Source organism: Salmo salar, chromosome 09 (genome assembly GCF_965601325.2).
Source record: "Salmo salar chromosome 09, fSalSal1, whole genome shotgun sequence".
NCBI lineage: Eukaryota > Metazoa > Chordata > Actinopteri > Salmoniformes > Salmonidae > Salmo > Salmo salar.
The window spans coordinates 33,194,042-33,338,220 of NC_138299.1; the positions used below are offsets into that span (position 1 = coordinate 33,194,042).

General features: G+C 41.6%; 2 protein-coding genes and 2 pseudogenes across 2 annotated transcripts in view; 3 read left to right on the top strand and 1 right to left on the bottom strand.

The window, feature by feature from the left end:
• LOC106611154 (iron-sulfur cluster transfer protein NUBPL-like) overlaps positions 1 to 267 on the top strand; it is a 5,829-nt pseudogene extending 5,562 nt beyond the window's left edge.
• Positions 268 to 18,548: 18,281 nt separating this feature from the next.
• LOC106611209 (rho GTPase-activating protein 5) lies at positions 18,549 to 98,673 on the top strand. Its single transcript, XM_082955737.1, has 6 exons — positions 18,549 to 18,821; positions 20,507 to 24,411; positions 25,940 to 26,090; positions 55,203 to 55,280; positions 95,513 to 95,618; positions 96,331 to 98,673. Exons 2-6 carry the CDS (start codon positions 20,698 to 20,700, stop codon positions 96,656 to 96,658), a joined length of 4,377 nt encoding a protein of 1,458 aa, XP_082811863.1. The 5' UTR covers positions 18,549 to 18,821; positions 20,507 to 20,697; the 3' UTR covers positions 96,659 to 98,673.
• Positions 43,215 to 44,520, bottom strand: LOC106611210 (high affinity 3',5'-cyclic-AMP phosphodiesterase 7A pseudogene; annotated as a pseudogene).
• Positions 98,674 to 122,064: 23,391 nt separating the features above from the next.
• Positions 122,065 to 144,179, top strand: part of LOC106611224 (A-kinase anchor protein 6) — a 286,291-nt gene continuing 264,176 nt past the window's right edge. Inside the window, exons 1-2 of the mRNA XM_082955490.1 lie at positions 122,065 to 122,206; positions 143,742 to 144,120. Of these exons, the coding sequence (XP_082811616.1) occupies positions 143,791 to 144,120 (330 nt within the window). The 5' untranslated portion in view covers positions 122,065 to 122,206; positions 143,742 to 143,790. The remainder of the gene's footprint in view (positions 122,207 to 143,741; positions 144,121 to 144,179) is intronic.

Genomic DNA, 144,179 nt, shown 5'->3' on the forward strand with positions numbered 1-144,179 from the left:
TGACTCCAAATCCAGACCTCCATGGGTTGATAAATTGGATTTCCATTGATTATTTTTGTGTGATTTTGTTGTCAGCACATTCAACTATGTAAAGATAAAAGTATTTAATAAGATTATTTCATTCATTCAGATCTAGGATGTGTTATTTTAGTGTTCCCTTAATTTTTTTGAGCAGTGTATATCTGCCAATGCCTATTGTGTTAGGCTGAGGCCTACAGAAAAGTGGCGACTGCCGTGGTCCAGCATCTAGAAGAACTCTCTAATTGAGTGACTGTCATCTACTGTGTCGGACAACTGGACAACTAGTAATCTACAGAAAATAGACCAGAACACTGCACTTCTCCTTATCCCCCACTGTTGCCGCAGAGTCTGCAGAAATCCATGGTATCTGATCCGGTTACATGTGTATATATTACATACTTACTCTATTGAATGATGTACAGTATATTGGGCTTTCATTGTTGTGACAGTGATAACATTATGTTCAGTTTCAATCTGTCTCTTCAAACCGGTGAGTATTCAATATATAGATTGTGTTCAGTCTGATGTTCAAATACAAGTTTAATTTAAGCCTTGAGACCACAATGTACAGTCCACAGTAAACTCATTGATTGTTATTTTTATCCTAATGTCACGGTTGTTGTCGGTGAATGAGGACCAAAACGCAGCAGGTACGTGAATGCTCATCTTGCTTTTTAATTATCTTTCAAAACGAACATACAAAATAACAAAAACACGAACGATCAACAAAAACAGTCTGGTAAGGCACAAGGCGAAACACAGAACAATCACCCACAAATCACACATACAAACACACCCTAATATATGGAACTCTCAATCAAAGGCAGATAGACAACACCTGCCTTCAACTGAGAGTCCCAACCCCAATCAACCAAACATAGAAACACACAACCTAGACTAACCATAGAATTACTAAACATAAACCAAAACCCGGAATTACTAAATTAAACACCCTTTACACAAACACACCACCCCGAACCACAGAAAACAAATACCCCCTGCCACGCCCTGACCAAACTACAAAACAATTAACCTTATATACTGGCCAGGACGTGACACCTAAAGCATAAGGTGAAAATAAAGGAATGCTTTGGTTGTATGTTGTTTTTTACTTGATGCCTGGTGAGTTGTGCTTTTATTTTTTAAATAATATTTACACAATCTTCCATCTTCATGAAATGCAACATGTTACTAAGTCAGAGATTAAAATAAACAACCTACTATGGCCCACTTGACTTGGAAGCCTAATAAGAGTTGCAGTTACTCTCTATAAACACCTGGTGGCACTGCATATCCAATCAAACATCCCACTTCCCCAACCACCAGTCATATCAGCCTGGTCTCATAGACTAGATGTAACATATTGAATGTAAATCTGGGACACTCAAATTAGTATGATATGTTACGTTTGGTATGCTTACATGAGACAGAAGGTTACTTAAGGCAATAACTAAAGTAGGGTGGCTGGTCAGGCGTATAACGTGAACATTTAGCAAACCTAAAGATTGCATGTTCGAATCTCATCATGGACGACTTCAGCATTTTAGCTAATTAGCAACTTTGCAACTACTTACTACTGTATAGCTACTTTGCAAGTAATTAGCATGTTAGCTACCCCTAGCCTAGTTAACCTTAGTCACTTAGATAACATTAGCGACAACAAATAGAAATTCATAACATATCTCGTTTTTCATATGTGAAACATTTTGTACAAATTGGTTTTCGGAACAACATATTGTACTAATTGCAATTCGTAACATATACGAATTTACAATTTTTTACATATACGAAATGGATTATGGACATCCACAAATTAATACATACCATACAAATCGTAACATATCAAACTAATTGGACTTTCTCTGATTTACATTTACTATGTTATGTCTACCCATGAGTCCAGGTTGGTGAAATGTATTTCCTCAGCCTGAGTGGGATGAGCACTCTGTGACATGCATCAACAGGACTACTTCCCGCATATTTCTGTCACTCCCTAGACTCATCTAACTACAGCAGCTGTTTCACTTTCAACCAACCCAACTGTCATGAAAGCCAAGCCAGACAGCTCAGTGTCTTATCAGGTCAATGAGCATTGAACATTTATTGCTGTTCCTGTGTAGCTGTGGTTATTCATTTGCATGCTGTTCTATATTTTAGGAACAGAATATGACTGCGTTTATATAGGCAGCCCAATTCTGATATTTGTTTCACTAATTGGTCTTTTGACCAATCAGATCAACTCTGAAAAAGCTCTGATGTGATAGGTATACTTAAGTATCAAAAGTTAAAGTATTAATAATTTCAAATGTCTTATACAGTATTAAGTAGTACTTTAAAGTATTCTTTGCTAAGTACTTTACACCACTGCTGAGGCCTGTCCTGTGTCTGGAGACACTGGCTGGGGTTGAGACTGGTTGTTCATAGGATGCACTTCTGCTTAGATGGTCCCCATTAAAGAGGAAGGCCCACTAGTGCAGCCATCTATTTGTGGTTCTGTTTAAAGAACTGAACAGTATTGTGGTCAATTTATTTCCATTCAAGTCCTGTTTTCAGTTCTGTACACTTATTTCACCTCAACTTGACCTTCATTTTTAGGGACATGGATCAACATGATATTGTCTTTAATCCCATACAATGCATTCGGAAAGTATTCAGATCCCTTGACTTTTTCAACATTTTGTTATGTTACACCCTTATTCTAAAATGTATTAAACAAATTAAAAAATGTGCCTAATTAAATAAAGGTAAAATAAAATAAAAGATTGGTGGAGTGCTGCAGAGATGGTTGTCCTTCTGAAAGGTTCTCCTATCTCCACAGAGGAACTCTGGAGCTGTTTCAGAGTGACCATCGGGTTCTTGGCTCTGACATGCACTGTCAACTATGGAACCTTATATAGACAGGTGTGTACCTTTCCAAATCATGTCCAATCAATTGAATTTTCCACAGGTGGACTCCAATCAAGTTGTAGAAACATCTCAAGGATGATCAATGTAAATAGGATGCACCCGAGCTCAATTTCGAGTCTCATAGCAAAGGGTGTGAATACTTATGTGAATGTGATATTTCAGTTATTATTTTTTATACATTTGCAAACATTTCTACAAACCTGTTTTTGCTTTGTCATTTTAGGATATTTTGTGTAGATTGATGAGTGAACATAAAAAAAAATATATTTTAGAATAAAATTAGCAAAATGTGGAAAAAATCAAGGAGTCAGAATACTTTCCGAACACACTGTCTATACTGTACAAACCAACGTCCATTGACTTTAGGTCAACTTTCGGTATAATGCTAGTTGATCCCCAAAATATCATTACAACAACCATATAATAAATAACAAAATCAGGCAGTATATAATTTGTTTGTGTCCATCAGAAAAGCACAAGTTCCTCTAAAAATAAAAATCTCCCTCCAGTAAGTCTAGATGTATTCCTGAAAGGGGAACAGTGTAAAGCGAAGACGGAGAAGTGAGACTTAGAGAAACATGAAAGGTGGCTGTAACAAATTAGGTGAAATGAAGGAGATACTGCAGGGCAGACTTGTTAGTTCAAGGCTACACAGTCACACTCCCAACACACTCACACCTGACAACACCAGCACTGAGGAGGAAAAAGCAAAAGGGTCCAAAATGATGACTCCTGTGTACAGTAATTATTGGTGTGCCATGGATCTTACAGACACCGGACAGGTTGGATGCTTTACAGATGAAAAGGACGTGTAGAGGATGGCCTCGTTTGCCAAGTTCTTCCTCCAGATTTCTTTCTCTGACAGATAGAGGGTGTGTATGTGTGTGTATTTGTGGGAGAGAGAGAGTGGGAGAAATCCATTCAGTGAGTATGTGATTCAGTACTGAGTGGCTCCTTAGTGACTGGCACTCTTCCCTATGGGCAGCTGCCAGCGGCTCTTGCCCAGACATGCAGTGCTTTTCTAGGCAGAGAGACGCAAGGTATTCCCATACAAACACAACAGCATAGTTAAACATAGGTCAGCTGACTTAAATTATCTCCCTCTCTAGGTGGGGGATTTCTCTCTGTCTCAGTGTGCACACTATTCCCTTTTTAGTGCACTATTTTTAACCAGGGCCTATACTGCAATAAACATACCATGATACAAAGACCGATAAAGTCACTGACCGTCAGATATCCGTACTTACGGAATGAACTATGGTACTTCCTGAAGAAAAATCTAGAATGAAATCTGGAAATCATGGAGAGGGGGGGGTGTCTGGTGTCAGTGACACCTGAGCCCCAAGAAAATATATTGATTGTGAATTTATGTTCGTAAAACAGATTCTCAATTGTAATTTTATAAAGTGTAAGTAAAATAAAATGAATATGTGTGTGTCTAAAGAGTTTGAAAATGTCATAACCTCATAACATGCTATGCACTCCATTAAAGTGCTAAAAAATGCAAGATGTAAAAATAAGTCTTCATGCTGTATATTTATTGCTGTAAATCATCCTAAGTGAAAACATAAATTCTACACGAGACATACATATTTTATTGATTAAGGTTATGTTAAGTTGTTTTATTTCTTTGAGCGCTATACTTTTAGAAAAATAGTTTACCCTATGGTTAGTTTTGAAAATCTCTGATTGAAAAGATGGTTTGTCTTTTCCGTTAAATAAACCCATGAATTCAGTTGGTTGTCATTCCAACAGTTCGCTCTGCTTCTGTCAGCAACTAAATGAACTATAACTCTCTATTGTTGTATAAGCCACATCCTGCATTACAAAATTGGAGAAGAATGGATTTTCAGAGACCAAAAAAAAAAAACAAAAAAAAAAAAAACATCTGCGATTTTTTTGCACTCTGTAGGCAGGGATACTTTCACTTTCTAAAATCAGTTACTAAACCTGCCGTTCAAAATACAGAGCCCTGCTATTGCTGTATGCCGTGACCTAGAAAAAAACTTGTCTTTGAACTTATTATCAGACAGATTCATATCATGAAAAAACAATCTCCAGTCCTCATCATCCCAATTAGATAAAGCTTAGGATTGTACGTAGCCACAGGGTAGGATGGAGTTGGTGTTCATGGTGGTGGTGGATGAAGTCTCTCACACTCCAGCTCTAGGCAATCTCCCCACTCCTTATCCCCCCCATCCCCCCCCTTTCCCCCCTATCCATGGCCCCATCTCCCTTGACCTTGGGGTCCCTGCCCTGCCTGGCAGGCCCTAGCGCTGATCCATTGCCATGCCAATGCAGCTACGGCAGGGCTCTGGGTAAACAGCAGCAGCTGGTTGCAATTGTGCTGTGTCACTGGGAGGGCATGTATTGGCTCAGAACAGGAGTGAAGGGGTGGGGGAGGTAGGGTGGAGGGAGGCGGAGGGGGACTGCAGCAGCACCCCCACACACTCTAGTCATCTGTCTTCCTGTTCGGCTCTCTGCATACTGCTGAGAGCTCTAGAACTTTGCAGACTCAACGCAGCTAACAGAGCTGAAAAACAACATGCAGACTCAACACACTGCTAGCAGAGCTGAAAAACGACATGCAGACTCAACACACTGATAACAGAGCTGAAAAACGACATGCAGACTCAACACACTGCTAACAGAGCTGGAAAATGACATGCAGACTCAACACACTGCTAACAGAGCTGAAAAACGACATGCAGACTCAACACACTGCTAACAGAGCTGAAAAACGACTTGCAGACTCAACACACTGCTAGCAGAACTGAAAAACGACATGCAGACTCAACACACTGCTAGCAGAGCTGGAAAACTACATGCAGACTCATCACACTGCTAACAGAGCTGAAAAATGACATGCAGATTCAAAACACTAGTAGCAGAGATGAAAAATGACATGCAGACTCAACACACTGCTAGCAGAGCTGAAAAACGACATGCATACTCAACACACTGCTAACAGAGCTGAAAAATGGCATGCAGACTCAACACACTGCTAACAGAGCTGAAAAATGACATGCAGACTCAACACACTGTTAACAGAGCTGAAAAACGACATGCAGACTCAACACACTGCTAACAGAGCTGAAAAACGACTTGCAGACTCAACACACTGCTAGCAGAGCTGAAAAACGACATGTAGAATCAACACACTGCTAACAGAGCTGAAAAACGACATGCAGACTCAACACACTGCTAGCAGAGCTGAAAAACGACATGCAGACTCAACACACTGCTAGCAGAGCTGAAAAACTCCTTGCTTTCAGAGCCTAGGATCGCTGTTCAGTGCACAACAGGGGAAACGATCCATGGAAATTGGATGATATCCTAGGCCTAGGACACAGCAGTGTCAGATACACATTGGAAATACAAATACTGCTTTCTTTGGTATCAGGATACACATTCTTTACTCTCCTTTGAGTCAGATTTGATTCAGTTGTTTCAATTTGGAGTTCTTTATTTCAGTGTCAAGCCTGGTTTTGAGCTTATTAGGGCTCACCTCTTCCCCTGCAGCTCCAGAGTAAACAAGGGACCAAAGAGCCCAGTGAGGCTCAGGCTAAGATGTAGAGGGACTCTCAAACACAACTGGCAGGAGACTGTAGATCTGAGGAGATAAAGAGGGAGATTTGAGGGTTGGGGAGGTGAATAATTCATGATTGTGGAGAAGGAGATATTAGATGAAGCAGGGGTACTGTGTAGAGACGGGACCATACAGTATTGCGATACTCATTAGTATTGTGGCAAGGAAACAAAACAGAAAGTGGTTGTAACTTTTTTAGGAAAACAGCCCTAGAGAGACAGACAGAAGAAAGCTGGGGTATTGGCCTGCAGCTGGGGTTTTGATGTCTGGGCGGGCATGCCCATAGAAATGTAATTCTTAGAATGGGGTCCCCCATTCCAGTCAATAGGTGGGTGCTGAGGAGGCATTCAAATTGATGTGGTCTGAGGGGCTAAGTCCATTATAGGAATGTTATGTCTATGGGCATGGCTGGGTGGTGTGTGAGACTTGGTCTGGGCGCATCAACGTCTTTACCTTGCTCTCTGTGTCTGCTGCTGAAGGACGTGTGTCTGAGGCATGGGCCAGTGGTGGGGATGGATGAAATGGAGGAGCTCACTAATGTTGCCTCGCCTCAGGGTTCAATTAAAAATAAAGCTTAGGTTGCTATAGTAATAGGTAGCAACTGCACCATCAGCTCTCAAGGATATCCGCTTCTGTACCAGGACTTGATCCAAGCAAAAAAATAAATCCAATATGCCTTTATTTTTCCAAAACGTAGAGGTGATTATACACTGTACATCGGTTTGAGGGGAATTTTATCTATGAGTGTTTGTTTGACAACCTTTCAAGCCTATAGAAAAAGAGATATAGCACACACTTGCCGTAAATGACATCATTATCTTCAGATTAATAACTTATCCACATAGTCACTGTAGTTTCAATAGCGATAGCAAGAAGGCAGTCAATATAGTATGAAGTGTTCTGCATTGTTTTAAGGCCTATTCTTGAGACAGATGGCTGGACCTTACGATTATTAAGACAGATATGATGGTGGTGGTTATTCTAGTGGCTCCTTGTATAAAGCCTACAGTATGTTATGTTTCAGCCAAAATACTAATGCACTATAAGTGCTGTACTGGATGTTACAAGAAATGCCCCCCATCTCTCCCAGGAAGCTATAGCCTTTTGAAACTTAAGTAGATAATAGTTATAGATCAGAAATAATGCCAAACATTGACCATTAGAAATCAGCATCACCACAACACAAAGCTACAGGGATTAATCAAGCTTTGTTTACACTGTGTGTAACGGTTGTCCAAAGGAGTAGACCAAGGTGCAGCGTGCTAAGTGTTCATCTTGATATTTATTTTTACTCAGAACACTTAAACAAAATAATAAACAATGGTAAACAACCGTCACGTCTTGCAGGCTTACCGAGCAGTACAAAAATAAGATCCCACAACTCAAGGAGGGAAAAAGGGCTGCCTAAGTATGGTTCCCAATCAGAGACAACGATAGGCAGCTGCCTCTGATTGGAAACCATACTTGGCCAAAACATAGAAATATAAACCATAGAATGCCCACCCCACACCCTGACCTAACAAAATAGAGAAATAAACCGTCTCTCTCAGGTCAGGGCGTGACACTGTGAGACTGTTTCCTCGGCTGAACACTGCTTTCTATTCACATGCTGTGGCCTTCCTGGCTAATGCACAGAAAAAAACGTTTTAGTCTTGTTTCCTTCCACCTGTTAGCTAAAAGGACATATAAATACATGGATGTGACAGGTGGCTTGATGGCTACAAGCAGCTACCTCCCTGTTTGCCATCTACACAAGCAGTGCAGACTGAGGTTAAATGGAGGCGACAGACCATTTCTCTCAGGTGATCAAGGGTCCAATTGATAGTGAAGTCTCACCGACGCCTTGACCTGCAGACAGAGAGCATGAAGACACCATTGTTGTGAATTGAACACAAACACTCACTAACACAGACAGACTTGAAGCTGGTAGTAGCTTCAACCCTTAGTGCCCCCCCCCCCCCCCTAAGCACAACTGAACATCGAAGGGTTGTTGTGAGTTGTTTTCATTGAGGCACTTGCATTTTCCTGACTAATTTGTCATCTGTTTCAAATGTATAAAAGCATACGTTTTATAATGCAGACTAAGACCTGTTACTGAAAATGACAGAACTATTTGGATGCTGTGAGTTTTCTCCTGTACAGGCTGTACTGTAGTGTCATTGATGTTTAATACACATGCATGGTGTTGTGCTGACAGGAATATATGCAGTATAGAATAACATCCCATCCCCATCCTAAGAATAATTAATTTTTTGGGGCATTTGCCCAAAAAATCTGTAAAAAGGACTAGGAAAACTAGAACACCCCCCTAGTCACGCTCTGACCTAAACACCATAGAGAACCGAGGGCTCTCTATGGTCAGGGCATGACAGTACCCCCCCCCCCCCCAAAGGTGCGGACTCCGGCGGCAAAACCTGAAACCAAATGGATTGGGGGGGTGACTAGTGTCGGTGGCGGCTCCGGTGCGAGTCCTAGCCCCCGCCCAGACCCCGGATCAGGCCATGGCGCCGGGCTGAACGCCGTGCCTGGACTGGGCATCGGTGCAGAGGAAGGTTCCCGCCACGGAGCAGGACTGGACACCGTGCCTGGACTGGCCACCGGCGCAGAGGAAGGCTCCTGCCCTGGAGCTGGAATGGATGCCGTGCCTCTCCGGACCGTTGACCGTCCCCGGAAGCTCCGGACCGTTGACCGTCGCTGAAGGCTCCGGACGGTGACCATAGCCAAAGGCTCCGGACCGTTGACCGTCGCCGGAGGTTCCGGACCGTTGACCGTCGCCAGAGGCTCCGGACCGTTGACCTTTGCCGGAGGTTCCGGACCGTTGACCGTCGCCGGAGGCTCCGGACCGTTGACCGTCGCCGGAGGCTCCGGACCGTTGACCGTCGCCCGAGGTTCCGCACCGTTGACCGTCCCCGGAGGCTCCGGACCGTTGACCGACGCCGGAGGTTCCAGACACAGGACGTACCGGACTGGGGAGGCGCACTGGAGGCCTGATGCGTGGGGCCGGCACAGGTTGCACCGGACTGGTGACACGCTCTTCAGGGCGAGTGCGGGGAGCTGGCACAGGACGTACCGGACTGGGGAGGCGTACTGGAGGCCAGATGCGTGGAGCAGGCCCAGGTTGCACCAGACTGCTAACCGGATCCTCTGCTGGATCTTACTTTGCTACCTGACAGTTTTTTACTTTTTCATTACCGTATATTTTTACTTTTTCCCTCACTCAACTTTTTTCATTCATATTTTTACTTTTTCCCTCACTCAACTTTTCTCATTCAACTTTTTCACCCCGGAGGTTTTATCTGGACATGGTTCGTCAGGACTTCAAACAGCCGAAGCTAAGTAACATTAACATGATGCCTTCTAATTGCAGTCGTTGTACTTATAATATACAGGAGAACGATCGCCTTACGGCAAGGATAGCTGTGCTGCAAGCCCAGCTTCAGGCGCAATCGTTAGGCATGGGTAATTTCAGTGTAGGAAAGGATGAAACAGCGTCTGTGCCACCAGTAAGTACAGATAGTAACGTTAGTATAAACCCCCTCGCACGGTCCCCGCAGCCGGACAACTTTCTCATGGCTTCTGGAGGGAAACGCTGTAGGAATGCTCAACCGGTATCGCTTATTCAGCCGACAGAAACTTTCAACCGGTTCTCCCCATTAAGCGAGTCGGAGTCGGAGGCCGAGACTTCTCTGGTCTCTACTCCTCCCGTTGTGGGGTCTGAGACGCCGACGGCTCCCACCATTAGCTCTGACAAATTGAAAACCCTAGTCATTGGCGACTCCATTACCCGCAGTATTAGACTTAAAACTAATCATCCAGCGATCATACACTGTTTACCAGGGGGCAGGGCTACCGACGTTAAGGCTAATCTAAAGACGGTGCTGGCTAAAGCTAAAACTGGCGAGTGTAGAGAATATAGAGATATTGTTATCCACGTCGGCACCAACGATGTTAGGATGAAACAGTCAGAGGTCACCAAGCGCAACATAGCTTCAGCGTGTAAATCAGCTAGAAAGATGTGTCGGCATCGATTAATTGTCTCTGGCCCCCTCCCAGTTAGGGGGAGTGATGAGCTCTACAGCAGAGTCTCACAACTCAATCGCTGGTTGAAAACTGTTTTCTGCCCCTCCCAAAAGATAGAATTTGTAGATAATTGGCCCTCTTTCTGGGACTCACCCACAAACAGGACCAAGCCTGGCCTGTTGAGGAGTGACGGACTCCATCCTAGCTGGAGGGGTCTAACTCCTCTAGCTCCACAATGAAATAGGGTGCAGGCCAGGCAGCAGGCTGTTAGCCAGCCTGCCAGCTTAGTGGAGTCTGCCACTAACACAGTCAGCGTAGTCAGCTCAGCTTTCCCCATTGAGACCGTGTCTGTGCCTCGATCTAGGTTGGGCAAAATTAAAAATGGCGGTGTTCGCTTTAGCAATCTCACTAGTATAAAGACCTCCTCCATTCCTGCCATTATTGAAAGAGATTGTGATACCTCAAATCTCAAAATTGGGTTACTTAATGTTAGATCCCTCACTTCCAAGGCAGTTATAGTCAATGAACTAATCACTGATAATAATCTTGATGTGATTGGCCTGACTGAAACATGGCTTAAGCCTGATGAATTTACTGTGTTAAATGAGGCCTCACCCCCGGTTACACTAGTGACCATACCCCCCGTGCATCCGGCAAAGGCGGAGGTGTTGCTAACATTTACGATAGCAAATTTCAATTTACAAAAAAAAAAACAATGACGTTTTCGTCTTTTGAGCTTCTAGTCATGAAATCTATGCAGCCTACTCACTCACTTTTTATAGCTACTGTTTACAGGCCTCCTGGGCCATATGCAGTGTTCCTCACTGAGTTCCCTGAATTCCTATCGGATCTTGTAGTCATAGCAGATAATATTCAAATTTTTGGTGACTTTAACATTCACATGGAAAAGTCCACAGACCCACTCCAAAAGGCTTTCGGAGCCATCATCGATTCAGTGGGTTTTGTCCAACATGTCTCTGGACCTACTCACTGCCACAGTCATACTCTGGACCTAGTTTTGTCCCATGGAATAAATGTTGTGGATCTTAATGTTTTTCCTCATAATCCCGGACTATCGGACCATCATTTTATTACGTTTGCAATTGCAACAAATAATCTGCTCAGACCCCAACCAAGGAGCATTAAAAGTCGTGCTATAAATTCTCAGACAACCCAAAGATTCCTTGATGCCTTTCCAGACTGCCTCTGCCTACCCAAGGACGTCAGAGGACAAAAATCAGTTAACCACCTAACCGAGGAACTCAATTTAACCTTGCGCAATACCCTAGATGCAGTTGCACCCCTAAAAACTAAAAACATCTGTCATAAGAAACTAGCTCCCTGGTATACAGAAAATACACGAGCTCTGAAGCAAGCATCCAGAAAATTTAAACGGAAATGGCGCCAGACCAAACTGGAAGTCTTCCGACTAGCTTGGAAAGACAGTACCGTGCAGTATCGAAGAGCCCTCACTGGTGCTCGATCATCCTATTTTTCCAACTTAATTGAGGAAAATAAGAACAATCCGAAATTTCTTTTTGATACTGTCGCAAAGCTAACTAAAAAGCAGCCTTCGCAAATGGAGGATGGCTTTCACTTCAGCAGTAATACATTTATGAACTTCTTTGAGGAAAAGATCATGATCAAGCCTTCCCTGTAGCTCAGTTGGTAGAGCATGGTGTTTGCAACGCCAGGGTTGTGGGTTTGATTCCCACGGGGGGCCAGCACAGAAAAAAAAATAAAAAATAAAAAAAAAAATGTATGAAATTGTATGAAATGTATGCATTCACTACTGTAAGTCGCTCTGGATAAGAGCGTCTGCTAAAAATGACTATAATGTAATCATTAGAAAGCAAATTACAGACTCCTCTTTAAATCTGGGTATTCCTCCATTGTCCTGAGTCTACACAACTCTGCCAGGACCCATGATCACGGGAGATACTAAAGTGTTTTAGTACTATATCTCTTGACACAATGATGAAAATAATCATGGCCTCCAAACCCTCAAGCTGCATACTGGACCCTATTCCAACTAAACTACTGAAAGAGCTGCTTCCTGTGCTTGGCCCTCCTATGTTGAACATAATAAACGGCTCTCTATCCACCGGATGTGTACCAAGCTCACTAAAAGTGGCAGTAATAAAGCCTCTCTTGAAAAAGCCGAATCTTGATCCAGAAATTATAAAAAACTAATCGGCCTATATCGAATCTTCCATTCCTCTCAACATTTTGAGAAAAAGCTGTTGCACAGCAACTCACTGCCTTCCTGAAGACAAACAATGTATACGAAACACTTCAGTCTGGTTTTAGACCCCATCATAGCACTGAGACTGCACTTGTGAAGGTGGTAAATGACCTTTTAATGATGTCAGACCGAGGCTCTGCATCTGTCCTCGTGCTCCTAGATCTTAGTGCCGCTTTTGATACCATCGATCACCACATTCTTTTGGAGAGATTGGAAACCCAAATTGGTCTACATGGACAAGTTCTGGCCTGGTTTAGATCTTATCTGTCGGAAAGATATCAGTTTGTCTCTGTGAATGGTTTGTCCTCTGACAAATCAATTGTAAATTTCGGTGTTCCTCAAGGTTCCGTTTTAGGACCACTATTGTTTTCACTATATATTTTACCTCTTGGGGATGTCATTCGAAAACATAATGTTAAATTTCACTGCTATGCGGACGACACACAGCTGTACATTTCAATGAAACATGGTGAAGCCCCAAAATTGCCCTCGCTAGAAGCCTGTGTTTCAGACATAAAGAAGTGGATGGCTGCAAACGTTCTACTTTTAAACTCGGACAAAACAGAGATGCTTGTTCTAGGTCCCAAGAAACAAAGAGATCTTCTGTTGAATCTGACAATTAATCTGGATGGTTGTACAGTCGTCTCAAATAAAACTGTGAAGGACCTCGGCGTTATTCTGGACCCTGATCTCTCTTTTGAAGAACATATCAAGACTGTTTCAAGGACAGCTTTTTTCCATCTACGTAACATTGCAAAAATCAGAAACTTTCTGTCCAAAAATGACGCAGAAAAATGAATCCATGCTTTTGTTACTTCTAGGCTGGACTACTGCAATGCTCTACTTTCCGGCTACCCGGATAAAGCACTAAATAAACTTCAGTAGTGCTAAATACGGCTGCTAGAATCCTGACTAGAACCAAAAAATTTGATCATATTACTCCAGTGCTAGCCTCCCTACACTGGCTTCCTGTTAAGGCAAGGGCTGATTTCAAGGTTTTACTGCTAACCTACAAAGCATTACATGGGCTTGCTCCTACCTATCTTTCCAATTTGGTCCTGCCGTACATACCTACACGTACGCTACGGTCACAAGACGCAGGCCTCCTAATTGTCCCTAGAATTTCTAAGCAAACGGCTGGAGGTAGGGCTTTCTCCTATAGAGCTCCATTTTTATGGAATAGTCTGCCTACCCATGTGAGAGACGCAGACTCAGTCTCAACCTTTAAGTCTTTACTGAAGACTTATCTCTTCAGTAGGTCCTATGATTAAGTATAGTCTGGCCCAGGAGTGTGAAGGTGAACGGAAAGGCTGGAGCAATGAACCGCCCTTGCTGTCTCTGCCTTGCCGGTTCCCCTCTTTCCACTGGGATTCTCTGCCTCTAACCCTTTTACAGTGGCTGAGTCACTGGCTTACTGGTGTTCTTCCATGCCGTCCATGGGAGGGGTGCGTCACTTGAGTGGGTTGAGTCACTGACGTGGTCTTCCTGTCTGGGTTGGCGCCCCCCCCTTGGGTTGTGCCATGGCGGAGATCGTTGTGGGCTATACTCGGCCTTGTCTTAGGACGGTAAGTTGGTGGTTGGAGACATCCCTCTAGTGGTGTGGGGGCTGTGCTTTGGCAAAGTGGGTGGGGTTATATCCTGCCTGTTTGGCCCTGTCCGGGGGTATCATCGGATGGGGCCACAGTGTCTTCTGATCCCTCCTGTCTCAGCCTCCAGTATTTATGCTGCAGTAGTTTATGTGTCGGGGGGCTAGTGTCAGTCTGTTACATCTGGAGTATTTCTCTTGTCTTATCCGGTGTCCTGTGTGAATTTAAATATGCTCTCTCTAATTCTCTCTTTCTGTCTTTCTCTCGGAGGACCTGAGCCCTAGGACCATGCCTCAGGACTACCTGGTATGATGACTCCTTGCTGTCCCCAGTCCACCTGGCCGTGCTGCTGCTCCAGTTTCAACTGTTCTGCCTGCGGCTATGGAACCCTGACCTGTTCACCGGACGTGCTTGTTGCACCCTCGACAACTACTATGATTATTATTATTTGACCATGCTGGTCATTTCTGAACATTTTAACATTTTAACATCTTGACCATGTTCTGTTATAATATCCACCCTGCACAGCCAGAAGAGGACTAGGTTTTTGGCCTAGGTTTTTGGCCTTTCTAGGGAGTTTTTCCTAGGGAGTTTTTCCTAGGGAGTTTTTCCTAGCCACCGTGCTTCTTTCACATGCTTTGCTTGCTGTTTGGGGTTTTAGGCTGGGTTTCTGTACAGCACTTTGAGATATCAGCTGATGTACGAAGGGCTATATAAAAATAAATTTGATTGATTGATTGATTTGAATGTTGAGCAGAACACACTTGCACAACATCTCTCTCATCTCTCTCTCTGCCAACGTCTCCATCGCCTCCCTGATGGTCTCTGGCTCTTCAGGGCGAGTGCAGGGAGCAGGCACAGGACGTACCGGGCTGGAGAGGCGCACTGGAGATCTGATGTGTGGAGCTGGCACAGGTTTCACAGGACTGATGACATGCTCCTCCAAACGCCTGCATTGCCGCGTACTCCTAGCTAACTCCATTCTCCAGTATCCTTCCTCACACTGTTCCATCGACTCCCAGGCGGACTCTGGCACTGTCCTTGGGTCGACCGACCACTTCTCTATCGCCTCCCTGACGGTCTCTGGCTCTTCCCTCTGCTCAGCCGCCAGCTCCATGTCCCCCCCCCCAAAAAAATCTTGGGGTTTCTGTGGCCGCGGTCCCCGGCGTCGTCGCTGTCTTCCTGTGTCCTCTGCGACTCCCGCCAAGGAAGGGTCTCGTGTCCTCCCATGATCTCCTCCCAGGTCCAACTTACTTTTCCCATCGTTGCACGCTGCTTGGTCCTTGTTTGGTGAGATATTCTGTCATGGTCTTGGAAATGAGTGGACCAAGGCACAGCGTGAATTGAGTTCCACATCTTTTTAATAACAAAGTGAAACTACAAAACAACAAAACTTACAAAGAACGTGACGTCGTAGTGCCCAAAACACACTAACACAAACAATATCCCACAACCCATGTGGGAACAATGGAGAACTTAAGTATGATCCCCAATTAGAGACAACGATAATCAGCTGCCTTTAATTGGGAACCATACCAAGCTCACCAACATAGAACTAGGAAAACTAGAACACCCCCCTAGTCACACTCTGACCTAAACCCCATAGAGAACCGAGGGCTCTCTATGGTAAGGGCGTGACAACCCTGTTGCGCATGGAAAACCCAACTAGTTTTTGCTCAAAGAGGAATTAATTCTTATGGTTCCTTATGATAACACCACTCCGCATCATTGACATGAAGAGGGCCAAAAGCAGAATGAACGGTTATTTAAAGGGTATAGGACTTCATACATTTATAACCCATACATAACACATTCATAAGCAGTACATGAGTGTTTCATAACAACTACAAGACAACGAAAATGTCAACTTACTTATACAGTGCCTTCAGAAAATATTCATACTCCTTGATTTATTCCACATTTTGTTGTGTTACAGCCTGAATTCAAAATGGATTAAATATATATTTTTCTCTCAAACATCTACACACAATACCCTACAATGTTAAAGTTAAAATATGTTTTTAGAATCTTTTGCCAATCTATTGAAACTGAAATACAGAAATATCCCATTTAAATAAGTATTCACACCCCTGAGTCAGGTTGGCAGGTAGACTCAAACTATACTGATCGTGCAGGGTAGCTAAAAGAGAAGGCAATTACCTTGTTGTTCTGAGGACAAGGAGGGTGTAAGGACCAATAGTTGAGACTCTCAACCAACACTTACATCAGATGAGAACACACTACTGTCTGTTGCTAGGAATCATCACATCTATTTACAGGTTGTTGTTGTTCCATCACGAGCTTTGCACTTGCATGGCATGGCAACCTCACACATAGTCTTCTCTTGGAACTGATTTGAATTAAACCATTGGCTAATAAATACGTTGCTTCCTCTTTTTACTACATCACTTGTGACAACAATGACACTGATGACACTGTGTGAAAGTTATATTGATTGACCTTTGACATGTAAGCTGCAAAGCACTGAGAGAGAAAAAAAATTGAGAGAGAGAGAAAAAGATAGAGAGAGAGAGAGAAAGAGAGAGAGATAGAAAGAGTGAGAGAGAGAGGCAGTGAGCCTTTTGGCTCTGAGTCTGTTAAGTTTGTAACTAACTAGTTAAATAAAGGTTCAACTAAGGCTCTGATTCCAATGCCTTGTTCCTGTTCATATTGACAGATGGCAAAGTGCCAACCCAGAAGACTGGGATCCTGTGTGAAACAACTCCCACTTTCTCTCCACCATTCAGCTTTGGTTGGGAGAGAATGCCCACTCTCACTATAATATTTACACTCTGTTTCAGTGTGCCATCATCACAACAACAGTGCATAGAACTATTATAAACACGATTTTAGTTTGAAGGATAACATGAAAATATGAACACTTAACCGACACAAACAATTGGACAAAGCTCCCTCAGCCTTCCTGCTCGTCCCTGGTGTTTTGTGTCGCAACAATTGCAGTGGGACAGCTGAGCCCAAAACAGACCCAGACAATGGAGCTTGGACTCTCAGCTTCACTGCTAAAGGCTATTGCATTATGATGACTGACAATAAAACAGCACAGCGATGTCTGGATTTCCAACTCAATATAGAAAAGGCTTGTATAAAAGGGTTGATAACTTTGTGTCTGTCAGTTGTGAGGGACACACTTTCTTTGATACAACAATCAATCCACTCATAAACTTACTTCCTATCACATTTTTGCATAAGATGCTTGATGCAGATATTTTACATGCACATTACAACATGTAAGTTGAACATCATCATGTACCATCATTGCATATGTATAGTTTATCTACTAGGGCTCTGTCAATCCTAATGGATAAAACCAAATCAGATTGAAATGAATTATACCTCCTGGATAGAACCAAATCAGGTTGAAATGAATTCTACCTCCTGGATAGAACCAAATCAGGTTGAAATGTATTCTACAATGAATTTCAACAGAAGACACTAATGTGTATAGAACAGTGTAAAAAATGTGTAGAAATGTAGGCTATGGTTGAGTGAGAGACAAGCTGTAGGGATTCCCCCTTCCCTCTAAATCAAGATAAAAGCAAGAGATTAACAAACAAGGTTTTGCAAATCTGCCTAGAATCCACTAGCGGAGCATTGAAAGTAAAGGCCTTAGGGTGAGCAGCATATTGTGTAGTATTAAAAACCTGCCGTTGCATTTCTCCAGAGAACTGTACACTATATTTATTAACAAAAACTAGGTTTGTCTGTCATATAAAACCCTCATGAAATATTATTGTAATTCACATGAATGTTACTGAAATTCTTCAGATGGCTTCTTTCAGATGTGCATTTCCCTGTAATAAACTTGTTATAACCATGTAATAACTTGGTTTGGCTCCACACTACAACGTAACAACAAAGATGTGTCAGTAGCCTACTGTATTTGCAAAACTAGATAGTCCAAGCTTATGCACTATTGAACAATGTAGGTTATTACATTCTCTACGTAAATGTTTATTCTGGTTGACAATGTGCCATCTCTTGGACATGATCCCTAATCACTGGTCTCTAATCACAATCACAAAAATAAGCCACCAAATATTCAGGCGTTAGCTAATACTATTTCCAGACATGATTAATTCACACAATTACATAGCAACCATGCGCGAGCATCGCGCCCCTGCTTTGAGCCCTAATGGAAAAGTTACTGGAGAGAGAGAGAGAGAGAGAGAGTGGGTGAGAGCAGGATGTATCAGTCGCCATTACTGACTGGGATAAGAGAGAGAGGAGGGAGCAGGTCTCCGATTACACGCATACCACCAATTAAACAAAATATATAAAAACAAACACATTTGGAATAGAAAGAGGATAAACGGAACGTTCCCCGTGAATTGCAGTGCGCGAGCCGTTGATAAATAGAATTTGCTGGAGTAAAATAATACACTTGGAATGCTACCTTTTTTCGTGGTCTCGGAGCTGGGAGCGACCATGTTAGGTAGGGGAATGTATTTGGAATGGACTGAATCGAATTTCTTCATTAGCTACATCCTGGATAAAATTGTCTGTGTCAAATAAATTCAATTTTTTTCAGTTAAGGATCAAGGGAGGTAACGAAATATTCCGGCAAGGTCATTCGTTTGTATTTTGCGCTGAGTGAAATGTATTATTGTTCGACCAGCTACCACTATTTCGCTAACTAACTAGGCAGTGTTAGCTACAGCTAGCTAGTGGGCTAAGCTCAGCCTGAGACTACTCTGGAAGCAAGCGATTTTAGCTTAGGCCCTTGAGTTGGCTATACAAGTCATTCTTCCAACCAAATGCCATTGATGATGGGGTTATCATTGTCATAGTTCTGATACAATGGCATAGCCAGACGTAACCTTTTATTGCATGGGTTATTATAATTGTAACCATATGCAGATAAAGCAAACCACGTTTGCTAGCAACCTAATTGGAAGTGTGACAGTTTCACTTGCTGGACGTTTCTTGCTTGATAGTTCGCACGCAGTTAATGTTAGCTAGCTAGGACAGGTACATTAGCTAGCTAACTAATGAACCTCAGATTGTTGCAAGATGATAATTGTTTCTGACAAGTTGTCCAGAGCAGCGTCGTGCTTTTGAATAACCTCTACATCTCGTGGTAGAGGATTGCTTTTTAGTTTTCATGGTATGCCTCCCTGGCAATGACATTGTTGGTTGAATACCATTATCATTAATCAATGACCGGGGTTTAGACGGGCGCACCGTTCAGAACGTAGCAGACCGGAAAGAAACGTAAGAACAGCCAGGTACTACAGTGGTTTGCTAGTGATAGGCTACCTTCTCACCTGGGCAGTACTAGTCACACATCTCGATAATAACAAAAAATGCAGTAGATATGCAATAGCTAAATTCCAGTTTAATCCAAAAATGTGGGACCGGTGTAACTACAGTATTATAAATCGGACGTCAAAACTGGACTGTTTGCTTTTTAAGATGTCATTATGATGGGGTGTGTTGCATGATTCTTAGCTGACGAACATGCGAAGTGCAACATATAATAGCCAGTATTGTTGTCAAAAGGTTCAATAATGGCAGGTGCAATAGTTCTCTGGTAACATCTGCAACAATAGTATTGCTGGAGTAAACTGAAATGTAATCTATATTGAATGATGATGAATAGTAGGTTTCTGGGATTTGATAAATAAGTAAATTATGATCTTGTCTCATTACGCTTTTTTTCATTATTTCTAGGTCACTGCCTCCAAGTCTGAAGTTGCATAACATTTTTTATCTTCTGCATAAATTGGATAAAAGGGAGTTTTTTTAATGGAATGGCCAATATCTGGGGGGAAATTACTCATGAAAAGAGTAACTGACACTGAACAAGGAACTTATTTGTTACACTCCTACAGATAGTACAGGATTTATCAACATTTTTATTTGCAGGTTATCGCATTTTATTTAGCAGGTTAACCTCTGTTGTAGGTTATTGCCTCATATGATTGACAGTCTCTAGAGCGGAAATAGCCTACTGTAACTGTTCAGATTTTATCATTAGTCCTGTGGACTGTTTGCAAAAGTTGTTCACTATAAAGGGAATAGGGTGTCATTTGGTACGCAGACCATATTAGGCCTATATGATCTGTTTTTTGTGTTCCTATGTGTGTGTAGTTCAATTATGCACTCTTTCTTTTTCAGGGAGGTCATAATAATGGAGAACCAGTTGCCCTATCCCAGCTCGAGGATCTAGGAGGATAGAGGGATTCACCACTAAAGGGAGAAAGCCATGAATGTGCACCACCACCCTATCTAACCAATTGGAGTGGAATGATAGCTGTGCTGGTAGAAACCTTTCTTGAAATTGACAAAGCAATGACAGGGGGAATATAATGGCCAAGAACAAGGAGGCACGCCCCCCAACATATGCTGTCAGTGTTGTCGGCCTCTCAGGGACAGAGAAGGAGAAGGGCAATTGTGGCGTGGGCAAGTCCTGCCTATGCAACAGATATGTGTGTTCCAACGCTGACGGTTACTACACTGAGCACACGTCTGTGTTGAGCACAATTGACTTTGGAGGTCGCGTGGTGAACAATGATCACTTCCTCTACTGGGGTGAAGTGCCACACCGAAGCGATGACGGGCTCGAGTGTAAAATTCAAATCATTGAACAAACAGAGTTCATTGATGATCAGACTTTCTTGCCACATCGCAGCACAAACCTGCAGCCCTATACTAAAAGGGCTGCAGCCTCCAAGCTACAGTCTGCTGAGAAGCTGATGTACATTTGCACTGACCAGCTTGGCCTGGAGCAGGATTTTGATCAGAAGCAGATGGCTGATGGGAAACTGAACATTGATGGTTTTTTATTGTGCATAGACGTGAGCAAAGGCTGCAATAGGAAATTTGAGGATCAGATGAAATTTGTCAACAGCCTTTATTCTCAAATGGTCAAATCGAAAAAGCCCATCGTCATTGCTGCAACTAAATGTGACGAGTGCATGGAGCAGTATCTAAGGGATCTTCAGGTGTTCGCTGCAAGCAAAAAGAACCTCCTGGTGGTAGAAACGTCAGCTCGATCTAGAATCAATGTAGACTTGTGTTTTAACGCGTTGACCCAGCAGATGGACAAACCACGAGGCAAACCCAAAATCATTCCTTATTTGGAGGCCTATAAAGTTCAGAGACAGTTAGTAGCCACAGTGTCCGACAAGTTTGAAAAGAGGATTGTACAAACCGTCAGAGATTATCACACAAGTTGGAAAACAGTGAGTAACATGTTGAAAAACCACCCCGACTATGAGGAATACATCAACTTGGAAGGCACCCGAAAAGCTAGAAACACCCTCAACAAGCACATTGAACAGCTGAAGCAGGAACATATCAGGAAAAGGAGGGAAGAATACTTCTCGAGCCTGCCAAAAATTCTCAATAACTTGCTCAACAACTTGGAAGAACTCGAGAACCTGAGCTGGTCGGAGGCTCAAAGTATCTTGAAGAGTAGGGCTGAGTTTCATTTCTGGTTTGTGGTGCTGGAGCACACTCCGTGGGATGAGACGGACCAAATTGACAAAGTCAACGACAGAAGAGTGCCCTTTGATCTCCTCAAAACGTTGGAAGGGGAGAAGATTTTTCAGAACCATGTCCAGCATCTGTTCTCAGAGAAAATGCGGTTAGAAATGAAGAATAGATTCAAGAAGACATTAGATAGAGTCCATTTCATCAACCCTGGACAACCCTGGGAAGAGGTCATGTGTTTTGTCATGGAGGACGAGGCCTACAAGTATATCAGTGAATCTGATCACAGGGATGTTTATAGCCAGCATCAGCAGGAAATAGTTGAAAGGGCCAAAGAGGAATTTCAGGAAATGCTTTTTGAACATGCAGAGCTGTTTTATGACCTTGATTTAAACGCCACCCCAAGCTGTGACAAAATGAGCGAGATCCACACTGTGCTTAACGAGGAGCCCAGATACAGAGCCCTGCAGAAACTGGCCCCGGACAGGGAGTCACTTCTTCTCAAGCACATCGGGTTCGTCTACCACCCCACGAAGGAGACGTGTCTGAGCGGACAGAGCTGCGTTGACATGAATGTCGAGCAGGTACTGGCTAACAGGCTAGTTCAGCTGGACCACAGTCGCTCTAATCTCTACTATAACAGTGCCAACATTGATAAAGTCAATTTGTGTCTCTTGGGAAGGGAGGGTCTCGCACAAGAACTTGCAAATGAAATCCGAGCCCAGTCCACAGACGACGAGTACACCCTGGATGGGAAAATCTATGAACTGGAGCTTCTGCCTGTTGATGTCAACTCAACGTTGCTCTTTAGCCATATGTGGGCGTCGACCTTCAAACCTCACGGAATCTTCTGTGTTTTCAGCTCCATAGAGTCGCTAAATTGTATTGGCGACTGCGTAGGGCGAATCAGGGCAGAGATTGCACAGAACAGGAGGGAGAGATACGCTCCGCCATTGCCATTCATTCTAATTCTAGCAAATCAGAGAGACAACGTTTGCAAAAATATGCCTATCTTAAGGCATCAGGGCCAACAGCTTGCAAATAAGCTACAGTGCACCTTTGTAGATATACCTTCTGCTACCTTTCCACGGAAGTTTAACGAGTTCCAAATTAAACAGGCTCTCAGAGGAGTATTAGAAGGACTAAAGCACAACTTTGATGTGATGAGCCCTCTGCCGTCCATAAAAGACATGTCAGAGACCGACTTGAGGATTGTTATGTGTGCTGTGTGTGGGGATCCATTTAGCGTAGACCTCATCCTCTCACCTTTCCTGGATTCACATTCCTGCAGCGCTGGGCAACCTGGCCAAAGTAACACTCTGATCCTCAACAAAATCATCGGCGACAGTCGCAGAAGAATACAGGTCACTGTCCTCTCCTACCACTCCTCCATCGGAATCAGGAAGGACGAGCTCGTCCATGGATACATCCTGGTCTACTCAGCAAAACGCAAGTCCTCCATGGCGATGCTCAGAGCTTTCCTGGCAGAGGTCCAAGATGTCATCCCTGTTCAAATGGTGGCCGTCACAGACAGTCAAGCAGACTTCTTTGAGAATGACCCAATCAAAGACCTCATGACTGAAGGGGAGCACATCGCTACAGAGATAACCGCCAAATTCACAGCTCTCTACTCTCTGTCTCAGTACCATCGTCAGACAGAAGTCTTCACGCCGTTCTTCAACGAGGTGCTAGAGAAGAAGAGCAGCATCGAGAGCGCCTTCATGTTTGACAGCTCTCGAGACTGCACGGGTGCGAGTGAAGATGTCTTCCCCCAGTCTCCCCACAGCCATTCCCCTGCTTACAGTTACTACCCTGACTCAGAGGACGACACCGAGGCTCCTCCGCCCTACAGCCCCATCGGGGACGACGTGCAGCTTCTTCCAACGCTTAGCGAACGTGGAAAGTGCAGGATCGATCTGGAGGGGAACGAGTACCCTGTCCATAGCACACCTATCGGTGACCAAGAGCGCAACCACAGAGTGCCTCCCCCGGTTAGACCCAAGCCTATACTATCCAAGCCCAATGTCAAGAAGTTGGACCCCAATCTCCTGAAGACCATCGAGGCTGGAATGAGGAGCAACAGACGACAACGCAGCCCCATGGCCCAAGGTGAAGACGTCGAGGCGTCCGACAATTACGCAGACCCCGTAGACACTCTCCTGAAATCAAAGGGCTTTACCGACAACATCTACGCTGTCCCGGAGGACACCCACAGCAGGACCCTCAAAATGCGCAACTCGTTTGAGGGGCTTCACGTCTTACACGGGGACGAGGAGAACGGCTTCGACCACAAGGCGCAGGCCAGCAGGAGGCCCTCCAAGTATAAGCACCGCTCCAAAATACTCTTCAGCAAAACCAAGATGTACCACAGACGTGTCCACTCCGACGTCAGCGATGATGAGTCTGGGCCGGCCATGCAGAAGAAGAAGAAGGGCAGGGCCCATCGGGGCAGTGAGGAAGACCCCCTGCTGTCCCCTGCGGACCCCTGGAAGGGAGGGATAGACAACCCTGCCATCACCTCCGATCCAGAGCAGGATGACATGAAGAAGAAAAAGAAGAAAACGCCAAAGACAAAGGAACCTAAAAAGGTAGGCATTCTGATTCATGATTACTATAACACAGATTCAGAATGGTCTGCTCTCATGATTACTATAACACAGATTCAGAATGGTCTGCTCTCATGATTACTATAACACAGATTCAGAATGGTCTGCTCTCATGATTACTATAACACAGATTCAGAATGGTCTGCTCTCATGATTACTATAACACAGATTCAGAATGGTCTGCTCTCATGATTACTATAACACAGATTCAGAATGGTCTGCTCTCATGATTACTATAACACAGATTCAGAATGGTCTGCTCTCATGATTACTATAACACAGATTCAGAATGGTCTGCTCTCATGATTACTATAACACAGATTCAGAATGGTCTGCTCTCATGATTACTATAACACAGATTCAGAATGGTCTGCTCTCATGATTACTATAACACAGATTCAGAATGGTCTGCTCTCATGATTACTATAACACAGATTCAGAATGGTCTGCTCTCATGATTACTATAACACAGATTCAGAATGGTCTGCTCTCATGATTACTATAACACAGATTCAGAATGGTCTGCTCTCATGATTACTATAACACAGATTCAGAATTGTCTGCTCTCATGATTACTATAACACAGATTCAGAATGGTCTGCTCTCATGATTACTATAACACAGATTCAGAATGGTCTGCTCTCATGCATTGAAGAAAATCAATGTTTGAACTATAACACTGAGAGTAAATGTGACTTGTACTTTCTGTTGAATGTTGCAACATCACTTTCTCCTGGACAAGCATGCACTCCCATTCCTTAGCAATTATCATGGGATATAACACAAGCAATGACAACATAATCACGGTTAAATATGACCGCCATAGTTGAGGAGTGAGAGGAGAATTGGGCATCCCACTGTATTGTAGTCTGGTCTGTTAAAGGCATTTGGAGGAAGGCAGGGTTCCCAGGGTGTGGAGGAAGTGCACTGAGGCATGTCCCAAATGTCACCCTATTGTCACCCTATTCCCTATATAGTGTACTACTTTTGACCAGAGACCATAGGGCATTGGTCAAATGTAGTGCACTATATAGGGAATAGGGTGCCATTTGGACCATAAAAGCTGTCCACTTCACATTTTCACTACAGTACTGTACAGTAGGTCCACACTCACAGTGACGTTTCAAGGAGCTTGCTTCATTCTTAATTTTGTAAAATGATTTTGTCTGCACATAACAGGACAATCATACACAAATGTTTTGGCTTAAAGCCAATCTTCATATATTAGAATCCTGAATTGTTTTCACTACAGTAGCACCACTGCCAGTAAGTATACTCTCATTGTTTGAACATTTTGCTGTCTTTGATAATCAGGCAACAGAACATTAACAAAAAAACCTGGGAACAAAATGTTAGTTCTCGCAAGGTGTTTTACACTTTTCTTTTTCAATTAGAGCTTAAGTCTTGTGGAGAATGACAACTCTTTTGAAGAATTGAAATTGAAAGAATGAACTTTATTTCTGTAGTTTGTTTTGAAAACGATGCTATTATGTTTTCCTTCAATTCACAGCCAAAATCCAAGCCCACAAAGCCTTTGTACCCTCCCACACGGAGGAATTGGGAGAGCCATTACTTTGGTGTTCCTCTACAGAACCTGGTCACCCCGGACCGGCCAATCCCCTTGTTCATTGAGAAGTGTGTGGACTACATTGAACGCACTGGTAGGTTATTTTCTATCAGTTCTCCCTCATCCCTGATTTGAGTTGTTGTTACTATTTGACTGTGTGTGGTGTGTGGTGTGTGGTGTGTGGTGTGTGGTGTGTGTGTGTGTGTGTGTGTGTGTGTGTGTGTGTGTGTGTGTGTGTGTGGTGTGTGTGTGTGTGTGTGTGTGTGTGTGTGAGAAAACATAGGCTACCCCAAATATGTATGCTATTTGGTCGGAATTCACTTGAGCCTTTTGTGGCTGCTGCTAACAAAATGTGGCATTCATTCATGCTGCCTTTTCACTAATTAGCTGACAGTTCTTGGGATTTCAGTTGTGTGATAATATGATAACCCCTCTGCTCCAACTGACTGGCATGACCTTTATGACAGAACGTCATTGTGGTTGAGTTTACTGTTATTGCATTACAAACCACTGATTTCCAGAAAGAGAGAGGATTCATTTATTACAGGTATTGTATGATTCCTTTTTAGATTCCCCGCCTGTTTGTATCGACTTAACTTGCGTAACATGTGCTTAAGCTCTTACTTAGCGCACTTGATCCTTTTAATTGTTGGATCTCATGTAATGTTAGGGGTTAATCTAGTGATTCATTCGGCCCATGGGTTTTAAACAAGCGTATACACTGACATGCCAAGCTACATTTGTTCACAATCCTTTAGTAGTTAAACGTAGCATTGTAGCAATATTGTTTCCCCTTGCAGTGACTCAAAGGGCTTGACTCGCCTTAGTTTCTGCAAAGTGCATCAGTCGCCAGATGTAAGCCATGACTGGAGAGAGAAGACTCCTCTAACTGCTTACACACTCAATTGAAGATTTCATTAAACGCTTCCTTTTCCCCCACTAATAAATTGTGTTTAATGGGGGGCAGAAGAGGGGAGGGCGATGACTGGGCATGGTGAATGATTAACTGGAATTTGATGTTGATGCATTTTGAAATCTCATTGGCCATTATTCTCTCAGCACTTAGCCTAATGCTAACGCCGACCAATATTTTGAATGCAGCAGCAGAAATCTCCCTCTAGGTTATTTGTAATGATATCTGATTTGTAAATATGCAGTTTACCGTACTGTCTGGAACTGGAAATGATATAATATCTGACTGCAGTGAACCCTCAATGCAGCATTATTTTTATGTATTTTCTAAATAAAAAAAAGGTGGGCTTTCCATTTATTTTGGGGGGGTTGAAAGTAATCTCTGAACATATGTTAAACCAAGCTCAGTAAAAAGCGGAATATTTTTGTTTGCTATGAAGTCAATGGAATAGAGTAAATTCTTTCCAGTAGTAGTCATTGGCAACTTCCTGCTTGCTAGGCTATTGGTATAAGAGGCATCTTTCCCCCCCTACTTCGAGAGGTGAATCTGCAGGTAAGCATTTCATTGCACTGTGTACTCCATGCATATCATGTGTATATGATGAAAAAACGAACTTGAAACCTGAACATGACCGCCGTGTTCAATGGAAACATTGACTGGTAGGCTACTCATCAATACCCAGTGAGTGAGAAGCCTGAGGTCTCAGACAAGCCAACATTGTGGTGAATATCAAAGAGGTGAATTTCACACAGATCTGAGTAGCCTAGTTTGTGGCAGGTTTACATGCCTTTGAAGCAGTAGGCTGTGTGGCAATGAAACAAGCCCAGCACACTGCTGTGTGGCAATGAAACAAGCCCAGCACACTGCTGTGTGGCAATGAAACAAGCCCAGCAGACTGCTGTGTGGCAATGAAACAAGCCCAGCACACTGCTGTGTGGCAATGAAACAAGCCCAGCACACTGCTGTGTGGCAATGAAACAAGCCCAGCACACTGCTGTGTGGCAATGAAACAAGCCCAGCAGACTGCTGTGTGGCAATGAAACAAGCCCAGCACACTGCTGTGTGGCAATGAAACAAGCCCAGCACACTGCTGTGTGGCAATGAAACAAGCCCAGCACACTGCTGTGTGGCAATGAGACAAGCCCAGCACACTGCTGTGTGGCAATGAAACAAGCCCAGCTCACTGCTGTGTGGCAATGAGACAAGCCCAGCACACTGCTGTGTGGCAATGAAACAAGCCCAGCACACTGCTGTGTGGCAATGAAACAAGCCCAGCACACTGCTGTGTGGCAATGAGACAAGCCCAGCACACTGCTGTGTGGCAATGAGACAAGCCCAGCACACTGCTGTGTGGCAATGAAACAAGCCCAGCACACTGCTGTGTGGCAATGAAACAAGCCCAGCACACTGCTGTGTGGCAATGAGACAAGCCCAGCACACTGCTGTGTGGCAATGAAACAAGCCCAGCTCACTGCTGTGTGGCAATGAAACAAGCCCAGCACACTGCTGTGTGGCAATGAAACAAGCCCAGCGCACTGCTGTGTGGCAATGAAACAAGCCCAGCGCACTGCTGTGTGGCAATGAAACAAGCCCAGCACACTGCTGTGTGGCAATGAAACAAGCCCAGCACACTGCTGTGTGGCAATGAAACAAGCCCAGCGGTGGCGATGGTTATAGACTTTTAAAACATTTCAATCAGTTTTTTTGTATCGTATTTTGGACCAGAGTGAGGCTCTCTCTCAACTAGCCTACCTTTTGTCCCTTGCAGTGAGTAGGATTCACCATCTTCATCGAATGTTTTCATCATTTATCTGCAGATAGTTGCCAAAAAGCCTACCAGTGTGCAAATTAGGGAGCCAAATAAACGTCTCTCTTACCGATGCAATTCGATAGGCTACTGACGAGTTACTCACTTTAACGTCACTGTCTGGCAAGTCCTGATGGACTTCATATCGAAATTACAAAAGAGATCTTTAGCTCACATGTCCCGATGTGATACCATGGACATATAACTAAGTTGTATGATTTATGAATGGCAAGGATGTATATGAGATTGACTTTATTCAGTCAGTTCAACACCATTTATAAACTAGTCAAGCTTACTGTTCGTCAATCAAAGCACAGTAAGCCTACGTGCAAGCACATCGTGGCTGCATATGAAACACGCAAAAGAAAATAGATGAATGTGCCAGAAAACAATAGGCTATGTCGATTTCGACATTATATGGGACATGCAAATTGACTCACATAGATAATGAAGGAGCATGGTGCTCTCTCCCTCCGTGTAAAGACATTTGACTGTACAGCTGAAAATGAGTGTGTAACTGGCGGTATAGCTGACAGCCGGCGCTAGTGGAAAACACTGTCATACATCTTCACGTGTCAGTCATTGTGTCTAGTTTCTAAATGTTTTCTTTCTCTACCTGAAGAGACTACTCATTCAACAAGTTTGCTTGTTTCTTGCTGTCTGTGTGACCCTCACTTGATTGTAGTGACTGGGGGATGAGGGGCTTTGCATGGTGTTGTGGACACTAGAACTGGTAGAATGGGGATGGAGACCTGAGAGAGAGGCCCTGCTGCTGCTGCTGCTGCTTTAATGTCTGTTTCCCTACAGACCAGGCTCACCCAAATACTGTGACTTCTATTAGTTTTAAATGACAAGGGCCTGACATGACTCAGACAGGGCCTGGATTTAGCTCTGGGGGCCTTAGTTTCAACTGGACTGGAAGTTCTGTGCTAATAAAATAGTTCTTATAGGTATTAGGCTATCATCGTATCACTGAACATAACATACAACAGCACAGTGCTGCAGAGTGCAGGAAGAGGGCAGCTGGCTTCATCAAGAGTCTGAGGAATGCTGAAGCAAAATGAGCAATCACATTCAATTAACAGACACCCGTTGCTTCCCATTTTCTCTCTCCATGTCTCTCTCTCGCTCTCTCTTGCATTTTCTCTCTCTCCTGCCGCTATGGACGTTCTCATCTCTCCACATCACAAAATGGAGGAAAGGAAAAGAGAATGAAATAATGACTGACTGCACATATGTGCATAAGAAGCATGTTCAGACGGACACGCAGACTAGTAGTTAGGCTTGGGTCACAGAGAGAGAGAGCAGAATAGAAAGAGGATTGGGAGGCCCCGGTGAACAACTGAGCAAGAGGACAAGTACATTAGAGTGTCTAGTTTGATAAACAGATGCCTCACAACTCCTCAACTGGCAGCTTCATTAAATAGTACCCGCAAAACACCAGTCTCAACGTCAACAGTGACAAGGCAAAGAAAAAGCCATATCTCAGACTGGCCAATAAAAAGAAAAGATTAAGTTGGGCAACTCTGCCGAGAAGGCCAGCATCCAACATCCTGGAGTCGCCTCTTCGCTGTTGACATTGAGACTGATGTTTTGTGGGTACTATTTAATGAAGGACTTGTGAGGCGTTTGTTTCTCAAACTAGACACTCTAATGTACTTGTCCTCTTGCTCAGTTGTGCACCGGGGCCTCCCACTCCTCTTTCTGTTCTGGTTAGAGCCAGTTGGCTCTGTTCTGTGAAGGGAGTAGTACACTGCGTTATACGAGATCTTCAGTTTCTTGGCAATTTCTCGCATGGAATAGCCTTCATTACTCAGAACAAGAATAGACTGATGAGTTTCAGAAGAAAGTTCTTTGTTTCTAGCCATTTTGAGCCTGTAATCGAACCCATAAATGCAGATGCTCCAGATACTCAACTAGTCTAAAGAAGGTCAGTTTTATTGCTTCTTTAATCAGGACAACAGTTTTCAGCTGTGCTAACATAATTGCAAAAGGGTTTTCTAATGATCAATTAGCCTTTTAAAACGATAAACTTGGATTAGCTAGCACAACGTGCCATTGGAACACAGGAGTGATGGTTGCTGATAATGGGCCTCTACATGTCACGCCCTGACCATAGAGAGTATTTTATTCTCTATGTTGGTTAGATCGGGGTGTGACTAGGGTGGGTGATCTAGGTTGTTTTATTTCTATGTTGGCCTGGTATGGTTCCCAATCAGAGGCAGCCGTTTATCGTTGTCTCTGATTGGGGATCATATTTAGGCAGCCATTTTTAGGCAGCCATCTTGTTTTCTTTTTGTGTAGTTGCCTGTGAGCACTCCAGAACGTCACGTTTCGTTTGTTCGTTTATTGTTTTGTATTTGCTGAAGTTTCACTTTATAATAAAGATGTGGAACGCTACGTACGCTGCGCCTTGGTCCAGTTCGTACGACGATCGTGACAATACACCTATGTAGATATTTCATAAATAGATCAGCCTTTTCCAGCTACAATAGTTAACAATGTCTACAATATATTTCTGATAAATGTTATGTTATTTTAATGGACAAAAAAATAGCTTTTCTTTCAAAAACAAGGACATCTCAAAGTGAACCCAAATCTTTGGAAAGGTAGTGTACATGTGTGATGGGATGTATAGAAATTATAGAAATTATAGACATAATGGACAGTATGTGGATAGAATATTTAGTATATCTGTAGAATACATTGGATAGAATAGTGTATATACACAGCAATAGTTGAATAGGATGGCAATGACTAGAATACAGTATATACATATGAAATTAATAATACAGTATGTAAACATTATTAAAGTGACCAGTGTCCCATTATTAAGGTGAGCAGCCTCTTAAGGTGCAGGGTTGAGTAACCGGGCAGTAGCCAGCTAGTGATGGCTATTTAACAGTCTGAAGCCTTGAGATAGAAGATGTTTTTTAGTCTCTTGTCCCCAGCGTTGATGCACCTGTATGGACCTCGCCTTCTGGAAGATAGTGGGGGTGAACAGGCCGTGGCTCAGGTGGTTGATGTGTCCTTCCTGTGACATCAGGTGCTGTAGGTGTCCTGGAAGGCAGGTAGTGTGCCTCCGGTGATGCTTTGGGCAGACCGCACCACCCTCTGAAGAGCCCTGCGGTTGCGGGCGGTGCAGTTGCCGTACCAGGCGGTGACACAGCCCAACAGGATGCTCTCAGTGGTGTATCTGTAAAAGTTTGTGAGGGTCTTAGGGGGCTTAGCTTAATTTCTTCAGCCTCCTGAGGTTGAAGAGGCGCTGTTTCGCCTTCTTTACCACACTGTCTGTGTGGGTGGACTATTTCAGATTATCAGAGATGTGTACACTGAGAAACTTGAAGCTTTTCACCTTCTCCACTGCGGCCCCGTCGATGTGTGGATGGGGCATGCTCACTCGGCTGTCTCCTGAGGTCCACGATCAGCTCCTTTGTTTTGTTGACGTTGAGTGAGAGGTTATTTTCCTGGCACCACTCTCTCAGGTCCCTCACTACCTCCTTGTAGGCTGTCTCGTCATTGTTGGTAATCAGGCCTACTACTGTTATGTCGTCTACAAACTTGATGATTGAGTTGGAGGCATGCATGGCCATGCAGTCATGGGTGAACAGGGAGTACAGGAGGGGGCTGAGAACGCACCCTTGTGGGGCCCCTGTGCTGAGGATCAGCGAAGTGGTGTTGTCACCACCCGGGGGCGGCCCGTCAGGAAGTCCAGGACCCAGTTGCACAGGGTGGGGTTCAAACCCAGGGCCTCGAGCGTAATGATGAGCTTGGAGGGTACTATGGTGTTGAAGGCTGAGCTGTAGTCAATGAACAGCATTCTTACATAGGTATTCCTCTTGTCCAGATGGGATTGGGCAGTGTGCAGTGCAGTGGCGATTGCATCGTCTGTGGATCTATTTGGACGGTATGCAAATTGAAGTGGGCCTAGGGTGTCAGGTAGGGTGGAGGTGATAGGATCCTTGACTAGTCTCTCAAAGCACTTCATGATGACAGAAGTGAGTGCTACGGGGCGATAGTCATTTAGCTCAGTTACCTTTGCTTTCTTGGGTACAGGAACAATGGTGGATATCTTGAAGCAAGTGGGGACAGCAGACTGGGATATGTCTGAAAAACACTCCAGCCAGCTGGTCTGCACGTGCTCTGAGGACGCGGCTAGGGATTCCATCTGGGCTGGCAGCACTGCGAGGGTTAACATGCTTAAATATCTTACTCACGTCGGCCTCGGAGAACGAGAGCCCACAGTCCTCGGGAGCGACATGCGTCGGTGGCACTGTGTTATATAACACAAAAGAGATTATTTCACAGAAAATAATGTTTGTTGAGTTTTGTCATAGTTTAAAGTGATGCTCTCATGTCTCGTCATTGAGCAGCCCAAGCGGAGCCGTTGCTTACACACACAGAGCACATGCAGCCTGCAGGGAGCGGGTGACACAGTGAGGAGCAGCGAATAGATTTACTAATGCAGTTATTTCAAATGTTGGTTTTCGGAACAGAAGCAATTGGGCCTGGGTAGGGTACGGCCTGAACGTCGCGGGCATGGGCTCTACGAAACATAGAAGATCATTTTAATTACACGCTCACCGTCGGTTGTACAGAGCAAGAGGTAGAGTCAGCTAGAGTGTGCAGCTTTCTGAGAATCACTGGCATAGAAGGGCAGGTTCGAAGTGCAAAGTCTTGTATGGTGATTTGACGAGGCTATGCAACTTTTTTACAGACGGGGTGTTTCGATAGCTATGATGCAACCGTACAGTAAATTATGATATTTGGAGACTAGAAATACACGTGAACATTTATTTGGTGTAAAATTCCCCTTTAACCCACAACAGATGGATGAGGGGTCACAATACAGGACAACTGTCTTCTCTAAGTAACATTTGTGTACATAAAACGTAGGTTATACAGTAAGTAAAGGAGATGAGTGCATTGGTATTCCGTGAGCATAACGGATTTACTCCTACATTTGTTACACACAAGTAACTGAGACCAAACTTTATTTTGAAATATTGACCTGGTTAGCGCTTCTGTATCAGCCTTCATGTTGAGGCCTCACCTCAGTATGTCCTGATCAGTAGGGTCTCAGAACAGATCACCGGTATTGTAATGTTACTAACAGACACCAGGCAAGATGCTGATCAGTAGGGTCTCAGAACAGATCACCGGTATTGTAACGTTACTAACAGACACCAGGCAAGATGCTGATCAGTAGGGTCTCAGAACAGATCACCGGTATTGTAACGTTACTAACAGACACCAGGCAAGATGCTGATCAGTAGGGTCTCAGAACAGATCACCGGTATTGTAACGTTACTAACAGACACCAGGCAAGATGCTGATCAGTAGGGTCTCAGAACAGATCACCGGTATTGTAACGTTACTAACAGACACCAGGCAAGATGCTGATCAGTAGGGTCTCAGAACAGATCACCGGTATTGTAATGTTACTAACAGACACCAGGCAAGATGCTGATCAGTAGGGTCTCAGAACAGATCACCGGTATTGTAACGTTACTAACAGACACCAGGCAAGATGCTGATCAGTAGGGTCTCAGAACAGATCACCGGTATTGTAATGTTACTAACAGACACCAGGCAAGATGCTGATCAGTAGGGTCTCAGAACAGATCACTGGTATTGTAACGTTACTAACAGACACCAGGCAAGAGGCTGAGCAGAGAGAGGACTCAGAGCAGTTCACAGATACATTATTAGACTGTAGTAGTGATTTAAATAGTTGGATGGCTCACAACTTCCGAGGTACTTATTGTTGGAGCCAAAGCACAGAGAGAGAATCTGCCGCACATTTTAATTCACAGGCAATAAAGATATAACACCAGGTAAAAAAAAACCTAGGCGTTATTTTAGATTCTGAACTAAATTTCAAATCACACATTAGGAATGTGAACAAAATAGCTTTTTACCACCTGAGGAACATTGCCAAGGTGCAGCCGTTTCTCTCTCAGGCTGATACAGAGAGACTCATCCATGATTTTATTACAAGCAGGCTTGACTACTGTAATGCTCTCCTGTCTGGTCTACCCAAGAAAGCCATTGGTCAACTACAAAACATACAGAATGCTGCAGCACGGGTACTGACCAAGACCAGATGGACAGGACATATTACACCGGTTTTAAGGTCTCTGCACTGGCCGCCTTTGAGTTTTAGAATTCATTTTAAGATTCTTCTAAGAGGCCTGCAGAGGCCTTTAGTTATTATGCCCCAGCCTCTGGAATAGCCTGCCAGAGAACCTGAGGGGGGCCGACACTGTGGACATATATAAAAGAGATCTTAAAACATATCTTTTTAGCTTTGCTTTTCCTTAGGGTGCTTTTAATCGTTCAGTTTTTGTCATTCTTTGGGATTTTATTTTATGTTTGTTGTGTGGTAAATATTTCAGCTTTTATTTTCATAGTTTTTTCCTGTGAAGCACGTTGCGTTGCATTCCATTTCTGAAATGTGCTGTATAAATAAAGCTTGATTTGATTTGATGCAGTTAAAATGACCATATGCTTTTTCAGGATTCAAAGTGACTTTATGCTGAGTGGAAAAGCATCAGTCAGCTCTTTCACAATAGTGTATGCATGAGTGTGTGCACACTTAGCCTCTGGATCTGAAGATGGGGCTGCGGCTTCCTGTTTAGCATTCTCTTCAGCCTCAGGGATTACTCTGCTCCTCAATGGGTCAATGATTGTCAGGCCCCAGTCATGCTAGTCTCTGAGTTAATCACGCTAGCCGTCAATGTCAAACAACAGATTTCGCCCTCAAGAACACTCACTGTACTACAGTCAATATTGAATAGGAAATAGTCAAATGTTTTAAATATATATTGTAACTTATTCTTATCTAGGTTTATTATATATTTTGTTAGTCTTCTGTCTCTGTCTCACTCTCTCTCTCTCTCTCTCTCTCTCTCTCTCTCTCTCTCTCTCTCTGTGTCTCTGTGTCTCTTTCTCTCTCTTTCTCTGTCTCTCTCTCTGTCTATCGCTTTCTTCTCTCGCTCTCTCTCTCTCCCCATAATGCCCTGCAGCACATTGCCGTTGAGCCTCGGTGGAATTAGATGTTCAGGTGATTTGTTACGGCCCATCCAGGCAGGAGTTTTCAGGTAGGGCCTCAGTAAGCCAGACCCAGGGGAGAGGGAGGAGCTGTGGAGCCATGTTTCCTGGTTAGTGGTGAGCCAGGCCCAGGAGAATAGAGCTGGAGGGAGGAGCACTAGTAGGGCCATGATCAGATCTATTAGCCAAGCCTCCCTTTGATTCCAGCTCCAGCAGTAGCCTCTGGGGCTTGTTAAGCTTCATTGCAGGCCTTGTGCTCTGGTACTGAGACTGGGCTCTGCTCTGTGGGGTAGGGCTCTGCTCTGTGGGGCTAGGCTCTGCTCGTGGGGTGGGCCGCCGTGGGGAGGGCCGCCGTGGGGCTGGCTCTGCCTGGGGGTAGGGCTCTGCTCTGTGGGGCTAGGCTCTGCTCTGTGGGGCTGGGCTCTGCTCTGTGGGGTTGGGCTCTGCTCTGTGGGGCTGGGCTCTGCTCTGTGGGGCTAGGCTCTGCTCTGTGGGGTAGGGCTCTGCTCTGTGGGGCTAGGCTCTGCTCTGTGGGGCTGGGCTCTGCTCTGTGGGGTTGGGCTCTGCTCTGTGGGGCTGGGCTCTGCTCTGTGGGGCTGGGCTCTGCTCTGTGGGGTTGGGCTCTGCTCTGTGGGGTTGAGCTCTGCTCTGTGGGGCTCTGCTCTGTGGGGCTGGGCTCTGCTCTGTGGGGTTGGGCTCTGCTCTGTGGGGATGGGCTCTGCTCTGTGGGGTTGAGCTCTGCTCTGTGGGGCTCTGCTCTGTGGGGCTGGTCCTGCCGTGGGCTCTGCTCAGTGTGGTTGGTCCTCTGCTCTGTGTGGTTGGTCTCTGCTCTGTGTGGTTGGTCTCTGCTCTGTGTGGTTGGTCTCTGCTCAGTGTGGTTGGTCTCTGCTCTGTGTGGTTGGTCTCTGCTCTGTGTGGTTGGTCTCTGCTCAGTGTGGTTGGTCTCTGCTCTGTGTGGTTGGTCTCTGCTCTGTGTGGTTGGTCTCTGCTCTGTGTGGTTGGTCTCTGCTCTGTGTGGTTGGTCTCTGCTCTGTGTGGGTGGACTCTGGTCTGTGGAGTTGGGCATGACATGGCAGGCCCTGTGCTCCAGATAGCAGCCTCTGGGGCATTGCTCTGCCCTGTGCTGTGCCTGTAAGTACCACCTGCCTGGCTCTCTTCCCTCCTGTCAGATGGGCTAAGACTCACTTCCTGCTCTGCTGACTCTCCCCTCCATCCCTTCCTCCCTCCATCTACTCTTACCCCCCCACACCTCCTATGACACTAGGGATCTGTGTCCCACCAGACTGATTGATTTGTCATTTGACACAAACAACAATCATTTATGCATGGGGCTTCTCTCTCTAAACTAATACTGGAACTGACGATCTGACCTCTGCTTTGCTGCTGTTGTGTTGTCACTTTTCTTCCCCTGACGGATGTTACTCAAGCACCTTGCTGCAGACCAGCTGCAGCTGGGGAAGTTGTGATGATGCGGCAGGCTGCTTTATCAAGGTCTTGGCAGACAGGGCGAACGCTTAGCTGTCCATGTTGAACAAAACAATCTCCTGTTATTCCCTTTGGCAGTGTGTTCTGCTTTCTCCCCTCAGTGTGGGGCCAGGGAATGTCACAGAGGGAGCTTGAGTGAGTTGGATATGACAGAGCTGTCGACTCTACACAAATCAGGTCCCGTTCTTCTCTAGCTGTGGCTGCAAGCAAGCTGGGCTGGCTGGTGATAGGCACTCCTCCACCTCCACCTCCTCTAGCCTGGTGCTGGCCCTAGGAGGCCCCGGTGTATAACAGCAGGCATGGGTCTTGTTCAGTAGAACACACAACGCAAAACAAAAATCTATATTCCTATTGCACAAGATCAAGTGGTGCCCCCTTGTTTCACTCCTATTCAAAACATTTTCTCCCTACGGAACACAACCCTGTTCTAAGCTGCCTGCCAGTGCCACCGTCCCTCCCACAGGCACCGGGGGGGGGGGGGGGGGGCTCCGCTGCCTCTTCTGCTGCCCATCACGTCAGCCTCATAATGGCAGAACAACACAACACTGCCTGAACAGAATACTCCCTGCAACAGGCGCTAAACACTGGCTTATGTTCCAAATGGCACCATGTTCCCTACATAGTGTACTAATTGTAACCAGAGCCCTGGTCAAAAGTGGTGCACTACATATGGAATAGGGTGCCATTTGGGACGCAGTAACTGTACTGTGGCTCCATCAGTTCCTGTTCTCTGTTCTTCAACAATTGTTGGTATGTCAGCCAGGGCCAAATAACCCTGAGCGATGTACTAACACACGCTCACACACACACTGATACACTATAGAACATGTATTCTTGTTTATGTAACAGTTTTCATGGCTCTATGCTTGAAGTTGAGGGGCCCTGGCATCGTGGCTTGACTTGTAGTCCTTCCCATATCACACAGTTAGCCAGCATAGCTACTTCACCCCAGGTATGAATGCTTCTCAGGGATGCTGGAGTGAAGTGCTTGAATGTGCGGATCATTGTGTTATACGCCTCTCTAACACTCCTAACGTGATTAGCGTTAGACCTGTGTGTGTGTGTGTGTGTGTGTGTGTGTGTGTGTGTGTGTGTGTGTGTGTGTGTGTGTGTGTGTGTGTGTGTGTGTGTGTGTGTGTGTGAATGAGAGAGTACATTTGGCACTTTTCAGACAAATCCACCAAACTACTCAAATCAAAGTTTAACAGGTGTCGACCTTACAGTGAAATGCTTACTTACAGGCTCATACTTTTCTAAGCTGCCAGCAAAAAAGAAAAGTATTGAGAAAGTTTAAGGAAGCAAAAGAATGTAGCCTAGCTGTTAATCAGAAAGTCATTCTGTCAATGTGACGTCAACGTCAATATCTATGGCTAATGTCATCAAAACATGAAGTATATTCCCCTGTAGATTATCAGCAAGGCCTTATCATACACTGTGTTCCTATTAGGTCAACTTTAATAAACTGTTTAGAAGAATTCAGATTTGTCTTATTACAAGCCTTTTTTGTTGCTAGCATAATAATCCATCACATTCTATCCCATTATATCCAGGCCAGGATTTTTAATGGGCCACACAGCTGTTCATCTTTTACAATAAGACAACTCATGTAGCTTTGGTTTTCTACTGCTGTCCCTGGTGAGAGAAGAGAGGTAGAGAGAGAGAGAAAGATAGGGAAAGAGAGAGAGGGACAGAGCGAGAGAGGGACAGAGAGAGAGAGAGAGGTGTAAGGAAAGTGGAACAGTGATGTACATCTTTCTCATTTACTGTCACACACACACACACACACACACACACACTGCAAATTATTATGCAATTGCTACAGTTTGAGAAGTAAAGGGTCTATTTTTAAAATGTGCCCCATCTGTTCATGATAAATTTGAGATGAGTTGAATCAAATGATGCGATGGTGGTTGTGTCAGTTTGGCTCAGAGAGGGGGAGATGTCCACCACTACAGTCTGGCAGGAGGAGGAGGAGCTGTCTGACTGCATGCATCTTAAATGGCACCCTATTGCCTACATAGTGCACTCACTACTTTTGACCAGAGCCCGTAGGGTTTGACCATAATGAAAAGTAGTGCACTTATAGGGAATAGGGTCTGACTGACCGTAGTCTCACTTGAGGATTGGTCCCAGGCTAACACCTCAGACAAGCTCCAGTGATCACAACAACACACAACAACAAGCCACTGGAAAACTTCATGAACACTTAGTTAATTGATAGACTATGCCTTGATCCCAAATGGCACCCTATACCCTACATAGTGCACTACTTTTGACCAGAGCCCTATGACACAGCCTATACAGCAACTAGAATATGATTTTACACTGACGACTGGCCTGGAGCTCAACAATTTGCTCAGTTCTTCTACCCTGGTCAGCTTACCAGACTTCTCATTATGGATTCCGTTACCCATCTCTCTTCCTTCCTCTCATGATTAGCCAGTCTCTGCCCAGGTTTCCTGTATAGCTGAGTCAGTCCAGACAGCCCTGTATCATCCCTGACAGAGAGAGGGAGGGAGAGAGAGAAAAAGAGGGAGGAGAGAGAGAGAGAGAGAGAGACAAGTAGGGGTAGAGAGATGAAGAGAGGATAGGGGGAGAGAGAGAAAAAGAGGGAGGAGAGAGAGAGAGACAAGTAGAGGTAGAGAGATGAAGAGAGGATAGGGGGAGAGAGAGAAAAAGAGGGAGGAGAGAGAGAGAGACAAGTAGAGGTAGAGAGATGAAGAGAGAAAGGGAGATAGAAGAAGTTCATGATAATGACTGCCTCCTCTCCTCTAGTCAGAGCAGTAGCAGCATGAGGGACAGCACTGTGCTGCAGGCCCCAGATAAGAGCTGCTGTGCCTCCTCTCCTCCCTCCATCCCTCCCTCCTTCTGCTTAATCTTCTCCGGTGCCAGTGGAGCTGCTTTCTTACAGCCCGCTCCGCTGTATCTGTACACATTCCTGTGTGATAACACCTTACGTCCACAGACAGACAGACACTCAGACAGACAGCGCTCTGCTCTGGCAACTGGGCTTGACGTCTATGAGCTCATCCTTCACTCCTTTACTCTGCTGCTACCTCCCAAATGGCTCTGGATAAAAGTAGTGCACTATATAGGGAATAGGGTGCCATATGGAATGCAAACTGGATTAGGGTGTGTTCACTCAGCCCCAGCGAGGAGAGAAGCAGTCATGTGTCTTGTCTATCCAAGCTTGTGGTCCAAGTTTAAATTGTTTCAACACTGGCCTGCTGGGTTATTTGACCATTTTACTACAAACGGTAGAGACCAAATGGCATTTGATAATCAATGATGAGGTAATCTTGCTTTGCTCGAATGACAAAAGACTCCAGCTAGGACGCTTAGTTCTAATTGTGCCTACTAGAAGAGTCCTGTCTGGCTGGTCCTGGATATTGAGTCAGTGTGGCTTTAGTGGAGTTGAAGGTGTGTGTGAGGAATGGGTGTCTGGATATTGAGTCAGTGTTGAAGGTGTGTGTGAGGAATGGGTGTCTGGATATTGAGTCAGTGTTGAAGGTGTGTGTGAGGAATGGGTGTCTGGATAATGAGTCAGTGTTGAAGGTGTGTGTGAGGAATGGGTGTCTGGATATTGAGTCAGTGTTGAAGGTGTGTGCGAGGAATGGGTGTCTGGATATTGAGTCAGTGTTGAAGGTGTGTGCGAGGAATGGGTGTCTGGATATTGAGTCAGTGTTGAAGGTGTGTGTGAGGAATGGGTGTCTGGATATTGAGTCAGTGTTGAAGGTGTGTGAGGAATGGGTGTCTGGATATTGAGTCAGTGTTGAAGGTGTGTGTGAGGAATGGGTGTCTGGATATTGAGTCAGTGTTGAAGGTGTGTGTGAGGAATGGGTGTCTGGATATTGAGTCAGTGTTGAAGGTGTGTGTGAGGAATGGGTGTCTGGATATTGAGTCAGTGTTGAAGGTGTGTGCGAGGAATGGGTGTCTGGATATTGAGTCAGTGTTGAAGGTGTGTGTGAGGAATGGGTGTCTGGATATTGAGTCAGTGTTGAAGGTGTGTGTGAGAAATGGGTGTCTGGTTGCTCATCTATTCCCTTTAAAATGCACTACTGTTGCCCAAAGCCCTAGCACTACGTCAGAAGTAGTGCACTATATAGGGAATAGGGTGCCATTTGGGACACAGACTAGTCCCCCCCTCCCCCGCATTGCATCTTGGGCTGGTGATTTATGGGCACAGAGGGCTGCAAGGAAGGACAGTTATTAATGCACTAGGCTGGAAATTGATGAGTCGGCTCGGATGCTCTGGTCTCTTGACACAGTGCAGTTACTGTTAGTGCTGCTGGAGGATGGGCTACTACTGTAATTATGCCTGCCAGGCCTTTTGGCCCTGCTCAGAAGTAAGTATATGAAATAAGGTGCTATTTAGGATACACAAAGCACTAGCCTGAGCCTCCGCCTCTCACCGCGGAGGATGGAATAGGGCTCCTAGACTATTCCACACATGATAGATGACAGAGTAGATACTACCTACAAACAACCAGAACATTGCAATAGATTTGGCTGTGATGTTTGGGTTCAGTCACCACCACAACAGTCAAGGTCATTTGGGCGATAGTAGCTTCCTTGTTTTATTTCTCTGACTGAATTAGTTGAGGCCTTGTGATGAATGGATTTAATAAAACACAGTTTATTTTTAAACCAATTTCCTGTGGAGTGTGGATGGGAATCTGTGGGCTGCTGCTGCTACTGGTGTAGGATAGCATTAGATCAGGAGGATGGGGAACGCGGGCAGTGATAGTGAAGACCCAATTTGCTCAACCCTGTCCCCTGACTGGTTTTACACAGCATATTTCTCATACCATTGTTACCTAGAAGAGTTTGGCTTCTATTTGGTTTCAATTAACAGTTTTGATGCCGCATTTGTTTGGCCTGGAATTGAAACTAGGGGGATTACTGACAAGCCTACAGGCTACATTATTTAAGCCTAAACTCTATATATATATATTTGTGTTCAACAACATTATGGAAGCAGTGGTAGAGTACATCTCTAGCTAACTGCTGACCTTTTGTACTAGCATCATGTGACAAGCAGAGGCCAGGTTAGTGGATTGTATTGTTTCCGTTGCAGCAGATAAAAGTTAGTCATCAAACAATCCAGGCAGCTGCCCGGCAGTTAAACTAAACGCTTTAGTGGATTGTTCCACTGTTTCTAGGACGTTATGACGTTGTGAGGAACTACCGGTCACGCCCATCCAAAAGGATATCAGAAGTTTATCTACCGCTGGAGGTCAGATTTTGAAATGCAAAGATTCTAGTGCTGCCATCAGTCTGCTACACTATTTACGAAAGTTGTAGTTGTAAGGAGAGCTTATGTTCTGTACTAGCCTGGTCCCAGATCTGTTTGGGCTGTCTTGCACCTGCCAACTCCTGACAATGAACATAGGAGTTAGCATTGGCAAGATGGCAAAAACAGATCTGGGACCAGGCTAACTTTATATAGTGATATGTAGAACATGATGCTAATCACTTAATCAAGTGCTCTGACTCCTAGACAGAGACATAATGGGAGTAGTAGTATTGGTAGTGGTAGTAGTATTGGTAGTGGTAGTGGTAACAGCAGCCTAGTGGGGCGGCAGGTAGTCTAGTGGTTAGAGCATTGGGCCAATGACCGAAAGGTTGCTAGATCGAATCCCTGAGCTGACAAGGTAAAAATCTGTCATTCTGCCCCTGAACAAGGCAGTTAACCCACTGTTCATAGGCCGTCATTGTAAATGAGAATTTGTTCTTAACTGACTTGCCTAGTTAAATAAAAAAGGTAGTAGTAGTAGTAGTAGTGGTAGTAGTGGTAGTAGTAGTAGTAGTAGTAGTGGTAGTGGTAGTAGTGGTATTTGTGGTGGTTGTGGAGGTATTAGTAGTAGTAGTGGTAGTGGTGGTAGTAGTACTGGAGGTGGTGGTGGTAGTGGTAGTAGTAGTGGAGGTGGTGGTAGTAGTACTGGAGGTTGTACATTTAAGTCATTTAGCAGACGCTCTTATCCAGAGCGACTTACAAATTTCACTCTTTCTCACCTCACCGTGGGCGCCAGTCATGCTTGGCATGTCATGACCCTTTGCTTCCCTGAGGTAATACTTTGGAGTTTGAGTCTTTGGTGGCAGGAGTCCTCTGTTCCTCTGAGACCCTACTAGAGCTAGCCTCCTGCTTGTCCTTCCTCTCCTTCCAGCCTTGCTTGTTCAGGCTCAGGTGGCTCATCATGGTCATGGACAGCCGTGTGTCAGAGAAGCGTGACCATTCCACAAAGAGAGGCTCTACCACGTACGCCATGAAGCCAATCTGTATATTGGCAACCGAGTTGGATTGCCTGTCACAGAGTGGGGTTACTTCAAGATTATGTTTCCGCTCAATGTCACCTTGGTGGAAGAACTCCTCCGTCACTTTCTCGCTCCACTGTTTGCTGAGTTTCCACGGGCGGCAGGGGTTGCAGATGTCCGCACACTTCAGAGCCATCTGAAGGATAAAGTGTCGATGTCCTCCGTTAGTGAGGCAGAGCTCTCCCTTGTCCAAGTGTGTCCTGAACTCTGAAAGATAGTCATTCTGCCTGCTGATGTCCGTAGCCAGAATCAGGGATCCAAGCCTCTCCTCCATGTTCAATCTGTCTTCAGTGGGGAGGTGGGACAGCAGGTCTGATTCACGGAGCAGGCCCACCGCAGACTTCCAGTGGTGATTCTCCAAAACTGAGCTATTCTTGTACAGTGCTGCAAGGTAATGGTCCGTTTTGATGAGGAAAGGCTGGTTGACACCTGGATGGTCCAGATCATGGGTGGCAGCAGCAAGCAGACCCAGCAGGATATCACAGGAGGTCAGCGTCTCAGCAAGCTTGGGCTCCTGCAAGTAGCAATACATGGCCTGAGTCACATCTGCAGCGTGGACTGCATTGTGGTAGGGGTTCTGGCAGTGGTAGTCCTCTTGAATCATGACTAAAAATCTCCTAAGTTTAACCATGTCCAACTGGAAGAGCTCAATTAACCCATACGTGTTGAATAAGTGAAAGGTCAGGTTGACGAGGCTGTTCCGTTCGTAAGTCTGTCAAACAGGAAAATATCAAAGTTCCAGTTTCCAACCTTCTGCAGCATTAACTTGGCTTGACCTGTGAAGTCATCGTCAAGGATGTAGCCTAGAGGGTTGGAGGCTGGGATGCCGTGAAAGAACCGTGACGAGTGGAGGTACCTCTGAAAGCTCAGCAGCCTTCGGACATTCCTGGCAGACACAGGCCGCGCAGCCTCAGGTCGGGCTATGGAAACATAAGTACAGAACCATTTACATTAGCTATGGTTGAAATGCACTGACTTTCTTTTAAAGCTAAGCCAAGTTTATATAGCTAACAACTGAATCCATTTCCAGTAAGAGTAACATCATGCTTTGTTGCATTATCTTTCAAGAAGATGTCTATATTTTCTTTATTTTCCATAAAGTCTACTTTCAAGTTGCAGTTAGCTAGCTAGGTCACATGTTGTAGTAGTGGAGGTGGTGGTAGTAGTAGTGGTGGTAGTAGTACTGGAGGTTGTAGTAGTGGAGGTGGTGTTAGTAGTAGTGGTAGTAGTAGTGGTAGTAGTGGTATTAGTGGTAGTAGTAGTGGTAGTAGTGGTATTAGTGGTAGTAGTAGTGGTATTAGTGGTAGTAGTGGTGGTAGTAGTAGTGGAGGTGGTGGTAGTATTAGTGGTGGTATTAGTGGTAGTAGTAGTGGTAGTAGTGGTAGTAGTAGTGGTAGTAGTGGTGGTAGTAGTGGTATTAGTGGTGGTAGTAGTAGTCGTATTAGTGGAGGTAGTAGTAGTGGAGGTAGTAGTAGTGGAGGTGGTGGTAGTAGTAGTGGTGGTATTAATGGTGGTAGTAGTGGTATTAGTGGTGGTAGTAGTAGTGGTATTAGTGGTGGTAGTAGTGGTAGTAGTAGTGGTAGTAGTAGTGGTAGTAGTAGTGGTAGTAGTAGTGGTATTAGTGGTGGTAGTAGTAGTGGTATTAGTGGTGGTAGTAGTAGTGGAGGTAGTAGTAGTGGAGGTGGTAGTAGTGGAGATAGTAGTTTTGTTCTTATTGTCTTTGGCTGCAACCTTCTTCCCAGTTATTTGACTAAAGTGCAGGCAGGGTCACTTCCAGTCAAAAACCTTGGCCCATTTTTGGACATCGATTTTGGCCGATTACGTGGAGGTAGTAGTAGTGGAGATAGTAGTAGTGGAGGTGGTAGTAGTAGTGGAGGTGGTAGTAGTAGTGGAGGTAGTAGTAGTGGAGGTAGTAGTAGTGGAGGTGGTAGTAGTGGAGATAGTAGTAGTGGAGGTGGTAGTAGTAGTGGAGGTGGTAGTAGTAGTGGAGGTGGTAGTAGTAGTGGAGGTAGTAGTAGTGGAGGTGGTAGTAGTGGAGATAGTAGTAGTGGAGGTGGTAGTAGTGGAGATAGTAGTAGTGGAGGTGGTAGTAGTAGTGGAGGTGGTAGTGGTAGTGGAGGTAGTAGTAGTAGTGGAGGTAGTAGTAGTGGAGGTAGTAGTAGTGGAGGTAGTAGTAGTGGAGGTAGTAGTAGTGGAGATAGTAGTAGTGGAGGTGGTAGTAGTAGTGGAGGTGGTAGTAGTGGAGATAGTAGTAGTGGAGGTGGTAGTAGTAGTGGAGGTGGTAGTAGTAGTGGAGGTAGTAGTAGTGGAGGTGGTAGTAGTGGAGGTAGTAGTAGTGGAGGTAGTAGTAGTGGAGGTGGTAGTAGTGGAGGTGGTAGTAGTGGAGATAGTAGTAGTGGAGGTGGTAGTAGTAGTGGAGGTGATGTTCAATTAATGTGTAGTTAGGGAGCAGGACAATGGAACATCCGGCTTGTAGAACACATCTAAATTCGGATAACTTCCCTATTGTGCTTCCCTCCCTCAGTTGAGTTCATTTTGTTCTTATTGTCTTTGGCTGCAACCTTCTTCCCAGTTATTTGACTAAAGTGCAGGCAGGGTCACTTCCAGTCAAAAACCTTGGCCCATTTTTGGACACCGATTTTGGACGATTACATTGCACTCCATGAGGAGACTGCGTGTCAGGCTGTTACGCAAGTTTAGCAAGAAGCCAAGGTAAGTTGCAAGCTAGGATTAAACTTATCTTATAAAAAACAATCAATCTTAACATAATCACTAGTTAACTACACATGGTTTATGATATTACTAGTTTATCTAGCTTGTCCTGCGTTGAATATAATCAATGCGGTGCCTGTTCATTTCTCATCGAATCACAGCCTACTTCGCCAAACGGGTGATGATTTAACAAGCGCATTCACGAAAAAGCACTGTCGTTGCATCAATGTGTACCTAACCATAAATGCCTTTCTTTAAAATCAATACACAAGTATATATTTTTAAACCTGCATATTTAGTTAATATTGCCTGCTAACATGAATTTATTTTAACTAGGGAAATTTTGTCACTTCTCTTGCGTTCTGTGCAAGCAGTCAGGGTATATGCAGCAGTTTGGGCCGGCTGGCTCGTTGCGAACTGTGTGAATACCTTTTTTTCCTAACAAAGACCGTAATTAATTTGCCAGAATTGTACATAATATTGACATAACATTGAAGGTTGTGCAATGTAACAGCAATATTTAGACTTATGGATGCCACCCGTTAGATAAAATACGGAACGGTTCCGTATTTCACTGAAAGAATAAACGTTTTGTTTTCAAAATGATAGTTTCCGGATTTGACCATATTAATGACCTAAGGCTCGTATTTCTGTGCGTTATGTTATAATTAAGTCTATGATTTGATATTTGATAGAGCAGTCTGACTGAGCAGTGGTAGGCAGCAGCAGGCTCGTTAACGTTCATTCAAACAGCACTTTCCTGCATTTGCCAGCAGCTCTTCGCTGTGCTTCAAGCATTGAGCTGTTTATGACTTCAAGCCTATCAACTCCTGAGATTAGGCTGGTGTAACCGATGTGAAATTGCTCGCTAGTTAGCGGGGTGCTCGCTAATAGTGTTTCAATCGGTAACGTCACTCGCTCTGAGACCTTGAAGTAGTTGTTTGCTGCGGCTTTTGTGGAGCGATGGGTAACGCTGCTTCAAGGTTGGCTGTTGTCGATGTGTTCCTGGTTCGAGCCCAGGTAGGAGCGAGGAGAGGGACGGAAGCTATACTGTTACACTGGCAATACTATAGTGCCTATAAGAACATCCAATAGTCAAAGGTATATGAAATACAAATGGTAGAGAGAGAAATAGTCCTATAATTCCTATAATAACTACAACCTAAAACTTCTTACCTGGGAATATTAAAGACTCATGTTAAAAGGAACCACCAGCTTTCATATGTTCCCATGTTCTGAGCAAGGCACTTAAACGTTAGCTTTTTTACATGGCACATATTGCACTTTTACTTTCTTCGCCAACACTTTGTTTTTGCTTTATTTAAACCAAATTCAACATGTTTCATTATTTATTTGAGGCTAAATAGATTTTATTGATGTATCATATTAAGTTAAAATAAAGTGTTCATTCAGTATTGTTGTAATTGTCATTATTACAGATAAATAAATTGTCTGATTAATCGGTATCGGCTTTTTTGGGTCCTCCAATAATCGGTATCGGCGTTGAAAAATCATAATTGGTCGACCTCTAGAACTGACAGGTGCTGTGAACATAGAAATATAATGAGTAGAACATGATTATGCTAGATAGATTCTATGGCTGTGACCTGCATGTCTGTATCTACAGTAAGTCGTTAGACTGGGCTATTTAGCCCTAGCTCTGTCTTAGTATGATGCCTTTGGTCGCTTCTCAGAATAGACCCTAACAAACATTGAATGGCTTTTTAGTTGCTTCTAATAGTGGTTACAGGAAACATAGCTTAACTGGCTTCTAATGAAATAGTAGTTACAGGAAATATGAACATAAGTCATGAATGACAGCATTAAGAGGGAGTCAGTGTTACACTCTGCACTATAAAGTAGAAGCTCTTATCTCTATCTTATCATGCATGGAAATGTCCCCAGTGCTTCTCGTAAAGCAGCTGCTCTTGTGTAGTGTTTTCTGTGTGTGTGTCAGGAGGGGCCTAACACCACACACACACACACACACACACACACACACACACACACACACACACACACACACACACACACACACACACACACACACACACACACACAAATACACACTCTTTCAAACAAATTGCACAAGGGCCGTTTGGGGAGGAAATTTACGCTTTCCATTCCCATAAGACACTGCTGTTCATTTCATAACTAAGCTTGGGCCGTGTCCCAAATGATCAAAAATAATGCACTATATAGGGAATAGGGAGTGTGGGATTCATCTGGATTTCCACTTGCCATTTATCGTTCCCCTCTACCTGTACCCCTGTGCTTCACTATATATTACATTCAGCTCCTACCGTTCCCCTCTACCTGTACCCCTGTGTTTTACTATATATTACATTCAGCTCCTACCGTTCCCCTCTACCTGTACCCCTGTGCTTTACTATATATTACATTCAGCTCCTACCGTTCCCCTCTACCTGTACCCCTGTGCTTTACTATATATTAAATTCAGCTCCTACCGTTCCCCTCTACCTGTACCCCTGTGTTTTACTATATATTACATTCAGCTCCTACCGTTCCCCTCTACCTGTACCCCTGTGCTTTACTATATATTACATTCAGCTCCTACCGTTCCCCTCTACCTGTACCCCTGTGTTTTACTATATATTACATTCAGCTCCTACCGTTCCCCTCTACCTGTACCCCTGTGCTTTACTATATATTACATTCAGCTCCTACCGTTCCCCTCTACCTGTACCCCTGTGCTTTACTATATATTACATTCAGCTCCTACCGTTCCCCTCTACCTGTACCCCTGTGCATTACTATATATTACATTCAGCTCCTACCGTTCCCCTCTACCTGTACCCCTGTGTTTTACTATATATTACATTCAGCTCCTACCGTTCCCCTCTACCTGTACCCCTGTGCTTTACTATATATTACATTCAGCTCCTACCGTTCCCCTCTACCTGTACCCCTGTGTTTTACTATATATTACATTCAGCTCCTACCGTTCCCCTCTACCTGTACCCCTGTGTTTTACTATATATTACATTCAGCTCCTACCGTTCCCCTCTACCTGTACCCCTGTGTTTTACTATATATTACATTCAGCTCCTACCGTTCCCCTCTACCTGTACCCCTGTGTTTTACTATATATTACATTCAGCTCCTACCGTTCCCCTCTACCTGTACCCCTGTGCTTTACTATATATTACATTCAGCTCCTACCGTTCCCCTCTACCTGTACCCCTGTGCTTTACTATATATTACATTCAGCTCCTACCGTTCCCCTCTACCTGTACCCCTGTGTTTTACTATATATTACATTCAGCTCCTACCGTTCCCCTCTACCTGTACTCCTGTGTTTTACTATATATTACATTCAGCTCCTACCGTTCCCCTCTACCTGTACCCCTGTGCTTCACTATATATTACATTCAGCTCCTACCGTTCCCCTCTACCTGTACCCCTGTGCTTTACTATATATTACATTCAGCTCCTACCGTTCCCCTCTACCTGTACCCCTGTGTTTTACTATATATTACATTCAGCTCCTACCGTTCCCCTCTACCTGTACCCCTGTGTTTTACTATATATTACATTCAGCTCCTACCGTTCCCCTCTACCTGTACCCCTGTGCTTCACTATATAAAATGATTATATAAACACACTGTGCCATCACATCAGTAGTCTAAGAGAGGACCTGCTCTGACATGTTGTAGCATCTCAGGAATGTGTACTGTAGCTAGCTAGTCCCACACTGTGTGTGTGCCTGTGTGTGTGTGTGTGTGTGTGTGTGTGTGTGTGTGTGTGTGTGTGTGTGTGTGTGTGTGTGTGTGTGTGTGTGTGTGTGTGTGTGTGTGTGTGTGTGTGTGTGTGTGTGTGTGTGTGTGCCTGTGTGTGTGTGCCTGTGTGTGTGTGTGCCTGTGTGTCCGTGCCTGTGTGTGTGTGTGTGTCCGTGCCTGTGTGTGTGTCCCTGTGTGTGTGTGTGCCTGTGTGTGTGTGTGTGTGTGCCTGTGTATCCGTGCCTGTGTGTGTGTACTATAAACTGCCTCAACGCTGCTCAGCTCTGTGTCTGAGACGCGCACACACACACACACACACACACACCACACACACACACACACACACACAGTGCCTGCATTATTCTGCTGGTCAGATGCTCCCCAAGTGCTGTCCCCAGATTAGCTGTTGAGACTGACAACTATCCAACCGGCAAACTGATACTGCAAACACGCTATTGTGTCTCATCATGCAATGATGAATAGAAACATGAACCATGAATATATTATGGACAATGTGAGGGGAGTTGAGATTGTATAGACAGGTTAGCTGACAACGTCATGAAAACAATGCACACGCTTAAGTGGGGCAGAAGGCTGTGTGCTGCTGTGATTCTGGATGGCCAGATAGCTAGCAACAATGACAACAAACTGCCATGTGGAGAATAGTAGGTGGCTCATTTCAGTTAGTTATATCTTGTTCTTGATTCAATGTCTTGTTTACAATAAACATTGGACACTAAATATAATTGACATGTTGTCAACAGTCTAAGCCAACCCCGTCTGTTTTGCCCCATAGTTGCGCAATGCGTCGGTTTTGTTGCTAAACAACCAACCTGTCCTATAACACTTAGAGTACTGTCCAATTATATGGTCAATCCCTGGTCCTATCACACTTAGAGTACTGTCCAATTATATGGTCAATCCCTGGTCCTATCACACTTAGAGTACTGTCCAGTTATATGGTCAATCCCTGGTCCTATCACACTTAGAGTACTGTCCAGTTATATGGTCAATCCCTGGTCCTATCACACTTAGAGTACTGTCCAATTATATGGTCAATCCCTGGTCCTATCACACTTAGAGTACTGTCCAGTTATATGGTCAATCCCTGGTCCTATCACACTTAGAGTACTGTCCAATTATATGGTCAATCCCTGGTCCTATCACACTTAGAGTACTGTCCAATTATATGGTCAATCCCTGGTCCTATCACACTTAGAGTACTGTCCAATTATATGGTCAATCCCTGGTCCTATCACACTTAGAGTACTGTCCAGTTATATGGTCAATCCCTGGTCCTATCACACTTAGAGTACTGTCCAATTATATGGTCAATCCCTGGTCCTATCACACTTAGAGTACTGTCCAATTATATGGTCAATCCCTGGTCCTATCACACTTAGAGTACTGTCCAGTTATATGGTCAATCCCTGGTCCTATCACACTTAGAGTACTGTCCAGTTATATGGTCAATCCCTGGTCCTATCACACTTAGAGTACTGTCCAATTATATGGTCAATCCCTGGTCCTATCACACTTAGAGTACTGTCCAGTTATATGGTCAATCCCTGGTCCTATCACACTTAGAGTACTGTCCAATTATATGGTCAATCCCTGGTCCTATCACACTTAGAGTACTGTCCAGTTATATGGTCAATCCCTGGTAGATATAAAAAAGCTCCAAATGGCTCAGAACAGGGCTGCTGTAACGGCCGTTGCAGAGAGTAGACCAAGGCGCAGCGTGGTGAGTGCTCATCATGTATTTATTATAGAACACTTAAACAAAGAAACAAGAAACCGACAGCCAAACAGTTCTGACAGGTTAGCAACAAAACAAAGAAAACAAAGAAATACAAATCATAGTAAAAAGGACATAGAATGCCCACCCTGGCCTAACCAAAATAGAGAATAAAACCCTCTCTATGGCCAGGGCGTGACAGTACCCCCCCCCCCCCCCCTCCCCCAAAGGTGCGGACTCCGGCCGCAAAACCTGACTCTAAAGGGGAGGGTCCGGGTGGGCCTTCCTTACGGCGGCGGCTCTGGTGCGGGACGTGGACCCCGCTCCACCTTCGGCTTGGCCCACTTAGGTGGCGCCTCTGGAGTGGGGACCCTCGCCGCCGACCCCGGACTGGGGACCCTCGCAGCGGGCCCGGACAGGCGGGCGACTCTGGCGGCTCCCGACTGGCGGGCGACTCTGGCGGTTCCGGACTGGCGGGCGACTCTGGCGGCTCCGGACAGGCGGCAGGCACAGGACTCACCAGGCTGGGGAGACATGCAGGAGGCCTGGCTCTGGGAGCAGGCACAGGACTCACCAGGCTGTGGAGACTTGAAGGAGGCCTGGCTCTGGGAGCAGGCACAGGACTCACCAGGCTGAGGAGACTTGCAGGAGGCCTGGCTCTGGGAGCAGGCACAGGACTCACCAGGCTGGGGAGACTTGAAGGAGGCCTGGCTCTGGGAGCAGGCACAAGACTCACCAGGCTGGGGAGACTTGCAGGAGGCCTGGCTCTGGGAGCAGGCACAGGACTCACCAGGCTGGGGAGACTTGAAGGAGGCCTGGCTCTGGGCGCAGACACATGACTCACCAGGCTGGGGAGACTTGCAGGAGGCCTGGCTCTGGGCGCAGACACAGGACTCACCAGGCTGGGGAGACTTGAAGGAGGCCTGGCTCTGGGCGCAGACACAGGACTCACCAGGCTGAGGAGACTTGAAGGAGGCCTGGCTCTGGGAGCAGGCACAGGACTCACCAGGCTGAGGAGACTTGAAGGAGGCCTGGCTCTGGGCGCAGGCACAGGACTCACCAGGCTGGTGAGACTTGCAGGACGCCTGGCTCTGGGCGCAGGCACAGGACTCACCAGGCTGGGGAGACATGCAGGAGGCCTGGCTTTGGGAGCAGGCACCGGATAGACCGGGTCCTGGAGACGCACTGGCGGTCTGGAGCGCACGGCCTGCACAACCCGTCCTGGCTGAGTTGTCACTGTAGCCCGGCACGGGCGAAGCGCTGGCACAGGGCGAACTGGGCTGTGCTGGAGATTGAGGGCTGCCGTGCGTAGAGCAGGCGCAGGGAAGGCTGGACCTAGGAGACGCACTGGTGGCCACATGTGCTGCGCCGGCGTACTTCTCCCTGGCTGGATGCCCACTCTAGCACGGCACTTGCGGGGGGCTGGTATCGACCGCACCGGACGGTGCATGCGGATGGGCGAGACCGTGCGCACTTCCGCATAGCACGGTGCTCTCCACATCAACCGCTCCCCACGGTAAGCACGGGGAGTTGGCTCAGGTCTATTGCCTGACTCCGCCAATCTCCCCATGTGCCCCCCCCACATTTTTGGGGGGGGCTGCCTCTCGTGCCTGCTTTGTTGATTTGCCTGTTCCTCCCAGTATCGCCGTTCTGCCTTCGCTGCCTCGATCTCCCACTGCGGGCGGCGATACTCCCCAGGCGTTGTCCAGGGTCCCTTTCCGTCCCAAATCATCTCCCACGTCCAGGAGTCTATAACCCTCTGTTCCTCCATACCACGCTGCTTGGTCTTCTTGTGGTGGGTGGTTCTGTAACGGCCGTTGCAGAGAGTAGACCAAGGCGCAGCGTGGTGAGTGCTCATCATGTATTTATTATAGAACACTTAAACAAAGAAACAAGAAACCGACAGCCAAACAGTTCTGTCAGGTTAGCAACACTAAACAGAAATTAACCACCCACAAAACCCAAAGGAAAACAGGATACCTAAGTATGGCTCCCAATCAGAGACAACGATATACAGCTGTCCCTGATTGAGAACCATACCCAAAACAAAGAAATACAAAACAGAAAAAAAGACATAGAATGCCCACCCTGGCCTAACTAAAATAGAGAATAAAACCCTCTCTATGGCCAGGGCGTGACAGCTGCCAGATTAGCTCTTCATTGATCAATCTATATGAATCTTATCCAAATGCATCAGAGTCTCTCATGGCTTCACGTTGAAAACAAATTACTATCCAGTCTTCTGATTTTCTTTAGTAATATTATATTTTTCAAAAAAACAGTATTTTTCAGACCAGTTAGTACATACTAGCAGCACGCATAACCACCAAACCAGACAGGCAAATTCAGGGCAGCTAAGACAACCTAAGCCAAGGACAAATCATCTTAAATCGACATTTTTATGTAGGGCCATAGCTGAATGGAACTCTTTACCAATACATATTTCTCAGGCAAAAAGTAAATCCACCTTCAAGAAAAACAAAAGAACATCTAATGCTATAGTCCATATGACTGGACAGGAAGTAGAAAGAACATCTAATGCTATAGACCATATGACTGGACAGGAAATAGAAAGCATCAACTGAATGTTAAATGTGTTTCCTGTCAGGTATTTTAATTGTCTGTATTGTCTACTTTTGAAAGTAGGTTTGGTTTGGTTAGGTTAGGTTTGGTTAGATTAGGTTAGGTTTGGTTAGGTTTGGTTAGATTCGGTTAGGTTTGGTTAGGTTTGGTCTGGTCTTGTTAGGTCTGGTTTGGTTAGGTTTGGTTAGGTTAGGTTTGGTTAGGTTAGGTTTGGTTAGGTCTGGTTAGGTTTGGTTAGGTTTGGTTAGGTTAGGTTTGGTCTGGTCTGGTTAGGTCTGGTTTGGTTAGGTTTGGTTAGATTCGGTTAGGTTTGGTTAGGTTTGGTTTGGTTAGGTTAGGTTTGGTTAGGTCTGGTTAGGTTTGGTTAGGTTTGGTTAGGTTAGGTTTGGTTAGGTTTGGCTTGGTTAGGTTAGGTTTGGATTGGTTAGATTAGGTTTGGAGGTGCTGCTTACTGTATCCCAGGGCCAGGGCCTGTGTTTCCTCTACCCCTCAAAACTGACAGCCTTTTCCTCCACCTCCTCCACAGTGTGTGTGTGTGTGTGTGTGTGTGTGTGTGTGTGTGTGTGTGTGTGTGTGTGTGTGTGTGTGTGTGTGTGTGTGTGTGTGTGTGTGTGTGTGTGTGTGTGTGTGTGTGTGTGTGTGTGTGTGTGTGTGTAAAAATCGTCTCGGGCCATGCTTAATATCACGGTGGTTGTGTCTGTGTTTTATTTTTCTCTGATCTGAAATCATTGCTAAACGGAAAAGTGTCTTTAAACTTCTCCTGCCCTTTTCACAGTGGAACCATGTTGATAGCAGGTCAAGTAGTAGATTCACACTGCCTGTACTTATGCTCTAAATATGTCTGTTCTTTTGTCCTCCAGGACTTACAACAGAGGGCCTGTATCGCGTGAGTGGGAACAAGACTGATCAAGACAATATCCAGAAGCAGTTTGATCAAGGTAAAACACAGCTGCAGTTGTCAACTCACTATTTTACCTACGATATTCTCCTAGAAATGTATTTTTTCTTTACAAGCTCAATGTTTTCCTTATTATCTTTACAAGCTCAGTTTTCATTATTATCTTTACAAGTTCTCTGTTTTCCTTATTATCTTTACAATCTCACTGTTTTCCTTATTATCTTTATAAGCTCTCTGTTTTCCTTATTATCTTTACAAGCCCACTGTTTACCAAGCTCTCTGTTTTCCTTATTATCTTTATAAGTTCTCTGTTTTCCTTATTATCTTTATAAGTTCTCTGTTTTCCTTATTGTCTTTACAAGCTCACTGCTTTCCTTATTATCTTTACAAGCTCTCTGTTTTCCTTATTATCTTTACAAGTTCTCTGTTTTCCTTATTATCTTTACAAGCTCACTGCTTTCCTTATTATCTTTACAAGCTCAGTGTTTTCCTTATTATCTTTACAAGCTCTCTGTTTTCCTTATTATCATTACAAGCTCTCTGTTTTCCTTATTATCTTTACAAGCTCACTGCTTTCCATATTATCTTTACAAGCTCTCTGTTTTCCTTATTATCTTTACAAGTTCTCTGTTTTCCTTATTATCTTTACTAGCTCAGGGTTTTCCTTATTATCTTTACAAGCTCTCTGTTTTCCTTATTATCTTTACAAGATCCCTGTTTTCCTTATTATCTTTACAAGATCCCTGTTTTATCTTTACAAGCTCTCTGTTTTTCTTATTATCTTTACAAGTTCTCTGTTTTCCTTATTATCTTTACTAGCTCAGGGTTTTCCTTATTATCTTTACAAGCTCTCTGTTTTCCTTATTATCTTTACAAGATCCCTGTTTTCCTTATTATCTTTACAAGATCCCTGTTTTATCTTTACAAGCTCTCTGTTTTCCTTATTATCTTTACAAGCTCTCTGTTTTCCTTATTATCTCTCCAAGCTTTCTGTTTTCCTTATTGTCTTTACAAGCTCTCTTGTTTTCCTTATTGTCTTTACAAGCTCAGTGTTTTCCTTATTATCTTTACAAGCTCTCTGTTTTCCTTATTATCTCTCCAAGCTCTCTGTTTTCCTTATTATCTTTACAAGCTCTCTGTTTTCCTTATTATCTCTCCAAGCTCTCTGTTTTCCTTATTATCTTTACAAGCTCTCTGTTTTCCTTATTATCTTTACAAGCTCTCTGTTTTCCTTATTGTGTTTACAAGCTCTCTGTTTTCCTTATTATCTTTACAAGCTCTCTGTTTTCCTTATTATCTTTACAAGCTCTCTGTTTTCCTTATTGTCTTTACAAGCTCTCTGTTTTCCTTATTATCTTTACAAGCTCTCTGTTTTCCTTATTATCTTTACAAGCTCTCTGTTTTCCTTATTATCTTTACAAGCTATCTGTTTTCCTTATTATCTTTACAAGCTCTCTGTTTTCCTTATTATCTTTACAAGCTCTCTGTTTTCCTTATTATCTTTACAAGCTCACTGTTTTCCTTATTAGTTTTATAAGCTCTCTGTTTTCCTTATTATCTTTACAAGCTCAGTGTTTTCCTTATTATTGTTACAAGCTCAGTGTTTTTCTTATTATCTTTACAAGCTCAGTGTTTTCCTTATTATCTCAACAAGCTCTCTGTTTTCCTTATTATCTTTTCAAGCTCGCTGTTTTCCTTATTATCTTTACAAGCTCACTGTTTTCCTTATTATTTTTACAAGCTTTCTGTTTTCCTTATCTTTACAAGCTCAGTGTTTTTCTTATTATCTTTACAAGCACTCTGTTTTCCTTATTATCTCTACAAGCTCTCTGTTTTCCTTATTAACTTTACAAGCTCGCTGTTTTCCTTATTATATTTACAAGCTCACTGTTTTCCTTATTATCTTCACAAGCTCTCTGTTTTCCTTATTATCTTTACAAGCTCACTGTTTTCCTTATTAGTTTTATAAGCTCTCTGTTTTCCTTATTATCTTTACAAGCTCAGTGTTTTCCTTATTATTGTTACAAGCTCAGTGTTTTTCTTATTATCTTTACAAGCTCAGTGTTTTCCTTATTATCTCAACAAGCTCTCTGTTTTCCTTATTATCTTTTCAAGCTCGCTGTTTTCCTTATTATCTTTACAAGCTCACTGTTTTCCTTATTATTTTTACAAGCTCTCTGTTTTCCTTATCTTTACAAGCTCAGTGTTTTTCTTATTATCTTTACAAGCACTCTTTTTTCCTTATTATCTCTACAATCTCTCTGTTTTCCTTATTAACTTTACAAGCTCGCTGTTTTCCTTATTATATTTACAAGCTCACTGTTTTCCTTATTATCTTCACAAGCTCTCTGTTTTCCTTATTGTCTTTACAAGCTCAATGTTTTCCTTATTATCTTTACAAGCTTTCTGTTTTCCTTATTATCTTTACAAGCTCTCTGTTTTCCTTATTATCTCTCCAAGCTCTCTGTTTTCCTTATTGTCTTTACAAGCTCTCTGTTTTCCTTATTATCTTTACAAGCTCAGTGTTTTCCTTATTGTCTTTACAAGCTCTCTGTTTTCCTTATTATCTTCACAAGCTCTCTGTTTTCCTTATTGTCTTTACAAGCTCAGTGTTTTCCTTATTGTCTTTACAAGCTCTCTGTTTTCCTTATTATCTTTACAAGTTCTCTGTTTTCCTTATTATCTTTACAAGCCCTCTGTTTTCCTTATTATCTCCCCAAGCTCTCTGTTTTCCTTATTGTCTTTACAAGCTCTCTGTTTTCCTTATTGTCTTTACAAGCTGTCACGATTGTCGTTGGAAGAAACGGACCAAAGTGCAGTGTGTGTGTCGTTCCACATTTTATTTACTCTGTGAAACTATGCGATACATCAAATAACTGAATAGAGAAAACAACAAACCGTGACGCATAGGAGAAACAAACACTACTCAAAAATAATCACCCACAAAACCCAGGAAGAAAAACCCCTACTTAAGTATGATCTCCAATTAGAGACAACGAGGACCAGCTGCCTCTCATGGGAGATCATCCCAAACAAACCATCATAGAAATACAAAAACTAGAACCTAAGAACATAGAAATAGAACACATAGAATAAACCCCCCTGTCACACCCTGACCTACTCTACCATAGAAAATAACAGCTTACCATGGTCAGGATGTGACACAAGCTCTCTGTTTTCCTTATTATCTCTACAAGCTCTCTGTTTTCCTTATTATCTCTACAAGCTCTCTGTTTTCCTTATTATCTCTACAAGCTCTCTGTTTTCCTTATTATCTCTACAAGTTCTCTGTTTTCCTTATTATCTCTACAAGCTCTCTGTTTTCCTTATTATCTTTACAAGCTCTCTGTTTTCCTTATTGTCTTTACAAGCTCTCTGTTTTCCTTATTATCTCTACAAGCTCTCTGTTTTCCTTATTATCTCTACAAGCTCTCTGTTTTCCTTATTATCTCTACAAGCTCTCTGTTTTCCTTATTATCTCTACAAGCTCTCTGTTTTCCTTATTATCTCTACAAGCTCTCTGTTTTCCTTATTATCTTTACAAGCTCTCTGTTTTCCTTATTGTCTTTACAAGCTCTCTGTTTTCCTTATTATCTTTACAAGCTCTCTGTTTTCCTTATTGTCTTTACAAGCTCTCTGTTTTCCTTATTGTCTTTACAAGCTCTCTGTTTTCCTTATTGTCTTTACAAGCTCTCTGTTTTCCTTATTATCTCTACAAGCTCTCTGTTTTCCTTATTGTCTTTACAAGCTCTCTGTTTTCCTTATTGTCTTTACAAGCTCTCTGTTTTCCTTATTATCTCTACAAGCTCTCTGTTTTCCTTATTGTCTTTACAAGCTCTCTGTTTTCCTTATTATCTCTACAAGCTCTCTGTTTTCCTTATTGTCTTTACAAGCTCTCTGTTTTCCTTATTGTCTTTACAAGCTCTCTGTTTTCCTTATTGTCTTTACAAGCTCTCTGTTTTCCTTATTGTCTTTACAAGCTCTCTGTTTTCCTTATTATCTTTACAAGCTCTCTGTTTTCCTTATTGTCTTTACAAGCTCACTGCTTTCCTTATTATCTTTACAAGCTCAGTGTTTTCCTTATTATCTTTACAAGCTCTCTGTTTTCCTTATTATCATTACAAGCTCTCTGTTTTCCTTATTATCTTTACAAGCTCACTGCTTTCCATATTATCTTTACAAGCTCTCTGTTTTCCTTATTATCTTTACAAGTTCTCTGTTTTCCTTATTATCTTTACTAGCTCAGGGTTTTCCTTATTATCTTTACAAGCTCTCTGTTTTCCTTATTATCTTTACAAGATCCCTGTTTTCCTTATTATCTTTACAAGATCCCTGTTTTATCTTTACAAGCTCTCTGTTTTCCTTATTATCTTTACAAGTTCTCTGTTTTCCTTATTATCTTTACTAGCTCAGGGTTTTCCTTATTATCTTTACAAGCTCTCTGTTTTCCTTATTATCTTTACAAGATCCCTGTTTTCCTTATTATCTTTACAAGATCCCTGTTTTATCTTTACAAGCTCTCTGTTTTCCTTATTATCTTTACAAGCTCTCTGTTTTCCTTATTATCTCTCCAAGCTTTCTGTTTTCCTTATTGTCTTTACAAGCTCTCTTGTTTTCCTTATTGTCTTTACAAGCTCAGTGTTTTCCTTATTATCTTTACAAGCTCTCTGTTTTCCTTATTATCTCTCCAAGCTCTCTGTTTTCCTTATTATCTTTACAAGCTCTCTGTTTTCCTTATTATCTCTCCAAGCTCTCTGTTTTCCTTATTATCTTTACAAGCTGTCTGTTTTCTTTATTATCTTTACAAGCTCTCTGTTTTCCTTATCTTTACAAGCTCTCTGTTTTCCTTATTATCTTTACAAGCTCTCTGTTTTCCTTATTGTCTTTACAAGCTCTCTGTTTTCCTTATTATCTTTACAAGCTCTCTGTTTTCCTTATTATCTTTACAAGCTCTCTGTTTTCCTTATTGTGTTTACAAGCTCTCTGTTTTCCTTATTATCTTTACAAGCTCTCTGTTTTCCTTATTATCTTTACAAGCTCTCTGTTTTCCTTATTGTCTTTACAAGCTCTCTGTTTTCCTTATTATCTTTACAAGCTCTCTGTTTTCCTTATTATCTTTACAAGCTCTCTGTTTTCCTTATTATCTTTACAAGCTATCTGTTTTCCTTATTATCTTTACAAGCTCTCTGTTTTCCTTATTATCTTTACAAGCTCTCTGTTTTCCTTATTATCTTTACAAGCTCACTGTTTTCCTTATTAGTTTTATAAGCTCTCTGTTTTCCTTATTATCTTTACAAGCTCAGTGTTTTCCTTATTATTGTTACAAGCTCAGTGTTTTTCTTATTATCTTTACAAGCTCAGTGTTTTCCTTATTATCTCAACAAGCTCTCTGTTTTCCTTATTATCTTTTCAAGCTCGCTGTTTTCCTTATTATCTTTACAAGCTCACTGTTTTCCTTATTATTTTTACAAGCTTTCTGTTTTCCTTATCTTTACAAGCTCAGTGTTTTTCTTTTTATCTTTACAAGCACTCTGTTTTCCTTATTATCTCTACAAGCTCTCTGTTTTCCTTATTAACTTTACAAGCTCGCTGTTTTCCTTATTATATTTACAAGCTCACTGTTTTCCTTATTATCTTCACAAGCTCTCTGTTTTCCTTATTATCTTTACAAGCTCACTGTTTTCCTTATTAGTTTTATAAGCTCTCTGTTTTCCTTATTATCTTTACAAGCTCAGTGTTTTCCTTATTATTGTTACAAGCTCAGTGTTTTTCTTATTATCTTTACATGCTCAGTGTTTTCCTTATTATCTCAACAAGCTCTCTGTTTTCCTTATTATCTTTTCAAGCTCGCTGTTTTCCTTATTATCTCTACAACCCCACTGTTTTCCTTATTATTTTTACAAGCTCTCTGTTTTCCTTATCTTTACAAGCTCAGTGTTTTTCTTATTATCTTTACAAGCACTCTTTTTTCCTTATTATCTCTACAAGCTCTCTGTTTTCCTTATTAACTTTACAAGCTCGCTGTTTTCCTTATTATATTTACAAGCTCACTGTTTTCCTTATTATCTTCACAAGCTCTCTGTTTTCCTTATTGTCTTTACAAGCTCTCTGTTTTCCTTATTATCTTTACAAGCTTTCTGTTTTCCTTATTATCTTTACAAGCTCTCTGTTTTCGTTATTATCTCTCCAAGCTCTCTGTTTTCCTTATTGTCTTTACAAGCTCTCTGTTTTCCTTATTATCTTTACAAGCTCAGTGTTTTCCTTATTGTCTTTACAAGCTCTCTGTTTTCCTTATTATCTTCACAAGCTCTCTGTTTTCCTTATTGTCTTTACAAGCTCAGTGTTTTCCTTATTGTCTTTACAAGCTCTCTGTTTTCCTTATTATCTTTACAAGTTCTCTGTTTTCCTTATTATCTTTACAAGCCCTCTGTTTTCCTTATTATCTCTCCAAGCTCTCTGTTTTCCTTATTGTCTTTACAAGCTCTCTGTTTTCCTTATTGTCTTTACAAGCTGTCACGATTGTCGTTGGAAGAAACGGACCAAAGTGCAGTGTGTGTGTCGTTCCACATTTTATTTACTCTGTGAAACTATGCGATACATCAAATAACTGAATAGAGAAAACAACAAACCGTGACGCATAGGAGAAACAAACACTACTCAAAAATAATCACCCACAAAACCCAGGAAGAAAAACCCCTACTTAAGTATGATCTCCAATTAGAGACAACGAGGACCAGCTGCCTCTCATGGGAGATCATCCCAAACAAACCATCATAGAAATACAAAAACTAGAACCTAAGAACATAGAAATAGAACACATAGAATAAACCCCCCTGTCACACCCTGACCTACTCTACCATAGAAAATAACAGCTTACCATGGTCAGGACGTGACACTAGCTCTCTGTTCTCCTTATTATCTCTACAAGCTCTCTGTTTTCCTTATTATCTCTACAAGCTCTCTGTTTTCCTTATTATCTCTACAAGCTCTCTGTTTTCCTTATTATCTCTACAAGCTCTCTGTTTTCCTTATTATCTTTACAAGCTCTCTGTTTTCCTTATTGTCTTTACAAGCTCTCTGTTTTCCTTATTATCTCTACAAGCTCTCTGTTTTCCTTATTATCTCTACAAGCTCTCTGTTTTCCTTATTATCTCTACAAGCTCTCTGTTTTCCTTATTATCTCTACAAGCTCTCTGTTTTCCTTATTATCTCTACAAGCTCTCTGTTTTCCTTATTATCTTTACAAGCTCTCTGTTTTCCTTATTGTCTTTACAAGCTCTCTGTTTTCCTTATTATCTTTACAAGCTCTCTGTTTTCCTTATTGTCTTTACAAGCTCTCTGTTTTCCTTATTGTCTTTACAAGCTCTCTGTTTTCCTTATTGTCTTTACAAGCTCTCTGTTTTCCTTATTATCTCTACAAGCTCTCTGTTTTCCTTATTGTCTTTACAATCTCTCTGTTTTCCTTATTGTCTTTACAAGCTCTCTGTTTTCCTTATTATCTTTACAAGCTCTCTGTTTTCCTTATTATCTTTACAAGCTCTCTGTTTTCCTTATTGTGTTTACAAGCTCTCTGTTTTCCTTATTATCTTTACAAGCTCTCTGTTTTCCTTATTATCTTTACAAGCTCTCTGTTTTCCTTATTGTCTTTACAAGCTCTCTGTTTTCCTTATTATCTTTACAAGCTCTCTGTTTTCCTTATTATCTTTACAAGCTCTCTGTTTTCCTTATTATCTTTACAAGCTATCTGTTTTCCTTATTATCTTTACAAGCTCTCTGTTTTCCTTATTATCTTTACAAGCTCTCTGTTTTCCTTATTATCTTTACAAGCTCACTGTTTTCCTTATTAGTTTTATAAGCTCTCTGTTTTCCTTATTATCTTTACAAGCTCAGTGTTTTCCTTATTATTGTTACAAGCTCAGTGTTTTTCTTATTATCTTTACAAGCTCAGTGTTTTCCTTATTATCTCAACAAGCCCTCTGTTTTCCTTATTATCTTTTCAAGCTCGCTGTTTTCCTTATTATCTTTACAAGCTCACTGTTTTCCTTATTATTTTTACAAGCTCTCTGTTTTCCTTATCTTTACAAGCTCAGTGTTTTTCTTATTATCTTTACAAGCACTCTTTTTTCCTTATTATCTCTACAAGCTCTCTGTTTTCCTTATTAACTTTACAAGCTCGCTGTTTTCCTTATTATATTTACAAGCTCACTGTTTTCCTTATTATCTTCACAAGCTCTCTGTTTTCCTTATTGTCTTTACAAGCTCAATGTTTTCCTTATTATCTTTACAAGCTTTCTGTTTTCCTTATTATCTTTACAAGCTCTCTGTTTTCCTTATTATCTCTCCAAGCTCTCTGTTTTCCTTATTGTCTTTACAAGCTCTCTGTTTTCCTTATTATCTTTACAAGCTCAGTGTTTTCCTTATTGTCTTTACAAGCTCTCTGTTTTCCTTATTATCTTCACAAGCTCTCTGTTTTCCTTATTGTCTTTACAAGCTCAGTGTTTTCCTTATTGTCTTTACAAGCTCTCTGTTTTCCTTATTATCTTTACAAGTTCTCTGTTTTCCTTATTATCTTTACAAGCCCTCTGTTTTCCTTATTATCTCTCCAAGCTCTCTGTTTTCCTTATTGTCTTTACAAGCTCTCTGTTTTCCTTATTGTCTTTACAAGCTGTCACGATTGTCGTTGGAAGAAACGGACCAAAGTGCAGTGTGTGTGTCGTTCCACATTTTATTTACTCTGTGAAACTATGCGATACATCAAATAACTGAATAGAGAAAACAACAAACCGTGACGCATAGGAGAAACAAACACTACTCAAAAATAATCACCCACAAAACCCAGGAAGAAAAACCCCTACTTAAGTATGATCTCCAATTAGAGACAACGAGGACCAGCTGCCTCTCATGGGAGATCATCCCAAACAAACCATCATAGAAATACAAAAACTAGAACCTAAGAACATAGAAATAGAACACATAGAATAAACCCCCCTGTCACACCCTGACCTACTCTACCATAGAAAATAACAGCTTACCATGGTCAGGACGTGACACTAGCTCTCTGTTCTCCTTATTATCTCTACAAGCTCTCTGTTTTCCTTATTATCTCTACAAGCTCTCTGTTTTCCTTATTATCTCTACAAGCTCTCTGTTTTCCTTATTATCTCTACAAGCTCTCTGTTTTCCTTATTATCTTTACAAGCTCTCTGTTTTCCTTATTGTCTTTACAAGCTCTCTGTTTTCCTTATTATCTCTACAAGCTCTCTGTTTTCCTTATTATCTCTACAAGCTCTCTGTTTTCCTTATTATCTCTACAAGCTCTCTGTTTTCCTTATTATCTCTACAAGCTCTCTGTTTTCCTTATTATCTCTACAAGCTCTCTGTTTTCCTTATTATCTTTACAAGCTCTCTGTTTTCCTTATTGTCTTTACAAGCTCTCTGTTTTCCTTATTATCTTTACAAGCTCTCTGTTTTCCTTATTGTCTTTACAAGCTCTCTGTTTTCCTTATTGTCTTTACAAGCTCTCTGTTTTCCTTATTGTCTTTACAAGCTCTCTGTTTTCCTTATTATCTCTACAAGCTCTCTGTTTTCCTTATTGTCTTTACAATCTCTCTGTTTTCCTTATTGTCTTTACAAGCTCTCTGTTTTCCTTATTATCTCTACAAGCTCTCTGTTTTCCTTATTGTCTTTACAAGCTCTCTGTTTTCCTTATTATCTCTACAAGCTCTCTGTTTTCCTTATTGTCTTTACAAGCTCTCTGTTTTCCTTATTGTCTTTACAAGCTCTCTGTTTTCCTTATTGTCTTTACAAGCTCTCTGTTTTCCTTATTGTCTTTACAAGCTCTCTGTTTTCCTTATTATCTTTACAAGCTCTCTGTTTTCCTTATTGTCTTTACAAGCTCTCTGTTTTCCTTATTGTCTTTACAAGCTCTCTGTTTTCCTTATTATCTTTACAAGCTCTCTGTTTTTCTTATTGTCTTTACAAGCTCTCTGTTTTCCTTATTATCTTTACAAGCTCTCTGTTTTCCTTATTATCTTTACAAGCTCTCTGTTTTCCTTATTGTCTTTACAAGCTCTCTGTTTTCCTTATTATCTTTACAAGCTCTCTGTTTTCCTTATTGTCTTTACAAGCTCTCTGTTTTCCTTATTATCTTTACAAGCTCTCTGTTTTCCTTATTGTCTTTACAAGCTCTCTGTTTTCCTTATTGTCTTTACAAGCTCTCTGTTTTCCTTATTATCTTTACAAGCTTTCTGTTTTCCTTATTACCTTTACGAGCTGTCACGATTGTCGTTGGAAGAAACGGACCAAAGTGCAGTGTGTGTGTCGTTCCACATTTTATTTACTCTGTGAAACTATGCGATACATCAAATAACTGAATAGAGAAAACAACAAACCGTGACGCATAGGAGAAACAAACACTAATCAAAAATAATCACCCACAAAACCCAGGAAGAAAAACCCCTACTTAAGTATGATCTCCAATTAGAGACAACGAGGACCAGCTGCCTCTCATGGGAGATCATCCCAAACAAACCATCATAGAAATACAAAAACTAGAACCTAAGAACATAGAAATAGAACACATAGAATAAACCCCCCTGTCACACCCTGACCTACTCTACCATAGAAAATAACAGCTTACCATGGTCAGGACGTGACACAAGCTCTCTGTTTTCCTTATTATCTCTACAAGCTCTCTGTTTTCCTTATTATCTTTACAAGCTCTCTGTTTTCCTTATTGTCTTTACAAGCTCTCTGTTTTCCTTATTATCTCTACAAGCTCTCTGTTTTCCTTATTATCTCTACAAGCTCTCTGTTTTCCTTATTATCTCTACAAGCTCTCTGTTTTCCTTATTATCTCTACAAGCTCTCTGTTTTCCTTATTATCTTTACAAGCTCTCTGTTTTCCTTATTGTCTTTACAAGCTCTCTGTTTTCCTTATTATCTTTACAAGCTCTCTGTTTTCCTTATTATCTTTACAAGTTCTCTGTTTTCCTTATTGTATTTACAAGCTATCTGTTTTCCTTATTATCTTTGCAAGCTCTCTGTTTTCCTTATTATCTCTACAAGCTCTCTGTTTTCCTTATTATCTCTACAAGCTCTCTGTTTTCCTTATTATCTCTACAAGCTCTCTGTTTTCCTTATTATCTTTACAAGCTCTCTGTTTTCCTTATTGTCTTTACAAGCTCTCTGTTTTCCTTATTATCTTTACAAGCTCTCTGTTTTCCTTATTATCTTTACAAGCTCTCTGTTTTCCTTATTGTCTTTACAAGCTCTCTGTTTTCCTTATTATCTTTACAAGCTCTCTGTTTTCCTTATTGTCTTTACAAGCTCTCTGTTTTCCTTATTATCTTTACAAGCTCTCTGTTTTCCTTATTATCTTTACAAGCTCTCTGTTTTCCTTATTATCTTTACAAGCTATCTGTTTTCCTTATTATCTTTACAAGCTCTCTGTTTTCCTTATTATCTTTACAAGCTCACTGTTTTCCTTATTATTTTTATAAGCTCTCTGTTTTCCTTATTATCTTTACAAGCTCAGTGTTTTCCTTATTATCGTTACAAGCTCAGTGTTTTTCTTATGATCTTTACAAGCTCAGTGTTTTCCTTATTATCTCAACAAGCTCTCTGTTTTCCTTATTATCTTTTCAAGCTCGCTGTTTTCCTTATTATCTTTACAAGCTCACTGTTTTCCTTATTATTTTTACAAGCTCTCTGTTTTCCTTATCTTTACAAGCTCAGTGTTTTTCTTATTATCTTTACAAGCTCTCTGTTTTCCTTATTATCTCTACAAGCTCTCTGTTTTCCTTATTAACTTTACAAGCTCGCTGTTTTCCTTATTATATTTACAAGCTCACTGTTTTCCTTATTATCTTCACAAGCTCTCTGTTTTCCTTATTGTCTTTACAAGCTCAATGTTTTCCTTATTATCTTTACAAGCTTTCTGTTTTCCTTATTATCTTTACAAGCTCTCTGTTTTCCTTATTATCTCTCCAAGCTCTCTGTTTTCCTTATTGTCTTTACAAGCTCTCTGTTTTCCTTATTATCTTTACAAGCTCAGTGTTTTCCTTATTGTCTTTACAAGCTCTCTGTTTTCCTTATTATCTTCACAAGCTCTCTGTTTTCCTTATTGTCTTTACAAGCTCAGTGTTTTCCTTATTGTCTTTACAAGCTCTCTGTTTTCCTTATTATCTTTACAAGTTCTCTGTTTTCCTTATTATCTTTACAAGCCCTCTGTTTTCCTTATTATCTCTCCAAGCTCTCTGTTTTCCTTATTGTCTTTACAAGCTCTCTGTTTTCCTTATTGTCTTTACAAGCTCTTTGTTTTCCTTATTATCTTTACAAGCTCTCTGTTTTCCTTATTATCTTTACAAGTTTTCTGTTTTCCTTATTATCTTTACAAGCTGTCACGATTGTCGTTGGAAGAAACGGACCAAAGTGCAGTGTGTGTGTCGTTCCACATTTTATTTACTCTGTGAAACTATGCGATACATCAAATAACTGAATAGACAAAACAACAAACCGTGAAGCAGAGGAGAAACAAACACTACTCAAAAATAATCACCCACAAAACCCAGGAAGAAAAACCCCTACTTAAGTATGATCTCCAATTAGAGACAACGAGGACCAGCTGCCTCTCATGGGAGATCATCCCAAACAAACCATCATAGAAATACAAAAACTAGAACCTAAGAACATAGAAATAGAACACATAGAATAAACCCCCCTGTCACACCCTGACCTACTCTACCATAGAAAATAACAGCTTACCATGGTCAGGACGTGACACAAGCTCTCTGTTTTCCTTATTATCTCTACAAGCTCTCTGTTTTCCTTATTATCTCTACAAGCTCTCTGTTTTCCTTATTATCTCTACAAGTTCTCTGTTTTCCTTATTATCTCTACAAGCTCTCTGTTTTCCTTATTATCTCTACAAGCTCTCTGTTTTCCTTATTATCTCTACAAGCTCTCCGTTTTCCTTATTATCTTTACAAGCTCTCTGTTTTCCTTATTGTCTTTACAAGCTCTCTGTTTTCCTTATTATCTCTACAAGCTCTCTGTTTTCCTTATTATCTCTACAAGCTCTCTGTTTTCCTTATTATCTCTACAAGCTCTCTGTTTTCCTTATTATCTCTACAAGCTCTCTGTTTTTCTTATTATCTCTACAAGCTCTCTGTTTTCCTCATTATCTTTACAAGCTGTCTGTTTTCCTTATTATCTTTACAAGCTCTCTGTTTTCCTTATTATCTCTCCAAGCTCTCTGTTTTCCTTATTGTCTTTACAAGCTCTCTGTTTTCCTTATTATCTTTACAAGCTCAGTGTTTTTCTTATTATCTTTACAAGCTCTCTGTTTTCCTTATTATCTCTACAAGCTCTCTGTTTTCCTTATTAACTTTACAAGCTTGCTGTTTTCCTTATTATCTCTACAAGCTCTCTGTTTTCCTTATTATCTCTACAAGCTATCTGTTTTCCTTATTATCTTTACAAGCTCTCTGTTTTCCTTATTATCTTTACAAGCTCAGTGTTTTTCTTATTATCTTTACAAGCTCAGTGTTTTCCTTATTATCTCAACAAGCTCTCTGTTTTCCTTATTATCTTTTCAAGCTCGCTGTTTTCCTTATTATCTTTACAAGCTCACTGTTTTCCTTATTATTTTTACAAGCTCTCTGTTTTCCTTATCTTTACAAGCTCAGTGTTTTTCTTATTATCTTTACAAGCTCTCTGTTTTCCTTATTATCTCTACAAGCTCTCTGTTTTCCTTATTAACTTTACAAGCTTGCTGTTTTCCTTATTATATTTACAAGCTCACTGTTTTCCTTATTATCTTCACAAGCTCTCTGTTTTCCTTATTGTCTTTACAAGCTCAATGTTTTCCTTATTATCTTTACAAGCTTTCTGTTTTCCTTATTATCTTTACAAGCTCTCTGTTTTCCTTATTATCTCTCCAAGCTCTCTGTTTTCCTTATTGTCTTTACAAGCTCTCTGTTTTCCTTATTGACTTTACAAGCTCAGTGTTTTCCTTATTGTCTTTACAAGCTCTCTGTTTTCCTTATTATCTTTACAAGTTCTCTGTTTTCCTTATTATCTTTACAAGCCCTCTGTTTTCCTTATTATCTCTCCAAGCTCTCTGTTTTCCTTATTGTCTTTACAAGCTCTCTGTTTTCCTTATTGTCTTTACAAGCTCTCTGTTTTCCTTATTGTCTTTACAAGCTCTCTGTTTTCCTTATTATCTTTACAAGCTCTCTGTTTTCCTTATTATCTTTACAAGCTTTCTGTTTTCCTTATTATCTTTACGAGCTGTCACGATTGTCGTTGGAAGAAACGGACCAAAGTGCAGTGTGTGTGTCGTTCCACATTTTATTTACTCTGTGAAACTATGCGATACATCAAATAACTGAATAGAGAAAACAACAAACCGTGACGCATAGGAGAAACAAACACTACTCAAAAATAATTACCCACAAAACCCAGGAAGAAAAACCCCTACTTAAGTATGATCTCCAATTAGAGACAACGAGGACCAGCTGCCTCTCATGGGAGATCATCCCAAACAAACCATCATAGAAATACAAAAACTAGAACCTAAGAACATAGAAATAGAACACATAGAATAAACCCCCCTGTCACACCCTGACCTACTCTACCATAGAAAATAACAGCTTACCATGGTCAGGACGTGACACTAGCTCTCTGTTCTCCTTATTATCTCTACAAGCTCTCTGTTTTCCTTATTATCTCTACAAGCTCTCTGTTTTCCTTATTATCTCTACAAGCTCTCTGTTTTCCTTATTATCTCTACAAGCTCTCTGTTTTCCTTATTATCTTTACAAGCTCTCTGTTTTCCTTATTGTCTTTACAAGCTCTCTGTTTTCCTTATTATCTCTACAAGCTCTCTGTTTTCCTTATTATCTCTACAAGCTCTCTGTTTTCCTTATTATCTCTACAAGCTCTCTGTTTTCCTTATTATCTCTACAAGCTCTCTGTTTTCCTTATTATCTCTACAAGCTCTCTGTTTTCCTTATTATCTTTACAAGCTCTCTGTTTTCCTTATTGTCTTTACAAGCTCTCTGTTTTCCTTATTATCTTTACAAGCTCTCTGTTTTCCTTATTGTCTTTACAAGCTCTCTGTTTTCCTTATTGTCTTTACAAGCTCTCTGTTTTCCTTATTGTCTTTACAAGCTCTCTGTTTTCCTTATTGTCTTTACAAGCTCTCTGTTTTCCTTATTATCTTTACAAGCTCTCTGTTTTCCTTATTATCTTTACAAGCTTTCTGTTTTCCTTATTATCTTTACGAGCTGTCACGATTGTCGTTGGAAGAAACGGACCAAAGTGCAGTGTGTGTGTCGTTCCACATTTTATTTACTCTGTGAAACTATGCGATACATCAAATAACTGAATAGAGAAAACAACAAACCGTGACGCATAGGAGAAACAAACACTAATCAAAAATAATCACCCACAAAACCCAGGAAGAAAAACCCCTACTTAAGTATGATCTCCAATTAGAGACAACGAGGACCAGCTGCCTCTCATGGGAGATCATCCCAAACAAACCATCATAGAAATACAAAAACTAGAACCTAAGAACATAGAAATAGAACACATAGAATAAACCCCCCTGTCACACCCTGACCTACTCTACCATAGAAAATAACAGCTTACCATGGTCAGGACGTGACACAAGCTCTCTGTTTTCCTTATTATCTCTACAAGCTCTCTGTTTTCCTTATTATCTTTACAAGCTCTCTGTTTTCCTTATTGTCTTTACAAGCTCTCTGTTTTCCTTATTATCTCTACAAGCTCTCTGTTTTCCTTATTATCTCTACAAGCTCTCTGTTTTCCTTATTATCTCTACAAGCTCTCTGTTTTCCTTATTATCTCTACAAGCTCTCTGTTTTCCTTATTATCTTTACAAGCTCTCTGTTTTCCTTATTATCTTTACAAGCTCTCTGTTTTCCTTATTGTCTTTACAAGCTCTCTGTTTTCCTTATTATCTTTACAAGCTCTCTGTTTTCCTTATTATCTTTACAAGTTCTCTGTTTTCCTTATTGTATTTACAAGCTATCTGTTTTCCTTATTATCTTTGCAAGCTCTCTGTTTTCCTTATTATCTCTACAAGCTCTCTGTTTTCCTTATTATCTCTACAAGCTCTCTGTTTTCCTTATTATCTCTACAAGCTCTCTGTTTTCCTTATTATCTTTACAAGCTCTCTGTTTTCCTTATTGTCTTTACAAGCTCTCTGTTTTCCTTATTATCTTTACAAGCTCTCTGTTTTCCTTATTATCTTTACAAGCTCTCTGTTTTCCTTATTGTCTTTACAAGCTCTCTGTTTTCCTTATTATCTTTACAAGCTCTCTGTTTTCCTTATTGTCTTTACAAGCTCTCTGTTTTCCTTATTATCTTTACAAGCTCTCTGTTTTCCTTATTATCTTTACAAGCTCTCTGTTTTCCTTATTATCTTTACAAGCTATCTGTTTTCCTTATTATCTTTACAAGCTCTCTGTTTTCCTTATTATCTTTACAAGCTCACTGTTTTCCTTATTATTTTTATAAGCTCTCTGTTTTCCTTATTATCTTTACAAGCTCAGTGTTTTCCTTATTATCGTTACAAGCTCAGTGTTTTTCTTATGATCTTTACAAGCTCAGTGTTTTCCTTATTATCTCAACAAGCTCTCTGTTTTCCTTATTATCTTTTCAAGCTCGCTGTTTTCCTTATTATCTTTACAAGCTCACTGTTTTCCTTATTATTTTTACAAGCTCTCTGTTTTCCTTATCTTTACAAGCTCAGTGTTTTTCTTATTATCTTTACAAGCTCTCTGTTTTCCTTATTATCTCTACAAGCTCTCTGTTTTCCTTATTAACTTTACAAGCTCGCTGTTTTCCTTATTATATTTACAAGCTCACTGTTTTCCTTATTATCTTCACAAGCTCTCTGTTTTCCTTATTGTCTTTACAAGCTCAATGTTTTCCTTATTATCTTTACAAGCTTTCTGTTTTCCTTATTATCTTTACAAGCTCTCTGTTTTCCTTATTATCTCTCCAAGCTCTCTGTTTTCCTTATTGTCTTTACAAGCTCTCTGTTTTCCTTATTGTCTTTACAAGCTCTCTGTTTTCCTTATTATCTTTACAAGCTCTCTGTTTTCCTTATTATCTTTACAAGCTTTCTGTTTTCCTTATTATCTTTACGAGCTGTCACGATTGTCGTTGGAAGAAACGGACCAAAGTGCAGTGTGTGTGTCGTTCCACATTTTATTTACTCTGTGAAACTATGCGATACATCAAATAACTGAATAGAGAAAACAACAAACCGTGACGCATAGGAGAAACAAACACTACTCAAAAATAATCACCCACAAAACCCAGGAAGAAAAACCCCTACTTAAGTATGATCTCCAATTAGAGACAACAAGGACCAGCTGCCTCTCATGGGAGATCATCCCAAACAAACCATCATAGAAATACAAAAACTAGAACCTAAGAACATAGAAATAGAACACATAGAATAAACCCCCCTGTCACACCCTGACCTACTCTACCATAGAAAATAACAGCTTACCATAGTCAGGACGTGACACAAGCTCTCTGTTTTCCTTATTATCTCTACAAGCTCTCTGTTTTCCTTATTATCTTTACAAGCTCTCTGTTTTCCTTATTGTCTTTACAAGCTCTCTGTTTTCCTTATTATCTCTACAAGCTCTCTGTTTTCCTTATTATCTCTACAAGCTCTCTGTTTTCCTTATTATCTCTACAAGCTCTCTGTTTTCCTTATTATCTCTACAAGCTCTCTGTTTTCCTTATTATCTTTACAAGCTCAGTGTTTTTCTTATTATCTTTACAAGCTCTCTGTTTTCCTTATTATCTTTACAAGCTCAGTGTTTTTCTTATTATCTTTACAAGCTCAGTGTTTTCCTTATTATCTCAACAAGCTCTCTGTTTTCCTTATTATCTTTTCAAGCTCGCTGTTTTCCTTATTATCTTTACAAGCTCACTGTTTTCCTTATTATTTTTACAAGCTCTCTGTTTTCCTTATCTTTACAAGCTCAGTGTTTTTCTTATTATCTTTACAAGCTCTCTGTTTTCCTTATTATCTCTACAAGCTCTCTGTTTTCCTTATTAACTTTACAAGCTCGCTGTTTTCCTTATTATATTTACAAGCTCACTGTTTTCCTTATTATCTTCACAAGCTCTCTGTTTTCCTTATTGTCTTTACAAGCTCAATGTTTTCCTTATTATCTTTACAAGCTTTCTGTTTTCCTTATTATCTTTACAAGCTCTCTGTTTTCCTTATTATCTCTCCAAGCTCTCTGTTTTCCTTATTGTCTTTACAAGCTCTCTGTTTTCCTTATTGTCTTTACAAGCTCTCTGTTTTCCTTATTATCTTTACAAGCTCTCTGTTTTCCTTATTATCTTTACAAGCTTTCTGTTTTCCTTATTATCTTTACGAGCTGTCACGATTGTCGTTGGAAGAAACGGACCAAAGTGCAGTGTGTGTGTCGTTCCACATTTTATTTACTCTGTGAAACTATGCGATACATCAAATAACTGAATAGACAAAACAACAAACCGTGACGCAGAGGAGAAACAAACACTACTCAAAAATAATCACCCACAAAACCCAGGAAGAAAAACCCCTACTTAAGTATGATCTCCAATTAGAGACAACAAGGACCAGCTGCCTCTCATGGGAGATCATCCCAAACAAACCATCATAGAAATACAAAAACTAGAACCTAAGAACATAGAAATAGAACACATAGAATAAACCCCCCTGTCACACCCTGACCTACTCTACCATAGAAAATAACAGCTTACCATGGTCAGGACGTGACACAAGCTCTCTGTTTTCCTTATTATCTCTACAAGCTCTCTGTTTTCCTTATTATCTTTACAAGCTCTCTGTTTTCCTTATTGTCTTTACAAGCTCTCTGTTTTCCTTATTATCTCTACAAGCTCTCTGTTTTCCTTATTATCTCTACAAGCTCTCTGTTTTCCTTATTATCTCTACAAGCTCTCTGTTTTCCTTATTATCTCTACAAGCTCTCTGTTTTCCTTATTATCTTTACAAGCTCTCTGTTTTCCTTATTATCTTTACAAGCTTTCTGTTTTCCTTATTATCTTTACGAGCTGTCACGATTGTCGTTGGAAGAAACGGACCAAAGTGCAGTGTGTGTGTCGTTCCACATTTTATTTACTCTGTGAAACTATGCGATACATCAAATAACTGAATAGAGAAAACAACAAACCGTGACGCATAGGAGAAACAAACACTACTCAAAAATAATCACCCACAAAACCCAGGAAGAAAAACCCCTACTTAAGTATGATCTCCAATTAGAGACAACGAGGACCAGCTGCCTCTCATGGGAGATCATCCCAAACAAACCATCATAGAAATACAAAAACTAGAACCTAAGAACATAGAAATAGAACACATAGAATAAACCCCCCTGTCACACCCTGACCTACTCTACCATAGAAAATAACAGCTTACCATGGTCAGGACGTGACACAAGCTCTCTGTTTTCCTTATTATCTCTACAAGCTCTCTGTTTTCCTTATTATCTCTACAAGCTCTCTGTTTTCCTTATTATCTCTACAAGCTCTCTGTTTTCCTTATTATCTCTACAAGTTCTCTGTTTTCCTTATTGTCTTTACAAGCTCTCTGTTTTCCTTATTATCTCTACAAGCTCTCTGTTTTCCTTATTATCTCTACAAGCTCTCTGTTTTCCTTATTATCTCTACAAGCTCTCTGTTTTCCTTATTATCTCTACAAGCTCTCTGTTTTTCTTATTATCTCTACAAGCTCTCTGTTTTCCTCATTATCTTTACAAGCTGTCTGTTTTCCTTATTATCTTTACAAGCTCTCTGTTTTCCTTATTATCTCTCCAAGCTCTCTGTTTTCCTTATTGTCTTTACAAGCTCTCTGTTTTCCTTATTATCTTTACAAGCTCAGTGTTTTTCTTATTATCTTTACAAGCTCAGTGTTTTCCTTATTATCTCAACAAGCTCTCTGTTTTCCTTATTATCTTTTCAAGCTCGCTGTTTTCCTTATTATCTTTACAAGCTCACTGTTTTCCTTATTATTTTTACAAGCTCTCTGTTTTCCTTATCTTTACAAGCTCAGTGTTTTTCTTATTATCTTTACAAGCTCTCTGTTTTCCTTATTATCTCTACAAGCTCTCTGTTTTCCTTATTAACTTTACAAGCTCGCTGTTTTCCTTATTATATTTACAAGCTCACTGTTTTCCTTATTATCTTCACAAGCTCTCTGTTTTCCTTATTGTCTTTACAAGCTCAATGTTTTCCTTATTATCTTTACAAGCTTTCTGTTTTCCTTATTATCTTTACAAGCTCTCTGTTTTCCTTATTATCTCTCCAAGCTCTCTGTTTTCCTTATTGTCTTTACAAGCTCTCTGTTTTCCTTATTGTCTTTACAAGCTCTCTGTTTTCCTTATTATCTTTACAAGCTCTCTGTTTTCCTTATTATCTTTACAAGCTTTCTGTTTTCCTTATTATCTTTACGAGCTGTCACGATTGTCGTTGGAAGAAACGGACCAAAGTGCAGTGTGTGTGTCGTTCCACATTTTATTTACTCTGTGAAACTATGCGATACATCAAATAACTGAATAGAGAAAACAACAAACCGTGACGCATAGGAGAAACAAACACTACTCAAAAATAATCACCCACAAAACCCAGGAAGAAAAACCCCTACTTAAGTATGATCTCCAATTAGAGACAACGAGGACCAGCTGCCTCTCATGGGAGATCATCCCAAACAAACCATCATAGAAATACAAAAACTAGAACCTAAGAACATAGAAATAGAACACATAGAATAAACCCCCCTGTCACACCCTGACCTACTCTACCATAGAAAATAACAGCTTACCATGGTCAGGACGTGACACAAGCTCTCTGTTTTCCTTATTATCTCTACAAGCTCTCTGTTTTCCTTATTATCTCTACAAGCTCTCTGTTTTCCTTATTATCTCTACAAGCTCTCTGTTTTCCTTATTATCTCTACAAGTTCTCTGTTTTCCTTATTGTCTTTACAAGCTCTCTGTTTTCCTTATTATCTCTACAAGCTCTCTGTTTTCCTTATTATCTCTACAAGCTCTCTGTTTTCCTTATTATCTCTACAAGCTCTCTGTTTTCCTTATTATCTCTACAAGCTCTCTGTTTTTCTTATTATCTCTACAAGCTCTCTGTTTTCCTCATTATCTTTACAAGCTGTCTGTTTTCCTTATTATCTTTACAAGCTCTCTGTTTTCCTTATTATCTCTCCAAGCTCTCTGTTTTCCTTATTGTCTTTACAAGCTCTCTGTTTTCCTTATTATCTTTACAAGCTCAGTGTTTTTCTTATTATCTTTACAAGCTCAGTGTTTTCCTTATTATCTCAACAAGCTCTCTGTTTTCCTTATTATCTTTTCAAGCTCGCTGTTTTCCTTATTATCTTTACAAGCTCACTGTTTTCCTTATTATTTTTACAAGCTCTCTGTTTTCCTTATCTTTACAAGCTCAGTGTTTTTCTTATTATCTTTACAAGCTCTCTGTTTTCCTTATTATCTCTACAAGCTCTCTGTTTTCCTTATTAACTTTACAAGCTCGCTGTTTTCCTTATTATATTTACAAGCTCACTGTTTTCCTTATTATCTTCACAAGCTCTCTGTTTTCCTTATTGTCTTTACAAGCTCAATGTTTTCCTTATTATCTTTACAAGCTTTCTGTTTTCCTTATTATCTTTACAAGCTCTCTGTTTTCCTTATTATCTCTCCAAGCTCTCTGTTTTCCTTATTGTCTTTACAAGCTCTCTGTTTTCCTTATTGTCTTTACAAGCTCTCTGTTTTCCTTATTATCTTTACAAGCTCTCTGTTTTCCTTATTATCTTTACAAGCTTTCTGTTTTCCTTATTATCTTTACGAGCTGTCACGATTGTCGTTGGAAGAAACGGACCAAAGTGCAGTGTGTGTGTCGTTCCACATTTTATTTACTCTGTGAAACTATGCGATACATCAAATAACTGAATAGAGAAAACAACAAACCGTGACGCATAGGAGAAACAAACACTACTCAAAAATAATCACCCACAAAACCCAGGAAGAAAAACCCCTACTTAAGTATGATCTCCAATTAGAGACAACAAGGACCAGCTGCCTCTCATGGGAGATCATCCCAAACAAACCATCATAGAAATACAAAAACTAGAACCTAAGAACATAGAAATAGAACACATAGAATAAACCCCCCTGTCACACCCTGACCTACTCTACCATAGAAAATAACAGCTTACCATGGTCAGGACGTGACACAAGCTCTCTGTTTTCCTTATTATCTCTACAAGCTCTCTGTTTTCCTTATTATCTTTACAAGCTCTCTGTTTTCCTTATTGTCTTTACAAGCTCTCTGTTTTCCTTATTATCTCTACAAGCTCTCTGTTTTCCTTATTATCTCTACAAGCTCTCTGTTTTCCTTATTATCTCTACAAGCTCTCTGTTTTCCTTATTATCTCTACAAGCTCTCTGTTTTCCTTATTATCTTTACAAGCTCAGTGTTTTTCTTATTATCTTTACAAGCTCTCTGTTTTCCTTATTATCTTTACAAGCTCAGTGTTTTTCTTATTATCTTTACAAGCTCAGTGTTTTCCTTATTATCTCAACAAGCTCTCTGTTTTCCTTATTATCTTTTCAAGCTCGCTGTTTTCCTTATTATCTTTACAAGCTCACTGTTTTCCTTATTATTTTTACAAGCTCTCTGTTTTCCTTATCTTTACAAGCTCAGTGTTTTTCTTATTATCTTTACAAGCTCTCTGTTTTCCTTATTATCTCTACAAGCTCTCTGTTTTCCTTATTAACTTTACAAGCTCGCTGTTTTCCTTATTATATTTACAAGCTCACTGTTTTCCTTATTATCTTCACAAGCTCTCTGTTTTCCTTATTGTCTTTACAAGCTCAATGTTTTCCTTATTATCTTTACAAGCTTTCTGTTTTCCTTATTATCTTTACAAGCTCTCTGTTTTCCTTATTATCTCTCCAAGCTCTCTGTTTTCCTTATTGTCTTTACAAGCTCTCTGTTTTCCTTATTGTCTTTACAAGCTCTCTGTTTTCCTTATTATCTTTACAAGCTCTCTGTTTTCCTTATTATCTTTACAAGCTTTCTGTTTTCCTTATTATCTTTACGAGCTGTCACGATTGTCGTTGGAAGAAACGGACCAAAGTGCAGTGTGTGTGTCGTTCCACATTTTATTTACTCTGTGAAACTATGCGATACATCAAATAACTGAATAGACAAAACAACAAACCGTGACGCAGAGGAGAAACAAACACTACTCAAAAATAATCACCCACAAAACCCAGGAAGAAAAACCCCTACTTAAGTATGATCTCCAATTAGAGACAACAAGGACCAGCTGCCTCTCATGGGAGATCATCCCAAACAAACCATCATAGAAATACAAAAACTAGAACCTAAGAACATAGAAATAGAACACATAGAATAAACCCCCCTGTCACACCCTGACCTACTCTACCATAGAAAATAACAGCTTACCATGGTCAGGACGTGACACAAGCTCTCTGTTTTCCTTATTATCTCTACAAGCTCTCTGTTTTCCTTATTATCTTTACAAGCTCTCTGTTTTCCTTATTGTCTTTACAAGCTCTCTGTTTTCCTTATTATCTCTACAAGCTCTCTGTTTTCCTTATTATCTCTACAAGCTCTCTGTTTTCCTTATTATCTCTACAAGCTCTCTGTTTTCCTTATTATCTCTACAAGCTCTCTGTTTTCCTTATTATCTCTACAAGCTCTCTGTTTTCCTTATTATCTTTACAAGCTCTCTGTTTTCCTTATTATCTTTACAAGCTCTCTGTTTTCCTTATTGTCTTTACAAGCTCTCTGTTTTCCTTATTATCTTTACAAGCTCTCTGTTTTCCTTATTATCTTTACAAGTTCTCTGTTTTCCTTATTGTATTTACAAGCTATCTGTTTTCCTTATTATCTTTGCAAGCTCTCTGTTTTCCTTATTATCTCTACAAGCTCTCTGTTTTCCTTATTATCTCTACAAGCTCTCTGTTTTCCTTATTATCTCTACAAGCTCTCTGTTTTCCTTATTATCTTTACAAGCTCTCTGTTTTCCTTATTGTCTTTACAAGCTCTCTGTTTTCCTTATTATCTTTACAAGCTCTCTGTTTTCCTTATTATCTTTACAAGCTCTCTGTTTTCCTTATTGTCTTTACAAGCTCTCTGTTTTCCTTATTATCTTTACAAGCTCTCTGTTTTCCTTATTATCTTTACAAGCTCTCTGTTTTCCTTATTATCTTTACAAGCTATCTGTTTTCCTTATTATCTTTACAAGCTCTCTGTTTTCCTTATTATCTTTACAAGCTCACTGTTTTCCTTATTATTTTTATAAGCTCTCTGTTTTCCTTATTATCTTTACAAGCTCAGTGTTTTCCTTATTATCGTTACAAGCTCAGTGTTTTTCTTATGATCTTTACAAGCTCAGTGTTTTCCTTATTATCTCAACAAGCTCTCTGTTTTCCTTATTATCTTTTCAAGCTCGCTGTTTTCCTTATTATCTTTACAAGCTCACTGTTTTCCTTATTATTTTTACAAGCTCTCTGTTTTCCTTATCTTTACAAGCTCAGTGTTTTTCTTATTATCTTTACAAGCTCTCTGTTTTCCTTATTATCTCTACAAGCTCTCTGTTTTCCTTATTAACTTTACAAGCTCGCTGTTTTCCTTATTATATTTACAAGCTCACTGTTTTCCTTATTATCTTCACAAGCTCTCTGTTTTCCTTATTGTCTTTACAAGCTCAATGTTTTCCTTATTATCTTTACAAGCTTTCTGTTTTCCTTATTATCTTTACAAGCTCTCTGTTTTCCTTATTATCTCTCCAAGCTCTCTGTTTTCCTTATTGTCTTTACAAGCTCTCTGTTTTCCTTATTATCTTTACAAGCTCAGTGTTTTCCTTATTGTCTTTACAAGCTCTCTGTTTTCCTTATTATCTTCACAAGCTCTCTGTTTTCCTTATTGTCTTTACAAGCTCAGTGTTTTCCTTATTGTCTTTACAAGCTCTCTGTTTTCCTTATTATCTTTACAAGTTCTCTGTTTTCCTTATTATCTTTACAAGCCCTCTGTTTTCCTTATTATCTCTCCAAGCTCTCTGTTTTCCTTATTGTCTTTACAAGCTCTCTGTTTTCCTTATTGTCTTTACAAGCTCTTTGTTTTCCTTATTATCTTTACAAGCTCTCTGTTTTCCTTATTATCTTTACAAGTTTTCTGTTTTCCTTATTATCTTTACAAGCTGTCACGATTGTCGTTGGAAGAAACGGACCAAAGTGCATTGTGTGTGTCGTTCCACATTTTATTTACTCTGTGAAACTATGCGATACATCAAATAACTGAATAGACAAAACAACAAACCGTGAAGCAGAGGAGAAACAAACACTACTCAAAAATAATCACCCACAAAACCCAGGAAGAAAAACCCCTACTTAAGTATGATCTCCAATTAGAGACAACGAGGACCAGCTGCCTCTCATGGGAGATCATCCCAAACAAACCATCATAGAAATACAAAAACTAGAACCTAAGAACATAGAAATAGAACACATAGAATAAACCCCCCTGTCACACCCTGACCTACTCTACCATAGAAAATAACAGCTTACCATGGTCAGGACGTGACACAAGCTCTCTGTTTTCCTTATTATCTCTACAAGCTCTCTGTTTTCCTTATTATCTCTACAAGCTCTCTGTTTTCCTTATTATCTCTACAAGCTCTCTGTTTTCCTTATTATCTCTACAAGCTCTCTGTTTTCCTTATTATCTCTACAAGCTCTCCGTTTTCCTTATTATCTTTACAAGCTCTCTGTTTTCCTTATTGTCTTTACAAGCTCTCTGTTTTCCTTATTATCTCTACAAGCTCTCTGTTTTCCTTATTATCTCTACAAGCTCTCTGTTTTCCTTATTATCTCTACAAGCTCTCTGTTTTCCTTATTATCTCTACAAGCTCTCTGTTTTTCTTATTATCTCTACAAGCTCTCTGTTTTCCTCATTATCTTTACAAGCTGTCTGTTTTCCTTATTATCTTTACAAGCTCTCTGTTTTCCTTATTATCTCTCCAAGCTCTCTGTTTTCCTTATTGTCTTTACAAGCTCTCTGTTTTCCTTATTATCTTTACAAGCTCAGTGTTTTTCTTATAATCTTTACAAGCTCTCTGTTTTCCTTATTATCTCTACAAGCTCTCTGTTTTCCTTATTAACTTTACAAGCTTGCTGTTTTCCTTATTATCTCTACAAGCTCTCTGTTTTCCTTATTATCTCTACAAGCTATCTGTTTTCCTTATTATCTTTACAAGCTCTCTGTTTTCCTTATTATCTTTACAAGCTCAGTGTTTTTCTTATTATCTTTACAAGCTCAGTGTTTTCCTTATTATCTCAACAAGCTCTCTGTTTTCCTTATTATCTTTTCAAGCTCGCTGTTTTCCTTATTATCTTTACAAGCTCACTGTTTTCCTTATTATTTTTACAAGCTCTCTGTTTTCCTTATCTTTACAAGCTCAGTGTTTTTCTTATTATCTTTACAAGCTCTCTGTTTTCCTTATTATCTCTACAAGCTCTCTGTTTTCCTTATTAACTTTACAAGCTCGCTGTTTTCCTTATTATATTTACAAGCTCACTGTTTTCCTTATTATCTTCACAAGCTCTCTGTTTTCCTTATTGTCTTTACAAGCTCAATGTTTTCCTTATTATCTCTACAAGCTCTCCGTTTTCCTTATTATCTTTACAAGCTCTCTGTTTTCCTCATTATCTTTACAAGCTGTCTGTTTTCCTTATTATCTTTACAAGCTCTCTGTTTTCCTTATTATCTCTACAAGCTCTCTGTTTTCCTTATTGTCTTTACAAGCTCTCTGTTTTCCTTATTATCTTTACAAGCTCAGTGTTTTTCTTATTATCTTTACAAGCTCTCTGTTTTCCTTATTATCTCTACAAGCTCTCTGTTTTCCCTATTAACTTTACAAGCTTGCTGTTTTCCTTATTATCTCTACAAGCTCTCTGTTTTTCTTATTATCTCTACAAGCTATCTGTTTTCCTTATTATCTTTACAAGCTCTCTGTTTTCCTTATTATCTTTACAAGCTCAGTGTTTTTCTTATTATCTTTACAAGCTCACTGTTTTCCTTATTATCTTCACAAGCTCTCTGTTTTCCTTATTGTCTTTACAAGCTCAATGTTTTCCTTATTATCTTTACAAGCTTTCTGTTTTCCTTATTATCTTTACAAGCTCTCTGTTTTCCTTATTATCTCTCCAAGCTCTCTGTTTTCCTTATTGTCTTTACAAGCTCTCTGTTTTCCTTATTGACTTTACAAGCTCAGTGTTTTCCTTATTGTCTTTACAAGCTCTCTGTTTTCCTTATTATCTTTACAAGTTCTCTGTTTTCCTTATTATCTTTACAAGCCCTCTGTTTTCCTTATTATCTCTCCAAGCTCTCTGTTTTCCTTATTGTCTTTACAAGCTCTCTGTTTTCCTTATTGTCTTTACAAGCTCTCTGTTTTCCTTATTGTCTTTACAAGCTCTCTGTTTTCCTTATTATCTTTACAAGCTCTCTGTTTTCCTTATTATCTTTACAAGCTTTCTGTTTTCCTTATTATCTTTACGAGCTGTCACGATTGTCGTTGGAAGAAACGGACCAAAGTGCAGTGTGTGTGTCGTTCCACATTTTATTTACTCTGTGAAACTATGCGATACATCAAATAACTGAATAGAGAAAACAACAAACCGTGACGCATAGGAGAAACAAACACTACTCAAAAATAATCACCCACAAAACCCAGGAAGAAAAACCCCTACTTAAGTATGATCTCCAATTAGAGACAACGAGGACCAGCTGCCTCTCATGGGAGATCATCCCAAACAAACCATCATAGAAATACAAAAACTAGAACCTAAGAACATAGAAATAGAACACATAGAATAAACCCCCCTGTCACACCCTGACCTACTCTACCATAGAAAATAACAGCTTACCATGGTCAGGACGTGACACAAGTTCTCTGTTTTCCTTATTATCTCTACAAGCTCTCTGTTTTCCTTATTATCTCTACAAGCTCTCTGTTTTCCTTATTATCTTTACAAGCTCTCTGTTTTCCTTATTATCTTTACAAGCTCTCTGTTTTCCTTATTGTCTTTACAAGCTCTCTGTTTTCCTTATTATCTTTACAAGCTCTCTGTTTTCCTTATTATCTTTACAAGTTCTCTGTTTTCCTTATTGTATTTACAAGCTATCTGTTTTCCTTATTATCTTTGCAAGCTCTCTGTTTTCCTTATTATCTCTACAAGCTCTCTGTTTTCCTTATTATCTCTACAAGCTCTCTGTTTTCCTTATTATCTCTACAAGCTCTCTGTTTTCCTTATTATCTTTACAAGCTCTCTGTTTTCCTTATTGTCTTTACAAGCTCTCTGTTTTCCTTATTATCTTTACAAAGCTCTCTGTTTTCCTTATTATCTTTACAAGCTCTCTGTTTTCCTTATTGTCTTTACAAGCTCTCTGTTTTCCTTATTATCTTTACAAGCTCTCTGTTTTCCTTATTGTCTTTACAAGCTCTCTGTTTTCCTTATTATCTTTACAAGCTCCCTTATTATCTTTACAAGTTCTCTGTTTTCCTTATTGTATTTACAAGCTATCTGTTTTCCTTATTATCTTTGCAAGCTCTCTGTTTTCCTTATTATCTCTACAAGCTCTCTGTTTTCCTTATTATCTCTACAAGCTCTCTGTTTTCCTTATTATCTCTACAAGCTCTCTGTTTTCCTTATTATCTTTACAAGCTCTCTGTTTTCCTTATTGTCTTTACAAGCTCTCTGTTTTCCTTATTATCTTTACAAGCTCTCTGTTTTCCTTATTATCTTTACAAGCTCTCTGTTTTCCTTATTGTCTTTACAAGCTCTCTGTTTTCCTTATTATCTTTACAAGCTCTCTGTTTTCCTTATTGTCTTTACAAGCTCTCTGTTTTCCTTATTATCTTTACAAGCTCTCTGTTTTCCTTATTATCTTTACAAGCTCTCTGTTTTCCTTATTATCTTTACAAGCTATCTGTTTTCCTTATTATCTTTACAAGCTCTCTGTTTTCCTTATTATCTTTACAAGCTCACTGTTTTCCTTATTATTTTTATAAGCTCTCTGTTTTCCTTATTATCTTTACAAGCTCAGTGTTTTCCTTATTATCGTTACAAGCTCAGTGTTTTTCTTATGATCTTTACAAGCTCAGTGTTTTCCTTATTATCTCAACAAGCTCTCTGTTTTCCTTATTATCTTTTCAAGCTCGCTGTTTTCCTTATTATCTTTACAAGCTCACTGTTTTCCTTATTATTTTTACAAGCTCTCTGTTTTCCTTATCTTTACAAGCTCAGTGTTTTTCTTATTATCTTTACAAGCTCTCTGTTTTCCTTATTATCTCTACAAGCTCTCTGTTTTCCTTATTAACTTTACAAGCTCGCTGTTTTCCTTATTATATTTACAAGCTCACTGTTTTCCTTATTATTTTTATAAGCTCTCTGTTTTCCTTATTATCTTTACAAGCTCAGTGTTTTCCTTATTATCGTTACAAGCTCAGTGTTTTTCTTATGATCTTTACAAGCTCAGTGTTTTCCTTATTATCTCAACAAGCTCTCTGTTTTCCTTATTATCTTTTCAAGCTCGCTGTTTTCCTTATTATCTTTACAAGCTCACTGTTTTCCTTATTATTTTTACAAGATCTCTGTTTTCCTTATCTTTACAAGCTCAGTGTTTTTCTTATTATCTTTACAAGCTCACTGTTTTCCTTATTATCTTCACAAGCTCTCTGTTTTCCTTATTGTCTTTACAAGCTCAATGTTTTCCTTATTATCATTACAAGCTTTCTGTTTTCCTTATTATCTTTACAAGCTCTCTGTTTTCCTTATTATCTCTCCAAGCTCTCTGTTTTCCTTATTGTCTTTACAAGCTCTCTGTTTTCCTTATTATCTTTACAAGCTCAGTGTTTTCCTTATTGTCTTTACAAGCTCTCTGTTTTCCTTATTATCTTCACAAGCTCTCTGTTTTCCTTATTGTCTTTACAAGCTCAGTGTTTTCCTTATTGTCTTTACAAGCTCTCTGTTTTCCTTATTATCTTTACAAGTTCTCTGTTTTCCTTATTATCTTTACAAGCCCTCTGTTTTCCTTATTATCTCTCCAAGCTCTCTGTTTTCCTTATTGTCTTTACAAGCTCTCTGTTTTCCTTATTGTCTTTACAAGCTCTCTGTTTTCCTTATTATCTTTACAAGCTCTCTGTTTTCCTTATTATCTTTACAAGCTTTCTGTTTTCCTTATTATCTTTACAAGCTGTCACGATTGTCGTTGGAAGAAACGGACCAAAGTGCAGTGTGTGTGTCGTTCCACATTTTATTTACTCTGTGAAACTATGCGATACATCAAATAACTGAATAGACAAAACAACAAACCGTGACGCAGAGGAGAAACAAACACTACTCAAAAATAATCACCCACAAAACCCAGGAAGAAAAACCCCTACTTAAGTATGATCTCCAATTAGAGACAACGAGGACCAGCTGCCTCTCATGGGAGATCATCCCAAACAAACCATCATAGAAATACAAAAACTAGAACCTAAGAACATAGAAATAGAACACATAGAATAAACCCCCCTGTCACACCCTGACCTACTCTACCATAGAAAATAACAGCTTACCATGGTCAGGACGTGACACAAGCTCTCGTTTTCCTTATTATCTCTACAAGCTCTCTGTTTTCCTTATTATCTCTACAAGCTCTCTGTTTTCCTTATTATCTCTACAAGCTCTCTGTTTTCCTTATTATCTCTACAAGCTCTCTGTTTTCCTTATTATCTCTACAAGCTCTCCGTTTTCCTTATTATCTTTACAAGCTCTCTGTTTTCCTTATTGTCTTTACAAGCTCTCTGTTTTCCTTATTATCTCTACAAGCTCTCTGTTTTCCTTATTATCTCTACAAGCTCTCTGTTTTCCTTATTATCTCTACAAGCTCTCTGTTTTCCTTATTATCTCTACAAGCTCTCTGTTTTCCTTATTATCTCTACAAGCTCTCTGTTTTCCTTATTATCTTTACAAGCTCTCTGTTTTCCTTATTGTCTTTACAAGCTCTCTGTTTTCCTTATTATCTTTACAAGCTCTCTGTTTTCCTTATTGTCTTTACAAGCTCTCTGTTTTCCTTATTGTCTTTACAAGCTCTCTGTTTTCCTTATTGCCTTACAAGCTCTCTGTTTTCCTTATTATCTCTACAAGCTCTCTGTTTTCCTTATTGTCTTTACAAGCTCTCTGTTTTCCTTATTGTCTTTACAAGCTCTCTGTTTTCCTTATTATCTCTACAAGCTCTCTGTTTTCCTTATTGTCTTTACAAGCTCTCTGTTTTCCTTATTGTCTCTACAAGCTCTCTGTTTTCCTTATTGTCTTTACAAGCTCTCTGTTTTCCTTATTGTCTTTACAAGCTCTCTGTTTTCCTTATTGTCTTTACAAGCTCTCTGTTTTCCTTATTATCTTTACAAGCTCTCTGTTTTCCTTATTGTCTTTACAAGCTCTCTGTTTTCCTTATTATCTTTACAAGCTCTCTGTTTTCCTTATTGTCTTTACAAGCTCTCTGTTTTCCTTATTATCTTTACAAGCTCTCTGTTTTCCTTATTATCTTTACAAGCTCTCTGTTTTCCTTATTGTCTTTACAAGCTCTCTGTTTTCCTTATTATCTTTACAAGCTCTCTGTTTTCCTTATTATCTTTACAAGCTCTCTGTTTTCCTTATTGTCTTTACAAGCTCTCTGTTTTCCTTATTATCTTTACAAGCTCTCTGTTTTCCTTATTGTCTTTACAAGCTCACTTTTCTTCTTCTTTTTTCGAAACTGAACAGGATCCCACTGGTTTAAGTAAGATGTCAGAGAGCGAAAGTGATTGGTTGGGAAAACCAATAATGACTCCTCCCAAGGATTTTTCCTCCTAACTGTTTAAATTCAGGCACAAATATATATGAATTACTGTGAATGGGAGTCTTATAACATACAGGGGATGGCTGATTGTATTAACCTGCCAATGGGGAGGTCTGGGTATGTCCTATAATATCATTTGGACATGGATATAATCTCCACTCAGCTGCATAGAGATCCTTCCCTACCTCCCTCGCTTGTTATACATTTAGAAGTTATAAATACTGTTAGTGGTGTAGTGCAGTAAATATAGTCTCTATAAACGCCCGGACCAAGTCAAAATGACTCCAATTTGCCTTATAGCTTGACTTACACAAGCAATCAATTGTATGTTATTTTATTTTGCCTGGAATTGAATTACTGCGTAAGCTCACTGGTTGGCTATATTTCCCTGGGGGGAGCCATCGAGCTGTGCAAAGGGGCTAGGTGGAAAAATCTTCCTTCCATCGAGTGGCCAAATGACTTCCTATCCACGAGACACTGTTTACCGAAAAGAGCCACTACGGGCATCAATCTGCCTTCTCTCTTTCTCACTCTCTCTTTCTTTTTCTCACTCTCTCTCACTCCTTTCACCACAGGAATTTGGGGAATTAAGTGCATTTTTCTCCCTCTCTTTTCCTTTCCGTTCTCTGGGAGGGAGATCTACTCTGACAGCTGTCAGTTCATCTTAGGCCCTGTCCTGCTCTCACCAGCTCATTCTCGCTCAGCCTATTCCTCCTCTCACCACTCTTTATCTTACTCTCTCACCAACTCTCTCTCCCTCTTACTCTTCCCGCTCTCCTTCTCGCTTTCCCCCCCTCTCTCCCTCTCTCTCCCCCCTCTCTCTCCCCTCTTACTCTTTCCTCTCCCTCTCTCTCCCCCCTCTCTCTCCCCTCTTACTTTCTCCCCTCTCTCTCCCCCTCACTCCCCTCTTACTCTCTCCCCTCTCTCTCCCCCTCACTCCCCTCGTACTCTCTCCCCTCTCTCTCACTCTCTCCCCTCTCTCTCCCCCCTCTCTCTCCCCTCTTACTCTTTCCTCTCTCTCCCTCTCTCTCCCCTCTTACTTTCTCCCCTCTCTCTCCCCCTCACTCCCCTCTTACTCTCTCCCCTCTCTCGCCCCCCTCTCTCTCCCTCTTACTCTCTACCCCCTCTCTCCCTCTTACTCTCTCCCCTCTCTCTCCCTCTTACTCTCTCCCCCCTCTCGCTCTCCCTCTTACTCTCTCCCCTCCCTTTACTCTCTCCCTCCTCTTACTCTCCCTCCTCTCTCTCCCTTTACTCTCTTCCCTCTCCTCTCTCTCTCCCTTTACTCTCTTCCCTCTCCTCTCTCTCTCCCTTTACTCTCTTCCCTCTCCTCTCTCTCTCCCTTTACTCTCTTCCCTCTCCTCTGTCTCTCCCTTTACTCTCTTCCCTCTCCTCTCTCTCTCCCTTTACTCTCTTCCCTCTCCTCTCTCTCTCCCTTTACTCTCTTCCCTCTCCTCTCTCTCTCCCTTTACTCTCTCCCCTCTCCTCTCTCTCTCCCTTTACTCTCTTCCCTCTCCTCTCTCTCTCCCTTTACTCTCTTCCCTCTCCTCTCTCTCTCCCTTTACTCTCTCAAGGACATTCAGAGATTTGTCCCGAAGTCACTCCTGCATTGTCTTGGCTGGTGCTTAGGGTTGTTGTCTTGTTGGAAGGTGAACCTTCGCCCCAGTCTGAATGCACTGTATATATTTTATATAAATTAGGATTAGCTCTGTCCCCTCCTCCCCCCATCTGAAAGCTTTTGTCTTTAGTTACACATTTTGTTTGAACAGGCCTTTATTCCCTGTTTGTGCCGTTTCCTCCATGCTCCTCATAGTGCCTCTCTTAGTACCAGTCAGTCACCTTTTTCTCTCTGTATGTATACACACTTCTCTCTCTGTATGTATACACACTTCTCTCTCTGTATGTATACACACTTCTCTCTCTGTATGTATACACACTTCTCTCTCTCTGTGTATGTATACACACTTCTCTCTCTGTATGAATACACACTTCTCTCTCTGTATGTATACACACTTCTCTCTCTGTATGTATACACACTTCTCTCTCTCTGTGTATGTATTACACACTTCTCTCTCTGTATGTATACACACTTCTCTCTCTTCTCTGTATGTATACAACACTTCTCTCTCTGTATGAATACACACTTCTCTCTCTCTGTGTATGTATACACACTTCTCTCTCTGTATGTATACACACTTCTCTCTCTCTCTGTATGTATACACACTTCTCTCTCTGTATGTATACACACTTCTCTCTCTGTATGAATACACACTCTCTCTCTCTGTATGTATACACACTTCTCTCTCTGTATGTATACACACTTCTCTCTCTCTGTGTATGTATACACACTTCTCTCTCTCTCTGTATGTATACACACTTCTCTCTCTCTCTGTATGTATACACACTTCTCTCTCTGTATGTATACACACTTCTCTCTCTGTATGTATACACACTTCTCTCTCTGTATGTATACACACTTCTCTCTCTCTGTGTATGTATACACACTTCTCTCTCTGTATGAATACACACTTCTCTCTCTGTATGTATACACACTTCTCTCTCTGTATGAATACACACTTCTCTCTCTGTATGTATACACACTTCTCTCTCTGTATGAATACACACTTCTCTCTCTGTATGTATACACACTTTTCTCTATCTGTATGAATACACACTTCTCTCTCTCTGTGTATGAGTACACACTTCTCTCTCTCTGTATGTATACACACTTTTCTCTCTCTGTATGAATACACACTTCTCTCTCTGTATGTATACACACTTCTCTCTCTCTGTATGTATACACACTTCTCTCTCTCTGTATGTATACACACCTCTCTCTCTGTATGTATACACACTTCTCTCTCTCTGTATGTTTACACACTTCTCTCTCTCTCTCTGTATGTATACATACTTCTCTCTCTCTGTGTATGTATACACACTTCTCTCTCTCTCTGTGTATGTATACACACTTCTCTCTCTCTGTGTATGTATACACACTTCTCTCTCTGTATGAATACACACTTCTCTCTCTGTATGTATACCACACTTCTCTCTCTGTCTGAATACACACTTCTCTCTCTGTATGTATACACACTTCTCTCTCTGTATGAATACACACTTCTCTCTCTGTATGTATACACACTTTTCTCTATCTGTATGAATACACACTTCTCTCTCTCTCTGTGTATGAGCACAAACTTCTCTCTCTCTGTATGTATACACACTTTCTCTCTGTATGTATACACACTTTTCTCTCTCTGTATGAATACACACGTCTCTCTCTGTATGTATACACACCTCTCTCTCTGTATGTATACACACTTCTCTCTCTCTGTATGTATACACACCTCTCTCTCTGTATGTATACACACTTCTCTCTCTCTGTATGTATACACACTTTTCTCTCTCTGTATGTATTTATGTATATACACTTCTCTCTCTGTATGTATACACAATTCTCTCTCTCTGTATGAATACACACTTCTCTCTCTGTATGTATACACACTTCTCTCTCTGTATGTATACACACTTCTCTCTCTCTGTATGTTTACACACTTCTCTCTCTCTCTCTGTATGTATACATACTTCTCTCTCTCTGTGTATGTATACACACTTCTCTCTCTCTCTGTGTATGTATACACACTTCTCTCTCTCTGTGTATGTATACACACTTCTCTCTCTCTGTGTATGTATACACACTTCTCTCTCTCTGTATGTATGTATACACACTTCTCTCTCTGTATGTATACACACTTCTCTCTCTGTATGTATACACACTTCTCTCTCTCTGTATGTATACACACACCTTTCTCTCTCTGTATGTATATACACTTCTCTCTCTCTCTGTATGTATACACACCTCTCTCTGTATGTATACACACCTCTCTCTCTCTCTCTCTCTCTCTGTATGTATGCACACTTCTCTCTCTCTCTCTGTATACACACTTCTCTCTCTCTGTATACACACCTTTCTCTCTGTATGTGTAAACACTTCTCTCTCTCTCTCTCTGTATGTATACACACTTCTCTCTCTCTGTATGTATACACACTTCTCTCTCTCTGTATGTATACACACTTCTCTCTCTCTGTATGTATACACACTTCTCTCTCTCTGTATGTATGTATGTATGTATACACACTTCTCTCTCTCTGTATGTATGTATGTATACACACTTCTCTCTCTGTATGTATACACACTTCCCTCTCTCTGTATGTATACACACACCTTTCTCTCTCTGTATGTATACACACACCTTTCTCTCTCTGTATGTATATACACTTCTCTCTCTCTGTATGTATGCACACTTCTCTCTCTCTCTCTGTATGCATACACACTTTTCTCTCTCTGTATGTATACACTTCACTTCACTTCTCTCTCTCTGTATACACACTTTTCTCTCTCTGTATACACACTTTTCTCTCTCTGTTTACATACTTTTCTCTCTCTGTATGTATACACACTTCTCTCTCTATATACACACTTCTCTTTCTCTCTCTGTATGCATACACCCTTCTCTCTCTCTATGTATACACACTTCTCTCTCTCTCTCTGTATGTGTGTGTACACACTTCTGTCTCTCTCTGTATGTATACACACTTCTCTCTCTCTGTATGTATGAATGTATACACACTTCTCTCTCTCTGTATGTATGAATGTATACACACTTCTCTCTCTCTCTCTCTCTGTATGTATACACACTTCTCTCTCTATATATGTATAAATAGCTCTCTCTCTCTATATATATATATGTATACACACTTCTCTCTCTCTCTGTATGTATACACACTTTTCTCTCTCTGTATGTATACACACATTTCTCTCTGTATGTATACACACTTCTCTCTCTGTATGTATACACACTTCTCTCTCTATGTATACACACTTCTCTCTCTCTGTATGTATACACACTTTTCTCTCTCTCTCTGTATGTATACACACTTCTCTCTCTCTCTGTATGTATACACACTTTTCTCTCTCTCTCTGTATGTATACACACTTCTCTTTTTCTCTCTGTATATATACACACTTCTTTCTCTCTCTCTCTGTATGTATACACACTTCTCTCTCTCTCTGTATGTATACACACTTCTCTCTCTCTGTTTGTTTACATACTTTTCTCTCTCTGTTTGTTTACATACTTTTCTCTCTCTGTATGTATACACACTTTTCTCTCTCTGTATGTATGTATGTATGTATGTATGTATGTATGTATGTATACACACTTCTCTTTCTCTCTGTATGTATGAATGTATACACACTTCTCTCTCTGTCTGTATGTATACACACTTCTCTCTCTGTCTGTATGTATACACACTTCTCTCTGTATGTATACACACCTTTCTCTCTCTCTATATGAATACACACTTTTCTCTCTGTATGCATACACACTTTTCTCTTTCTGTATGAATACACACTTCTCTCTCTGTATGTATACACACTTCTCTCTCTGTATGTATACACACTTCTCTCTCTGTTTGTTTACATACTTTTCTCTCTCTGTTTGTTTACATACTTTTCTCTCTCTGTATGTATACACACTTTTCTCTCTGTATGTATGTATACACACTTCTCTCTCTCTCTGTATGTATGAATGTATACACACTTCTCTCTCTCTCTCTCTCTCTCTGTATGTATACACACTTCTTTCTATATATATGTATAAATAGCTCTCTCTCTCTCTCTCTCTCTCTCTATATATGTATACACACTTCTCTCTCTCTCTCTGTATGTATACACACTTTTCTCTCTCTGTATGTATACACACATTTCTCTCTGTATGTATGCACACTTCTCTCTCTGTATGTATACACACTTCTCTCTCTCTGTATGTATACACACTTCTCTCTCTCTGTATGTAGACAGAGAGGGAGAGTCCTGGAGCTTGTCTCTCAGAGTTTGGAGCAGCGCTGTAGAAATTGTAATTCTGCTAGCAGCGTAATGTGGAGGTGTTTGGACTAGGACCTCCAAGTCTCAGACTACGTCCCAAATACGACCCTATTCCCTATGGAGTGTAGTACTTTGGTCAAAGTAGTGCACTATAAATGAAATAGGTTGCCATTTGGGATGCAGCGTTAGTCTCAGGCCCAGGCCAGCCTTGGTGCCCAGTGCTCTGCTCTGGGACACGTAACACAAACACTCATATTCCTCTCATGACGTTCTAACTATTGATTAGCCCAGTAGTCTGGGCCGGTTGACCTCCACAATAGCACCTTGGTCAGAGTTAATTGACAGGCTGTGATAAAGTGTATCTGATTGGTCTAATATTACAGTGAGGGAAAAAAGTATTTGATCCCCTGCTGATTTTGTACGTTTGCCACTGACAAAGAAATGATAAGTCTATAATTTTAATGGTAGGTTTATTTGAACAGTGAGAGACAGAATAACAACAAAAGAATCCAGAAAAACGCATGTCAAAAATGTTATAAATTGATTTGCATTTTAATGAGGGAAATAAGTATTTGACCCCCTCTCAATCAGAAAGATTTCTGGCTCCCAGGTGTCTTTTATACAGGTAACGAGCTGAGATTAGGAGCACACTCTTAAAGGGAGTGCTCCTAATCTCAGTTTGTTACCTGTATAAAAGACACCTGTCCACAGAAGCAATCAATCAATCAGATTCCAAACTCTCCACCATGGCCAAGACCAAAGAGCTCTCCAAGGATGTCAGGGACAAGATTGTAGACCTACACAAGGCTGGAATGGGCTACAAGACCATCGCCAAGCAGCTTGGTGAGAAGGTGACAACAGTTGGTGCGATTATTCGCAAATGGAAGAAACACAAAATAACTGTCAATCTCCCTTGGCCTGGGGCTCCATGCAAGATCTCACCTCGTGGAGTTGCAATGATCATGAGAACGGTGAGGAATCAGCCCAGAACTACACGGGAGGATCTTGTCAATGATCTCAAGGCAGCTGGGACCGTAGTCACCAAGAAAACAATTGGTAACACACTACGCCGTGAAGGACTGAAATCCTGCAGCGCCCGCAAGGTCCCCCTGCTCAAGAAAGCACATATACATGCCCATCTGAAGTTTGCCAATGAACATCTGAATGATTCAGAGGACAACTGGGTGAAAGTGTTGTGGTCAGATGAGACCAAAATGGAGCTCTTTGGCATCAACTCAACTCGCCATGTTTGGAGGAGGAGGAATGCTGCCTATGACCCCAAGAACACCATCCCCACCGTCAAACATGGAGGTAGAAACATTATGCTTTGGGGGTGTTTTTCTACTAAGGGGACAGGACAACTTCACCGCATCAAAGGGACGATGGACGGGGCCATGTACCGTCAAATCTTGGGTGAGAACCTCCTTCCCTCAGCCAGGGCATTGAAAATGGGTCGTGGATGGGTATTCCAGCATGACAATGACCCAAAACACACGGCCAAGGCAACAAAGGAGTGGCTCAAGAAGAAGCACATTAAGGTCCTGGAGTGGCCTAGCCAGTCTCCAGACCTTAATCCCATAGAAAATCTGTGAAGGGAGCTGAAGGTTCGAGTTGCCAAACGTCAGCCTCGAAACCTTAATGACTTGGAAAAGATCTGCAAAGAGGAGTGGGACAAAATCCCTCCTGAGATGTGTGCAAACCTGGTGGCCGACTACAAGAAACGTCTGACCTCTGTGATTGCCAACAAGGGTTTTGCCACCAAGTACTAAGTCATGTTTTGCAGAGGGGTCAAATACTTATTTCCCTCATTAAAATGCAAATCAATTTATAAACATTTTGACATGCGTTTTTCTGGATTTTTTTGTTGTTATTCTGTCTCTCACTGTTCAAATAAACCTACCATTAAAATTATAGACTGATCATTTCTTTGTCAGTGGGCAAACGTACAAAATCAGCAGGGGATCAAATACTTTCCCCCCTCACTGTAGATGATATGTTAAATTAGTTGACGTCCTAATGCATGGTTTGTCCCTACGTCTCTTATTACTTGGCAATCTTACGTGGAGTTATTCCTACTCATCCAACAGGAGTGCATATTGATGCTGTTATTAATTAGAGAAAGAGTGACAAGGAAATCACTATGAGACATTGTGCCCCCAGATGATACCGACAGCCCCAATCTGGGGGTCCGGCTCATGGACTATGTATTTTGGTATGTAGTACTGTCAACCTAGTGGGCTGGTGTTGTATCTGCTGAAGGTCTAGCTAGTGTTTGAATGTTTCTTGTGTGGGAGGTCATTGGCAGCCCTGTTGGCTTCATGATACTCCTTTCATTTTTTCTTCTTCTCCCAAGGGAAGGAATGAGTAAAAAGCTAACTCTGTTCTCCTCCTCTTCCTTTCAGAAATTGTGGACCACATAGAAAGACTCCAAGTGCTGAAAGAAATAGTGAGGAAGTTCCCTGCAGTGAACTACGAGGTGTTTAAATACGTCATCACTCACCTGAACAGGTAAGAGACAACCCTGTGACCCTAGATCAGAAACAGTCTCAGGCCTTCAGCTGACTGATACTGGGTGCAATTTGAAGTATGTCTGAAGTAAGCTGCAAAGTATACATGATGTTTGTTATGTGACAGTAGTCATAAAAACAAGCATGTCATACAGTCCTGTAGTTGGACCAGGTCGTGTTCAGTAGGGAGATGCTAAATGAACATAATGCAGTTTTCTGTTGTGATATACACTGAGTATACAAACATTAAGAGCACCTGCTCTTTCCATGACAGAGACTGACCAGGTGAAAGCTATGATCCCTTATTGAGATCACTTGTTAAATCCACTTCAATCAGTGCAGATGAAGGGGAGGAGACCGGTTAAAGAAGGATATTTAAGCCTTAAGGCAATTGAGACGAGGGTGAATGGACAAGACCAAATATTGAAGTGCCTTTGAACGGGGTATGGTAGTAGGTGCCAGGCGCACCGGTTTGTGTCAAGAACCGCAACGCTGCTGGGTTTTTCACGCTCAACAGTTTCCTGTGTGTATCAAGAATGCAACTCAATATTAGGAAGGTATATTTAGTGTATAGCTACTGTTCTGGAGACCAGAGTTCACTTCTCTGACTTCTCTCCACTCACCTCTAATTGAGTACCTGATTCTTTATTTTTAAAATAAAGTACAAAATAAGTATGGTTGGAATAAATTAGTGAAATTGTGTGTTTCCCCAGGGTGAGCCAGCAGAGTAAGACCACCCTGATGACGGCCGACAATCTATCCATCTGCTTCTGGCCCACGCTGATGCGTCCCGACTTTGAGAACAAGGACACACTCTCCACCACCAAGCTCAACCAGTCTGTCATCGAGTCCTTCATCCAACAGAACCACTACTTCTTCTACGGCGGAGACATCCAGGAGAGCTCCAGCACCGAGAGCACCCCACCACCCCACCACTGTCACAGCATGGTGGAGGCCCTGAGGCCCCTGCAGCTGCCCCCTCCTCTTCAGCCCCAGCAGATCCAACACAGTATGTCCCTGCAGCCTGAACCACTCATATAGACCCCCCACCCACCCACCCATCCCCCCCAAGCCCCAGGATTGGAGGACCCAGGTGGGGTAGGGGTAAGGCTGGGCTGGTGGGGGGACATAGGGTGATGTGATGTGTCCTCCTTTCCCCTCCCTTTGGAGTCCCTCTGACTGCAAAACAAAACAACAACATTACTAAATGATCAACTTTGTTCTCTGCTCCCCTTTCTGGGCGACTGACTGGATTCAGGGGTGACTGACTCATCGAGCTATCCCCCAGGAACAAAAGACAACATCAAAACAAATGTATTTTTTGTCATTCAGTGCTGTACAGTAATACACAGTAATAAGGATGCTGTATGCCTCCAGCAGATGGACAAAAACATCCGATGCAAAAATGATTTGCTAAATTCTACAACACCTTCCAAAATATAAGTAAAATATATTTATACTAGTTGTGTTTTGTTTTTTAAACCCTTTATTCATTCAAGTGAACTTGACGTTAGATGGTGCACCATCTGTTATGATACTTCTACCAGCGTAGACATTCTTCTGCTTGTTTATTTTTGTATGATTTGGCAATGATGATGATGGATTCTTGTATTTTTACCAGTATGATTTACATTTTTATCTGAACGGTTTGAGGGACAGAAAGACAGTGAACGTTGGCAGGCTTTGTCTCTCTACCTGCTCCCAACGCCTCGCACTGTTTGGGAGGGAGGGGACTCTATGTGAAAGACTGATGCTGTACTGCACCAGACCGGGACATAAGACAGACAGACAGACTGGCCTCCTATCTCCTATTGGAGCAGAACTCATGCAATTCCTGAAGCTTATGAAGGAAGCATCCCACTACTAGAACCCTACTGGCACATCTCTGTGTTAACTCTCAAATGAACGCATTGCAAAGCAGTCTCGGTCTCTCTTGTTTTGTTCTGTTCTACTTTTTTTGTGTAATTGATGAAATGTCTTGGCGGTGGTGATACTCACCAATAAGAGACCTTTGTGTTGTTCTTCTGTTTGTTCAACTAAATTTGCATGTATTTTTTTGCCTCCAAAAAAATGAACAATAAAAAAAAAGACTGAATTTACAACTCAATATTAACCGCTTTCATTCAGATGATATTTTTTTTATCTAACTTGATTGAGGGAACATTGAAACAGGGCTGAAATTCTATCTATTGTTCATTCATTCTTTTTGCCATGAAAGTTAACTCTTAATATCATATTTTGGTTATCTGTCTAATTGTTTCCCTTAAATAGAGGGGGGAAAATTATATATAAGTATATATATATAAGTATATATATATATAAGTATATATATATATATCAGCAGATAAGATTGCTGATATAGCAAAATACCATGGGGTACTGAAATTCTGTATAATCTTGTAAAACCTACTATAATCAGATTTATTTGTGGTTTGATGTACAAAAAATGTTTGGGTTAGATTAATTGACTGTGGACTTAATGCCATTTATCTTATGAATAAAGAACCATTGCTCCTTTGTAAATGGTACAGAATTTTGTTTTGCTATAAGTAAAAGATGCTGCTTAGAATGTTCTGGAAAGGAAAAGTGTAAGTAGAGGGAGAGAGGAGCGTGGTGGGATGAAGGGGGAAACAGATTGACAGATCGAAGACATTTTTAAGACTCAAGACTATGCCTGTGACTTAAATGGCACCCTATTCCCTACGTAGTTCACTACATTTCACCAAAGCCCTATGGATCCTGGTCAAAAGAAGTGCACTATATAGGGAATAGGATGCCATTTCAGACAACCTATTATTGTTATTCTTCTCTATAGAGACACTCCAGATAATGTGGTGGAAGGGGAGAAAGGAGTGTGCAGCTGCTAGATAGAATATACCTTTTGTGTTGTTTCAATAAAACGCAACCGTATTTTATTCATAAGATCTGCCTCATTCAAGCCGGTGTACAAACTCTTAAGATTTTAACATCTGCTATGTATTATAGTAAATAAATGATTTTGAGAAGAAAAAAAATTGAGTTTGGTTTACTTTCATAATAAAGTTTTTTTAACATTTCTCCAAGCTTGAGTCTAAATGGTGTTGAAATATGCTCTCGTTTCTTATACAGCTGGGAATATGATTACAGGGTTTGGTCATTGTTGGACTGCATTGACATCAGTGGAGGCTGGTGGGAGGAGCAATAGGAGGATAGGCTCATTGCAATGGCTGGAATATCATAAATGGAATGGTATCAAACACATTAAACATATGGAAACATGTTTGACTCCGTTCCATTCATACCATCCCAGCCATTACAAAGAGCCTGTCCTCCTATAGCTCCTCCCAGCAGCCTCTGATTGACATGGTGTAGTATGAAAGTAAAATAGAGTAGCTGAAGAGCAATGCAACACAATCAACATTTCATGTGACAGGACTAGAATCTATTTGTCACATTCATTAATTATTTAAGCTCATATCTGCTTGAAACCTAAATTGCAGGATCTGCAGTAGTTTCGAGAACAGTTTGTTCAGTTTAATTAATTCGATGTCCCAGTCACACAACCCCCCTCAGGCGAGAAGTGATGAAAGTCCACCACCTGGTGGGGAAACATGTCCTAGCCGCAACATGAAAATATGTATTTTTATATTCATGAAAATGTATTACAGCCTGGCCTGCTCATGTTTGTAGAATGTTTTTTTATTTTCTTTCGGTTTTTTTTGTTCAAAATGTGTAATGATATTTTCACAGACATATAATATATTATTTAAATGTCTGTATTTCAATAGAATTGTCCTCAAAAATATGCACCAAAAGGAAAAGTCTAGTGCTATCCGGGATCGTTTGAACCCTGCCCTAACCTTAAACCATTAGATTAGATAAACAACTTCAATTCAGTGACGTCAGAGTTGGGACGACACAAGGATCCCGCATAGCAAGGCCCAAATAAAAAAACTCTAATATAACATCTGTTGTACACTTGTCTTTCCTTCTGGTAAATATATGGAATGGTAATTTTTCGGAAAGTCGGAGTCCAGTCAGAGGATACTAAGGTACAGGTAAAGATGGTTGATAAAAAAGGTTACAATTAGCCTTAGGGGAATACAATGCAACGAGACATATTTCATCAACACTATCAAAATCAACTCCAGTTTTGAAATATACACCATGAACAACAAGCAGGATAATGGAAGCTTCTCTGCAGTCCACCATGATATTCCTTGACGATAGCACACGTACGCCATCTTCTGTATAGGCCTGGTAGTGCCCCATTAGGGTAGAAAAGCGTCCCATTGTGCAGATGTCAATTCAACGTAATTTCATTAATTCAACCAGTATGCCCAGTGGGTTGATGCTTTTGGGATGAATAGAATAGAATATAAAATACAAGGAGAGTAGACTAAAATAGATGTGATGATATTGCAATGAGTTAAACCTTTTACTTTTTGAAACTATTTGTCAATTATCACAGAATATGGTATTGTACAAATTAATCCTACCTACATTAGCAAGGAGATACAGAAAATAACTAATTTGAGAGACTCTTCAAAGTAGCAACCCTTTGCCAAACAGCGTTGCACACTCTTGGCATTCTCTCAACCAGAATGCATTTCAATTAACAAGTGTGCCTTGTTAAATGTTTATTTGTGGAATTTCTTTCCTTCTTAATGCGTTTGTGCCAATCAGTTGTGTTGTGGCAAGGTCGGGATGGTATACAGAAGATAGCCCTATTTGGTAAAAGACCAAGTCCATATTATGGCAAGAACAGCACAAATAAGCAGAGAAATGATAGTCCATCATTACTTTAAGACATGAAGGTCAGTCAATCCAGAAAGTAAGAACTTTGAACGTTTCTTCAAGTGCAGTCACAAAAACCATCAAGCACTATGATGAAACTGGCTCTCTTGAGGACCGCCACAGGAAAGGAAGACCCAGAGAGGATAAGTTCATTAGAGTTACCAGCCTCAGGTTGCAACCTAAATAAATGCTTCACGCAATTCAAGTAACAGACACATCTGAACATCAACTGTTCAGAGGAGACTGCATAAATCAGGCCTCAGAAGAAGAGACTTGCTTGGGCCAAGAAACACAAGCAATGGACATTAGACACGTTGAAATCTGTCCTTTGGTCTGATGAGTCCAAATTTAAGATTTTTGGTTCCAACCGCCATGTCTTTGTGAGACGCAGAGTAGGTGAACGGATGATCGCCTCATGTGTGAACACCACAGTGAAGCATGCAGGTGGTGTGATGGTGCTTTGCTGGTGACACTGTTGGTGATTTATTTTAGAATTCAAGGCACACTTAACCAGCATGGCTACCACAGCATTCTACAGCAAAATGCCATCCCATCTGGTTTGCGTTTAGTGGGACTATCATTTGTTTTTCAACAGGACAATGACACAACACACCTCCAGGCTGTGTAAGGGCTATTTGACCAGGAAGGAGAGTGATGGAGTGCTGCATCAGATGACCTGGCCTCTACAATCCCCCGACCTCAACACAATTGAGACGGTTTAGGATGAATTGGACCGCAGAGTGAATGAAAAGCAGCCAACAAGTGCTCAGCATATGCGGGAACTCCAGGTGAAGCTGGTTGAGAGAATGCCAGGAGTGTGCAAAGCTGTCAAGGCAAAGGGTGGCTACTTTGAAGAATCTCAAATATATTTTGATTTGTTTAAGACTTTTTTGGTTACTACATGATTCCACGTGTGTTATTTCATAGTTTATTCTACAATGTAGAAAAAAGTAAAAATAAAGAAAAACCCTTGTGACTGGTACTGTGTGTGTGTGTATATATATATTTATAATTGAAAAAATATATAAACTCAAAGTGTTGGTACCATGTTCCATGAGCTGAAATAAAAGTTCCCAGAAACATTTCTCGCAAATGTTTCTCACAAATTTGTTTAAAATCCCAGTTAGTGAGCATTTCTCCTTCGCCAAGATAATCCATCCACCTGACAGGTGTGGCATATCAAGAAGCTGATTAAACAGCATGATCATTACACAGGTGCACCTTGTGCTGGGGGCAATAAGAGGCCACTAAAATGTGCAATTTTGTCACAACCCAATGCCACAGATGTGAGGGAGAGTGCAATTGTCATGACTGCAGAAATGTCCACCAGAGCGGTTGCCAGAGAACTCAATGTTTATTTCTCTACCATAAGCAACCTCCAATGTCATTTTAGAGAATTTGGCAGTACTTCCAACCGGCCTCACAACCGCAGACCACGCCAGCCCAGGACCTCCACATCAGGCTTCTTCACCTGCGGGATCATCCGAGACCAGCCACCCGGACAGCTGATGAAACAGGAGTATTTCTGTCTGTAATAAAGCCCTTTTGTCGGGAAAAACAAATTCTCATTGGCTGAGCCTGGCTCCCCAGTGGGTGGGCCTGGCTCCCAAGTGGGGTGGTCCTGGGAAGGCATCAGCTCACCATGGCTGCGTCTCTGCCCAGTCATGTGAAATCCATAGAATAGAGCCAAATACATTTATTTTAATAGATTGATTTCCTTATATGAAATGTAACTCAGTAAAATCTTTGAAATTGTTACATGTTGCATTTATATTTTTTCAGTATAGTTGCACAACCAGATAAATCTTAAAAAGGCACAGTATTTATTTATTCGGAGTGGTACATGCAATAACACAGTCTTCATTTATAGGATCCTTCCCACTATATAATTGATATGTCAAGTGATAAAATCCCAAGTTATCAATTCAAAGTTTATGGAAAAACCACTTGTCCTCATGAAAACTACAATTTATTAAATATTCTACAGCTGTAATGTCATCAAATAAAACTTTATATGGCACATTTTTCACAACAATTCAAGGTGTTCAAAGTCATGCATTGAAAGGCATGTGCCACTTAACATCCTTCCTCTTGGCAGGTCTCTATAGGTGACCAGAGGATTCTCTCTACCACATGAGTGTAGCCATGCAGCCTATTTGTGGTTCACAATATCTGCAGTACGGATATGGAATGTGAGTGGAGGAAACCAGCCGTGCCCTACAAGGTGCAATCAGTGGAGGACCTGTACCTGGCCCGAAGACTACAACACCTTCCATGGAAAAGGAACCGTCTCCGGGGCAGCTTCAGTTGAATGGCATATCTCCTTGAACCTGAGCTAGAACAACCGCTACCCTCCCTGCCATCCCTGTCTGTACTGGACATTGCTAAAAAACAAGGGCACCTGGGGCAATCTGGCATGGCGCTGTCGATGGAGCAGCTGGAGGCTATACGGCAGGCAATAGTTAGACAGCGCACCAACCCCAACTGGCACACCATGAGGAGAGGGAGGTTGACGGGCAGCAATTATGAAGCAGTGGTTAGGGCCAAGCGTGTTACGCCGTTGCTGCTAAAAAGTGTCCTCTGATCACAGTCGTTGGATGGGGTGGGTCTGTAAAGTGGGGCACAGATTAATGAAGAGGAGGGCATCAAGGCATTAAAAATGGCAACAGGGAAGGATGTGCAAGAGTCAGGACTTTGCGTCACGGGGTCTGGTATCCTGGGTGCCTCACCGGATGGTCTAGCGGACACCACAGCAGTGGTGAGGTCAAGTGTCCCTATGGTGCAAGAGACCTTACCATTGAAGAGGCTGTGAAGTCGAAGGACGGAGGGCTTACAGTCTCCAGGAAGACCATCCTTACTGGCACCAGGTCCAAGGTCAGCTCCACATCACTGGAAGGGACACCTGCTTCTTCGTTTTGTGGATTACTAAAGCCTCCCCATCCAGCTTGAAACTCTGACAGACTCATATTGCTCCTCCTGTCAGTACCTATTGTCAGGGAAGACAATGGTCCAAAAATATTCCGCACACTGTGCATTCGAAAAGTATTCAGACCCCTTGACTTTTTACACATTTTGTTACGTTACAGCCTTATTCTAAAATGGATGAAATAGATTCCCCCCTCATCAATCTACACACAATAGCCCGTAATGACAAAGCAAAAAGAGGTTTAGACATTTTTGCAAATTACAAATAAAAAAACGGAAATATCACATTTACATTAGTATTCAGACCCTTTACTCAGTACTTTGTTGAAGCACCTTTGACAGCGATTACAGCCTCAAGTCTTCTTGGATATGACTCTACAAGCTTTGAAAACCTGTATTTGGGGATTTTCTTCTGCGTTGTCTTGGCAGTGTGCTTAGGGTCGTTATCCTGTTGGAAGATGAACCTTCGCCCCAGTCTGAGGTCCTGAGTGCTCTGAAGCCACTGAAAAACATCCCCACAGCATGATGCTGCCACCACCATGCTTCACCGTAGGGATGTGTCAGGTTTCCTCCAGACGTGACACTTGTCATTCTGGCCAAAGAGTTCAATCTTTGTTTCATCAGACCAGAGAATCTTGTTTCTCATGGTCAGAGTCCTTTGGATGCCTTTTGGAAAACTCCAAGCAGGCTGTCATGTGCTTTTTACTGAGGAGCGGCTTCCATCTGGCCACCCTACCATAAAGGCCTGGTTGGTGGAGTGCTGCAGAGATGTTTGTCCTTCTGGAAGGTTCTCCCATCTCCAGAGGAACTCTGGATTTCTGTCAGAATGACCATCGGATTCTTCGTCACCTCCCTGACCAAGACCATTCTCCCCCAATTACGCAGTTGGTCGGGCGGCCAGCTCTAGGAAGAGTCTAGGTGGTTACAAACTTCTTCCATTTAAGAATGATGGAGGCCACTGTGTTCCTGGGAACCTATTCCTGGGAACCTAATGCTGCAGAAAGTTTTTGGTACCCTTCCCCAGATCTGAGCCTTGACACAATCATGTCTTGGATTGGATGATCAATGGAAATAGGATGCACCTTACAGTAGCTCAATTTGGAGTTTCATAGCAAAGGAGAATACTTATGTAAATAAGGTATTTCTCTATTATTTTTAATACATTTGCAAACATTTCTAAAAACCAGTTTTCTCTTTGTCATTATGGGGTATTGTGTGTAGATTGATGACGAAAAATAAATAATTGTATCAATTTTAGAATAACGCTGTAACATAAAATGTGTAAAAAGTCAAGGTGTCTGAATACTTTTCGAATACACTGTAGTTCACAGCCACCCATTAGGCTCCCATAATAGGTTATAATACATTCACGTTTTGGTTGTATTTATATCTGTGAAATTCAAATTATTTCTTACCGTGTCTTACTTGCTGAAGGCCCCAGTCATCCCTGACTGTACCTGACATTGTACAATGAATAAAGATCATACACAAACAATAGGCTCCTAGAATAGGTTATGTTATACATTGTAGAATAATAGTGAAGACATCACAACTATGAAATAACACCAGTCTCCTGCGTGCCCCGCATTCTGTAGTACTGTCCCTTATATACGGAATTAGGCACTTTCCCATGTTTACTACAGTATGTATTCTAGAGTGCACAGTAGCCTAATAAACAAATAAACACATTTCATTAATAAAATAATGATAAAAAAAATAATACTCTTTCAAAATGCAGATGTTGATTTAGTTATGGATCCATAAAACATTACTATGGGAATAAATATCACTGACTTACAGAAATATTGGAACAAAGTTGTCTAATGAAGGCAAACAATATAGAATCCTCCAATCCTGTAGCCTACTGTCACGTTGTACAGGACATTATGTTATACAATACATGCATGTTTTGTTCAATCAACTTCATATTTATATCAAAAAACAGATCTCAGTCTCACTGTCCCCAGGCTGACCACTTACAAACTCTGCTGCTGTACTTTGCCCAGAGACAGCAGACACCCCATTCCACTTTCTGGCGGCTTTAGAGAGCCAATGGAAGCCTTAGAAAGTGTCAGGTTACAGCACAGACGCTGTAATGTCGATAGAGATGCAACAGAAAGACAACAAATTGTCAGACAGGGCACTTCCTGCATGGAATCTTCTCAGGTTTTGGCCTGCCATATGAGTTCTGTTAAACTCACAGACACCATTCAAACAGTTTTAGAAACTTTAGGGTGTTTTCTATCCAAATCTACTAATTATATGCATATTCTCTTTTCTGGGCAGGAGTAGTAACCAGATTAAATCGGGTACGTTTTTTATCAGGCCGTGAAAATACTGACCCCCTATACCACAACAGGTTTTAAAAGAGGACACAAAGTCAACATTTCAATGCATCTACAAATTCAATGTTATACACAATATTGTATCATATTTGATGAGTTACTGACCTGTCCATCCACAGGCTCAATGTGCTGTAGTCTCCACTACTGGATGCTCACGCTCAGATCACACTGGAACAGGATGTCCATGCACTGGATGGCCTGAGGGATGCCCTCCTGTTGGACTGAAAAACTAAGCGACATTTGGTCAGTGGTGGGTCTTTTTCATTGCTGTATCACCGTCTTTATTTGGACAGAAAACGCATTGTTTATCATAACACAAACACACCTTGGACAATGTGACAAGTGGTCCCTCAACACCCAATCCCCATGCCTTATTGTTTGTTCTTGTTTCCCAATCAACAGTCTGGATCTTCCTCTTCAGCCATGGTGGATGAGCTAATCTGGTAAATAGAGGGCCATTTCTCTTTCCTAACAGAAGCTGCAGACCCGATTGTTGTCACTGTGTTTCCGGTTACTAGCTAGCTAAGTGGATTACTAAAATGCTAACATCTACTGTATATTAAAATACCATAACCCACAGACTTTACTATAGTAACTGTAAAATAGACTGGGCTTTGGTCTATCTGCCCCTTACTTTTTTCCAATCTTTACTAACGACATGCCACTGGCTTTGATTAAAGTGGTATATGGTAAGTCTCGGAAGGTAAACCCGAATAGGTTCGTACCTGTAGAGGGTAAGTCCTCGGGGGTAAATCCTGTGTAGGTTGGTTCCTGCTAGTACCATAAAGGATAGAGTAAGTCCCGAGCAGGATAGTTCCTGTAGAAGGTAACTCTCATAAATAGAGTAAATCTCTTAGAACCAGATAAAGTCCCAAGCAGGATAGTTCCTGTGGAGGGTAAATCTCACAGAGAGAGGGGAAAGGACAGGGTGGTCCTGTGGAGGGTAAAACCCTAGTGTGGCCCAGTCGCAGTGGCCGTGAGGCCGCAGGGTGTGTGTGTGTGGGTGTGAAGGAACGTTTGAACAAGATACGTCTGTAGTAACGGTAGCAATAAGAGAAAGGTTGGTTTATGATCTTGGGGGGGGACCATGACAGATTATGTGGAAATAGGAAGACAAGTGTGAGTAATTTTGGTAATGTGTGTTATCAACAACAGTGATATTTGAGGCTCAACACTGGAATAAGACCTTAGGTCATATGTATTCTCCAGTAATACACTTGCAGACGCTATAGTATTGGTTCTAATACAAGGTATTAAAACTTCTTTAGGGTAGGGGGCAGTATTTTGACGTCCGGATGAAAGGCGTGCCCGTAGTAAACTGCCTGCTACTCAGGCTCAGAAGGTAGGATATGCATATTATTAGTAGATTTGGATAGAAAACACTCTGAAGTTTCTAAAACTGTTTGAATGATGTCTGTGAGTATAACAGAACTCATATGGCATGCAAAAACCTGAGAAAAATCCAACCAGGATGTGTGGAAATCTGAGGTTTGTAGTTTTTCAAGTGATTGCCTATACAGTATACAGTGACTTAGGGTTCATTTTGCACTTCCTAAGGCTTCCACTAGATGTCAACAGTCTTTAGAACGTTGTAACATGCGTCTACTGTGAATGGGGAGAGAATAAGAGCTCCTGGAAGACAACTGAGAAAATGACATGAGCTCAGTGGCGCGAACACACGTGAGAGTTAGCTGTGTTCTTTTTCTTTTTTGAAGCCATTGGAATTGTCCGTTTGGAATATTACTGAAGATTTATGATAAAAACATCCCAAAGATTGATTCTATACATCGTTTCATATGTTTCTACGAACGTAAATATAACTTTTTTTTACTTTTCATCGTGACATTTTGCGTGCGCTTCCTGCATTTGGAGTAGTGGACTAAACGCGTGAATAAAAAGGAGGTATTTGGACATAAATGATGGACTTTATCGAACAAAACAAACATTTATTGTGGACCTGGGATTCCTGGGAGTGCATTCTGATGAATATCATCAAAGGTAAGTGAATATTTATAATATTATTTCTGAGTTTTGTTGACTCCACAAAATGGCGGGTTTGGTTTCGTGTCTCAACGCTGTACTCAGATTATTGCAACGTGTGCTTTCGCTGTAAGGTTTTTTTGAAATCTGACACAGCGGTTGCATTAAGGAGAAGTGTATCTATAATTCTTTGAATAACAGTTTAATATTTTATCAACGTTTATGATGATTATTTCTGTAAATTGATGTGCTCATTCACCGGAAGTTTTGGGAGGCAAAACATTTCTGAACATTACACGCCAATGTAAAATGGGGTTTTTGGATGTAAATATGAACTTTATCGAGCAAAACATACACGTATTGTGTAACATGAAGTCCAATGAGTGCCATCTGATGAAGATCATCAAAGGTTAGTGATTCATTTTAGCTGTATTTCTGGTTTTTGTGACGCCTCTCCTTGCTTGGAAAATGGCTGTGTGGTTTTTCTTGTTTAGGTGCTGTCCTAACATAATCTAATGTTATGCTTTCACCGTAAAGCCTTTTTGAAATCTGACAATGTGGTTGGATTAACGAGAAGTGTATCTTTAAAATGGGATATAATATACTGCTCAAAAAAATAAAGGGAACACTTAAACAACACATCCTAGATCTGAATGAAATAAATAATCTTATTAAATACTTTTTTCTTTACATAGTTGAATGTGCTGACAACAAAATCACACAAAAATAATCAATGGAAATCCAATTTATCAACCCATGGAGGTCTGGATTTGGAGTCACACTCAAAATTGAAGTGGAAAACCACACTACAGGCTGATCCAACTTTGATGTAATGTCCTTAAAACAAGTCAAAATGAGGCTCAGTAGAGTGTGTGGCCTCCACGTGCCTGTATGACCTCTCTACAACGCCTGGGCATGCTCCTGATGAGGTGGCGGATGGTCTCCTGAGGGATCTCCTCCCAGACCTGGACTAAAGCATCCGCCAACTCCTGGACAGTCTGTGGTACAACGTGGCGTTGGTGGATGGAGCGAGACATGATGTCCCAGATGTGCTCAATTGGATTCAGGTCTGGGGAACGGGCGGGCCAGTCCATAGCATCAATGCCTTCCTCTTGCAGGAACTGCTGACACACTCCAGCCACATGAGGTCTAGCATTGTCTTGCATTAGGAGGAACCCAGGGCCAACCGCACCAGCATATAGTCTCACAAGGGGTCTGAGGATCTCATCTCGGTACCTAATGGCAGTCAGGCTACCTCTGGCGAGCACATGGAGGGCTGTGCGGCCCCCCAAAGAAATGCCACCCCACACCATGACTGACCCACCGCCAAACCGGTCATGCTGGAGGATGTTGCAGGCAGCAGAACGTTCTCCACGGCGTCTCCAGACTCTGTCACGGCTGTCACATGTGCTCAGTGTGAACCTGCTTTCATCTGTGAAGAGCACAGGGCGCCAGTGGCGAATTTGCCAATCTTGGTGTTCTCTGGCAAATGCCAAATGTCCTGCACGGTGTTGGGCTGTAAGCACAACCCCCACCTGTGGACGTCAGAACATTCAACTATGTAAAGAAAAAAGTATTTAATACGATTATTTCTTTCATTCAGATCTAGGATGTGTTGTTTAAGTGTTCCCTTTCTTTTTTTGAGCAGTATAGTTTCAATGCCCAAGGTAAGACAAAGAAACGTAGAGGAAAGTAGCAGGACAGGAAACATTCACATAGCGATGTATGGCCTTGACTCGCTCGATAGTGGTTCATAGAGATTAGAGTTCTATGTGAAAGAATATGTATGAGATCACATCTTACACAACTTTTTAATAGATGCCGGGGAACAAATATCACGGATTCCTTTTGATGAGAAATTGGCTAAATTTGCCAAAGGGAAAAGTATTTTGGGTTGAAGAATCTAGGCGAAATGCCAGAGGGATGGATTCTAAAGAGGTAAAAACATTTAAATTATCTGTCCAAACACTCCTTGAAAAACTCAGAAAACCTTGGGGGGTTAAATTTCTAGAATGGACGAAAGGGGGGAGGTGTCACGAGGAATTAGCATAGGGGTTACTAAACCCCTATACTGGTGCGGTGGTTATGGAGAATCATGGGGAAAAGAGACCAGTGAATCGTTGGACTCAGTGTCGAGATCAAGTCGCCATGTCTAAGGATAGTACATGCTAAATAAAAGATACATAAACATTGGGGTGGATTAAAACAAACGTTTAATGATTGGAGTAAGGACAGTGGATTTACCATTATCATGTTTGGTTTATAATTAAATTATTTTGAATTGCTGGTTAAAATGTAGCATAGTGAATGCTAACGAAATGTACACTTTCTTTTCCAGAAGAGGAGGGGGTTTCATTATCTCTCGTTGGAATGTTCCCCAAGACTGTGGTCTTAGGTAGAGCAGTTAGTAATATTTGGCAGTTAAGTATAAAAGTATCTGGCAGTTTTAAGTATAAAAGTATCTGGATTAGGCCATAAACGGAGTTCCCAGATAAGTAAGGCCTGTTATTTAGTGGGGCTTTTCAATTTGGTTCTAAATTGGGAATGCAGAATGATGGAAATGTTTGAAATGCTTTTAAAGTGTTTTAGAAGGACAGGGAAAGAAAAGGGAGAGGAAATATTTAATGGTGTTGAATGCCCTGTATACTGACTGTCTGGTGAGGCCTGATCAATCTCACTAGAAATGATCGAAACAGGTGGGATTTAATTATAAAATGAATGAGAAACACCGTCTCTATTGTATTTTACCATTACTTTATGGAATACCATTATTTCCTTAGAATTACAACTCCTGATAACTCCCTAAGTTGATTGGTTACTCAAATTTCTTTATTTTGATTTAACATGTTTTTGAATCCCAATGTGAATCGTGTTCGAAGGGAAAATTACCAGTTCCCTGGGCCCTTGGGTAAATATACAAATGTATTTTGTTCAGTCTGCATATAGAAGGAAACATATATGTTAATGAGGGTTGGCAGTTACTCCAAATGGATTGTGATGTGTATTGCTGATTTCATATTTTTCTTCGATACAAATTTCACCAGATTGGGTCTGCTGGATTGTTGAGATTCCCAGAAGGGTTAGGGTGCTAACTCCCTGATCTGGTAACTCTTCCGAGAGGTCGCCAGTAAAATAAGGGAGTATGAACTAATTTTGAAAATGGTTTCAATATGTTGTTATGCCCTTTGACATTTGTCGTAGAGATAACGTTATTAAGAAAATTGGGATTGTAATAATTTGTCATATAGTCAATGCTTGTCTGTGTGACAATAATGCTAGTACGAACTCGGACCCAGGCGCAGAGAAACACAGCAGGCAGAGGTAAGGGTAAATCCAGAACATTTACTAAGGTCTTCACAGAAAAAAAACAACGCAATAGCACATGAGCACACTAATCAAAACATGAGACCTAAGCAAAGAGCCCTGCCCACAGAGGAACCTAAATAGCCAGTCAACAGGTGAACCGAGAGGGAAATCAACACAGGTGAAACCAATAACAACAATCAGGGTAACCTGGACACTAGAAACAAAGTATGGGTGCCCTCCAGCGGTAACCTCAGGGAGCACACTCAAAAATGAAACAGAAACTGTGACAGTCTGGATCTCCTGAAACAGAAATGAATTGAACTAAACTGTTGTTCTGATCTGTCTTCTCTTGAGGTTATCATGGAAGGTGATGTCAGATGGTGTGTTAATGCATGTAGGAATATTTCAGCCACAGTGTGTGAAACTCAAAACCCTCCGTAACCGGCTGAAGAAAGAGCGACAAAGGCGTTCAATGCGACAGTGACTTTTAACACTCCTATCGTGAGTACGAGCCATTAACCTGTGTACCGGTGGCAGGAACGCACCAGAGTCCTGAGACCGTGCATATGAAGTGAGCGTGGAGAGAGAACATACAAACTTCTCTCATGCTGGTGTGCTGGTGGGAGAAATGGACCAGACAGAATGGTGGTAGCGGCTCAGGTGAGAGACTCGTGTACGTGGGAAAAACGGATGTATCTATTTGGAAATCGGGACATTATCAAGGGCCATCAAATGTGACAGGCAAGAGTTACATGTGCCATGTGCCGTTGGGAAGATGAACTGTAACGCTATCTGATGAAGATACGCTAGAACGATAAGTGCCGGGAAAAGGGGGAGGGGGTCTACACACTGAACAATTTAAACTAGGAATGCATTGAGATACCGATCTTTCCTTACCAGGCCACTCGCGACAGGAAAACAGGGACAAAGGGGGGCTGTAATGAGAAAAGTTATTACCGACAATAAAAGGTGCCATTTATAAATGTACATTTTAACCATGATGATGTGTGCCAAGTTGAGAAGCTTGAATTCGAGTCATAGACTCAAAGTAAGCACTAAGGAATGTCATTCTGAATTTGGGTTGGATAATTTATCAAATGTTTTAGCTATGATTCGGCTACAGTTAGAGAGAGTTGCTGTCAAACTGTGAGGGGTGGGTACACTGCTCAAATTTGTTAGGCCTAGGGAGGCTCTAGAAACCTTATCTTTAAGTGTCCTCCGAGAGGAAGGTTGTTAGAGAACTCACTGGATGATAGCTTGGGTCAACCATTAATGTTTTTTTGTTTTCTTTTGTTTTACCATGTCAGAATTTTTATGTTAAATCGCATCAATACATATAGATTGCTGTATGATTCGGTACAATTAATTGCATACAAGGTTCATAGTCTGTGTCTTTCCCCAGTTGTAGTAGCATCCAGGGTGGTGTGAATTATTAAACATACTTTTTCAAGTCAATATGTTCTTGGGTTTTGAGGAACAAAAGAGTGATCATTGTTCCAGAGGAAGGACTGATGTATATTAAATAACTGATTTGAGAATGTTGTAGTATGTTTATAAATGTAGAAGTGCAGTAAGAGTAGTGACTATTGTGTTATGGGTTAGATGGAATGATATATCGGGCTCCCGAGTGGCGCAGTGGTCTAAGGAACTGCATCTCTGTGCAAGAGGCACCCCTACAGTCCCTGGTTCGAATCCAGGCTGTATCACATCCAGCCATGGTTGGAAGTCCCATAGGGCGGTGCACAATTGACCCAGCGTTGTCCGGGTTTGGCCGGGGTAGGCCGTCATTAACCTGTTGGGGATAGGGGGCAGTATTTGCACGGCCGGATAAAAAACGTACCCGATTTAATCTGGTTACTACTCCTGCCCAGTAACTAGAATATGCATATAATTGTTTGATTTGGATAGAAAACACCCTAAATTTTCTAAAACTGTTTGAATGGTGTCTGTGAGTATAACAGAACTCATTTGGCAGGCCAAAACCTGAGAAGATTCCAAACAGGAAGCGCTCCCTCTGACTATTTCTTGGCCTTCTTGATCATCTCTATCCAAAACAGGGGATCTCTGGCATAACGTGACATTTTCTAACGCTCCCATAGGCTCTCAGAAGGCGCCAGAACGTTGAATGGTGACTTTGCAGGCCATGGCTGAAAAACAGTAGCGCATTTGGATAGTGGTCGATCTGAGAACAATGAGACTGGGGCGCGTGCACGAGCCGACACCATGTTTTTATTTTTTCGTCTTTGAACGAAAACAGGGTTTCCCGATCTGAATATTATCGCTTTTTTACGAGAAAAATGGCATAAAAATTGATTTTAAACAGCGTTTGACATGCTTCGAAGTACGGTAATGGAATATTTGGAATTTTTTTGTCACGAAACGCGTCGGGCGCGCCACCCATCTTTACCCTTCGGATAGTGTCTTCAACGCACGAACAAAATGCCGCTATTTGGATATAACTATGGATTATTTGGAACCAAACCAACATTTGTTATTGAAGTAGAAGTCCTGGGAGTGCATTCTGACGAAGAACAGCAAAGGTAATCCAATTTTTCTAATAGTAAATCTGAGTTTGGTGAGTACCACACTTGGTGGGTGTCAAAATAGCTAGCCCGTGATGGCCGGGCTATCTACTCAGAATATTGCAAAATGTGCTTTCACCGAAAAGCTATTTTAAAATCGGACACCGCGATTGCATAAAGGAGTTCTGTATCTATAATTCTTAAAATAATTATGTTTTTTGTGAACGTTTATCGTGAGTAATTTAGTAAATTCACCGGAAGTGTTTGGTGGGAATGCTAGTCACATGCTAGTCACATGCTAATGTAAAAAGCTGGTTTTTGATATAAATATGAACTTGATTGAACAAAACATGCATGTATTGTATAACATAATGTCCTAAGATTGTCATCTGATGAAGATCATCAAAGGTTAGTGCTGCATTTAGCTGTGGTTTGGGTTTATGTGACATTATATGCTAGCTTGAAAAATGGGTGTCTGATTATTTCTGGCTGCGTACTCTGCTGACATAATCTAATGTTTTGCTTTGGTTGTAAAGCCTTTTTGAAATCGGACAGTGTGGTTAGATTAACCTGTTAGGGCTAGGGGGCAGTATTGACACTGCCGGATAAAAAACGTACCCGATTTAATCTGGTTACTACTCTTGCCCAGTAACTAGAATATGCATATAATTATTTGCTTTGGATAGAAAACACCCTAAAGTTTCTAAAACTGTTTGAATGGTGTCTGAGTATAACAGAACTCATATGGCAGGCCAAAACCTGAGAAGATTCCATGCAGGAAGTGGCCTGTCTGACAAGTTGTGTTTCATCTTGGCTCTTTTTATTGAAGACTGAGGATCTTTGCTATAACGTGACACTTCCTACGGCTCCCATAGGCTCTCAGAGCCCGGGAAAAAGCTGAACGATATCGAGGCAGCCTCTGGCTGAAACACTTTATCGCGTTCGGCAAGTGGCCGATCAGAGTACTATGGGCTTAGGCGCGTGCCCGAGTCGACCAAATGCTTTATTTTCTTTCGTCTGTTTACCTAAACGCAGATTCCCGGTCGGAATATTATCGCTTTTTTATGAGAAAAATGGCATAAAAATTGATTTTAAACAGCGGTTGACATGCTTCGAAGTACGGTAATGGAATATTTAGACATTTTTTGTCACGAATTGCGCCATGCTCGTCACCCTTATTTACCCTTTCGGATAGTGTCTTGAACGCACGAACAAAACGTGTGAAGGTGAACGGAAAGGCTGGAGCAACGAACCGCCCTTGCTGTCTCTGCCTTGCCGGTTCCCCTCTTTCCACTGGGATTCTCTGCCTCTAACCCTTTTACAGGGGCTGAGTCACTGGCCTACTGGTGTTCTTCCATGCCGTCCATGGGAGGGGTGCGTCACTTGAGTGGGTTGAGTCACTGACGTGGTCTTCCTGTCTGGGTTGGCGCCCCCCCCTCGGGTTGTGCCATGGCGGAGATCGTTGTGGGCTATACTCGGCCTTGTTTTAGGACGGTAAGTTGGTGGTTGGAGACATCCCTCTAGTGGTGTGGGGGCTGTGCTTTGGCAAAGTGGGTGGGGTTATATCCTGCCTGTTTGGCCCTGTCCGGGGGTATCATCGGATGGGGCCACAGTGTCTTCTGATCCCTCCTGTCTCAGCCTCCAGTATTTATGCTGCAGTAGTTTATGTGTCGGGGGGCTAGGGTCAGTCTGTTACATCTGGAGTATTTCTCTTGTCTTATCCGGTGTCCTGTGTGTATTTAAATATGCTCTCTCTAATTCTCTCTTTCTCTCTTTCTGTCTTTCTCTCGGAGGATCTGAGCCCTAGGACCATGCCTCAGGACTACCTGGTATGATGACTCCTTGCTGTCCCCAGTCCACCTGGCCGTGCTGCTGCTCCAGTTTCAACTGTTCTGCCTGCGGCTATGGAACCCTGACCTGTTCACCGGACGTGCTTGTTGCACCCTCGACAACTACTATGATTATTATTATTTGACCATGCTGGTCATTTATGAACATTTTAACATTTTAACATTTTGACCATGTTCTGTTATAATATCCACCCTGCACAGCCAGAAGAGGACTGGCCACCCCTCATAGCCTGGTTCCTCTCTAGGTTTCTTCCTAGGTTTTTGGCCTTTCTAGGGAGTTTTTCCTAGGGAGTTTTTCCTAGCCACCGTGCTTCTTTCACATGCTTTGCTTGCTGTTTGGGGTTTTAGGCTGGGTTTCTGTACAGCACTTTGAGAATATCAGCTGATGTACGAAGGGCTATATAAATAAATTTGATTTGATTTGAAAACGCCGCTATTCGGATATAACGATGGATTATTTTGAACCAAACTAACATTTGTTATTGAAGTAGAAGTTCTGGGAGTGCATTCTGACGAAGACAGCAAAGGTAATAACAATTTTCTTATAGAAAATCTGACTTTGGTGAGTGCTAAACTTGCTGGGTGTCTAAATAGCTGGCCCTGTGATGCCGGGCTATCTACTGAGAATATTGCAAAATGTGCTTTCACCGAAAAGCTATTTTAAAATCTGACATATCGAGTGCATAGAGGAGTTCTGTATCTATAATTCTTAAAATAATTGTTATGCTTTTTGTGAACGTTTATCGTGAGTAATTTAGTAAATTCACCGGCAGTGTTCGGTGGGAATGCTAGTCACATGCTAGTCACATGCTAATGTAAAAAGCTGGTTTTTGATATAAATATGAACTTGATTGAACAAAACATGCATGTATTGTATAACATAATGTCCTAGGGTTGTCATCTGATGAAGATCATCAAAGGTTAGTGCTACATTTAGCTGTGGTTTGGGTTTATGTGACATTATATGCTAGCTTGAAAAATGGGTGTCTGATTATTTCTGGCTGGGTACTCTGCTGACATAATCTAATGTTTTGCTTTCGTTGTAAAGCCTTTTTGAAATTGGACAGTGTGGTTAGATTAACGAGAGTCTTGTCTTTAAAATGGTGTAAAATAGTCATATGTTTGAGAAATTGAAGTAATAGCATTTCTAAGGTATTTGAATATCGCGCCACGGGATTCCACTGGCTGTTGAGTAGGTGGGACGCAAGAGGTTAACTGACTTGCCTAGTCAAATAAAGGTTACATATATGTGCAAATGTATCTGTAGCAGGAGGTGAGGTAAACATGAGGCCTGTGGTTGAGACAGAATGTTTATATAGGGCTGTTAAGTGGGATGGAATGTGACTGGGGTGTAGATCTGTGGGGCCTCATAAATTAAGGTTGTGGGCATAGAGTGGTATCATTCCCAGAGACTATGTATATTGTTACAGGAGATAACTCGTAGCAGAGGTAGGACAGCTAACTGCACAATATAGGGACTATTATGAAGTTAAACTGAACATTACATAGACCCAGTGTCACGTCCTGACAAGCAGAGGGAGTAATTGTATTATAATTGGTCAGGACGTGGCAGAAGGGTATTTGTTTTGTATGGTTGGGGTTGTGTGTGTTATTAAAGGGGTGTTTGGTTAATGTAGTCTGGGGTTTGAGTATATGTTCTAGTGTTGGTTTTCTATGGTTTTCTAGTCTGTCTATTTCTGTGTGGTTTGTGTGGCTCCCGATCAGGAACAGCTGTACGTCGTTGTTCCTGATTGGGAGTCATATATTAGATGCTTGTTTTCACCTGGGGATTTTGTGGGTAGTTGTCTTTTGCACTGCTAGTGTTCTTAGCCTGTGAAACTGTCGTCTGTCATTCTTTTTGTTTTGTTGTTTTTGAGGTTCTCTTTATTTAATAAATTATAAAGATGAGCATCCACATTCCCGCTGCGTTTTGGTCATCTCTACCCAACGACATCCGTGACACCCAGATCATGGTGAAAGTAGCAGAGATTGTTTTGGCATTTCAGACACTATTGTCAACTTTCAAGAAACCTGTGACTCAGAGTTTTGTTAGGTTGGACATTATTCCAACGTCATTAATCTCTTTCCCAATTTCAAACAGCCAGTGAACACTTGACAGATTCCATGCAGTAGTTACCAACAGCAGTCGCTGTAGGGACAGCAACTGAAGGAGGCTATAGATATGGGTCATGTTAGTAGTAGCAGGGTTACTTTAGTAGCATTGTTGGGATATCATTTAATGAGGACTAGTGCCACATGGCTTGGTAGATGGTAACTGAGAGACCGATGGGAGTACCGGGGGCTGTTATTCACATCACAAATTAGAGATCTTGCCATAATGGGAGAGTCTATGTTGTCAGGAAATGACCCATGCATTGCAGCACACATGAGGCATATGAGGAGCAGGAGATAACCAAGGGCACAGGCTGAATTCTGAAGATTGAGTGTACGTCAAGATACACCAGGCGGGGGCGTTGGGACAGCGTTGGTCTGGTCCTCACACAGTACTCCTTACAGCACCTGCAGCGGTAAAGATTGTCACGTCTCTCTGCGGTGGGTGCAAACTTCTCATGTGAAGTGAGATCCAGCTGTTTAATGGGTTAGCTTGAAGATGCCATGACAGAGGAAGCAGAGATAAAGAGAGGAAAAAAATTACTAAATTCCACTGTAGACATGCAGATGGTTGGGCCTCGGAGCCACTTTAACTGCCATAGTTGGGTTGGTTGCTTAATTGGTTAATGCGTCCTATAAAAGGACAGATGTTGGGGTAATTGTACTCTGGACAACATTCTGAAGGAATTGATGTGAAATGTAGTGTAGCAGTGATTAGGGCTACGCACTTGCCTATCAGGTGACGTGCCTGTCAGGTGGCAATGGAGGAGATGGGGAACAAAGTGAAAATGACATGACTTGGGAACACCTCTCAGAACCTGTGGCCGGAAAGGGGAAGACTGGGAGAGAGCATAAGGAGGCTTTTTAGGGCTTTCATTTTTGCCAAACTCAGTAGAAAAGTATGTTGGAGGCATAGAGTCATGCAAAGAGAGAGTGGGAATTGTCATGCTATCAGACTTTGGGTTTTAATGCAAATATAATTATGCGTATCTTACCACATTGTTAATACTGTTATGTTTTGTGTTTCTCGTTGCTTTTAAAGTCTTGTGCTATCACTCTTAGGAACCAGAAGGAGAAAGTTGAAATGGAAGAAGTCAACGGCTCATCAGTGTTCTATGAGAAATGGAAATAAGATTGTGTATGTTGTGATCATAGAACAGAGGCCATAAGTCTCCGAGTTTGCAAACCTCACGGTGAATGTTAATCACGTTTATTTTTTGTGTTCATGTTTTATTATCATTGTTTCTCAATTTATAAGTAATTTTAAGTTTATGTAATGTTGAACATTATGATGTCAATTGTTCAAAAGGGGGGACTGATAGGTTTGGATTTCTGAACTTTAAATGTTATTAATCATTAGTTGTAATAAAGACCTGAGGGGTGTCATAGCCGAGGGGCTACACCAGAGGTTCATGGTTAAGCTTGGAATGTAGGGAAAGCGAACACATGTGGCAGGCATTGATAAAGGGAGAGAGCCATGGATTAGAGATGAAGGTGGTTGAGATCAGGTCAGGTCACGTTAAAGGAGAAAGAAAACATTATGGCCAGTATCACTTAGTTTCCTGCCTAGCAATAGAGATACAATGTTTGTTCAGATGTGTAGGAGGAGACTCAGCATAGGACAAAGGGTTAAATATCAGTGCTTGTGTGAATATTTCTTCGTCTAATGCAGCTGTATTGATCTCTAGAAGAATAAACTTGGTTTGAGCTTTCATAGTGTCCGTAGAGTTTTTACTCTGAGAACTAGAACCTAACAATATGCACGTCAATCTCTCATGGCTCAAAGTAGAAGAGCGATTGACTTCATCACTACTTATAAGAAGAGTTGACAAGCTGAATGTACCGAGCTGTTTGTTTAAACTATTAGCACACAGCTCGGACACCCATGCATACCCCACAAGTCATGCCACCAGAGGTCTCTTCACAATCCCCAAGTACAGAGTATGGGAGGCGCACAGTACTACATAGACCCATGATTACATGGAACTCTATTCCACATCACGTAACTGATGCAAGCAGTAGAATCAGATTTCAAAACCAGGTAAAAATACACCTTATGGAACAATGGGGACTGTGAAGAGACACACGTACAGACACACGCATACGCACACAAGCGCTAGCACACACACTCTACACACACGTACATTGTAATATTGTTGTATGGTGGTATTATACATTTTGTACTGTAGATTTGTAGTGGAGTAATAATGTTACAGGATGTACCGTTTTATATTTTGTTTGATATGTAAGTGCCTTAGGCAGCAGTTAATGGGGATCCCTAATAAATACAAAAACATCTCAAATCCTATTTCTGCTGGGATGGAGGAATTATCTGGTTGCTGAACTAGATGATCAGGACAGTCTAGGGTACTATTTGCCTGTAGATGTGAAGTATTGCGATGAGCTATACCGCTGTACTTCTGATTCTATTTCAAAAGGAAAGTTAAAACCCTCAGCCATGAGGTCACTGAGAAGGACCAACAGTGATAGGGGTATCATCTGAAAGAGACTGACATGTAGGAATGGAACATGTCCACCGGGGCAGGGATATTTAGACACATTCACTAGCATATCACCCACCGCCTGTCGGGAAAGTCCGCCTACACCACGGTGAGATATGGTACAATGTTAGCTGTAAGGTAGGTAAAGTGCACTGTACACATCTACAGTCGGTGGTTATCTTGCACATTTTCATAAGCATCTAGCTAACCACATATCTTTGACCTAATCAAAATAGCTTGTTAGCAGCTAGCAAACAGGGTTTACCTTATCGCACATCTCCAGCGACGCCTCTCGCTTACAGAGGTTGGAAAACGATAAAATGCACGTGTGCTTCTTGGGGTACTGGTTACAATCCATAGCTGTTACGTGAATTAAGTTATCAATGTTCTTAAACCGAACTTCAATGAAACTAGTCAGTCTGCCCCCCCCAGACTGTGTAAGATTCTGGTTAAATGAAGCAGACGGATAGCCAGCCTACAAGGGTCAAAACCTTTATTTTTGAGAGCTCTGAAAATCCTTACAATGTACAAAGCCTTTTATATTAACACACACACACACTTACATCAGTAGAGAACTCCACCCCGCTTTAGGCGGCTGTATTTTTCCACAGTACACATACATTCCTTATCAACCTTGCCACCTGTCTTCTAATCTCCTGCCAACTAAGCCGTTCCCAGGCCGTTGTTTCTCTCCCTAACTTAGGGAGGCTTCTTCTCCTGTTCCTTTCCCAAGGTCGTCTTATCAACTCTGCCCTGCTCATTTTGAAGTGGTAACAGTGTCTTAGTCTTAACCCATCTACTCACACACAGTATTCGATTATAGTTTTTAACATATTATTATAGCCTTATAATTACCTAATACATTTCAACAGGTTATATGGTTTCTGAGTGAAATAATTTAGTCAAACCTTTAATCATATAATTTCCATTACAATAGCACAGAGCCATACTTGCTTCTGATTGACGCAGAGACCTAAGTTAGCTACAAAAGGCCAGGCTAATAAATTTTTTTGGGGTAATTAAAACATGCTAAGATAGCTAGCTAGGTCATTTGAAAACGCTAAACAAGAATACACACAATATCAATTATTTACATGAAAAACAAAAAAGACTATAATATATACTTACTACTTGTCGATCAGTTTGTATGGAGAAATGTGGAGGTTTTCCCCAAACTGTGACTTGAGCGATGATGTCAAAACTTGCGACAGGATGTGCAGTTTTGATAGCCACATTAACAGTTAACTAGTATTTCTTTTTCTTTCTTTTTTTGGGGGGGGGTAATTACAGGCAAATATATTGATAAAAGTTAGCTTGTCCAAGCGAGATTTGCGCATGATCAACATCACACCAGGGTAAGCCTACGCGAAACACAGGCCTTATATGAGTAAGTTCTAAAATCCCCTATGGAAAAATGAATGCCGTAAAAACTATTGGAACCATTTTTGTGTTTTACCGCTAGGTTTTATCGGTATTATGACTAATACTGTGGTACTCAATTGTGTATGCTAAGCCCCTCCCACCAATTTGAGTTGATTGAATGCAGGTGTATATGTGTTTGGGAAGAGAGGCAGTTTGGAGTGGAAAGCAAGAGTAAATTTGCTAGATTTTATGCTTTTAACTTTTTTGCCTTGTTTTATACTTTTTGTTCATGTCCTGATTTTAACCACTGCATTTATTCAAATAAATGATCCATTGGAGTATTTAATAGGTTGTTGTTTTTAGCAGAGATCACTTTCTCTACATCCAAGCTCTTTTCATTGCTTAGCCTGCCCTGGCTCTCTCATCTACAGCAACAGCACCTCCCACCGGTCATGTCTAGATGGGATCCAGCTTCTTTCTGTATTTTTTGCATTTTAGCTAACCCTAACTCCTTTCCTAACCTGCCACGTTTATTCTCCTAACCTGCTGCGTAAATTCTCTTAAACCTGCTACGAAAGGTCAATTCCGACAAAAGATGGATCCCTTCGAGCCATGACCCTCCCAGTCCCAGCAAGGGAGCCCCTCATTGGGGGGGCGGGACCAATCGCCACGCAGCACCACCTCTCCATCACTTTGTAGTTTCCAAGGCAACGGGCAGGGCCGTTCTCCTAACAGGCGCCGCATCATCATCATTATCATCCACGCAGGGCTGGTCGAGAGGAAGCAGGAGCTAACAGCTCAGCAGTGGGTAACATCAAGCACCTCCTTCTATCACTTCATGTCGCGCTGCTGCACAGTCTCCGTCAACACTCCGTAAAAGGAAAATGATGTGGACGCGAAAAGGGATATGGTAGGTAGGTGCTGGGTTTTCTGTGCTCTCAGTGTTTGACTGTTGTGTTGCGTTAGTTATGTGTTTTACAAGCAGGCAGTGGGGAGGGTGTGTGTAATCCTCTCAAGCAGGCTGATTTAATGGGCTGTTTGATGCTAACACCATTAGAATGAGAGAGAGAGGCAGCTTTGCTAAAGGGGCCTGGCGGCCTGCAGAGCTAAGGGTCTGCCTGCCGCATACACAAACGCCCCAGTCCTAGCCCCCAGCTGGGATGGACAATAGCTGGATCATTACCTCTTTTTACCAGCCATAGCCTGTAGCTATATGCTGCTACCACCGTTAGCTGTTGCTCCTTTTATGGGATGTGATTGCCATGTTCTCCACCCATCTCTCTAGGTCTAGGATGTGTCGGGTAGTTCCCTTCCTTTTGCATGAGCATGACGAAACAAAAGGCCCAGTGAGTGTTAGTTAGTTAATACCCCCGGCCGCACAATACTTTCATCCCACCCTTTCCTCTCCTCCTACATAGCTGCTTTTTAATCCCACCCTGAAAGGGAAGAAAAAGGTTTGTCTGAATGTTTCTTCCCAGTAAATGCTGAGCAGGTGGGGAGGGCACACCTTAATATCTTCTTCATCATTGCTTTGGCCTGGCTAGCCTCCCTCAGTGTCAGAAGTACTGCACTAAATAGGGAACAGGGTGCCATTTGGGATGTAGTCTGGACCTCCTTAACATCATCCATCATCCAACAACATCCAGCACAGCCACGAAATCTGTCCTTTTCATTATGACATTATGGGATTAGGATGGGTCTTGGCTCAGTATCCTTGCTAGGCCTTTATGTTATTATTAGCCAAGCTAGCCTGTTGTGCCTTGGCCATGTGCTGCAGTCTTTGTAATATGTTATCCAATGTCCATGTTATGGCCTGGCACTGTATGTTATTATTAGCCTAGCTAACCTGTTGTGCCTACAGTATTAGCTGCAGTCTCTCGAGTTTCCTTATGTTACAGCCCGGTCCAGGACTGTATGATGTGTTTTGGAGGTGTGGTGTCAGATTCAGGAACCATTACTGGAGCGCGTCCCCTGTGTCCTAAACCCCACCTCTTTCCCCACCCCTGTTCACGACGGGATGGGAATTAAGTGGGGAGGTGTGTGTGTGTGTGTTGGTGGTGTCTCAGGTGAGGAGGAGGATGAGATGCGGATTCTCTCTCTCTCTCGCGCTCAGCCCCAGAATCCTCTTTGAAGCTTTCTGTTATTATTGTTGCTTTAGATCTCACAGGAAAGAAACACTTGTTTGGAATGGAGTTCATTGAGCAGATTGGTTGAGGTTGGCTCTATTTATCTCATAAACGCAGCACTTGCCTTGAATCCTTGTATGATATGTCTGTTGTTTACCCAAGTACCCTTATTGGTGATGGTAGTAGCCGTTTCATGATTTGTTTCATAATGACCTCATACAACTGAATAAAATATATTTGACAAATTTTGCCCTGTCATGCAATAGCTGCATGCTATTTATCAGTTATAAGGGTAGTTTGTTTTCAATACTAAATGTGCCTGTACTGAGAACATGTTTTTATTGTATCCCTCTGCAGTACATGAGTAACACATTTGTTGTTTTTCCTTTCGCACTGTATAGAGCAGTGCTCTACAACCCTGTTCCCGGAGAGCTACCCTCCTCTAGGTTCACTCCAACCCTGTTTCTGGAAAGCTTCTCCCTCCTCTAGGTTCACTCCAACCCTGTTCCTGGAAAGCTACTCCCTCCTCTTGGTTCACTCCAACCCTGTTTCTGGAAAGCTACTCCCTCCTCTTGGTTCACTCCAACCCTGTTCCTGGAAAGCTTCTCCCTCCTCTAGGTTCACTCCAACCCTGTTCCTGGAAAGCTACTCCCTCCTCTTGGTTCACTCCAACCCTGTTTCTGGAAAGCTTCTCCCTCCTCTAGGTTCACTCCAACCCTGTTCCTGGAAAGCTACTCCCTCCTCTTGGTTCACTCCAACCCTGTTTCTGGAAAGCTACTCCCTCCTCTAGGTTCACTCCAACCCTGTTTCTGGAAAGCTACTCCCTCCTCTAGGTTCACTCCAACCCTGTTTCTGGAAAGCTACTCCCTCCTCTAGGTTCACTCCAACCCTATTCCTTGAAAGCTACTCCCTTCTCTAGGTTCACTCCAACCCTGTTTCTGGAAAGCTACTCCCTCCTCTAGGTTCACTCCAACCCTATTCCTTGAAAGCTACTCCCTTCTCTAGGTTCACTCCAACCCTGTTTCTGGAAAGCTACTCCCTCCTGTAGGTTTTCAGTCCAAACCTGTTCCTTGAGAGCTGCCCTCCTCTAGGATTTCAGTCCAACCCTGTTCCTGGAGAGATGCCCTCCTCTAGGTTTTCAGTCCAACCCTGTTCCTGGAGAGCTGCCCTCCTCTAGGTTTTCAGTCCAACCCTGTTCCTGGAGAGCTGCCCTCCTCTAGGTTTTCAGTCCAACCCTGTTGGAGTGAATTATTATGTGCATTATAATTAATGGAGATTTTTAGAAGACTTGCCTCAAATACACTACAAGTTTGCATTTCATGCTTTGAAGGAAAATTCTCAGCAATAAAAGAGTGATAAAATTAAGATCCTACATCTGTGTGGTGGATGTGAAACCAGGCCAGCTCAGTACAGCTTGGTTTGGCTTGACTAGGTTAGGTTAATCACGTGATGTGTGCCAGGATACATTAGCATAATAACAGCTGGATACTAGCCTATAGGACAGGGGTGATTAATTGATGAGTTCAGGGGTTAACAAACTATTGATTGAGATGAATACAGTAAAGATAAGACTTCGGGGCAATGAAATGAGAGCCTGGTGACATTCTGTCAGGATACATAAACAACAGAAGGAGTATAGAGGAGTAATAAAAACATATGTATACACAATACAAATTATGAGTATGTAAATTGGGTCTCAAGTGAGTAGATAGCCTATCTACTATTTGAGTCAGATTTGTCTGGTTCTGGTCAATAGTTTGGTAAAGTAAGTATTTACCAGGGTTGGGGTCAATTCCATTTCAATTTCAGAAAGTAAACGCAATTCCAAATGTCCTCATTGAAGAGCATTGAAGAGAGTTAGAATTTCAGTGTACACCCTGAATTGACTGGAATTAAAAAGGAATGTACCCCAACCCTGGTATTTACTAAAACATGTCCAAACATGCAACATTAATATTTACCCTGTATGTACAGGACATACCAATAGCAGCTATACTGTTTATTTTTAGAGCTTTACAGTACAGCGAGCATGGGTATCCAATCAGAATGATTCCAAAATGGCCCATGTCAGAGCAGGAAGAAGGACTGACTGGCCACCATTATCTCTGACCAATGAATTATTGAACAGTGACTGACTGATCTTGCGCAAAGCAGACAGGCAGGCATGCCTCTGATTGAGTCCGACCTAGACATAGCAGGTGTGTGTGTGTGTCTGTCTGACTTACACGCCATGTCACAGTGAGCCCCTCCCTTCTCCTCCTCCTCCACTCCTTCCCTCTCCTCTCCCCAGCCTGCCAGGCTCCCTCTGCTGAGCTGAGGCCTGCTGGGAGGCTGAAGGGGTTTATACTGTTCAGTTGAATGCTGCTGTAGCATGACTTCAATTATCCACATTGATTCTAAACTAATCTCGGCAATCCAGAACCAAATGTTGTTCCTGAGAACCCTCTTATAATTTAGCCTCCCGACAGAACATTCCAACATTTTCGTTTGTTAGGAGAGGATATTACTAAAGGAGGTTGCTATTCAACCAAATACAGTACTATGATAAAATAAATGTAAACATGCATTTTAAAAGCGGGCTGGCTCATTCAGTAATGCCAAGCCAGAGAAAACAACGTTGTGCCACATAAAAAGACGTGCAAGCATCCATTCACAAGCGTTAATGATGTCAGAGGGAGAGGGAGAGAGAGAGCGCAGTCAAGGTTAAAGCCTTCCTTTGCTAGCCCATTGTTAGCCAATTGTATCATCTCTACCTATCGTTGTCTTAACAGTAACTAGATACCACTGTGCACACAGAGAAATTTGCTATACTATGACCATGATAACCTCAGCCCTGATCAGAGGAGATCTATCTGTCCCACTGTAGGGAGGGAGAGAGCGAGAGAGAGGATACGAGGAGAGGGGGAGAAAGAGAGAGAGACAGCTGGAACTACTCAACCTGAACCATTGTGGGGTAGAACACCGCTTCCGGCAGAACTGCTGCTGCTGCCAGAACTAGAGTGTGATGAAGGTCACAGAGAGGACCTTTCCCATCACTAGCTTTCATGACCCTTCTTTCCCATTTCAATATATTACTTTTCATCAGCACAACCAATTATATTGACTTATAAGGAAAAGGAAAGTTTGGTTTTATGGAATGGAAGAATAATAGCTAAAATCACAAACTTTATAGTAACCAATGAAACTAATTCAAGTTACTAATGTTTTACACTAAATAATTGACATTGAACAAATTCTTCTGTGTTTAGCTGTTGGCCTACACCAGTGGTACTCATTGCGTGGCCCGCAGGCCGCATGCGGGCCACGCAATGAGTACCACTGGCAACAATGATACAGTTTCAATTCAAGGTGTTTAATGCAGGCCTGAATCACTTCATTGAATATATCTATTGTTCTCTGGACGGCAGATAGATGGCAGTATAGTTCAGCTGTTGAACAGAAAGGCTGAAATAGAACGTTTGCTGAAATAGAACGCGACTGCTCAGCTACAGCGACTGACACATATCAGTTTGCTACTAGCTAATTTTGCAGTCTGGTTGACATGGATCGATTTATTGTGAAAAAGAAACCTAAATCTATTGACAATGAAAATGAGGGGGAAGAGCTGCAGAACAACGTGACAGCTACAGTATGAACTAACAACCACTGGAGAACCAGGAAAATCCGGAAGATGGCGCCGGGGAAATGCAGCTAGCTAACGTGGCTCCGGTGGCTAAGAGAAGGATACGGTCGATTCAAGAAGAACACAGATAGTTCCAAGAGAAATGGACAGACAAGTATTTTTTTGTACTGCATGATGGGACTAGCTCACTTTGTCTAATTTGCCAGAAGACAGTCAATTGTTTTAAACGAGCAAATTTAGAGCAACATTTCCAGTCACACCATGCCCACTTTGACAAAACATATCCACCTCAAAGCAACCTCAGAAACAACAAAATATCGCAACTCAAGACAGCTCGAAGGACAACAACAAATGATGGACAGATCTAGCAGTGTTGCATAGAAAATGACAGAGGCAACATATGAGATTGCATGGATACTCGAGAGAAACAAGAAGGCCATCACAGACGTAGAGATTGTCAAAGAATGTTTTTTGGCCTCAGCCAAAATATTGTAAGCTGATTTTACAAACACGGAAGCACTTTTAAAGCAAATTAAGGGACTGCAACTCTCAGACTTGATCATAACAAGACACATAGAAGACATCAGCGAGGACATCGGTTAGCAACTGATTACTGACATATCCGTGGTGCCTTGTTTTTAGTATTGTGCTTGACGAAAGCACTGATGTAAGTGACATTGCCCAATTATGTGTTTGGGTCCACTTCCCTCAAAACGAGTCGTTCAGAGAGGAACTTATGCTTACTGCACCTTCAGGGACAAACACGAAGAGAGGATATTCTGAAAGCCCTTGTTACTTTTTTTGCTGATAATAATATTGACTGGTCTGTCACGTTGGTTGAAAGGAGAGGACCAAGGTGCAGCGTGGTGAGCGTACATATTATTTTTATTAGAAAAGACCCCGAACAAAACAATAAACACTACCCAACAAACCGTGAAGCTAAAGGCTATGTGCCATAAACAAAGTCAACTTCCCACCACACAAGGAGGGAAAAGGGCTACCTAAGTATGGTTCCCAATCAGAGACAACGATAGACAGCTGTCCCTGATTGAGAACCATACCCGGCCAAAACATAGAAAATAAAGAACATAGAAAAAGGAACATAGAATTCACACCCTGGCCTACCCAAAATAGAGAATAAAAAACCTCTCTATGGCCAGGGCATGACAGTACCCCCCCAAAGGTGCGGACTCCGGCCGCAAAACCTGAACCTATAGGGGAGGGTCTGGGTGGGCTTTTCTCCATGGTGGCGGCTCCAGTGAGGGACGCAGACCCCGCTCCACATCTGGTACGGCCCACTTAGGTGGCACCTCTGGAGCGGGGACCCTCGCCGCCGACCCAGGACCGGGCACCGACTCTGGCAGCTCCGGACTGGGCGGCGACTCTGGCGGCTCCGGACTGGGCGGCGACTCTGGCGGCTCCGGACTGGAGGGCGACTCTGGCGGCTCCGGACTGGAGGGCGACTCTGGCGGCTCCGGACTGGAGGGCGACTCTGGCGGCTCCGGACTGGAGGGCGACTCTGGCGGCTCCGGACTGGAGGGCGACTCTGGCGGCTCCGGACTGGAGGGCGTCTCTGTCGGCTCCGGACTGTAAACTGTCGCCGGAAGCGCCAGACGGGGAACTGTCGCCGGAAGCTCTGGACGGGGAACTGTCGCCGGAAACTCTGGACGGGGGACTGTCGCCGGAAGCTCTGGATGGGGAATGCGCACTGGAGGCCTGATGCGTGGGGCTGGCTTTGGAGGCGCCAGACTAGTAACACGCACCACAGGGCTAGTGCGAGTAGCAGGAACAGGACGTACTGGACTGGGCAGGCGCACTGGAGGCCTGATGCGTGGGACTGGCTTTGGAGGCGCCAGACTAGTAACACGCACCACAGGGCTGGTGCGAGGAGCAGGAACAGGACTCACCAGGCTGGGGAGACCTACTGGAGGCCTGGTCCATGGAGGAGGCACAGGATAGACCGGGCTGTGGGGGAGCACTGGAGATCTGGTGCGTAGGCTTGACACCACACTTCCAGGCTCAATGCCCACTTTCGCCCAGCATGGGCAGAGCGCAGGCATAGGACGAACTGAGCCCTCCCGGCGCCCCGGAGACACAGTACGCAGAGCCAGCGCAGGATACCCTGGGCCAAAACGTCGCACTGGAGACCAGACGCGCTGAGCTGGCACAATCCGCCCTGGCTGGATGCCCACTCTCGCATGGCACTTGCAGGGGGCTGGCATATAGCGCTCCAGGCTATGAGCGCGTACTGGAGACACCGTGCGCTTCACCGCATAACACGGTGCCTGAACAGTACCACGCTGCTTCCGGTAAGCACGGGGAGTTGGCTCAGGTCTATCGCCTTACTCCGCCAAAACATTTTGGGGGCTGCCTCTTCATCTCCTGAAATGGAGGATATAATGCCTCATACCTCCGTCGTTCCCTCTTAGCTTCCTCCAGCTCCTCCTTCGGGCGCTGGTACTCCCCAGCCTGGCTCCATGGACCCTTACCATCTAGGATCTCCTCCCATGTCCATGACTCCTTTTTACCACGCTGCTTGGTCCGTTGGTGGTGGGAAGTTCTGTCACGTCAGTTGAAAGGAGAGGACCAAGGTGCAGCATGGTGAGTGTACATATTATTTTTATTAGAAAAGACACCGAACAAAACAATAAACACTACCCAACAAACCGTGAAGCTAAAGGCTATGTGCCATAAACAAAGTCAACTTCCCATAACACAAGGAGGGAAAAGGGCTACCTAAGTATGGTTCCCAATCAGAGACAATGATAGACAGCTGTCCCTGATTGAGAACCATACCCAGCCAAAACATAGAAAATAAAGAACATAGAAAAGGGAACATAGAATGCCCACCCTAGTCACACCCTGGCCTACCCAAAATAGAGAATAAAAAACCTCTCTATGGCCAGGGCGTGACATGGTCAAATCTGGCATCTGTGTGCACTGACGGCACCCCAAACATGCGAGGGAAGGAGAAGGGACTCATAGGCCTGATGAGAAAGAGAGGATATTACCAAATGTGTCACGTTTCATTGTATCATTCATCAGGAAGCTAAACTCAGACTGTGACTTAGAATGTGATGCAGCAAGTCGTCAAATCCGTGAATTTTTGCAAGCAAGGGGAGAGAGGAGCCAGAGCTGGATGATCCACAATGGAAATTATAGCTGGCTTTTTTTAATTGACATCACCTGCCACCTGAACACGGTGAATCTCCAGCTCTAAGGGAAAGCTAAAATTCAGTGTAAAATGCTGCGTCTGGTCACAGCATTTCAAAAAAAGTCACCACACTGTTCATACCTGACAGACAGTTTGTTCATTTCCCAAAACTCAGAGCAGTCACCACATCCAACCCAGACATACTGCAACATTTAGCTCTGATGTATTTGTGCGTGTGTTGGAAGAGTTGAAGTTTGAGTCAAGATTCAATGGTATCATGGAGTACAAGCAGTTTTTCAACTTCATTGAGAACCTCTTTCATGTGCCAGTGTCATCTCTGACCCCAGTCATCACAGCCCTCTGTCCTGACCGTGCTGGACTAGAGAGTGAGATAGTGGAGCTGCAGGCAAATGACACATTGCAAGGTGAACTAAGATCAGGTGTTACCCATTTCTGAAGCAGTGTGTGCAAAAGGTGACATCATTTTTTGTCAGCACTTATTCATGTGAAGCAACATTTTCAACAATGAACATTGTGAAACAAAAACAGAGAAAAAGACTGACCAATGCACACCCGGATTGCCTCACAAGGATAGCAACAACAGACTATACATTTAGAATGAATTCAGTCAAGGAGCAGAAGGGACGTTTTTGCTCATCCAACTACTGAGGTAACCCAGGATCAAACCCTTTTTTCTCTCCAATTTCTGCCTAAAATGACAAACGCAAATCTAACTGCCTGTAGCTCAGGACCTGAAGCAAGAATATTAATATTCTTGATGCCTTTTGAAAGGAAACACTTTGAAGTTTATGGAAATGTGAAATTAATGTAGGAGAATATAACACATTCGATCTGGTAAAAGATAACATTTTTTTCCATCTTTGAAATGCAAGAGAAAGGCCATACATTCAGATAGGAGTCTAGCTGTAATTTAGATTTTGGGCACCATATGGCAGCAGTGTGTGTGCAAAGTTTCAGACTGTGGCCAAAAAGCCATACCTTCGACATGGAAACAAGGCCAAGTGACTCAACTATGCACGAAACACAGGAACTGGGGTGCAGAATTTTTGGGGGAAATATTTTGCTGTAGCAAAAGGCAGTTTGTTCGCCGAAGGGCTGGAGAGTGGTACACAAATGAGTGTCTGCAGGCAACAGTGAATCATGATGGAGGTTCCTTGCAAGTTTGCGGCCGCATTTCTGCAAATGGAGTTGGGGATTTGGCCAGAATTAATGAACTCCTCAATGCTGAGAATTACAGGCAGATACTTATCCATCATGCAATACCATTGGGGAGGCATCTGATTGGCCCCAAATGTATTCTGCAGCATGACAATGACCCCAAACATACAGCGAAAGTCACTAAGAACTATCTTCAGCGTGAAGAAGAACAAGGAGTCCTGGAAGTGATGGTATGCCCCCCACAGAGCCCTGATCTCAACATCATCGAGTCTGTCTGGGATTACATGAAGAGAGGGAAGCACCCGAGGCTGCTTAAATCTACAGAAGATCTGTGGTTAGTTTTCCAAGATGTTTGGCCCAACCTACCTGCTGAGTTCCTTCAAAAACTGTGTACAAGTGTACCTAGAAGAATTGATGCTGTTTTGAAGGAAAAGGGTGGTCACACCAAATATTGATTTGATGTAGATTTTTCTTCTGTTCACTCACTTTGTATTTTGTTAGACATGTTAATAGATTATATTTATCAACTATTTTTGAAAGTATTCTTTCTTTACATCTTTTTTTCACACATGCCTAAAACTTTTGCACAGTACTGTATATAAAAAGAAAAAGTATTCAGACCCTTTATTCAGTACTTTGTTGAAGCCCTTTTGGCAGCGATATGACGCTACAAGCTTGGCACACCTGTATTTGGGGAGTTTCTCCCATTCTTCTCTGCAGATCCTCTCAAACCTCTCAAGTTGGATGGGGAGCGTTGCTGCACAGCTATTTTCCAGTCTCTTCAGAGATGTTTGATCGGGTTCAAGTCCGGGCTCTGGCTGGGCCACTCAAGGACATTCAGAGATTTGTCCCGAAGCCACTCCTGCGTTGTCTTGCCTGTGTGCTTAGGGTTGGTGTCCTGTTGGAAGGTGAACCTTTTGCCCCAGTCTGAGGTCCTGAGCACTCTGGAGCCTGGTTTTCATCTAGGATCTCTCTGTACTTTACTCCATTCATCTTTCCCTCGATCCGGACCAGTCTCCCAGTCCCTGGCACTGAAAAACACCCCACAGCATGATGCTGCGACCACCATGCTTCACTGTAGGGATGGTGCCAGGTTTCCTCCAGATGTGACGCTTGGCATTCAAGCCAAAGAGTTCAATCTTGGTTTCATCTTGTTTCTCATGATCCGAGAGTCCTTTAGGTGGTTTTTGGCAAACTCCAAGCGGGCTGTCATGTGACTTTTACTGAGGAGTGGCTTCCGTCTGGCCACTCTACCAAAAAGGCCTGATTGGTGGAGTGCTACAGAGATGGTTGTCCTTCTGGAAGGTTCTCCCATCTCCACAGAGGAGCTCTGTCAGCATGACCATCGGGTTCTTGGTCACTTCCCCTGACCAAGGCCGTTCTCCCTGATTGCTCAGTTTGGCCTGGTGGCCAGCTCTAGGAAGAGTCTTGGCGGATCCAAACTGCTTCAATTTAAGAATGATGGAGGCCACTGTGTTTTTGGGGACCTTCAATGCTGCAGACATGTTTTGGTACCCTTCCCCAGATCTGTGCCTCGACACAATCCTGTCTCAGAGCTCAGTGGACAATTCCTTTGACCTCATGGCTTGGTTTTTGCTCTGATATGTGCTCTCAACTGAGGGACCTTATATAGACAGGTGTGTGCCTTTCCAAATCATGTCCAATCAATTGAATTTACCACAGGTCAAGTTGTATTAACATCTCAAGGATGATCAATGGAAACAGGATGCACCTGAGCTCAATTTCAAGGCTCACAACAAACATTTCTAAAAACCTGTATTCGCTTTGTCATTATGGGGTGTTGTGTGTACAGTCGTGGCCAAAAGTTTTGAATGACACAAATATTAATTTTCACAAAGTCTGCTGCCTCAGTTTGTATGATGGCAATTTGCATATACTCCAGAATGTTATGAAGAGTGATCAGATGTATTGCAATTAATTGCAAAGTCCCTCTTTGCCATGCAAATGAACTGAATCCCCCAAAATCATTTCCACTGCATTCAGCCCTGCCACAAAAGGACCAGCTGACATCATGTCAGTGATTTTTCTCGTTAACACAGGTGTGAGTGTTGACAAGGCTGGAGATCCCTCTGTCATGCTGATTGAGTTCGAATAACAGACTGGAAGCTTCAAAAGGAGGGTGGTGCTTGGAATCATTGTTCTTCCTCTGTCAAACATGGTTACCTGCAAGGAAACACATGTCGTCATTATTGCTTTGCACAAAAAGAGCTTCACAGGCAAGGATATTGCTACCAGTAAGATTGCACCTAAATCAACCATTTATCGGATCATCAAGAACTTCAAGGAGAGCGGTTCAATTGTTGTGAAGAAGGCTTCAGGGCGCCCAAGAAAGTCTAGCAAGCACCAGGACCATCTCCTAAAGTTGATTCAGCTGCGGGATCGGGGCACCACCAGTACAGAGCTTGCTCAGGAATGGCAGCAGGCTGGTGTGAGTGCATCTGCAAGCACAGTGAGGCGAAGACTTTTGAAGGATGGCCTGGTGTCAAGAAGGGCAGCTGAGAAGCTACTTCTCTCCAGGAAAAAAAAAACAGGGACAGACTGATATTCTGCAAAAGGCACAGGGATTGGACTGGGGTAAAGTCATTTTCTCTGATGAATCCCCTTTCCGATTGTTTGGGGCATCCGGAAAAAAGCTTGTCCGGAGAAGACAAGGTGAGCGCTACCATCAGTCCTGTGTCATGCCAACAGTAAAGCATCCTGAGACCATTCATGTGTGGGGTTGCTTCTCAGCCAAGGGAGGGGGCTCACTCACAATTTTGCCTAAGAACACAGCCATGGATAAACAATGGTACCAACATATCCTTCGAGAGCAACTTCTCCCAACCATCCAGGAACAGTTTGGTGACGAACAATGCCTTTTCCAGCATGATGGAGCACCTTGCCATAAGGCAAAAGTGATAACTAAGTGGCTCGGGGAACAAAACATTGATATTTTGGGTCCATGGCCAGGAAACTCCCCAGACCTTAATCCCATTGAGAACTTGTAGTCAATCCTCAAGAGGCGAGCGGACAAACAAACCCCCACAAATTCTGACAAACTCCAAGCGTTGATTATGCAAGAATGGGCTGCCATCAGTCAGGATGTGGGCCAGAAGTTAATTGACAGCATGCCAGGGCGGATTGCAGAGGTCTTGAAAAAGAAGGGTCAGGGACTGCAAATATTGACTCTTTCCATCAACTTCATGTAATTGTCAATAAAAGCCTTTGACACTTATGAAATGCTTGTAATTATACTTCAGTATGCCATAGTAACATCTGACAAAAATATCTAAAGACACTGAAGCAGCAAACAATGTGAAAATTAATATTTGTGTCATTCTCCAAAGTTTTGGCCACGACTGTAGATTGATGAGTATTTTTTTTATTTAATCAATTTTAGAATAAGGCTTGCCTTACCCACCATGATCCATACATCTCAGGGTAGTGCTCTGGGAAGCAGCCCCAAATCACTTAACCAAAATGATGCTATAGCCAGGCTATTGTGAATCATGGCTGGGCTGGAAATAGATTTTAAATGTGGTTAATGTCAATGTTACAGGTTTTACTGTAAAGCACTCTGCTGATATTGAAGTCATCAGAGACATGGGTGATTCAACACCCACCATGGTGCTTTGGTGTAGGAAAACAGTGATAGGTCAACTATCCTGGCTAAATAAATACAAATAGAATAGATTAATATGTTATGACTGTGTTGTCATATGATATAGCCTTGGCAGAGTTTGGAAAAGGCTGTTTGAGAGAGAGACTGAAATGAGATGCTTGACTGTGTAGATATTCTCTGTAGATATTCATCATCACTGAAACTGGGCAATGACTGTCTTACAATGCTTTTTTAAATGTATTTTTAATTTAATCTTTATTTACTAAGTAAGTCAGTTAAGAACAAACTCTTATTTACAATGACGGCCTACCCCGGCCAATCCTGGACGACGCTGGGCCAATTGTGCGCCGCCCTATTGGACTCCCAATTACGTCCGGATGTGATACAGCCTGGATTGCTGATATGGATTAAAGATATGTGGTCATCATTGTCATTCAGTACCTGTAGTCTCCCCCTCCCTATAGTCCCACTACATTGACTTATTAGATATGTAACACAAGTGGTTTTATCATGTTAGAGAGCTTGCCTTGGTCCTGAGCTCACATTTCTTTATAGGCTACATCTGATGATATCCTTCTTAGTCTGCTTGATTTCATGTTAAATAACCCAATTAATACCTAATGTGAATAGTTTTTCAAACAAGTTCTCTGTAACAAGGATAATGATTTGTGATGATTGGCTTGCCCTACCCAACACTACAGTATACTGTTCGCACCTTGTTTCTCCCTTCGGCTGATTCCACTATGTCTCTACGAACTGTGAACATGACGGGCCTGTGAGCCGCATTTGGCAACAGCAGCCAGGGGAACGGGACAGAGAAAGAGCTTGACCCATTTCAGGATTGCTAATTGACTCATTAAGGGACAGAGTGTTTCAGATTCTTCAGAAATGGTGATTAGGTCTAGTTTACAGTGACTGTCACATAAAATAGCACTTCGCTGATACACACACACACGAAGATTGTTCGTTTTGGATGACTCGTAGCCTGTAAAAGCATAATATCTGTGAAACTGTAGTTTGTTCAATATGTGGGGGGAAATAAGCATGATGTCACCATAAACAGAAGCCTTATTGTATTTTCCTTTTAATGAGGCACAGTCAGTAAAAATAATGACTTATCCTCATTAAAAGGAAAATACAATAAGGCTTCTGTTTATGGTGACATCATGCTTAGAGCAAGATGAAGTTCCCTTTAGATGCTGATCTAAGGCCAAATGTCGTTTTCAGTCTTTAATGGTTAAGATTTAGATTGGTGGTAGGGTAATCTGATGCTAGATCAGTGTTTATGGGCCCTTTAAGAGGCTGAGGAGGGTCATTAGCCGCATACAGCCCAGAGTGATGTAATAGCTCTGGAATAGACAGGGCCTCATTCAGCAAACCCCGCATGGTGGTGGTGGTGATCATGGTGGTGGTGAACATGATGGTGACGATGCACGTGATGATGCAAGTCTTGGTTCATAGACATCCACATGGCTCACCGGGACAGAGTCAAAGTGGTCCAATTCTCATCCTAAAATAGCCTAATTAATGAAAAAAAACATCAAATCAACAGTGGCATTATTTTCAATGAACTCTGCAACTCTTCCAACTATTTACATTTTTCACAACTGCCACCATTTTGACGCAAAACATTATAAAAGATATTTCATGCTGAAACCACATTAAACACCAATGGTATTCACTAAGTTTATCATTTATATTTAGGATAATGTTTTGCATCTTTGTCATTCTATTTTCTTATTTTAAAATCATTTCCGTAAACTATTTTATATATTTTACATGTGAAAAGGCTTACAGCTTAAAGGATGAGGTCCTGCAGGCAGGCAGGATGTAGGCGCCTGACCAATGATTAGCGAATAGGTGTGTCGGTGCTCCATTTACTTCTTCCACGCTCTCTTTACCAGTCAATATCTACCATAGGCTACCCCTACAATAACACACCTCGTGGAGATTTCAAAGGGGAGTGGCTTGGACTTGCAGAGATTCTCTCACACACAATCACATGGCTGAGGACAGTGCTATGCTGTTACTCTGGCTTGGCAGAGAGGAAGGCTGACTGTCAGTCAGGCAAACAGATGCACAGGGTGATTGGATTTACTCTTATCAATTGGCTTCTATTTCCATAGCCTTGGCCCGGCTTCACTACTTAGCATCATAGGATTTCCTTTTTTGGGCCGAGTGATCGGGATCAGGAATGCTGGGGGATATGGTCTGTGGACTACATCTGTAGTATGTGATCCATTATCGTTGGCCTGTAATTATTTTGTCAGGAGAGTGTTTAACTTGGAACGGCATAGCTGCAAATGGCACCCTGTTCCCTATTTAGTGCACTACTTCTGACACTGAGGGAGGCTAGCCAGGCCAAAGCAATGATGAAGAAGATATTAAGGTGTGCCCTCCCCACCTGCTCAGCATTTACTGGGAAGAAACATTCAGACAAACCTTGAGAATGTGCTCCTGGTGGGTGGAATTGATTTATATTTACAAGGTGTGTGTGTGTGTGAACTGTATCGGTTGCAGCAGTAAATAAAGGCTTTGTCATCTCCAGAATGAGCCCAGATGAGCCAGAAAGGTCAGGAGGTAATACAGATGTACAATTCAGTCATATGTCATTGTGTGGGCCACTTCTCATTGGTAGATGGAGCCATCAGTCAGGGTATCAGGACTTCTCATTGGTAGATGGAGGCCTCTCACTGTCATAGTGTCATAATAAAGCAGCAGGACGCAACGGCTCATCCAAGCCATTGATTTCTAATGACATACTTCACTGCCTCTCCACTCTATCAGCGAATGTTGTGTTTCCACTCACACTGGTCTGCTGTACTGGAGTGTAGAGGCATTCACTACTGTAAGTCGCTCTGGATAAGAGCGTCTGCTAAATGACTAAAATGTAAATGTAAAACATTGTTAATAGCTGCAACAGGAAGGCTACCACACAAAAGCCATGTGGAAGTGGCTGGCTTAATGTGATTTATTTTCTACTGCATCTCTTCATACAATGTACTAGCCATAGAAATAGAATGAATCTCATTTTAAGTCTAGGCCTATGGTTCTAACTTCTTAAGGGGTCGGTATGAATGAGTAAATATCCAAAATCACTGAACTATCTGTTAAGTTTCATTGGGTTTGTAATACAAGGTAATATGTTTAATCCAAAGGAAGGAGCAGATTGTCCAGCATGATATCATTTAGTGGCTACTGTAGGTAAAACATATTGGGTTGTTAAGCCTGTCCTAATTCAAAGGGAGACTAGGCGCATTAGACCACTGTAGTAATATTAGCTTCCACTGGATCCTATTGCTGGGTTTTAGAAGGGTTTAATGGGATGTAAGAGAGTGACATTTTCACTGTGTATGTTTTGTGATGAGTTTGCCAATGTTTGAGCGGCTTTGCATGTCTAAAAGCCTAACTAAATGTTTTAGACTGACGTTTTACAATAGTAATGGGATTTAATGTTTATTTGTAGACGGAGGCCTGATGCCATAATGTTACAGGTTCTTCTATGCTTTATCCTCACGATTCCAAAACCATGTCAAAATGGAGGAATCAGAAATGCTTGAAGGGCACACTGACACCCAACTAAGCTTTCCTTTAGATAGCATGCCTTTGCTTCGGGAAGCAGAGAGAATAACTCCTCAATTCCAGTATTACCATATCACATGTACAGTATTATCTGTTGAAGAACCACTGCAGGACATCTAGGATGTGGTTTGGGAAACCAGCTTTGGTTACAGGAGAGAGAGGGTGAGGATGAAGCACCAGATGGATTACAGCAGTGTTTCCCAAACTAGGCGTCCCGACTAGAGGTCGACCGATTATGATTTTTCAATACCGATTATTGGAGGATCAAAAAAAGCCGATACCAATTAATCGGACGATTTTTGTTTATATATATTTGTAATAATGACAATTACAACAATACTGAATGAACAATGAACACTTTTATTTGAACTTAATATAATACATCAATAAAAATCAATTTAGTCTCAAATAAATAATGAAACATGTTCAATTTGGTTGAAATAATGCAAAAACACAGTGTTGGAGAAGAAAGCAAAAGTGCAAAATATGTTCCATGTAAAAAAAGCTAACGTTTAAGTTCCTTGCCCAGAACATGAGAACATATGAAAGCTGGTGGTTCCTTTTAACATGAGTCTTCAATATTCACAGTTAAGAAGTTTTAGGCTGTAGTTATTATAAGACTATTTCTTTCTATACCATTTGTATTTCATAGACCTTTGACTATTGGATGTTCTTATAGGGACTATAGTATTGCCAGCCTAATCTCGGGAGTTGATAGGCTTGAAGTCATAAACATCCTCGACTTCGGCGATGTCATTTACAAAATAGCCTCCAACACTCTACTCAACAAATTGGATGCAGTCTATCACAGTGCCATCCGTTTTGTCACCAAAGCCCCATATACTACCCACCACTGCGACCTGCACGCTCTCGTTGGCTGGCCCTCGCTTCATACTCATCGCTAAACCCACTGGCTCCAGGTCATCTACAAGTCTCTGCTAGGTAAAGCCCCGCCTTATCTCAGCTCACTGGTCATCATAGCAGCACCCACCCGTAGCACGCACTCCAGCAGGTATATCTCACTGGTCCCCCCCCAAAGCCAATTCTTCCTTTGGCCGTCTCTCCTTCCAGTTCTCTGCTGCCAGTGACTGGAACGAACTGCAAAAATCACTAAAGCTGGAGACTCTTACCTCCCTCACTAGCTTTAAGCACCAGCTGTCAGAGCAGCTCACAGATCACTGCATCTGTACATAGCTCATCTGTAAATTAGCCCATCCAATCTACCTCATCCCCATACTGTATTTATTTATTTATTTATTTATTTATTTATTTATCTTGTTCCTTTGCACCCCAGTATCTCTACTTGCACACTCATCTTCTGCACATTCTACCATTGCAGTGTTTAATTGCTAAATTGTAATTACTTCACCACCATGGCCTATTTATTGCCTTACCTCTCTTATCCTACCTCATTTGCACATGCTAATTATAGATTTTTCTACTGTATTATTAGATTGTATGTTTGTTTATTCCATGTGTAACTCTGTGTTGTTGTATGTGTCGAACTGCTTTGCTTTATCTTGGCCAGATCGCAGTTGCAAATGAGAACTTGTTCTCAACTAGCCTACCTGGTTAAATAAAGGTGAAAAAAATTAAATAAACAGCACTGTGCTTCAAGCATTGCGAAAAGCTGCTGGCAAACACAGGAAAGTGCGGTTTGAATGAATGCTTACGAGCTTGCTGCTGCCTACCACCGCTCAGTCAGACTGCTCTATCAAATGTCAAATCATAGGCTTAATTATAATATAATAAACACACAGAAATACGAGCCTTGGGTCATTAATATGATAAAATCCGTAAACTATCATTTTGAAAACAACAACATTTATTATTTTTGTGAAATAGGGAACCGTTCCATATTTTATCGAAAGGGTGGCAACCCTATGTCTAAATACTGCTGTTACATTGCACAACCTTCAATGTTATGTCATAATTGTGTGAAATTCTGGCAAATTAATTACAGTCTTTGTTAGAAAGAAATGGTCTTCACGCAGTTCTCAACGAGCCAGGCGACCCAAACTGCTGCATTTACCCTGACTCTGCTTACACTGAACGCAAGAGAAGTGACACAGTTTCTGGCACCGCATTGATTATATTCAACGCAGGACAAGCTAGTTAAACTAGTAATATCATCAACCATGTGTACTGTAATTAAGTAGTGATTATGTTTAGATTGATTGTTTTTTTATACGATACGTTTAATGCTATCTAGCAACTTACCATGGTTCCTTGCTGCCTGCACTCGTGTAACAGGTGGTCAGCCTGCTACGCAGTCTCCTCGTGGAGTGCAATATAATCAGCGTCCAAAAATGCCGATTACCAATTGTTATGAAAACTTGAAATTGGTTCTAATTAATCGGCCATTCCGATTAATCGTTGACCTCAAATCCCTACCCCAAGTGGGGTCGCCTGATTTGGAAATGCAGTTGCAAGAGAGAGAGAGAAATGCATTTGGTTCATAGAACCGGGGTTGCGTTTCTGTTTTCTTCCTAAACATGTGGCTCTATCTTTTGAATGGTTTAAGCTACAAAATCACCCCATCACTGAAAGATACTGTGAGAGTCTCAAGAACACGTATGTTCCCCTCTACAATTGCCCACAAGCCGTGCAGAACTCGTTGGAACAGAATGGACAAGATCAGACACAAAATCAAACTGGGGGAAAGAACATCATCACAAAGCAGTTTTTCATCCAACATTTTTATGCATGTCAGATAAAAGATGTCATGAAAGCCTGATAGAAACAGAAAATGTATCGGTAAACTTTCCAAAGGTGGGATCTCTTTGTGTTGGTAACATTTTATTATGAGAGACATGTCGGTAGAAACGCTTTTATGTGCAAATATTTACATAATGACCACCATATTAAAGTAAACTTGGAGTCACGCGATGACATGTTGAGTGGTCCTCCTACTGCAACTCGTCGGGAAAGCATGCAGTTTATTAGGCTACCGATTTTAAATAAATTATGATGAACTTCACAGAATGGTGATGAGTTTGATTCTCCTTTCCAATAAATATTGAGGGTCTTATTCTGATGACATGATGATCGATGCTTGGCTGCCTTTTGACAAAAATACAAATAATGTCCATAATAATCTCATCATGTAGGCTGTTGTCTACTCACACTGTATCTGCGAACTGTTAATATGGACAAAGTAGATAGAATATTGTTATTTGTCAAATGGCAGTCAGGTGTCAATTAACATGTCACCAAAATAAGACCTTGGATATTTATGGGAAAGGAGCATCAAGCTCATCACCTTGTACTTTCACCACCCTGTGAAGTTCATCAAAATTGATTTAATCTGTAGCCTAATAAACTGCATGTTTTCCTGATGAGATAGTGGGAGGACCACACGTCAGCCAAGCATCGATCATCATGTCCACAGAATAAGACCTTCGATATTTATGGGAAAGGAGCATCAAGCTCATCACCTTGCACTTTCATCACCCTGTGAAGTTCATAATTTATTTAATCTGGAGCCTAATAAACTGCATGGTTTCTCGAGTCATAGTAGGAGGACCACACAGCGTGACTCCAAGTTTACTTCGATTCGATAGTTATTATATAAATATTTGCACATAAAGGCGCTTCAACCGCTAAAGGCGCTTCTCACATAATTAATTTTACAGACACAAAAAGATCCCACCATGTCGAACAAACAAATTGTCTGTAGTCATTTATAAAATTGTACCTGGCATTTCATGTTTTCCATCAGCCCAGTGCCATTACTTTTTTCATGCAGCAGGTAATTAATCCACATGGCTGGATGGAAACGTGGTTAGTGATGTTCTTTTCTATACAGAATATCATACAAAGTGATTGCCTGATGTTATTCTGAACTGCCCAATACCCTTCTGATGCATTTCAGTCACTTCAAACCATACTGTCTTCAGATTTAAATACTGTCAGACTGATTTTAAATAGACTGTCAAAGCCAAATTAAAAAAGTAAACGTTGGCCGTTGGAACACAAACCTTATCTTATTGGTTCTCCCCTTACCAGCTGGAGGTTCAGTAGCCATCTTGGCCAGGTGTGGAGCAGAACATTGACTGATTGACTACTGCTTTTGGCAGTATAATCATAGCGAATTAGAGGGGACAGTGATTAACATGCAGGGATAAAGTGTGTGCAGACAGGCAGACAGAGAATGCTGTCTGGTTTAAGCAGTTCATGTCGGTGGTGGTTTGTGGACGTTGTTGGGTCTAATTTACAGTGCCTTCGGAAAGTATTCAGACCCCTTGACTTTTTCCACATTTTGTTACGTTACAGCCACATTCTAAAATTGATTAAATTGTTGTTTTCCCCCTCATCAATCTACACACAATAACCCAATGACAAAGGGTTTTTATTTGGATTTCATATAATTGACATACACAAAATAGTCCAAATTGGTGAAGTAAAAAAAATTACTTGTTCAAAAAAAAAGAAAATGGAAAAGTGTTGCGTGCATATGTATTCACCCCCTTTGCTATGAAGCCCCTAAATAAGATCTTGTGCAATTCGTTAAATAAAGTCCACCTGTCTGCAATATAAGTGTCACATGATCTCAGTAGATATACACCTGTTCTGAAAGGCCCTAGAGTCTGTAACACCACTAAGGAAGGGCCACCACCAAGCAAGCGGCACCATGAAGACCAAGGAGCTCCCCAAACAGGTCAGGGACAAAGTTGTGGAGAAGTACAGATCAGGGTTGGGTTATAAAAAAATATCCGTAACTTTGAACATCCGATGGAGCACCATTAAATCCATTATTGTTTGTTTCACAAGAAAAAATATTTTGCGTCTTCAAAGTGGTAGGCATGTTGTGTAAATCAAATGATACAAACCCCCCAAAATCTATTTTAATTCCAGGTTGTAAGGCAACAAAATAGGAAAAATGTCAAGGGGGTGAATACTTTCCTCAAGCCACTGTAGCTCTGCTAATATTAGTTGTCTCTGTAGAACAACGACTGATTTATTCCCCAGCCGAGCATGAATGGGACTGTTTATGGATTTGCAACAGAAAATACCCAGTTGGCTTCCCTCTGTATAAATAAAATATTCTCTGGCAGCTGTACAGTTATTAATGAATGTTTCTGTCCTTTCTTCCGCCTTCCTTCCTTCTGCCCTGTCCTCCTTCCCTTCATCCCTCTTTCCCTCTCTGTCTCTCTGCAGCTGATTTGAGAACGGCCCTATCAACTATAGGATCTAGCTGTTATTCACCATGAATGTTGCGGTGTCTCCCATGGCCAGAGAGGCTGCCTCACCCATGATCACCTCCGTCACGCCCAGCTTTGAGGAGGAGGCAGGCCCCAGCCTCAGCCGGGGTGGTCTCTGTAGAGAAGGGCTGGCCCAGGAGAGGGACCCGGCCTGGAGGTATCAGAACCAGAAGCCCCCTCCCCTCCACACAGGGGCGGACTGGAAGGTGGTGCTGCACCTGCCTGAGATTGAGACGTGGCTGAGGGCCACCACTGACAGGGTCCGGGATCTCTCCCACTCTGTCCACCAGGACTCAGTCAACAAACACCTGGACGTACACCTAGTGCAGCTCAAGGTAAGAGGAACTAGACACTCAATAGGCTCTTATCTCATATTATTATAATGATTATATTA

Coding starts and splice junctions, on each gene's coding strand:
- LOC106611209 (XM_082955737.1), top strand. CDS start 20,698: ATGGCCAAGAACAAGGAGGCACGCCCCCCAACATATGCTGTCAGTGTT. Junction 55,281..95,512: donor CCAGAAGCAGTTTGATCAAG/GTAAAACACAGC, acceptor TCTTCCTTTCAG/AAATTGTGGACCACATAGAA. Junction 95,619..96,330: donor GTCATCACTCACCTGAACAG/GTAAGAGACAAC, acceptor GTGTTTCCCCAG/GGTGAGCCAGCAGAGTAAGA.